A 118,520-nucleotide genomic window follows, 5' to 3' on the forward strand; every position below is an offset into this window, starting at 1 on the left:
GCTTGGTGCTGGAGATACAAATGTGGACCAGAGTTCCTATCTCTGAGAACGAAATCCATTTTGGTTGCATTGGCAGCCTAGACATCTACTTTCATTTCGCTTTTTGGCCTTTTTCTCTTTAATTTTCTAAGCCAAACCTTCCCAGCCAGTTTGTTTAGTGCACAGTGCCATGTACTGGTTTATTTCTCCCCCTAGCCCCTGGGCAGCCTGGCAGAGCTCTGGCTCCATTTACTCCCCTGTAATATACACAAATTATTTTATATGTATGGCATAATTTGGAAATCTAGGAAGCAACAGGCTAAACCAGGCATTGTCAAATGTAGTGCCCAGACCAACAACATTGGCTTTATTGGGAACTTGTAAGAAATACAGATTCCTAGACCCCACCCAAGAGCTACTGAGTTGGAAATTTGGGAGGGGGCCAGCAATCCATGTTTCATCAAGTTCTCTAGAGGATTCTCGTGTTCCTCACAGTTTGAGATCTACTGCTATGCCCCACTTTCTCAGTGGTCACCAATGACTGAAATTCGGTCTGCCGTTCTCCTCTCAGTTCTCACTCACACGGACTTCTCTGAGAGCCCTCAAAAGCTCTCCTTCTCTGCTTTTGGGAAAATGACAATTCATTCCTCTGGTTCTCCCGTCTCTCTCTCTCTCTGGTATTTTTTTCTCAATATCTTTGCTTATATCCTCTTTCTGTACTCTCTCCAATGTAGTTATTTCTCAAGGTTTCACCTGCAGCCTGTCTTGTCCTGCTACTCTTGAGTGGTTTCATCTCCTCTCATCATCTCTTACCCTCAGGTAGAGGGCTCCCAGCTTTCCACCTTTTTGCTAACATCCAATACTGTATGTCCATTTCCTCTTCATCTTCTGGCCTGGGCAATCCAGAAAACTCAACTAATCCCAGACCAAACACATGATAGGTTTTCTTTAGCCAGCCAAAATCTGCTCTTCCTTTTATGTCCCTTAGCCTACAACCCAGTTCTAAATTAGCAGTTTAGAGTCATTCTTTCTCGTGCTCCCCCATTCTGACCTCATCCTACCCCTCATATTGGATCAAGTTCTGCTGAGTAGGCCCAAACCCCTGCACTTTGTTCTTTTCTGTCAAGTCCATTGTTTTATTTTAGCTTTCATCTTCTCTCACATAGGAGTTTGCAACAACCTTCAACTAGCTTCACTTCCACCTATTCCTTTCCATTTAATATCTTCTCAAAACACAGATCTGAGAATAAAAAATGATTCAGTGAGCACCTCTTTATTGAAAGTTTTTGCTCACAATGGGCCCGTTCATCATTAGATGACATCCTCCATTATGGCCTCCTGTCTTCCCCTACTTTCTACTCCTGACTCCTGAGAAGAACGCTCACTGTTACCTGAACACACCAGGGACTGCTAGACTCTGTGCCTTTGCCCAGGCTGTTCTTCTTTTCCAGCCTTGCATACTCTACCCCATCAACTATGCTTGTCCACACATGAACTTCCCAGTTGGACTTAGTCTCTCCTCCTCTGTACTCCCTGGCATCTCCATGGGGGTTTTGAGTATGCTAATGCCCTTCTCCATGCTTTGCAGCCAGCTATTTAAATTCCCCTCTCCTCCTCTGGACCACCTAAGGCACGACAAGGATGTCTTGGTCATCTTGGCAACCTCCACAGCACATAATAGGTTCCCAACATTTGTTTACTCAACCAATCTGATTTTGTGGGATTGGTGCAGGCATGAGGTGGTGATGGGAACGTTCACACAGGCAGCGTCCTGACAGCAGCAGCCATCCTCTGAGGCATCAGCTCCTGGGTCAGTGCTTTTCAGGACCTCTGGCGACAGCCCTGACTGGAAAAAAAAAAGGAAGGAGAAGAAGACAGCTTGTAGTGGGGAAGGAAGAAGGACATTTGCTTAGAAATCAGTATTCGTCTTGTTTTTCACCTCCTGTGCACCCCGTTCCCTCCCTCTGGAGAAGGCCCTACTTGAGATCTCCCTTGCCCTCATTAGCTTGCTTGTGGAGAGTTTCCAGCTGCAGCTTCCTTCGGTCTCTTCTGGCTTCCACTGTTTGTTTATTTATTTTCCTGGCAGCCTCTTTCTGTGGCTGTGGTTGTAAATAGAGCTGGTGACTGTCAGCCCCAGGCCTGTGCTGTGAACCTGCTGCCTGCAGACGGCGGGTCCAGTAGACTCTAGGATCTGTGCGGAGGGTCCCTCACACTCCAGACTGCTCTGGGCGCTGGCCCAAGCTGTCCAGATGGTTTGACTGTCCACATGGAACTTTACAGACAGAACATCACATGACACATTCTCTTCATCACCCAATCGCCCTCCAGCTCCCGTTCTTGCTACCATGACCCCTCAGTGTCAGGCTGGGCAGATGGTAGAGGGGGGTACACAGGCTTGCTTGCAGCATAGAGTGACAAATGACACTGAACACGTCCTGCAGTGTACCCTTTTGTGTCTCATTTTTTTCTCCTTGAGAAAGTTGGGGTTGTGCCCAATATGAATTGCCCAAGCCATTCCCTAAATCCTAAGTCAAGTGGCCTTGTTGGTTATGAGAGGAGAGGGAGACAACCGTGAAGCCAGACCAGTAATGGGGGCCTTCATCTTTCCCCCTTCACTGTCTCACAAATCAAACATTTCCACCTTGATCTGGTTTCTCCCCCGGGGCAGTTACCCTGCCTCCCCTCCCTGCACCCAGGTGATCACCTCCCTTTCTCCCCTCCACCCTCTCCACTCTCTGCCTTCTGCTCTGAGCTCTGTCTTTCCCTGAATTCTGGAGAGCCACGGGCCCCTGGGAGGCAGCCGCCAGCGATCCGAGCTGCTAGCGGGAGTCGCACAGGCAGTGCCATCCTGCTGGAGCCTGCAGTCCTCCCCCGGCTCTGTGTGGCAGTGCGCATCATCTGTCAGAGTGCCCCCTCCCCTCCCTCTGCTTCCCCACCCCCTCCTCCGCTGCTCGGGCTGCTTGCTTGCTCTTCTCCCTTTCATGAGATGCAGAGCCTGGAGAGGAGGAGAGCCAGCGGGAGCAGGGTGCTGCAGACGCTGTGCTAGGGCACCAGGTGAGCTGGGCACCTTCTGCCACCCTCTCCCAGGTACCGGGAGAAGTGGCTGACTTTCATTCAGGGCTTCACCGACCCATGCCCAGCTGGGGCCCGTGCCAGCCACACTTGCCCAGCTGCGCTGCCCACCGCCAGACAGGTAAGAGAGAGCAGCTGCTTCCAGCAGGGCCAGAGTGGGTCCCCAAGCAGACCAACCCCAGCCGTGAGCCTTGCTAGGGGTGCAAGACACTGCAAGGCAGAAGAAAAGGCACTGTCCCCCATCATCATCCCTGTTTATTCCTAGCAGACTCCTCGGAGTGGCTAAGCCTGCTACCCTTGCCCCTAGCAGGGGTGCAGGAATAGCCCGGTTCTTCCTAGTGAGGAGGTGCAAGCCACAGATGTCCTTTGTTATTCTCTAGACTCTTCAATCCCAAGCCCTCAAGTCCCCCCAAACCTGCTTTCTGGTTGAAAGTGACTGTGTTTCTTCCCTCAGATCCTGGCTCTGAAAATACTGTAGGTCAATATCTGGACTATGACACAGTCTCTTTATTTTTAGATCCATTCATGTCTTTTTCTGTTGTTTTAAATGGGTGTCTGCACAGCAGTCTGGCTGCTCACGGCATCTGTTTTGTTTCAGTCCGTGTTTGGGTCTCCAGTGTTGCTGGTGACTAACTCTGGTGACACATTCCAATGCAGAAGGACTCACAATCACAATGGGTTAGAGGAGGATTAAAATACAATGGAGGTCACCAATTTCTAAGCAGGAGTTGAGGGCACAGTTGCTACCAATAGGAGGTGATTTCTCCCTGGCAGGGCTGTCTAGTTAGTGAGTTTTTTTTTGAGCACTGGGGAGGAAGGTGGCTCTTCTCCTTCTGTGTTAGAGCCACCCAATTCCAATCCATTGTTGGAACATGTACTGAAAAGGAAGCTTTCTGGTTCTTGTAAGTCCCAGCCTTGAGTTGCTTACAGCTTAAGGAAATAATGAAGAAAAGCATCCTCCATCCTGCAACTTGGGTTAATTTTATATTATTTGTTCCTACAGATCTGAAAACTTGAGGGTTTTCTTGGAAGATGGAGGAGGTGTTGGAAAGTGGGAGTGAGATAACTGTTTACGTGAGATTATACTAGTGCTTATAAAAAGTTAAAAGCTCTAAACATGCAACATGGTATTATGCCGAGGATAGCTGTCATTATTCTAAGAACGACAGCCTCATGAGCAGTCAACCCAGTAAACTAGCATTTGTCAACTGTTTTCTCTCTGCCCGTCTCAGAGTAAGTTTCCTGAAAGAAGTGTGTGTTAGAGTTGGAGGGTGAGCGGGGGGTAGAGTGGATAGTGTGGCCACATCCTGCTGTGGCCAGGCCCATGTGAGCCACCCCTGCTTTTCAGGTCCTTTTAGCTTGCTATAAATATATATAAATTTCACATACTGCCCAATACACAAAGGTATCTGGAAACTTGCTTCTATCCATATTCTTCGTCCAGTTGAATTAAATGTGTTTTCTCCCATGGATCAGTGAACTCTGACCCAGAGTACACAGTTCCTCAGCTACAGTAGCCATGCCATAAGTGCCAGGAATTCTTAGGGGACCAAGCAAGAGTATGGAGGGATGGCTAAGCAAAGCCCATCATAATTCTGTTAAGAAAACCCTCCAAGTGCGGATCTCAGTGGCTGGTCAGTATGCAAAGATGCTCCAATGGGTAGAAAAAGCACTGTAAGCCCTAGGTTCAAGTCTTCATATGGCCGTGAATTGAATTACCCTGGGCCCTTCACTCAGAGCCTCTGAGCAGCTTTGGCTTGGTAATCTATAAAATGAGTGCAATAACAAATGCCCAACTTACTTTCAAAGGTGTTGTGGGCCAGGAGCAGTGACTCACACCTGTAATCCTACCATTTGGGGAGGCTGAGGCCAGGAGAATTGCTTGAAGCCCTGTCTCTACAAAATTAAATAAGATAAAAAATCAGCCAAGGCAGAAGGATCATGTGAGCCCAGGAGCTGGAGTTTGCAGTGAGCTATGGCTATGCCACTGTACTCCAGCCTGGGTGACAATGTGAGACCCTGCTTCAAAAAAAAAAAAAAAAAAAGAAGAAAAGAAAGGGTCTGTGAGGCTCAGTGTAAGGAAAAATGACAGCTCTCCATGGCTAAGATGTGCTGGAGAACTTTGCTAGGTACAGTTATCTTACATGATAACTATTTAATTCTCCTAACTCCCCCAAATAAACTGAGGCTCACAGAGGTTAACAAACTTGATGGAGTTTAGCAAGAGAAGCAAAAGCACTTTGTAAGTTGTGACCATTATACAAATATAAGTTTTGTTCCGTATAATGACTTTATGACTTCAAACGATTTTTGTGTCAATTCTATTCCAGCCTGTTCGGTGTTTGCTCATTTCCTCTTTTCCCCAAACACCTACATCTCCAGAGATGTTAGAAATGAATGCTTCTTTGCTTCCCCCCTGTGCCGTGGGAATTAAGAGACTTTTCACCATCCAGGAAACATCAGCATTATCATCGGGACCTTTGTCAGTGTTTTCCGTGTGATATTTCCAAAGGTTTTCGAATTCTCAATAAAAGATCCTCGAAGGAAGAGGGTCTCAGCAAAGCTGAGTGGCTCAAGGTAGATTCCTCCCAGGGCCTTGTCTCTCAAGGAAGAGTGTCAGGGAGGATTTGCTAAGCCTCCCTGTGCATCAGCGTGCACCCCACACAGTCCCTCCTCCCGCCCCCAGAGCAGACATCACTGTGCACCCAGTACATGCCCCACAGCGAGGCGTCTCACAGAGGCATCTCATTTCCCAGAGAGCTCTGTGAATTCAGGAGCAGATTCCAGTGGGAGAACTGTCCCCAGAGTCCGCGTTTCTACTCCACTATTTCTTCTGGCTGTGGCTGCAGTTAAAGCTCGTTCTCAACTCTGCTGGCTGTGGATCCTCCTTCCTGTGTGATTCTAGGTGGCTGGCTAGAATGAGCTGGGAGGACATGAAAGACATTGCATGGAGTCATTAAAAATGGAGTATTAGAAAGAACTTATTGTATAGTCAGAGGAAGGGGACAGTGCTGAAGCTGCCCATGGCTGTAGACCCTGATGGCAAATGGTTATTATTGTCTGAGAAGGGGAAGAGATGATAACCAGTGTCCTGGCAGAGGGAGATAGGAGAGAGAGCCATATTTTAATTGTGCCTCAGGCATACATCTCACTCCAAGGCTTTTAAAACAAGGTCCCCCATCTTCTCCACATCTGGCCCTGTCATATCTGTCTCCAAGGCCTCTTCCTCTGTCCCGAATTGAATGGGGTCTCTGCCTTCTTTGACTCTGATGCTGTCACTGTGACTTCATGTTTTTATAAGGTTGAATAATTTACAATCCGTATTTGCTTATCTATCTCGCTGAATTCTTATAATAACACAGAAAATTGGCATGGCCTTAGTAATTCCGACAAGCCTGCCATACTGGGGCTGAGTTGAAGCTTGAACCCCTGTCACTGTCCCTGGAGTTCATGCTGCACCTGTGATTCCACCCTGCCTCCATTGGCCAGTCTCGTGCTCTGGGAGCCACAGGAGTACAGAAGACACTTACTGAACCTGAGTGTTCAGGGGCAGCTTCTTGGAGAAAGTGGTCCTGAAGTGCAGCTTGAAGGACGAGTAGGATTTGGTCAGGTCATGGGCATGCTAAGCAGAGGGAGTGGAATCAAGGAGGACCAGCACTGTGGGGCCTGTAGTATGTGCTCAATATCATGGACGCTGTAGAGTAAATGGAGCCAGAAGCACTAACCCAGGGAATAGTGGGCGATCCTCAGGGTGGCTGGTTCTTGAGGAGTTTGTATATCAGGATATTTATTAAGCTTAAACTTTAGGATTATAGGTTGTGAGGACAAGGAAATCTAGTCATATTTGTGGTCTATACAGGTGGTTATGGCCGTAGTTGTATCTAGACAAGTGATTATGGCTGTAGAATGGAGCTGAATTTAAAAAGATACACTGCAACATGGGAACCAGAGATGGTAAGGACATGAACCAGGGCCATGAGGACGTGTACCGGGGCAGTGGTAGTGAGGATAGATTTTGGTAATTGGTTGATGACAGGAGATGACAGAAAATGAGTTGCCTCTAATTTCTTCCCTATTTCTGGCTTGAGTTACTCAGTGGATGGTGGTGCCAGAGGCTGAGATCAGCAATTCCAGAGGAAGCCAAGGTTTGCGTGTATGGGGAGGGGTGGGAGGTGGGCGAGGTGGGGGTGGCAGATAGAATGGACCAGAAAAAGATAGAAAAGAGGATGAGCTCATTTTAAAGATATATTTGCTTGTTGTGCTTGTGAGATATCTCAAGGTATGTTCAAAAACCCATGGGCTACAGGAGTCTGTAGGATTGGAGAAAGGGCCAGAGTCAGAGAAAAACATTTAGAAATGGTCCATATACTCAACGCAGTTGGGACTGTGGGTCCAGGCAGAGTGCGGGGAGAGAAGAGCGGGAATCCCATGTTAGAGAACAGGGGAAATGCCAGTGTCAATGGGGTGGGCGGAAGAGAAGGGGCCCAGGAAAGAGACCGGGGGGAAGGGCAGACAGGGGACTGCAGTTCCAGGGAGTTAAGGGAGTAGAGGAGGAAATGAGTGGTCACCATGGCAAATGCACCCGGGGATCCAGAAGGATAAGGATGGAAACATACCCACTGGACCTCGCAATACAGAGGTGGTGGTTCAGGGGAGTGGTGAGAATGGAAGCCAAGTGATAAAGGGAGGGGAAAGGGAGTGAGGAAACAGGTGACTCATTCAAGCGGCTCTACTGAAAAGGGAGGAAGACCCAAGGGGATTTTTTTTTTTTTAAATAAAAGAGGCTGGACCATTTTTATTGCTAAGTGTAAAAGAACATGGAAGAAGGAGTGAATAAAGATAAAGGAGAGAGTTGGTAAGGCAGGGTCTGGGGAGGAGAGTGGACTCGAGGCTACAAGAGGAAGGATCGACCTTGAGTACACACGGAAGTGAGGACGTGTGTGGTGGGGACGGATTTGCCAGCTTCCAGAAGGGGAAAAGGTGGGGGTATTTCATACCTGAAGTCTCAATTATCTTTATGACACGAGGGATCAGGTTGTGAGTAAGAGGGATTCGGTGTGTTGATGAGCTTTCTCTTTCTCTATACTCTACCTTCCCGCCCTTCTGGAAAACCTGACTTCAGTATTTAAGGCTGAGATCATAACTAGGAACAGGGAAGGGCTGGGGAGGTAAGCAAACAGGCCATGTTTGTACCCTCATCCAGTGTTGACTTACTGCCTTGGATCTGTGTGTGTAGACGTGTAGACGGGCAGTTCAGCAGAGGGAACAAAGGGTGTAGCTGGATTCCACCCGGGGGCTCTGGGCTGCCTCTAGAAATTGTGGCCTTGGGCAATCTTTAAAGTTTAGTTTCTGTAGGTGATATCTAAAAGTCGACCACCTGCTCTCTAGGCAGCAAATAACAGATTTTTTTTCAGGAAATGGATTTATTCATAGGGAAGAAAACTTACAATGGAAAATGTATAGGGAATCAATTCCTATTCAAATCATTTCTTCCTTCTGTACTTCAGTTTTCTAACACTAACAGTGTACACACTGTAGACTCGTTTTATGGAAGCCATACTTTGTCATTGGTCACCCTATTTTTAAGACTTTTGTTATGCACAGTTTCAAATTGTTTGAGAGAAAAGAGAATAGAACAGTGAGCTCCTATGTTTATACCACCCAGCTTCCTGTCCAAGATGATTTTGAAGCAACTCCCAGATACCATATCCTCTTAACTGTAAATATTTCAGAGTGTATATCTAAAAGACAAAGACTCTTAGGAAAAACACAAACCTCAGTATCACTGTCACTCTAAAAAAATTAACCATAATATCGTAATACCATTAAGTATTAAATTAGGGCTAAGATTTTCCCATTTGTCTCATCAGATTTTTATGGCTTTGAAATAGAATCAGGATCCAAACTGAAGTACAAATATTGCATGTGGTTGATAAATTTCTCAAAATTGATTTTTAACACTGATGATTATTGTCTGAGAGACGGCATTGTGTAATCCTGTAGCTAGACCGTTTAATTTTAGGAGAACAAAAGAAGAATTGCAGGTTCAGATACCAAAGCTTCCCAAGTTTAACTTTAAAATTCCTTTCTAGACACACTGAGAAGGGGGAGTATAAAGATAGTGAATAGAGAAAAGAGGCTAGAAAAAGGAAAAGCCTGCAGTGAGAGGAAAGGAGCCAAATGAAGGCTCAAGAGGAACAAAAGAACACAAGAAAGGTAACAGAGACTTATGTAACCGCCTGTCCATCCGGGAAGCTTGAAAACCCTTTACAGATGTGTTATCTTATATGTTTTTGTATCACCTCGGTGAGCAGGTGGTAAAAAAATGAATCTTTAAATAATGAAATTCTATTTATATATTACCTTTTCACAAACAGCCTATTAAATAATAGAATATGTATCATCTAAATAATCTATTTAAATTAAGGAATTTTAATTCCCATTTTATAGATGATAAAACATAGTTGATAAGGCTACTAATAATAACACCCAGTAGTCATTTGCATTTTCACGCATTGTGGCCAATGCTCTATTATGTTGTCTAATTTAAACTTTATAGCCTATGGCATTGGTACTATTATTATTCATTCTAGCCGTGAAAAGGACACTCAGAGAGGGCAAGTAACTTGCCCACAGTTCAAGATCTGGAAAATTATGGAGCTGAGCTCAGGGCTGTCAAATCCTCTACACTTTCTTTTCCAGGTCAGTCTAGTCTCCACTAAATCAGAAATCTTTTTTTGCATACACTTGCTCACTGGCAAAATGCCATTTAAAGAGAAGCCAAGATCATATCCAAATATCATCATAGGGTGTGGTGTACTGGAATTTACAAAGCATTTCCCTACAGACTTTCTCATTTCTTTGCATTTAATCACCCTGAAAAATAGGGCAGGTGTGTTCATTTGTGTTTCCTGGGTGAGGAAATTGAAAGCCAAAGCTCTTGGCCATGTTTATTAGTGATCACAGAGCTCCAATAGTGAGGGTAGCTAGCATCACAGAGCTAGTTAACGGCAGAGTAAGGACCAGAGGCCCTTTCCTCTTATACCACATCCTGGGCTTCTCTGGTTTTCTTCGCAAATCTCATGAATTCACAGGTTTAGCCGCTGGTTTCTCTCCATGTCCCCCCTTGATGTTCCTTATGCAGTAACAGGCAGGGTTATTACAAATTAAATATCTGGATGCCTGAACTGATGAACAGGAAATGAGGCTGCTAATGCTCAGAGGAATGAAATCGAGATGCTTTTTTTTTATAAAGTAGAATTTTGGGCCAAGTGGCCTCTTTCTGTCCTGCCCTTCCCTGTGTCCTTCCAGTCTCCATGGAAACCCTAAATCAATGTAGCATATGTTGATTCATGTTTTTACTGTTACTAGGAAGCTACGAAGTGGAAATTGCTTTTAAAAGATTTACGGAAGAGCTTTAGCATGCTGACCAGAATTCAAATCTAATATCCAAATGACGATTTTATTAAAAGCTTTTAATGTGATACTGTCCTAGGTGGTATGTTGATCGAATAAACACACAGGAGGCATTTGGCCATAAACCTCCTCCTCCACTATCATGGCTTTTAAAAATATTACGTTGCAGGTTTAAATTCCTTTTATCTCCAATTTAATTACATTTTTGTGGCCAGTGTGCCAATGACCGGTGCTCCTTTTGCTCCTGATTCATTATACCCCACCCTGCCCAGGTTTCTGGGATCATTTGCGAATGCCTTATGTACCTATGCTGTGGTCCCCTAGTGCCATTAGCATTCTGTTGATTTCAGTCTCTACTAGAAGATTATAGAAGTCTAACAGGTTTCTGCTGTAAGAAATTCTCAGCAATTTTTAAAGATTTTTTTCAGGAATTCAAAATCAAACTCAGCTGACATTTACTAAACACCTGCTCCACACGAGGCAAGGAGAATTAATGGCAAGGGGAGTAAGTCATAGAGTCTGCCCTTTTGGCATACACAGCCAGTTGGGAAGATCAGAAAACACAAATCCCAAGGATAAACCAAATAACTGATGTGGGCTGTCAGAGACTCGTACAGCAAGGTGATGGTATTGGGATGGAGGGCTTCCTTCTGATAGAGAAAGCTCTGGAAAAGCTTTGGAAAGAAGAATTTTTAGCTTGGAGGTAATGGGTTTAGAGAAGAAGCTTGGAGTTAACAGGCAGATTGAGGGTGGGGACATTCTGGGCACAGGGAATAGCAGAGGAACCAGGTACACGTGCATGTGTGTGTGTGCACAACGGGATGTAAAAGTGGAGAGGGAAATGGGGCCAACTTATTGTCAGGCAGGATGAGAAGTTGCACCAGAGCCCGTGAAGAATGCTTGTATACACGGTCCCCTTCATGCAGCTATCTGATCAGTGGATAGTTCTGGTGTTCAAGAAAGTTTGTGGGCATGCAGGGGTGAGACAGGGGCAGGGATCCGTTGTTTAAAAGAGAGCAAGAGGACATGCACTGAGCTGTGAGCCAAATAAGCCCTGACACAGCAGCATCAATGGATGGGAGGGAAGGAGGTTGAGAAGGATTTCAGAAATATAATGACAAGAATAAAAAACCAATTCAGCAAGGGGGATGGAGAAAAAGCAGCCAGAAATCTTTGTACTTGCTGCCCTGAGGGACTGGGTCAGAGAGGTGTCACGAACAGACATAAGGAACCCAGCAGGAGTGGAGGATTGGGAGGGGAAAGGTGGTTGTCTCAGATGTGGTCCAGGGTGCAGAGTCTGAGCTGGAGGAGCTGTCCAGCAGACCTCTGGAAAAGCAGGCTGGAGCTCAGGGGAGGCAGGACTGGAGCTCTGATTCTGGAGACAGTGGCCCCTGCCTGGAGAGGCAGGGTTTCCCATGGCATCTGGCGTCGAATGGGAAGGGCAGAGGGGTACCAGACAGCCCGAGAGGCAATAGTGGGGCTTGTAATCACCGTTTTCCTGCGAAAAACCATGAGTCGTAGCCAGTCGAGATGTCCTGTGCCCAGTCTTCAGTCAGCAAATCAGGAGCAGTAGCCAGAAAAGAGTCCAGAGCTTTCTATTCCTGGGCCAGGACTCTAAGCTGGGGAAATGCAGGGCCCAGATAGAGCTCAGCAGTGCTCTCCTAACATTTCCCTTCAGGGAGGAAGACAACGCTGGAATGTTTTACTTTAGTTTAGGTTTAGCTTAATTCTCCTCCTGAAATTCTTTATGCATTTGCCTCTTTGGAAGATTAAGTTCCAGTCGTCCCATGAGAGGGGATCTGTTCTAGATCTGCCCTTTTCAAACCGGGGTACTTTGTAGTGACCCCCTGGCATTTAAGAGTGTTTTGGTAGAAAAAGCTCAGACTAATTTTCTCTTTTTCGTAATGCCAAACATCTCCATACACTCTTTTTTTTTTTTTTTTGAGACAGAATCTCAAGCTATCACCCTGGGTAGAGTGCTGAGACATCACAGCTCACAGCCACCTCAAACTCCCAAGCTCAAGCGATTCTTTTGCCTCAGCCTCCCAAGCAGCTTGGACTACAGGTGCCCACCACAATGCCCGGCCATTTTTTTGCTGCAGTTGTCATCGTTTTTTTAACTGGCCCAGGCCAGGTTTGAACCCCAGCCTTGTTGTATGTGGCCAACGCCCTACCCACTGAGCTCTGGGTGCCGCCCCATCTCCATACACTCTTGAGCCTCTGCTCTTTATCTGTGTATTACTATTCTTTCCTTTAAATCTTTCTTGATTACCATATCTTTGCTTAAACACTTAACTTATTGACTTGCTGTGACTATATCATTTCTCTAAAGGCCAAGTGAAGATTGTGATGCCTGTTAATATTGATCAGCTTCTGTTTAGACTCGACCCATCTGCAGCCCTGCCCTCCATCCTCAGGGCCTTTCCATCCTGTATACCAGCCAGGCAGCATGGGCCTTTGTCCTACATCTTAGCACTGTTAGAAAACTGTTCCATAGGGCGGCACTTGTGGCTCAAGGAGTAGGGTGCCAGCCCCATATACCGAGGGTGGCGGGTTTGAACCCAGGCCTGGCCAAAAACTGCAAAAAAACCCCCAAAACTGTTCCATAATGACACTGCCTTTGTGTTAAAGTAAAGCAGAACCAAGTCTGGGAGCATTGAGTGTATTATCAGACACCAGCTCTGCCGCTTATAAATGACTGGTCTCTATTTTTTCACCTATAAAATGGGGATGATAAAAATGTCAGCCTTGTAATTTTGCTGTGAGAATTAAATAAAATAGCTCAAGTGCAATGTTTCATCTGGTGACTGGCATATACAAGGTGGACATAAATTTCGTGTGCAATTTTAAAATGGTCTAACATAGTAAATTACACACGAACTTTATGTCCAGCCTATATTAAATGCTTGTTGGACATTAGCTACGTGGAATCACTTTATGGTATAAACATATCTGAGACTAGGAAAGTGCTGGTCAGTGGGCTTTTATTTACCTATTTATTGTGTACCTGTTTCTCGTAGTACTAAGAAAATGTCCAGAAGGGAAGGATTTTCTTTCTGCTCAACCTAGTTGAAGACAGGGGTCATAAAGAATGGGGAACTTTTCCTTTGCATCTCATTTTGTAATACGAGTTTCCCTTTCCCTAACAGAGGGGCACAGTGGACATTATCAAAGAGAGGCAATGCGTCACTGTGGAGGCAGCATCAGAATTTGTATTTCATCCTCTCATCAGGCAATGAGTAGTTGCGGCAGAACCACTTCACTGAGAGAATACAGATTATGCACCAATAGATCTGCCCAGAAAGACTGGGTCACAGTATGACGTAGTAGAAAAAGCTCTGCTGTTAGAGTCATAAGACACAGGCTCTGGTCCTTGGGCTGCCTCACGTGTGTTGTGTCACTTTGAAAAAAGTACTTCATCTTTTGTAGCCTCTGTTTGTTCATCTGTAACATGGAAATAATAACACCCTTTCTGTGATGCAAGATTGTTGAGTGACACTACGTGGAAATGCTTTATACGTTAAAAAAATGTTAAATGAATGGAATCTATTAGCATCATTAGAAAGCCATCACTTTCTGTAAAGATTTCTGCTGCCTTCTGGATTTTATAAATGACTTGCAGCAAAGGCTAGGTGTATTTGGAACTAGTTCCTGAGTGGGAGTGTAGACTCAGCCTTAGAGACCTAGGTCATAATAAGAAGGCAAATTTTACCCCAGGGTAATGGTTTGCAAACTGTAACACGCATTACAATCACCTGGAAGGCTGGGCCCGTCCCCAGAGTTTCTGGTTGTGTAGGTCTGGGGTCTGGGGGTGTAATCTGAGAATTTGGATATTTCTAATACTTTTCCAGGTGATGCTGACGCTGCTGGTCTGGGGACCACACTTGGAGAACCACTGTACTAGGGCAAACAGACAGAGAGTCTTCCCTCTGGAACTGAAGCAGGCAGTGTGAAGATCCATGTGGGTAAGGAGGTTTGGAAGAAAAAATGGAAAAGATAGATTGAAAAATAGGGATAATGTGCAGATCAGGCAGAACAAAGGGAAAAGTCTCACTCCCTAACAAATGCAAGTAGGGGGAAGTTGCTAGGTGATGGATGAGGGAGCGAGGTGAGCTTCTACTGTAGGAAAAGCCAGGTGAGAGGCAAGTGCACAGAGTGGGAAATATGCGTGTTTGGGGAGGCAGAGGAGGTGGAAATTTCTCATTAAGAAGTGGGGTGTGGTGTGCTTGGCACTGGTAGGGAGTGGGAGTGGAGATGGGCTGGGGGGATGCCTCTGTGGGGAAGGGGGACAGCTGAGCTGTGGCAGCGAGGGCTGATTTCAGGACCCTGTGGTTTGGCTTGGTAGTGCAGCACAATAGAAATTGGGAGAAAGGGGGTGGAATTTAGATGTGTGACCTGCCCCGTAGCTCTCTTGCTCTCTGCATTTATCACATCACATCGCACCCAGCAAGACAGGCCCCCTCCTCCTGGCTCATTAGGAGATTTGATTCAGTGTGGCTCCTGCTGTCGGCAGCTGTCTGGGGCAGGATCTTTCTGCTCCCTGCCCTTGTGTGGCAGCCAACCTTCAGCCAGCAGTGGGGCTCATTAGAAGAAGGCCCCTGGACACTTGATTTTCAGCTCTCTGGTGGCTGGAAAGAGTTAATACTTATTCTTTGCTGCCCCCTGTACAGCCTCTGGGTGTGGAGGGAGGCAGCTGAGGGCTGTGGGGACTTCTCCCTGAGCTGCAAGCAGAGGAGCTTCAGGTCAGTGAGGCTGAGCTCTGCTCAGGGGCACCTCCTGCATCCTGCCAATGAGGACGGGTGTGCAGACTGTGCCTGGGAGCCGAGCTGCTGCCCGCTGGGTGTAGGCTGCTTCGGTATTTACTGGATGTGACAAGCAGAGAGAAGAGCTTTCAGCAGGGCCTCTCGCTGCCTGGCTCAAGTGGTGGGAGGTATGTTGTGCATGCCTGCATGTGTGTGTGTGCGGGTGCACCTGTGTGTTCGTGCACACATACCCTCCGCCCGCCAAGGATTTGACTACTAAAAGAAAGGTCTACTTTTTCTGCAGAGCTCCATAGCCCGCAGCCTCTCTGATCATCTAGTTGGCAAAGACCCGCAGGCCATGAGGACTGGCCAAAGACAGTGAGTATTGCTTCTGCTTTCCTCTTTCCTCTCCGGAGGTCTGTGTGCACTGACTGCATTATCCATATTTAATTAACCTGCCTCTTCATGCATATTGATTGCTTTCTCCCCGCTGAGGCTCTTAGTTTCTCTCCTCCTTTTTATACATCTTTGCTCTTTGCTTTTAACCTTTGTTTTTTTCCTTGAGTATCCTCTCTTTCCATCATGTCCCAGTCTGCCCCAGAGTCACCTATGACTTGATGCCACCTACGGGGGCACATGCACTGTGGGTACAGCCACATCCTGGAATTTCCTGGGCTCTGGGTAACCCCTAACTCTGCCCCTGCATAAGTCTAAGGCCAAGTGGGGTAAGAGCCCCAAGTTGCTGGCCTGGTTGGGATGGCCCAGGTGGCTGGGGCGGAGTGTCCTGATGAACCTCATTTAGGGGAGTCCAAAGCTAAGCTAATCGAAGGAGTGGTAGAGGGTCTGAGGGTCAATCTGGGCCGTGCTGGATTTGGAAGAGAGAGAGGCAGGCATCTGAACAGCATGGGCCAGCCAGTGTGGGCTGGCAGTGGGATGGGAGGAGGGACAAGGGAGGGACAAAAGGCTGGGTGACCCCTTGCCCCAAATGACCTTGCCTGTGGTCTACATATTTAGCAGTCTCTGTTTTCCCACTTAACTGTGGGAAAATAGAAAGCCCTGGGGCCAGATCCCACAGTGAGAGAAAATAAGGCTTAGGTGGCCCAAACATGATTTATAGCCTTACAGGGGTACTTTCAGGCGCAAAGCATTTAGATTTCCTGACTTCTGGGCATGCAGATGTAAGTCTGGTCAGGACAAATACCAAGGAAATGTCCCTGCTGCCAGGAAATCCATCCATGGGGATGAACCTTTACCCAAAGTCTAACTAATTTTTTTTTTAACAAAGCGATCTTTTTATTTTACTAATTATAGTGTTATTAGAGAAACTATTTAAAGAAGTATTTGTGAAATGTTCAGGGTAATATAAAAATAATTTAAAGGGTGTAGCTCACATAGGAGTCTTATCTATCTAAATTAGGTTTCTTTTCAAATGGATTCTATGTTTGGTGTCAGAGTTCCCTGGGGGAACCCTTTATGGATAGGCTGCTCTGCTCATGTGTCTTTCCGTATCAGAGTTCTTCTGTGGGAACAAAGGGTTTGGAGCACTGAGAATGGGACCCTCAGGAGAAGAAGACTATAAGTCAATCAGCCTCAGCCTCAATGTTGCCTCTCCCTCCACCCTCATGTCCTCCCTGCTTTGGGTCAAAAGTGGGCCAGTTCCCCAGGCTGAGAAAGGCCATGTGGCCTCCATATGGGTGAGACTGGGTGACTTGCATATTCATTTCTCTAGCCTATGCCTGCCATCCCTGCACAGGAGCAAGTGACGGTGCCTGACAATCCTTCTTTGGAGTTACTCCCACCTCCCTCCCACTCCTGCCTTCCTAAGTCTCCACACCCTCCCACCGGGACAGGTGCCTTGGAGGGAGGTGAGACTCAGAGCAGCATCCGAACACATCATTTTGGAGGCAGTGCTGACCCCCCCCCACCTCGGCCCCCCACTGGCTGGTCACTTGGGCCCCACTCTACTAAGAGAAAGAGAGCAGTCATTTTTGGTTTGCTGGGCCCATGCCTCTCCTGAGGCACACGTCCCACTTTGTTGGTGGCCAGTGGTTAGGGAAGTGAACACTCCTGACCACCAGCCAGCAGTGTGAAGCCACCCAATAATTTGCTCTTGTACCTTGTCCATCCTTGCTCCCTGGCCCTTGCTAAAGTCAAGCGGACATTTGTGGGGACTGGGGTGTGTGCGGGGAGGGGTCACACTGGCAGCCAGCCATCTGAGAGGACATGTAATACAGCAAGATGAGAGGGTGGCTCCTCTTACTGCAGATTCTTTGATTTTAGGTGACAGGACGAGGAAGGGTAGATCCCTGAGCCCCGCAGTCTTATTTCCTGCCCTGACGTCCCTGCAAACCAGCCCAAGTGTTAACCATAAGCGGATGCCTGTATGGCTGCCTTACTGATGCCACGCAGGTAACGGATGGATGACCTGTTCTTTGACCCTGGTCCTGTCCCCCTTTCTCCACCTGCCTGCCTCTCCTGCCGTCTGAGCCTGTCCACGCCTTCTCAGCCCATATGCAGTCCACTTGCCTCTGTCCCCAGCCTCCTGCATGGACTGCGCTGTCCTTGCTTGTGTGCTTGCAACGTTGTGGCCTTGCAAGCAGAACCTGCCTTAGCTTGGACCCCTCCCATTGAATGGTGGAACATCTTGGCAGCGACTTATGGGGTAGGATGAGAGACTGTGCCTGAGCCTGTATGGAACCATTTAGGAACCTCTGTGAGTTTACTGGGCTAAGGGTTGTGGAGAGAAGACAGATGAGGAAAAGGCTAGTTTGTTTTGCTGCTGTTGTTGTTTTAAATAATCTCAACCTTTGACTCTTGTTTCTGTTCCCATTATTTCAGACTTAACTAAGAAATTTATGACTCAAGGTCTCAGTTGAGAAATGAATAAGTTAGAAAAATGAATAATAAAACCCATTTGCTCCAAAGAATATTTTGTTGAAGATTTTTGCAAATTAGGAGAATTGCAGTTGTCTGGGTGACAGGTAGCACCCTTTACAATGTCCCCAGCTAAACCTTGTTAAATGGCTTCTGTGGATTTACAGTTTTTGAAAGTCCTCTTAATTGTTCTTTGGGCACAGGACCTGATTGTTTTGACTAATGATACCGAGGCCCCAGGGAATTAACCAACTTCCAAAAGTTGGGTTCTGGCCTGTGGTGTGGCCTGAGCAGGACCCTTACTTGAATTTATAGAATATGATGACTCAAGGGCCCTTAATCAGTTGCTCGCACAGGCTGGGGTCAGGCCCCCTGTGATCTGTGAGAGAGATGGACACATAAGATGCTCACTGTCTTAAGACTGACAATGGCTGTAGCCAGTATTTGGAAGTGCCATGGGATAGATGTTTCACAACTCGGCCTGCCTGAGATTTCAGGTGGGGGTAGGGGATGCACAGGGCCAGTTTTTTGCAGGAGAAGGATATTTCTGGAAACTTGGATGTTCCCGTGCTGACAGGCTCTTCAGAGATGTGCTTTGGAATACAAATGTTGTCCATCCCTGCCAAATATAACACCATCCCAATAGTCATTTGTTGGATAAGATGCCTGTGAACAAAGACAATTACCAGGGATGAAAAGCCATTTGAAGTAAAAGCAAGCGATTGAATGGGATGACCTGTAAAATCTCTGCCCAGCCCTAGGATTTGTGAAAAAGAGGAGAGGAGAGCCAGGCTGGAGAGACTTCCTTTCTATATGGAGAATGCTATCTTCTAGGGCTATTTCTTTGGCAAAATACGCAATTTTTTGTTCTAAATGTGAGGTGCTTCCCTTGTGTAAGTCACTCTTAGCTCCTGATCTGATTATAGTAGAACCTTTTCACGTACCTTTGCCCTCAACATGGAGGAGTTGCCTTGGTTAAAGGTCAGGGGCCAACCAACTTGTTGTATCAAGGGCTAGAGAGTAAATATTTTTAGCTTTATGGGCCATATTGTTTGTATTGCAACTACCCAACTTTGCCCTTGCAGTTGAAAGCAGCTTTGGACAATATGTAAACAAATATTGTTGTATCCCAATAAAACTTTATACAAACAGGCACCCTTGTGGGGCCATAGTTTGTCAATTCCTGGTTAAAGATAAACAGAGGTGAATGTTGGGAGGCAAATTAATGTAAAATTAATGTAATTTTTCATTGGCGCCTCCAAAACAGATGAGTATTTAAAATGCCTAATGTCATTATATGGGTCCTTTGGAAAGTAAGAAAAAGAATGCGAGAAATTTAAATATGCATGTTAAAAATTTATGCTTACTCACATAAGCCATAATATAAATAGGAATACAAGAGCTTCACTAAGCAAGTATACTATGTAAGAAATGACAAAGGGGACATTGGTTGGTAAAGTCACTGAGATTGTACCAGTTGCTATTCTCCTCATCTGCAAGCATCGATTCTTGCAGGTCCATAGTCATTCAGGTATATAACCCGATTTGTGGGAGCAAGGGGAGAGCCTCAGTCAGATGAACCTGCCTTGAGGCCCCATACTTTGTCTGTGCTCTGAGGCTCTCTGATATGCACCCTGCCCTCTGCAAACATCCCTCTGCTCTCCGCGTGGGTACTTCTTCTGTGGTTTTGCAGTCAGGAGCTCCTGCTGCTGCTGTTACCTAGCCCTCCTTGTGGAAAAGCAAAATATAGATTGTTATTTTGTTATCATTGTATTTCCTTTCCCTACAGAGAATCCTAATTTAGAAATTCTTCCAAGCTAACGACCTTCAATGACTTATCACTAACTTGCTGTGTCACCTTTAAAAAGCACTAAGCCTCTAGGGTGGGGTAGGGTGCCTATGACTGTTGCAGTAGCAATCCTGCAGGTGTTTTCTTCTTGTTCACAAAGTCTTCAGGGAGGAGGGGTGGGGGCAGCACTGGCTCTTGCAGCAGCAGCTCCAAGGGGCTCCATATAGAGCTGACAGCTCTGATCATGACAGTTTCTCTGTCTTTCTACCCTGTGCTTGTTGCAGGAACAAAGGGATGAGGACTCGACTGGGATGCCTGTCTCACAAGTCAGACTCGTGTAGTGATTTCACAGCTATTCTTCCCGACAAACCCAACCGTGCTCTCAAGTGAGTAGTTTGGCCACATGGCATTCCCAGGGTGCCCACAGTGGGGTGCCTGCCGAGACTGTGTAACCCTGGCTTCTCTAGTGAGCTGCTGACCAGAGGAGCCACAGACAATAAATCCCTGCCTGCTGGCAATTCCTCTTACTATCCCTGAAACCTGGCAATAGGAATGTTTATTTTCCTTTTCAAAATGTGTGACTTAGTGATCTCTGAATGGGAAGCCTCCTTTTCTTCCTGAGAAAGCCATATCATCCATCATGCATAAAGCCGTGGGCGGTGAAGGATACTTCTTGGTTCTATTTCATTGTCAATCTGAGTTCCCAATTTGGACATAACGTTCAAACTTGACTCTAAAAATATGCTTATGTTCAGATAATCTGGATTCAGCACCTACTCTGTATTAAATGTCCCAGACGTCACCTCATTCAACCCCCACACAGCGCTGTATTGGGCATCACTGTCCCCACTGTGGAGGTGCAGAAATCAAGGTGACAGGAAAGGATGGAGTCAGGGGCTGAGCCTCATTTTCTGACTCCAAGACTAGTCTCTTTCCATTGTTACTTTGACATCATTAAATCATGCACTTAGCTTTTCTTTAGACTGAAAGCTAAAGAAATTAGTCAATTCTCTGAATTTCAGTCCTGCGGTATTCTCATCAGTGACTTAAGAATATAAACATTTACAGCAACAGAATTTCAGGGATCCAGATATGGTCCTCACTCACTCCCAACTGTTCTAATTTGTTCTCCTGAGCAAATCTCAATGATCATTGAGGGTAAGGAGGTCATTTCAGAAATAGTCAAGAGAGATGTTTCTTCTTTTCCAGGAGACTATCCACAGAAGAAGCTACGAGGTGGGCAGACTCCTTTGACGTGCTTCTCTCCCACAAGTGTAAGTAGGATTCAGGTCACATCATGGCATGGGAAATCACCCATTTAGTAAAAGATGTACCCAATGCCTACCATGATCCGGGTACTGTGCTGGATGTCACAGACCTCTGTGGGTCCTGACTTCATAGAGCCTCCTGCTTAGATGAGCGTAGAGATAAGAAAATGGATAATTTAAATGCATTTGGATGAGACCCTTCTTTCTGGGCTCCACACATGCTCCCAAGAAGCCTTCATGTTCTAGGGGTGTGGAATGATGGGCTCAGTTGTGAAGGAAAGCATCTGTGTTCCAGCACAGAGCTTGTTGATGAAATTGAAATTGAACTACCTCATCCCAAAGCTCTGGAGAGTCTTTTGCTTTGTGTCACTCAAATGACTAGTCTGTGCATTTTATTATTCACTTGAGTTGAGAGTTTCAGGTTTTCTTGTTGCTTTTTATTTCGAAGGTTTACTACCCTAGCTGCTTTGCATCCCTAAACTTCTGCCTGGGTATGAATTTATTAGAACACCACTTCTGTTGTTCCTCCTCTTCCCTTCTCCCTGCCTTGTCTGTAATGCCTTTTGCTTCCCATGAAATAGTTGTGTGTGTTGTGGTGTGAAGAAGGCAATGTGATGTCAGCCAAATTTTCAGCTCTTGCTTTTTCCTCCTCATGAACAAGCCAAAATTCTTTGGGCTTTGAAGTCTCAGAGGCATTAAATACATGGGTGGGGTAGAGCAGGGTGAGGGAAAGAGGCATGTTCTAAGGAGACAGGAAGGTTTCAAACAGACATTCGGTGTACCTCTTAAATATATCATGTCAATTTTAGAAGCCCTAATTGATCTGGAGCAGAAGGGCTGATTTTAGTTCAAAGTATTTTTTTTTCTTTTCTTTTTTTGGCCAGGGCTGGGTTTGAACCCACCACCTCCGGTATATGGGGCCGGCGCTCTACTCCATGAGCCACAGGCACCACCCTTTAGTTCAAAGTATTATTCCCACTTAATTGGGGGACATAGTTTGGTCTAATTGGGTTAAAGGCACAGGGTGGGAATCAGACTTGTATTCTCAAATTCCAACTCAACTTCCTTACTTAGGTAGTGGGTGGTCTTGATGGACACTTTTGGTCTTCAAAAGATGTCTTTAGAAGTGATTTTGCTTTCAATTTGATGAGCAGTTCCTTCCAACTATATCCCTAACTCTAATGACAAATGCATTTGAATACATTTTAACATGAAATGCAAAATCTAAGAATAAGCACATATTGTATGTAGCAAGTAATTTCGTGAGACAAATAGTCATTTTAGTATTCTGTGGATTGCACTTAGAAAGGAAAATAAGGCAGCACAGTTACAGCATATGTAACATATGGCCATACCCCAAACAGCAAGCTTATGTGGCCAAGTTGCCAAGGTAATGGCATATGTATGACAATATTTAGGATTTGACAGTAAGGCTTTTATTTTTTTTATTTTTTTATGAGGCTATTCTGACTTACTTTCTGGAGTCATATTAGGCTAAGCAAGTGTCACTGCCAATCGATGCCTTCTTTTCTGGCTGGATTTGATTCAAGGTCATCTTGAAGTTTGGTTTCTATTTCAGCCTCACAATTGACTCAGTTCAAGTCCCTGAGGCTGTTTCCTCCTTCTAAAATCAGGAAGAATATACTGGGTTGCTACCTGTCACCTGCATATGAGCAACTTAATAAGAGGACACCTCTAGAGGATTTGGGGTTTTCTACTTGAAGGTGTTTTGTAAGGATAGGGTTGTTTGTTGTCGTTGTTGTTTTCAAATGATACTTTTATTTATCAAATGCAAAATAAATGTGCCTTGAGAATAAGGTTGCAAAATTTGCTGCTAGTTTTGAAGAGTCAGCCATTATGGACAGAGTTTATGGTGCTGAAATTAGTGGCCGGAAGCTTGAGGTACATTTGGATCTCTGCAGAAGAAGACCTGAGATTTAAGAGGTTTAATTTTATTTATTTGATTTGATAACTTTTAGACGAAGACGCTTGGTTTTGCTTCTGTCAAAGACGCTTTGAGTTTCCAGGAATGCAATGACACTTTCCTGAGATGAGGATTCTGATAAAGGGTTACAAGCTGACACCAGATTGCTTCTTTGTAAAATTACTGCAGAAAGATGCTTTTTGAATGTTGAAGTTTATGATCCTTCTTGGACTTGATGTTCTGTTTTTATTTCTGTTTAGTCTGGAAACAAAAAGCCAGTGGAGTGAATGTCTTTGAGAAGAAAGGGAACTTTATTCAGGGTCACTGGTAGAATTTTAGGCTTTTAGAACTTGAACATTGACTCCCTTGTGACAGTTGCAGAGTAGTCAGAGCCAGGTTACCTTGAATGGTGTTGACAACCTTCTAAAAGTCTAATTAATTTCGGTTGGCATTATGACTCAATTAGGGCTGATTAAGCTTTTCCAAAGGGATTGCCCGTATGCTGGTCCCTTAGGAGGGACAGTGTTTATCAGAGGTGTACAGAGCTTTCAATTAAGACAACAAAATGTCCTAAGAAGTAAAGTGTAGAGAATTCCTGAATAACTGGTCTCCAGAAAAATGTGCATTAGTTTAGAATCCACTCCCTGACCATTCTTCACACCGAGGCATCTGTCTTTCCTAAGTTTTCTATTTTAGAAAATCCAGATAATTATTTCCCCCCCATTCTTAATTGATAGAGTGTCTCTGCTATCTTTGTTCTGTTGGGTGTTTTAGGCACTCGTTTATTTTAAAAAAGATGTACTGAATGTTCATTGTGTACAAAGCCTATGGTAAGCAGCTGCGTATGTGGAGGGTGGTACACAAAGATGAACAAAGTCCAGCCCATCCCTGGAGGAGGATGCAGCCTCCTGAGAAGACAGGCATGAATGCAAACAACACAAGAGGCAATACAGTGTGCTGCCTATGCAGTAGGTAATGCCTCTGGAAAAGCTGACGATTTCAAATAGAATTCTGGCTTTCAGTGCTCTTCTTATATTGCACCTCATCAATATTAGAAGCCTTAAGTGAGCTTGGAGCAGAAGAGCTGCTTTTGCTTTAGAGAGTTTAATCAATTGGCTGGTAGTCAAATCTGTGTTCTCGATTTTGACTCAGCTCTGCTACTGGATAGCTGGGTGATCTGAATGGAATCCCTCAGTCTCTTGGAAAATCTATTTCCTCATCTGTGCAATGAAAGATCTGGAGTAAAATATACTGGAAGCTGGACCCAGTTCCACCCCCTTCTTCTAGGATGCTGTCTGTAGCAAAGACCGTGGCTGGGCAAGAACCAGTCACCTATGGCAGGTGGTTTGACTCAGGGCTGCCTGCAGGGTTATGTAAAACTGCTTCATAGCCCAACCAGCTCCAGCAGCCAGAAGAGGGGCTGAAGTGTCTGTATTGTAAGGCTTTTCTGCTCCTTGGCAGAGTGCCTTCTCAACGGACCATGCATGGGCTCAAGCCTGAGGCAAATAGAAAGCAACTTTGCTATTTTTTAAACCTTAGAATTAAAAAAATCTGGAAGGCAAATATTTGGAGCAGTTTTATTTCCAATCATATTTGGTTACAATCTCAGAACAAAGCGAGAGGATTACCCACAGAGGTATGGGCAGTGACTACTCGCTAAGTTTTTTTTTTTTTTTTAAACAAATGAACGATGGAATTAAAATTACTGATGGCTTCATTAAATAGGGAAGGATTTCTAATGTGTGTTAATTTGGCCACTTTTTCCTTTCTGTTCATCCAGTAACAATTAGACTTGGTGTCTGTAAGTCGGACATGAAATCTGCCCTCGAGGATGTGTGTGCACACACGCTCATACGTGCACATGCAGGAGTCTTTCTGAAAGTGAAAGCTCTTAGTTTGTGGAAGATCTTTTCTGACAGGTAGCTGGAGAGCAGGCACAAAATTGTGTGTCGTTGTCTTTATTCCTCATGGGGTTCAGGCATATACTTGTTATTTGTCCAGGTTATTGTAGAACGCTGAGTCCTGAGTCAATTCTCTCTTCCTCCCTCTCTTTTCCCTTTTCCTCCTTCTTTCCTTCCTTCCTTCCTCTTTTCCTTCCTCTGTCCTTTTTTTTTTTTTAGAACATAAAAGTCCGATTCATTTCCGTGTTAAGGTGAAATGAGACCAAGCACCTCACTTAGCCTTGTTCCGTTGTTTGCACGGAGCATGGAGGGATTGTGCCAACCTGTCCCCGCCAGGCCCAGGGAATGCTAGGTTAGTGGCATGGTACAATTGAGAGCTTTCTGCATTTGCAGAGTTATTATCTATCTCTGAGAAAAGGAGACCAATAAAGAAGCTTTTAGTTTTTAAAAATTAGCCCCTGTGAGTTAATGGTTGAGATATATAAAAATATAATGGGCTGGCCACACGGCATCAGAGCAGGAAGACCGACACACACCCATAAATAAACAAATATTAAAATTATCAGCTCGTGTAATGTTTAGATTGTTCATCTAAATGGCCTGTAGTTCTACAACAGTTTAATAGTCAGACTTCCACTTCCTGCAATAGCCCTCCTCACATGCCTCTCCAAGCCAAAAGGTTCTAGAACAGTGTTACCCAAAGTGTGATTCAAGGAGGGCACTGCCAGCATCTGCTGGGAGCTCATAAGAAATGAAGACTTTGGGGTCTTGTCTCAGACCTAGTGGATCAGAATCTGGGGAGGGGGGTGCACGAGCCCTCTAGGAATGTTTATGCACGTGGAGCTTGAGAAGCACTGTTCTCAAACACAAGTTAGTAAAAGCATGAATCTTGAGCATCTTGATTGGGGCAGGTGGCTGTGCTTTCCAAGAAACCACTGAAGACTATCTCTTGGGGCCAGGTGTGCTGGCTCATGCCTGTAATCCTAGTGCTCTGGGAGGCTGAGGAGGGAAGATCTCTTGAGCTCAGGAGTTTGAGACCAGCCTGAGCAAGAGTGAGACTTCGATTCTACTTAGAAAAATTAGCTGGGGTGTTGTGGCAGGCACCTGTAGCCCCAGGTACTCGGGCGGTTGGGGGGGGGGAGAGGCTGAGGCAGAAAGATCACTTGAACCCAGGAGTGTTAGGGTACTGTGAGCTAGGCTGACATCATGGCACTCTAGCCTAGGAAACAGAGTAAGACTGTCTCAAAAAAAAAAAGACCGTTTCTTGGATTGCACTTTCCAAAATTCTCAGGCAGCACCTCCCTTTAATGGTGCATGGGATATCAATGGTTCCATGTATGGAGGGTGGAGGGCTCCACAGTAAATAAACAAGTATGACAGATGTGCTTTCTGCATGAATTAAGGATAAGAGAAACACATATGTGAGGCAGAGACAGGTGGAAAAGAAGCCTTTGCCTCCTTGCCCTCATTCCCACATGGTTGTAATTGTTATTTAGATCCTGGAATGTAGGTGCATTTGGCTTTTGTAGAAGGAATGCCTTGAAGATATTAGCCAACTGCTAAAAGCTTGTCAAAAATGGTCTAAATGAAAACAACTGGGCAAGCTTCCAGACCATTCTGTCATTTACCAGGTGTGCAACCTTAGGCAGCTTACTTAACCTCTGCAAGCCTCACTTTCCTTATCTGTAAAAGGGGCTGATAAGCCTTACCTTGTATGGTTGTGAGAATTCAACAAGGTTAAGGTTCTGAAATCCTAAACATGATGACTTATATATAAAGGGGCACAGTAAAGGATAGCTGTTTTTAATTATTCTTGCTATAACACAACATTAGATTCAATGGAAAACATGCATTTTGTGCCTTTTATATTTCAGAGATGGTGTCAGTTCCTCAGTCCCACAGACAGCTTGAGTTTGTGGATTGGGGATAGTGTTAGACTCACCAATGGGACTTATTCAAATTCCTTAACACCTCACCCCCTTTGCCTCCTGAGCTTTTGGCATCCTTTCCTCCTGCCTCCTACTTTCCCCTGATGTATGTGAGGGAATCCTGCCGGGGATTTTTTAAAAGCCCAAGAGGTAAATTCATGTTTCCTCTTTGTGATTTCCTGTAATATTTCTGTATCAAACCAGCTAGACTTTTATTCCTAGATATTTCATTTTTGTAATCCTTTAGGCTGGTGTACATGAGGTTTTATAATACTTCTCCTGTACTAAAGGAGTCCTTTACAAATGCTAAACTTTCACCCTGTTAGTGGAACATCTCCTTTGTCTCCCCTTTAACAGAAAGAAAACTCCTTCCCAATTTCTTATAACAGCTGCAGCTACAGGCTCTTCCTTATTTTTTTCTGATTACTTGGCTCAGCTTCTGCTTGATAAAATATGAAGGGACATTGGAATAGGAGTTGTAAGACCCAGGCTGGCATATCCTGGGGGGTGGGGTGTGTGTGAGAATCGTGTCTTTTCTAGCTCAAAGACTTTAAGAACTGTCAAGTCCTACTACAATTATAATTTATTATCTGGCTATGTAAATACTAACAAAGTAGAGATCACTGAAGAAAATTACATTCTTCACCAGACTGAAGTATAATTAGCATACCAGTTGCTTGCCAATAAAATGTCATAACTGTAAATAATTTGTTCTCTAAGTAATCTCCTTACCTAAATTTTATCTGGCCCTGGTTTATTTGTTTAAAAACATTTGTTTTATAGATAACACAAAAGAAAGGCTCTGATGCTGATGCTATTCTTATTACAAATTTCAAAGCAGTGGCTTGGTTCTGAATCAAAGAGATTTTTGACTTCACCATTAATATTGGTATCCTGGATTTTATAAATATATTTTCCTTTTTTATCCTTTCTCTGGCCTTGGGACTCATTCATCACTTTATTTTCTCCAATTGATCAGGGACAAAAGAGGACCCTGGTCTTTGGAACAACACTTTGGTAAACAGAGAGCGTCACATTTTTTTTCTTATTTTTCTGCATGAGAACTGAACTAGGCTCAAGCTCATCCCTGCAGCCAGCTTAATCAAGGCTCCTGGACCCTGAACTGTTACCTAAGCCAGCTGCACTGCTCATTCATAGTGACCCAGTTTCTTTTCTTATGTAATCACCCTGCCTCCAAGAACCAGGGGGAGAAAGCCAGCCACAGGCAGGCAGCTCGAGCAGCCAAGCCACAGTGTGTTCTTGGAGATTCTGCAGATGATCAGGAGGATGCCAATATTTTGCTCACTGTTCCAGGAATTTTGGACACAAGCCTTTTCCTTCCTGCCACTAGATGGGCACCAATCTCAAAACATTTGTGATGGTCTCAGTACCTGGACTCCTTAAAAGTCACACAGAGAAAATCAAAAGGAAATGACAAAGGGCAAATCCTTTTGTTTCCCTCCCATTTTCCTGAACTAGTCCCCATACAACGGCCTTTAAGTCACCAGGATAGTTTTTCGTATTAGGTACATCATATTCTGTGTAATGACTTAAGCCACCAAAGTACAGAAATAATGAATAGTCACAGACATGGTGTGAGCACTCACCGTCCATATGTCAGGTTGTTACCATGTGTGAACCACATCCCCCCACAGCCCTATAGAGCAGGTGTTGTCAGTAACTGCGTTTTACAGATAAGAGAACTGAGGCACAAATTGGTTAAGCCTCTTGTTCAAGGTCACACTTAGCTGGTGTGCATCAAAGCCAGGACACAATCCCACTCAAAATTGCTGTGGGGTCAGAGAGAAGTCACAGTTTCCAGCTGCCTGAAATCTGTGGGGGATTGTCTATGGGGAGCTCTAGCTACTGGGCCGAGGGGAGGGAGCAGAGTGTGGGGTGCCTGGGGTCCTGGCAGAGGAAGCCCAGCTATCTCAAGCATCTCACCCCGAGAGATTCTAGGTAATGCTGGTGAGCCTTTTGGAGATAAACTCGCATTTTGAACCAATTGCTATTTGTTGACAAGCAGGAGGAAAGAAAGGGTCCTGATTTTGGGGGGGATGGAAGGAGGGAGAGAAAAAAGAGAGTAGAAGAAAAAGGAGAGGAGCAGGAAGAGATGCTGAAGGCCCAGGGAGAGGCAGAGGAAAAGCTCACTGGGAGGAGAGGGGAGAAACAGTGTGAAGCTGGCTCTAGTCCCCTGCAGTTTGTTTGCTGGGTCTCATGAAGAGGAAAGGTGGCCCAGGTTGGGAGGGGCCGGTGGTCTGTCCAAGGAAGCCTGTGCTGCTGCCATCTGCTCTGGGCAAGAGGAGGGGCCCCCCCTGCCCCCTTCTCACTTCCATTGTTCAGGGGGCAGTTTCTTTTTGCACAGCGACCCCTCCAGGGCCTCCCTTGCCCGGTGCCAGCCCGGGGAATAAGAACAGGCTTGGGGGAGGCTGGGACAGAGAGCAGTGGGTGTAGAAAGTGGGCGAGCAGGGGAGGAGGGCTGCTGGCAGGTGCAGGCTTTGCCAGCCTTTGTGATCTTTGTCTGTCAGGGCGTTGCTGCAATCTGTTCCCTACTGTGTCTCAGGTCCAGACCCTCCCAGAAAGGGTCCAGGAGAGTAAAGCCATTCTCTCATCCTTCCCCATCTCTCAAGTGCTTCCCCTGAAATCCCTGGCAACTTCCAAGTGCCATGTTTTGTTTTGGTTCCCCTCCCACTGCCTGCTAGACCTCCCTGGAAATGCAGGCTACCATTATTTGGGCTGAGGTGGCCTGAGAGAACCCGTGCTCACTCAGCCATGCTTTGTCACAGTGTCCCTGGGCCACTGGTGAGAAAAGATGCCTTTCTGTTCTGTGAGGCACCACGGCATGTTGCGGGAGAGCATTGCAGCTCTTTCTAAATGAAAGAACAGAGACAGGGCAGGCTGTCAGGGCTGTTTAGGCAATTTCCAGATTACCGGTGACCTCAGTTCTCACCAGAGAGAAGGAGAGAAGCTCTCCTGCTGGAGAATCTCCAGGTCCGTGAGCCAAAGGGTAGCTTATGTGCCATGTGTTTGCCTGATTTGTGGTTATTTTCTATCCCTCCTTTGGAGGAAGGGATAATCTGAGCACAGGCAACACCACCAGAGGAGAGACAGACAGAGTGGGCTCCAGGGTCACGCAGATGTATGTGCAAATCCTCTTCCTACTTTTTTCTGGCCAAGGGACCACAGGCAATTAAACTCCCCACATCTCTCTTCCCCTATTTGTAGAACACCATTTGTCGATTGCTTATTGTGAGCTCTGGGCATGTGTATGTAGCTTGTCTTATTTATTCCTCACAACAGTCCAATGCAGCAAGTCCTGTTGTAATTCATTTATCCCATTTTACAGATGAGAAGACTCAGGCTTGGAGATGTTAAGACATTTTTCTGAGGTCATGCAGGATTCAAACACAGGCTGTCTGAACCTCTACGTTCTTACCAGGTTGATGAAAAGATTAAATGAGTTAGTTAATATGTGAAAACTGGCCAGCACAGAACTTGGCCTGGAGTAGGTCCTCCATGTATGACAGTGATGAGGTTGGTGAAGAGGAGGATGGTCTGCTGAGGGCTGTGTCTCATGCGGGCTGATCTAAATCACCATGGGGCACACAGTAGATCTAATGTAAGTGCATCAGATCCAGTCCCCTCTCCTTACAGAAAAGGAGGCTGGGACCAATGGAGTAAGTGTTTTATCCAAGGTCACACAGTTAATTAAAGGCCTGACTCTGATCAGGATTGATGCTCCCAATCGGGACATATGATGCTTTCTCCCAGTGGCCAGCCATGTGGAGCTGGCTGTGAGTTCAGCACACATCTTAGTCCAAATCCCCATCCCTGCTGAGCCTCAGTTGCATACAATGCAACTCAAACTCTCCTGCCCATGCCTGCTGGCTTCTATATTATTGTTCTATGTTCAGATAGCCCTCCGTCTTCCTTGGTGCTGTTCCCATTTTCTCTCCACTCCACCTGGTGCTGTCATTTATTGAAATATCACCATCCATGGTGTCACTTGTGGCCCCCTTGTTTGTCCTACAATGAGAGTCCTCTCCCTCCACGTCAGTGGTCACTGGCACAGGCCTCCGTGGGTCACATCATGCTAAGCTGGAGACTGGACATGCATGAGCTCACTGGCTGCGTAGTTTGCCATCCTTGCCACTTGCTAACTGTGTGACCCAGGGAGAGTTATTTAACGCCTCTAAGCTTTCTTCTCTTCTACAAAGCATTGACCACATCCAGACCTATGCAACAGATAGCTATGAAGAGAAAGGGCCATAAGGTTTATAAAGCATTTGGCACAGTGCCTGGCCCAAAATAAGTGCTCCCTAAATGCTTGAGTTGGTTATTTTAAAATTTCCTCTCTGTCCCAACTTCTTCTTCTTCTTCTTCTTTTGTTTTTTAAACTCCTGCTTGTCCCTTTCCCCTTCCTCTATGTCTCACCTGCCAGTTCCCAAGCCCTTTCTGTTCTCCAGATTCAAGATTCATTTAGTAGAGATGAGGCCTCACTCTTGCTGGGCTGGTCTCAAACTCCCACTCCTGAGCTCAAGGGATCCTCCCTCCCTGGCCTCCCTGAGTGCTAGGATTATAGGCATGAGCCACCGGGCCTGGCCTCCTTTGCTTCTTCTGTCTCTCTCTTCCCCGGTCCTTTCCCTTCTTCTTCCTGCAAACATATCTGGAAAGATCTCACTTTAGAGTCGTATGGACCTGGTTGGGAATCTTGGCTCTACTCTTGCCAGCTGTGAAATCAGGCAATTTATTCAACTGCTCTAAGCTTTATTTTCTTCTATGGAAAATGGGAGTGATACTGTCTATGGATCAATACGGTTGTGAAAATTAATTGTAAAATCCTGAGCAAAAAGCATGGCATATAGTAAATAAGTAAAATTCCCGGCCACAAGTCCTGAATAGAAGTATAAACAAAACTCGACTTCCCCAGGTCCTACCCACCTTCTTCAGCTAAGACAGACAGGAACTCCTTCTATTTCCTGCCTTAAACTAGAAACTTCTCTGCATTCACACACGGCCTTTCTTCTTGCTCACCATCATCCTTCCATTCTCAGGTCTATTTCTTCTGCCTTCCTGGGGGCAACATTTTGTTAATTAGCTTCTTTCTTTCCTTCACGTTCAACTCCTCCTGCTCAACAACTTTTTTTTTTTTGAGACAGAGTCTCACTTTGTCTCCCTTGGTAGAGTGCCTTGGTGTCATAGCTCACAGCAACCTTAAACTCTTGGTCTCAAGTGATTCTCTTGCCTCAGCCTCCCAAGTAGCTAGGACTACAGGTGCCTGTGACAACACTAGGCTATTTTTTGTAGAGATGAAGTGTCACTCTGGCTCAGGTTGATCTTGAACCTGTGACCTTAGGCAATCCACCCGCCTCAGCCTCCCAAGTACTGGGATTACAGGTGTGAGCCACTGCGCCCAGATTAACAAGACTTTTCTGATCAGATCAACTGTTCAACATACTCCAGGCTGTCTTTAAAAGGTCTCTTTCCTAAAAACAAAAAACAAACAAAAAGTCTCTTTCCTGACCTCATGCTTCCTTCCAGCTTTGCTGTCTGATCTCTCCACTTCCTTCTCTACACATTTCTTGTAAGAGTCATCTGAATGAACTGTTTCTACTTCCTCCCCTTTCATCCCCCACCACCTGGGGCCCCCCTCACATCTCTAGAACCATTCCTGCCCAGGATCACTGAATCTAGTGGCTCTTCTCTGACTGCACCTGGTCACTAGACATAGTGGCCACTTCCTCCTCCTGGAAGTGTCCTCTTTCTAGCCTTCTGTTGTGCTGTGTGATCCTTCTGTCTCTCGGCCTTTTCACAGGCCTCTTAATGTATGCCTGGGCTAGAAGTTGGCCTAAGTGTAATTAGCTGTGTTGTTATTAAACACCAGGCTTCCTAAACTATTTTTGATTACTCAAGTAAAATTCCTCACTTCTAGACATTTATGTGTATGTCTCCCTCTTCCTGAAATTCTCTCCATTCCCCCTTCCTCCTCTTGCTCAGCTTCCTGTGCCTCAACATCCCACTGTAGCTTAGACGCCTCTTCCTCCCACACATCTTGTCTTCCTTCCTCAGGGCTGGCTCGGGTGGCCCTCTGGGTCCTCTTGTAACACCCCATACTCTCCCTAATCTTATCATTTATCACACTACACCATAATTATCATCGTGCTTTCTTGGCTAAACTGCCCTTGGATAGCATGTTCTGTGAGATGACGATTGTGCCTGCTTTTTAGCACCTGGCAAAGCCTGGGTCACATAATGGGCAAAGGAAGGAATGAATGAATGAACAAAGATGGCATTATTACTATGTTGGAGTGGAGTTCGTATAATTATATTATTATTATTTTTTGGGGGGGAGGGTTGCAGTTTTTTTGGCCGGGGCTAGGTTTGAACCTGCCACCTCTTGCATATGGGGCTGGTGCCCTACTCCGTTGAGCCACAGGTGCAGCCCTAATTATAATATTTTTAATGCTACATATGATTAGGTGGGTGAGGTCAGGCGAGTCACTTTTCTTAGCGTCAGTTATCTCATCTATGAAATGGGGAGAAGTAAAGCAAGTCAGACAGCACTCCCGAGAGCATTTTGCAGCTGGGATCTAGACCAAAAGCAAGGTCTGTACCTTGTCCAGCATGGGGTCAGATGCAGAGTTTCCTTAGCAAGGTTAAATTTACCAACACCATCAAGAAAGGAAGAAAGGTAATTTTTTTTTTTTTAGTACCTACAACCACATTGAACTTGTTCATAAGCACCTGTTTTTGCTTAGTAAAAAACTAAATAAAATCCAACGCAAACAACAGACTTAAACTTTCCCATTCAAGTAATTTAGTGTTTTCTGGTTTAAAAACAACAACAGGCTTTTCTGAGTTACTCTTCTAAGTCACTTCCTATTCAGTGATTTTCAACTGGTGTGCTGCGATAGGATCTTAGGCGTGCAGTTACAATTTCTGTAGATCGTTAATTAAATTATTTTCAAAAGAAGTTCAAAGCAGGGCGGCGCCTCTGGCTCAGTGAGTAGGGCGCCGGCCCCATATGCTGAGGGTGGCGGGTTCAAACCCAGCCCCTGCCAAACTGCAAAAAAAAAATAGCTGGGCGTTGTGGTGGGCGCCTGTAGTCCCAGCTGCTCGGGAGGCTGAGGCAAGAGAATCGTGTAAGCCCAAGAGTTAGAGGTTGCTGTGAGCCGTGTGATGCCACGGCACTCTACCCGAGGACGGTACAGTGAGACTCTGTCTCTACAAAAAAAAAAGAAGTTCAAAGCATAGTAAGTATATTCTTTTTTTTTACTCTTCTTTTCTGATCAGAAAAGATCAGCTGATCAGAAACACTTCTTTAAGTGTGCCGCGGAAGTTTAACTATAGGTTCAATTATGCTATGAGAGAAAAAAGGTTGAAAAACACTGTCCTAGTTAATCTTTTAGATAAATGCACAGTTGTTTAGGGTCCCCCTTACTCCTCTTCCCTCTGGTGGAAAGTATGTTAGGATGGAGGCAGGAAGAATGAACCTCTGTCCTGCAGGCCTCAGGTAGTCCCTGTGTCCACTGATAGGGTGACATGTGGGATGGTCATTGCTCAGAGCTACCCCTTGCTGAACCAGCCCCTCCTCAGTTCTCAAGAGCACTGGGTCTCCTACAGGGAGAAAGTTTCCTGCACAAGCACTGAGGCTTCCACAGCTTCAGCTGCTTTTCCATCCAACCCCGGCCCATAGCCTCTGATAGGGGTCCCCCCACCGCCATACTGTGGTACAGATGGTGGGGAATGAGGGGAGGAAGCAGAAACAGTTCATACTCCTGCAAGAAATGTGTAGAGAAGGAAGTAGAGAGATCAGACAGCAAAGCTGGAAGGAAACATGAGGTCAGGAAAGAGACTTTTTTAAGGCAGCCTTGAGGATGTTGAACTGTTGATCTGACCAGGAAAGACTTGTTGAGCAGCAGGAGTTGAACTTAAAGGAAAGAAAGAGGCTAATTAACAAAATGTTGCCCCCAGGAAGGTAGAAGAAATAGGCCTGAGAATGGAAGGATGATGGTGAGCAAGAAGAAAGGCCGTGTGTGAATGCAGAGAAGTTTCTAGTTTAAGGTCGGAAATAGGAGTTCCTGTCTGTCTTAGCTGGAGAAGGTGGTAGGACCTGGGGAAGTTGAGTTTTGTTTATACTTCCATTTAGGACTTGTGGCCGGGAATGATTTACTATATGCCATGCTTTTTGCTCAAGACTTCACAAAATCCTGAGGCTTTGGTCGTCTCCTGGTACACACGCCCCTTTCTAATTCAAGTCCCTATAGAGTCCATCGAGACTTCTGGATTTGGAGAGTACAGGGTGAGCGAAGAGTGGCAAAGAGAATATCCACAGGGGATTTAATGGGCAAGGATTTTATGATTTGCTCTCAGATGTATCCTCAAACCGTGAACAGTACAGGCAGTCCCTGACTTACTACGCTTCGACTTAACTTTTCAACTTTATGGTGATAGGAAAATGATACGCATTCACTAGAAACTGCACTTTGAATTTTGAATTTGGATCTTTTCCCAGGCTAGCAATATGTGGCACGATAGATACTCATGATGGTAGGCCAAATAATCTAACAGAAATCCTGTTTTATAATGAGTGTAGAGTATCTTGTGTAATTTATTGAATTCTGTACCAAAAGTATTCTGGGGACATTTCAGGTAGGCTTGGCTGACCCATGATGTCCAGTAGATTAGGCGTATGAAATGCATTTTTGACTTAACAATATTTTCAACTTAAGATGGGTTCATCAGGATGTAATACCCTTGTAAACTGAGGAGCCCCTGTACTTCTCACATTCATAGTTTCTTTAAGAAACAGCATTGAATTGCATGAATGGTTCTCAGGCTATTTCAGCCTAAACATTGCCATGCCATAGTTTTATACTCATTTGATTCTCAGCGTGTTATCTTGGGCTTCTACTCCCTTCTCCCAGAGTTTTGAATCCCCATGTAGGAACAGGGGTGGGAGGTGCCCTGAGAAGACCTCACAGTTGAGTCTAAACGTTGATACCCCCTTATTCCCCCACGCCTAGCTCAGGAACAATTTTAATTCCATCCTGCCCAATGGGAAGTAACCTCATGTTACATTCTGCTTTCTCCATAGGCCTTGGCTGAGAGTTGAAGTGATCATATGTCCTGAGTTTTGTCCGTGGTGGTCACGGTTTATGCCTATTGTCCTCGTGTAATTGACAGTACTTCCCCCTTCCCTCTCAAAAATGTCCTGTCTTGGATGGTAGATTCCATGGCCATCCTACTTTTAAACACACTTAAGCACAGGCTTCCACACATAGATTTCTTTTTTTTTTAATTTTTATTTATTTATTTATTTTTGCAGTTTTTGGCCGGGGCTAGGTTTGAACCCACCACCTCCAGCATATGGGGCCAGTGTCCTACCCCTTTGAGCCACAGGCGCCTCCCCACACATACATTTCTTTGTAATTTGAAGCTTAGTTTTGGGAGTCCTATGAAAACCTTTCTCTCTCTCAAGTTCCTGGCCCTTGCCATTAAAAAAGTCTGGGCTCATGTACCGAGGGTGGCGGGTTCAAACCCAGCCCCGGCCAAACTGCAACCAAAAAATAGCCGGGCGTTGTGGTGGGCGCCTGTAGTCCCAGCTACTCGGGAGGCTGAGGCAAGAGAATCGCTTAAGCCCAGGAGTTGGAGGTTGCTGTGAGCTGTGTGAGGCCACGGCACTCTACCGAGGGCCATAAAGTGAGACTCTGTCTCTACAAAAAAAAAAAAAAAAAAGTCTGGGCTTTGGGTGGCGCCTGTGACTCAGTGGGTAGGGTGCCGGTCCCATATACTGAGGGTGGCAGGTTCGAACCCGGCCCTGGCCAAACCGCAACAAAAAATAGCTGGGTGTTGTGGCAGGCGCCTATAGTTCCAGCTACTCGGGAGGCTGAGGCAAGAGAATCTCTCAGCCTAAGAGCTGGAGGTTGCTGTAAACTGTGACGCCATGGGACTCTACCGAGGGCAACAAAGTGAGACTCTTGTCTTTAAAAAAAAGTCTGGGCTTTTATGACTATTGTCCCAGACATTAAAATGTCTGTTTTGAAAGACAAAGATTATTAGGAGCAATGAAAACATTTCAGGAAAGTAAAAACAGGCATTTCAGTTCATCAACAGCAGGGAGCAGCCATCCGTGGACGGGTCCCAGGCAGCTGTTCTGCGTTTGATGGATATCACATGCCCAGGTCATCTCCTCATCTGGGATTAAGCATTGTTAAAATTTTGTCTTTCTAGTAAATTTTAGAAAAGAAATAGAACATTATTGCTAGAGTCCTTTCTGACTAGTGGAGTATTCTTGATAGTAGGTGTCCTTCCCCTGAGAACACGTTATAGAGAGATATGCCTGTTATTCAATTAGAGGAGATTATGTTAAATTTAAAATAATTCATAAAAATATTTAAAATAGAAACATTAACTGATGCCTAGGCTGTCAATATACGTGATTTCCCTTCCAGGTTGATGTGGTAACCCAGCTCACTTTGTGCTGACTGGAGGCTCTGCTTGGCAATATATATGATATTAATTGATTTGTTAAATCACTTGGTAGAAAAATTATAGTCAATCTTAAAATGTGTAATTTGCTAGGAAAGGCCTTTTAAAATAAAGAATGCATGGCCTAGAACATCAAAATACAGTACCTTAAAGGTTTTTATTTATTTATTTATTTTTTTAAATCACAGAAACTTTTATTTGGAAACAAATGAGCTGCAGCAAAGTGACACTCAGTGCACGCAGTCAATGGGCAAAGGGGGGGATACAGGTGGGTGCCAGGGGCTGGCCTTAGACCAGAGCCAGTGACCAGAGCCTTAGACCTGAGGCCTGCTTTCCGGGCCTCAGGCAACAGACCCTTTGGGGTGGAGTGTGCAGGCCCAGTACAAAATACAAAAATAAACTCTGTGTCCAGCTGTCCCTGCCTGTGGCAGTTCATTTGGGCAGGCAGTCGCTATTCCCACCAGGCCCCGTGCTGTCCATCTAGTCCAGCCACAGCACAGCAGTGGCAGCCTGTGGGGGTTCCTTAAAGGTTTTTAAAAGAGACTGGGAATATTCCTGTAACAGGATGACAGAACAGCCTGTATTTTGGGAGGGTGTTTGCTTGCAGGTGCTTTTCTGACAGTAGGAAAGGATTTGCCCTGAGACATTCACACCTCTCCCTAGTTCATCTTGTAACAGATTGTGTGTTTTCTCAGGGCATTTAACTTGGATTAGGGCAGGGAATAAATTGCACATGTTATTTTGGCTTAATTAGCAATACAGGCTCACCAGTAGGCCCAGGGGACAGCCAGCTCTGCCCTAAACATTACTACTGTAACTTCTTAAACATCGCTTTCTAATATCACTGTAATCCTTGAACAAGAAACATGGCTTTCCTCTGAGGGTACCTGCGTGTCTAAGAGAATAGAGACTTCACAAGGGTGAGGAGGGGCATGGGCTTGGACAATTAGGGCACCCTCACGTTGTTACGACTTTCCTTTCTTCCTTTTACTGTTCTTGAACTGAAGCTTCTCTCTCCTTTCCTACCTCCTTCCACATCCACAGATGGGGTGGCTGCCTTCCGCGCCTTCCTGAAGACGGAGTTCAGCGAGGAGAACCTGGAGTTCTGGTTGGCCTGTGAGGAGTTTAAGAAAACCAGGTCAACTGCAAAACTGGTCTCCAAGGCCCATAGGATCTTTGAGGAGTTTGTGGATGTGCAGGCCCCGCGGGAGGTGTGTTGGCTGTGGCGACCATCCTGTCAGACTTCTATCCATGGCTCCTGGCTCACACTTCTCTCCTCAGAGGGGGTTTGAGAGGAGCCTTTCTTACACTGAAGCGAGCGTCCCTACTCTGGTGGCTTCTGATGAAAAGGATCATTTTTAAGGAGAAGAAATCCAAAGCTTCTATCACATAAGCTGTTAGCAGTGTTTTAGCTGTCGGTCAGTTGAACATGTGCTAACAGGCACTGTGTTGCTACAGGGATTTTGTAAGAATAAATGCCTCTGAGTCCACATTCATTTTCCTAATAGAAGACAGTTTAGCTTAATAGAATACAGATCTTTTTGGGATCTTGTCTCAATATCAGCTCTACCATTCACTAGCTGTGTGTTCTTGGTCAAGTTACTTAACCTCTCTGAGTCTCATTTTTCCCAAGGTCAAAGAGTATTCTATCACCTTCCTTTCAGGGAACAGGGATTAAAGTACCCATTGAATATTTGCCACTTCTTATTAATGAGTAATTACAGTTATTGGTATTATTTTATTATAATTATTTGTAATAGGATGAATTTGTACTGTATTGCTATTCGAGTTATAATGCAGAATTTCTCTTGGGAGGGTTTGATTGAAGAAAAATATTGGCTGTCTAAAGATTTAGCTGCATTGCATACTTAGAGCTCTTCAATTTTGCTTTGACTTGGGATGCAGAGACTTTATCAGTGGACTAGAATGCAATAGGCCCTATATAATGCTTGTCAGAACAGAGATGTACATTATACTAGGGCATTTATTTCTTAGGTAGTTAAGAAAGAGGGAAAGCTTACTTTAGGAAACCTGCATCAACACTTGGCTTGAGCCTGACCCTTTGCCTGACATTGCAAAGGTCCTGGGATTAGGATTCAAGTAATTTGGAATTTTGCCTTGGCTCTGGTACTAACTTCCCACACTTTAAATAAGCTTCTTAGTCTCTCTCTTTTTTATAGATAAGTGTTCTTATCTATAAATTGAGACTGAGAAACATCTGGTCTTCAGACCCCACAGGATTCTCACTGTGATGAAAAGAGATGACCTCTTTGAAAGCTGTTTAAAAAAGCATAAATCATCTTAAAGATCTAAGATGCTGCCATTACTAATTAGTATATAGCTAGGGCCTGCTGCCAGGTACCTTGGCCCCGCAGGCCTGTGACCTTGACCTCTGTTTTTGTCTCCAGGTGAACATCGACTTTCAGACCCGAGAAGCCACAAGGAAGAACATGCAGGAGCCATCCCTGACTTGCTTTGACCAAGCCCAGGGAAAAGTACATAGCCTCATGGAAAAAGACTCTTACCCCAGGTTCCTGAGGTCCAAAATGTACTTAGATTTGCTGTCCCAAAGCCAGAGGAGGCTCAGTTAGACCTCAGATGAGGACTCTTGGAAATCACTGGCTTTCCCCTCCCCTTGCTGCCAAGACCATACTCTAATGTGAAATGTTGTAGGTGTTCAAAAGTGGTGGTATTCAAGGTGGGAGGCTAGGGGTGAGGAGAGGAGAGAGGGCCACTCCAAAGTATGGCTCAGCTGCCGGAACTCGGACTCTATTTCCTGTACCCACGTCTGTGTTTTGGTTAGTGGTAGCACCTTGCAGCTCTTACCTTTCTCTGGGTCAGCAACTTGCCCTTCATAATGCCTTGGGCCATCTCCGCTGAGAAGGCAGATTCGCTGTGCTAGGCTAATCTGTAAATAATGCAAATGCAATTTGCACACCCACCACACCCTCCTCAGTTAGGATTCCTAACTCTCCCCTTGTCTTATACTCCTTGAAGGAACAGCTGGAAGACAGGCTCACATTTGTGATTTGCTGTCCTAGTGTAATGGCCATTCCCATGTGCTAGGACCTCACAGCTTAGGAGAGAGGCTTCTGTGGAAGGTTTCTAGTGCTGTCACTGACTGGTGGTGTCGGGGAGAGAGGATGGACTCCATGGAGCGGGCTGTTTCTCCCATTCCCGTTGGACCAGTGTGAAAAGCTGTGCCCATCTTAGCCTAGGAAGTTGACAAGATTTCGCTACCCTTACATTTCCAGCAAGGGTCTTAGGAGCTGTCCTTCATGACTTCTGAAGTAGAGCTGCCATTAAGAAAGACACAGCTTTGCAAACCTTCATCAGTTCTACTTTTCCAGAAATCAAATGACCAGGGAATGTAGCACCAGGAGACTTTTGTGCAGTGGGGCCCTGTATAACCTATCTGTTGCTCAACGTCTTCTCCACCCTCGCCTCGCTGTGGCATCACACGCCATTGCTCTATGATAGACAGCTCGGCACAAGGAGGTGAAATCCCCATAGCATGGACAGCTCTCACGGTGCCTAACACTTTCCCTGCCCCTCCACCTCCCCCCTTCCATGCAGGTCATGTAATTATAATCGGAGGGGGGATGGGAATTTGGGCTGAAACTCTCGTTCCAGCTGGCTTCCTGGGAACGTGCTTTCTTAGAAAGGTCCCTCTCTTGGCTCTCACAAAGCAGCTTCCTTCTCCATCATTGACCTTTTGGGATTGAGCATGAAATAGGAAGCATGGCTAAGAAGATCACTGTGAACATTTGGCTGTGGAGAACATTCCTAAAATACTTTCATGGTACTCTGGGGCTGCTCTTGGAAATGTGTTAGACAACTTTTCCTTGGAGGATAAGTGAGCTTCCTGGAACCTACTCTTGCTACCCAGGAAGAAGCTGAATTTTGCACAGGAGCAATGCCAAGGTGATGAATCCCCAGAATAGAGACCAGAAAGTGGAAGAAAGGCCTAGAAGAGGCCAGTGTCCAGGTGGACTGAATCACAGAGAAAGTGGTGGGGGTATTATTGGGATGATTCATGGCCAATGGATCTGGATTCGTTGCAGATCTACAAAAACTTCCACTTGATTCTTTGAAACAGCACATGAGCTCTGAAGTGCAGGTGATTGGAAACTGGGTTGAAGCACTCTCCTATGTGCGGTGATGGACCTTTAAGATTACACTGGTGTTCCAGTGCTTGCATTCCTTTCCAGTAACTTTAGAATCTCTTCCTTCCTTGGCTACAGCTAGAAAAGGCCAAGAAGGCCCTTGATACCTCCTCTTAGTGTCAGGGGTCGCTGTCCTGCCACGGCCCATTGATCCCCGTGAGTGAGGCTTGGCATGACCGTGTGAACGTCAAGGCGGGGGAGGAACACCTGCCCCCCTGCCCTCACACGGAGGACACCTGTGGTTTTTCACCCTAAAACTCCCAAGCCTCAAATGGTGTTCCTAGTTAGATCAGGTAGTATCCCCCCACCCTGGTTAAAAAACAAAACAAAACGAAAAACCATTTTTAGCTAAGGCTGCCAGAATTAATTTAATGATTAAATTCTCTAACAGGGTATTTTAAACATTGTTTACATACAAAATGTGCATCTGCTGCCAACTCTACTGTGGCTGTGAGGTGTGTATAAGGTGGAAGCGCACAAAGCCGTGGAGCTGTGCGACCTTCTGAGAGGGGCCTTTTCACCACTTCCACTCTCCCAAGGAGAAGCGTCTGAACAAGAGTGTTGTGTGGTGGACTCCTTCGGGGCCTGGAGTTCTGGCCAACTACTGGCAAAACAAAGGCTGCAGATGGTGGTGTCATGGCGCCCTGGCGACTTCTTCCCCCGACGGGGAGGTGTGAAGGACCAAGCTTGGGTATCCTGAGTTCTGCAGCTAAGCGAGGGTGTGTGGGCGCGTGTCCGTGTGTAGATGAACGTGATGGCTAAATTTATGGTACTCTTGTGGAGCGGCTCTCTGTGTCTGTGCGTGTGTGACAGCTGTGAGCGTTAGACTAGAACTCCGCAGACACCATCTTCCCCTGGGGTGGAGCTTTCCTCACCCCCTTTATGCCCTGCTTCCCACAAGAGGCACAGAGCTCTCTGCTCTGATGCCTACTTTTAGGCACTTTGGTCACGCCAGCCCAGATTTTGGTCTGTGATAAAACAAAGAGAAATGTTTACAACATCTAGAGCAATATCAAAGTATACCTCATCCCGACCTTCCATGTCTCCTGGTCCTGCCCTCACTCCCATCTCCTCTTCCACAAGCCCGCACCCACCTCACTAGGTCAGCATCCACACGTGCCACTTCCATCCGCTGTCTTCCTCTGCTGCCTGTGCAGGGCTTGTGCTGTGGACTGCCTTGTGGACATGAGATTGCTGTGGTCCTGGGGCCTGTGCAGGCTCATGGCAAGCCAGGGCAGTAGTTTGGGAAGAGCTATGTCTTTCAGAACTGCTCTTCATCCCCGAGCAGCCTTTGGAGTGCTAACCTGTTTGGGCTGGTGTGAGATTCACTGTTCCTCTTGGCTTGGCAAACAAAATAGAACAAAGTCAGCATGAACCATTTGCAGCCTTGGGCACCTCTGGGGTGAGAAAGAATCCTCTGAGCCGGGAGCCTGTTGTAAGTGTGAATTTCCAGGTTCCACACCCAGAGATGCTCATCTGATAGGCCTGGGAAGGGGACCAGAAATCTGTATTTTGAATAAACTCCTAGATGGGTAGTGAGTAGTGTGTGGACTTTGATAAAAGTTGGTTTAAGACAGTGACTCTCAACCCTGACTTCTCATTAGCACCATCAGGGGAATTTAAAAAACCCAAATGTCCAGGTCTTACCCTAAAACGGCTACATCAGAAGCTCTTTGTTAGGGACCTGGTATCTGTAGTTTTTAAAGCTCTGCAGGCGATTCCATCATGCAGATGGGCTTAGGAAACACAGGGTGAGACGGGAGGATCACAGCTGTGAGGGCCAAGCAGGCTAGAGCACATCCAGCTGCAAACAAGCACAGTAACTAGGAGCCCACTAGCCCTGGAGTGGGACTCTCAGGATGCTGCCTCTCTCTTCTCAGTCTGACTAGCTCCTCTGAGATAAAAGCCTCTGGGCCAGAGCTATGTGTGTTGTTTGACAGCAGGTATGCTGAGGGGTCCTTGATCACGAGATGCTCTGCTATGCTTTCTGAGTCTTGTTGCTCTAAGCCTGCCTCCCTGTCAGTTTTCATGTGTTCTTGTGTTTGGCCATTTGTCGTTAGGCTGTGTTGTGGATGCCTCTGTACCCAAGGCCATGCAACAAGGTAGTTGGAACTCAGGTGGTGAGTGAAGAGTGTTAAGAGTAGTAACATAACAATTTCCAAATTTCACAGTGGAGGGCGTCACATCCTGGGGATATCAAGAGTTCTGTGGTCTTTCTCAGGCCACAGTGTGGTTTTGGCCTCTGCTTCAAGCCCTGACCATTCCCTCTCTGGTCCCAGGCTGGGTGGGCTGCTGGGAAGTTCCTAGTTGATTTTACTCTCCGGTGCTCTCCCCAGAACTCGCTGCTCTGAATAAACCAAAGCTGTGAAAGGGCCTTCTGTGCTGGCTGCTGGCCCAGCGCAGGGTATAGGCCCTGGGCTCTTCTCCTGGCAGGGCCGACTGTCTGCCTGTGTGGGTGGAGAAGCTGGCTCTGGTGTAAGGGAAGGTGCGAACCTGCTATGCTGAGAGCTGGGGGAGGGTGGGCACAGGGAAAGCTGGAGAGGACAGAGTGGGCATGAGATACCAGCCACTAAGGTGGTATCTGGTTCTCTAAGGCCCAGAGGGGAAGGGGGAAAGTGGCCCATGCAGAGGCCGGAGGTCTCCCCTAGGCAAGAGTGCCCGGAGCTCTCCTGACCCTCTCTGTGCCCATTTTCAAGCGAGTCTGAGGAATTAGTTTTCCACCCCCAGCTGTCCTTCAATCTGCATTCCTCTGGGTTGGAATCACCCCAGAGGTGGCAAGGATGCTCCTGGCACTAAGAGCCTGTGCCTCTGTGTCACTTGGCATGAGATTGTGGAGGAAGAAGCCAAGAGCAGAGATGTCTTCCTGTCCCAGTGGCCTCTTAGGACTCCCCAAGATGCTGCGGACTGAGATGGGAGACTTTAGGATGGGCCATGGGCCTTCTAGGTTGGGGTCCGGTCCTCTCAATAAACTGGTCCTTTTTTGATTCTTATTCCCTTTTGCTCCTCCGGCTCCCTTCCCTCTGCCAGGTGTGGAAAAGGTGGCTGGGCTCGGCACACGCTCCAATCCTGGTAGCATTAGCTGAGTCACGCGGTGAGCACAACAGATCTGTAGCAGATCATCTGCCGTATAAACCACTTGGCTGATGGGAGTCCTCATTGAGTTGTTTCATTACCGTGCAAAGTGGAATAATGTCATTCACCTTTACTCTAAACAAGGCTGTGAGAACATAATAAACAGAACCTGAACAAGCTGCCCTTTGCTCTCTGCCCACATTTCTGGCCAGCTGACTCTTTATGAGAAAATGCTCCATGTAGCACGTGGACTCCCTGGGGGAAGCACGCAGCCTTGCCCTGGCAGTGGCTGGCACGGGGCTGGCCATCAGGAATGACAGAGGTGTGGGTGGAAATGGGATGAGTGTGGGGGTGGAGAGCGACTTTGGGTTATGAGAGTGTCTGTGAAACTGTAAAGTGCTATACAAATGCGAGGTGGTGTTTTTATTAGTGCCACCTACTGCTTGAAACCGCAGGGAGAAAGAGTCTGAGGATGGTTTGTCTGTTTGTTCAGCTGAAGCAATCTGAAAACACAGTGGGTTGATCTTGCTTATGCTGTACCTCACTTTGTACAATCGGTGTGTCCCCGAAATGCCCGTATTCGTCATCAAATCTTTAAGCATCTGTGGTGATCAGGACCCATGGAGGGGACTGAAGGAGAATAAGGCCCAGTGTCTGCTCACAAAAGCTCCTTCCTCATGTAGGGTGATGGGGTGGAGCTGCGTAAACCTTAGTAATCCAAGTGAAAATGCTCCAGAGAAGGTCTGTCTTTAAAAGAAACCTGCAGTTTCTTCAAGGGTGAATCATTTGGGTTACATAAAAAAGCCATTGTAATGTAGGTGATCCCTACTGGTTCCAGCTTTGTAGATTGGGTAAGGAATCGTGGCAGGCTGCAGTGCTGTGGACAGGGGGCCTGCCGCTGGTGTGTGTGGGGTCTCTCCTCCTAATTCTTCTAGTCTTTCTACCCCTCTTGCCACCTGGGGCTTCTAACCCCTCCAGGAGAGAGTATGGGCTGAGGAGGAGAGATAAGGGAGCTGGGGTGAGGCCCACCCCTGGCGTAGATGTCCTGGGACAGACCATGGGCTTTCTAGCTGAGCAGGACTGAGTGTGGGGGTGTGATCCTTCCTGGTCCATTGGAGACTTGGGACTCCTCCCTGCAGCTCTGCCAAGGAGGCTGAATGATTCTCTCTGGCTAGTGGCCTGGTCCTTCCTAATAGTGCCCCACCTTCCCTCTGTAGCAGCATTTGCCCCACTGCCCTGCCCACTTTGACAGGTCCTGGGATGAACTCATGCAGGCCTTTTTCCTCAAGAGGGCCCACTGGGCTGTTGGAAGCATTCAGACTTATTTCCCCTAGAACTGTAAGGCAGCAGCTGCTCTCCTTGCTCTGCAGCCAGAGCCCCCTGCCAGCCTGCTGCTCATGTTTTGATTGTGCAGGCTGGAATAGACATGAGTCTGGGTCCTCAAGGATCAGGGGCACATGCCAGGCTCTCCAAGGCACCCACAGAACCTGCTGTTCCTTGGAGTGAGTTGAGAGGGGGTGGGGGGTCACGACACATGCACAGCTCTTCCCACAACCCTTCACAAACTCTCTACAAACCCTGATCTTTTTCTTGGTGGGATAAGCTTTCAGTGTTTGCTTGGTCTGGAATCTGCTTGGGTATCTGAGATCTCTCTCCTAGTCCTTGACAGAAGGGCCTTACCTGTGAGACACTCAGCACCACGCTTGGCATCTCACTAACATGCAGTACACATGGAAAACACAGGCAGAGGCCCCGCTGGTCCTAGGATCTACACCTAGAAAGTGAGAGCCCTGTGAGCGAAAGCTAGCTCCCTCCCGTGGATGCACTTCTCAGCTGGGCTCTGTCAGCCTGTTCAGGCTGCTATAAAACAAAACCATAGCCTGGTGGTTTATAAACAACAGAGATTTATTTCTTGCCATTCTGGTGGCTGGAAGCCCAAGATCAGAGAGCCAGCAGGGTCAGGTTCTGGTGAGGACTCGCCTCTGCCTTCTTATAGAATCCTCACTGGCAGGAGGACAGCAGAACAAGTCTCTGACCTCATTTATAAAAAACACTAATCCCACTGGCCGGTTCAAAGCCAACTCAGGCCTGCCAAACAACAATGACAAATGCAACCAAAAAACAGCCAGGCGTGGCGAGTGCCTGTAATCCCAACTACTTGGGAGGCTGAGGCAAGAGAATCGTTTAAGCCCAAGAGTTTGAGGTTGCTGTGAGCTGTGATGCCATGGCACTCCACTGAGGGAGACATAGTGAGACTCTGTCTCAAAAAACAACAACAACAAAAAAACCCCACTAATCCCCATCACGGGAGCTCCACCCTCATGACCTAATGACCTCTCACAAGCCCCACTTTCAAACACCATTACACTGGGATTAAGGTTTCAACATATACAATTTGGGGAGTCACAAATATTCAGTCCACTTTAGGGTCTGTCCTGGTTCTCTATCCCAGAAGTTTGAAGGGAAAGTGTAGGACACACTATGGGTGCTAGGGATAAGACTAGGCAATTACCTGCTGAGCAGTTCCCCAGAAGCCAGTGCAGGTGCAGTGATGCCTGTTGGTTTTGTTTCTGCCCCGCCCCTTGTACTCTGTCTCTGTTAGAGTGGTCTGTCCACCACGTCTGCCAGGGCACCGTGCAGCCCACACCCTCGGAGCAGACTATTCTTCCTGGGGACACAGAGTCACATTGACAAATGTTGGCTCCATCTCCTGTATCTGCCATCGGAAGAGCCCATCTCTGGGTGCAGGTTCCAGACATGCCCTTCTTCAGGAGAGAGAAGCAGCCCTCACCTCCTCACACACTAATACCAGATTGCAGGCACCAAGAGGGTCAGGGCTCTCCCTAGAGCCATATATGCGGGGAAAACACAGGATTTGGATGAAGTCAGGCCTGAGATGGAATCCTGACACTGTTGCTTATTGTATATGTGACCCCAACGAAGGGACTTAGCTGCTCATATCCTCAGTTTTCTTATTAGCACAAGGGGGATTTATAACACGCACCTTTCCAGGGAGGGTGGCTGCAAGGATTATAGATGAATGTGCAAAGTACCTAGAGAAGGACCTACTATCACTTTTGTGCAGGGGCTTAAAAAATAGTAGCTGTGAGCATTGAAGATCGAGACCTGACTTTGTAGATGTCTCAGCTCTACACGTCTACAGCTTGTCTGGGGGTCAGAGCCTGTCATGGCACAGCCAGCAGCAGAAAGCCTGCAGAGCTGGGTTGAATGGAAGCTGTCCTTGCAGAGAAGTAGGACCCTCGTAGCGGGAAACAAAACAAGGTGCCTTTCATCCAGAAGGGTGCTCGCCCTGGCCAGGGTGTTAGTGCCCCTCCTTAGGGGCCCTGTGAGCTAAATATGAGTGGGAACCATGCTCTGGTCACACAGGCTTTTCACTGTGGCACCCAGAATGCAAGCAGATTAACTGGACATTTGAGTTGGAGGAGTAAAACAAAAAAAATTCTGTGAGCCAAAACTTTGGCTGATCAGGTACTTTGGGCATGCTCCTATCTAATTTATCCCAGGATGACCAGAATTGTACTTTTGACCTATAGACTTCGGAGAAACATAACTGGTGTGGATGTTCTCCAGTTCGAGGGGTGGAGTTCATGAGTGGCTCTGTAAGATTCAAATGGAGCTCGCTTTGACAACTGAATAGCTGTGTGCGGGTTTGCTGGGATATTAAGGGAAATGATTTTAGCCATAAATTCTAAAAACAAAATCGTCAGGGTTTTCTGGTAAGTGCTTTATCAGGTCGGTTTTATCCGATCAGCAGGGATGATTTAAAGCTGCCACCCCTCAGGGTCTACAGTGGGAGCATCTCCCTGGAAACGGCAAGGAAGGGCTGAAGTGTGGCTTCTGGGACATGGTGTATCATAATCACATTCAAATCATAGCCACCCTGGAGACAATGGCATGCTGGGTCAGGGCACACTTCTGCTCGAGTCTCCCTGCAACACAGCGGTCAGGAGAGTTGGCTCCTAGGGGATGACATGGGGCAGTTACTCATAAGTAATCTTAGCCCTCGCTTTTTGGGCATAGCCTGGGTGAAGTGAGAGGCCTGGGGAGGGCTGACCAGGGCACACAGGCTTGCATCCTTGACTCAGGGAGGGCAGTTACTGTGATACAGCAACCTGCAAAAGAAGAGGAGAGAGTGTGCCTGTGGGTAATCATGGGAGCCATGGGACCCTTGCCTTTCCCACTAGCAAATGGCCCTTTGCAGGCGACTCTGCAGAGGGACTTGTCTCCACCAGGAGGAAACATTCTCATGCAGAGGGCAGCATCTGGGCCTTCTCTGCAGCCACAGAGACAAGCTTGCTCTGTGGAGGGAGCAGCTGCTAGCCACCTGCTCGGCAGTCTAGGCTGAACCATTTTTGGAGCAGGGGTGCAGGAACCTAGCCCCTTGAATAAAAGGCAGGAGGGACAGCAGAAGGCAGGGTGTGTTCAGAGCCTCTTACCTGGGCCACTGGCTTCTCAAAATGGCCCAGGTGCCCATCCCATGACCTACCTTGCCCCACGTGAGGTCCCACGCACAGGGCCCCCTAGCAGCTGTCCTGCCTGCTAACCTTTCTTGTCTCCCATTTCCCTACACCTGTCCCAGAGTAGCCAGGCCAGCTAGCAGCAGGCCGAGCAGAGGTCGGTGAGTCCAGGCCACTTTGGAGGGATTCAGGGCTTCAGCCTTCTGCCCTCCTTGCCCCTCCACGTGCAGCTTGCCCCACAGGCCCTGAGCAGATGCAGCGGCCTCTGGGACATCTGCGCTTGTGTGGCAGGGAGAGATAGAAGAGCAGGGAGATGTTCCCTGAGGCTGTGGATTAAAGTGCTGCTGTGGACACATTCACCACTAATGAAGAAAGGGAGGAAAGAAATAGAACAGGGGGCCTGGAAGTAATCCACCCTCTAATGATCAAGGGTGAGCAGAGAACTCAGTGGGGAGGAGTCAGTTCTTGATGTAGGGTCACTGCTATTTACAAAGCACTTACTATGCCCTGTTTTATAAGCAATGTAATCTTTAAGCTTCACTGAAGCCCCTGAAGCAGTTATTGTCACTACCATGTTACAGAAAACATATATGGGGTTCGGAGGGTTACTTACCCCATTTTCTAGGTGAGTGGTGGAATGGGCTTGCAGAGTGCAGGTGGGGGCCCTGGCAGGGAGCTATCATCCAAGCCTCCCTCTACCTCCTTAGCCTACACTTTACCTTCCTGAAAAGAAGACTCAGGGGCCTGTCTAGACCACTCCTGTTGTAAGATAGCTAAGCCAACTTTTCATCTGTTATTTCTCTCTCTCCCTTTTTACCCCAGTTATAAGCTCTCAGAGCAAGAGTCAAGTCTGTTACTTTCTGGCTGGTAGCCCCTCCTGCCCAGGGCACTTACAGGATACACAGCACCTGAATGATCCAGGGCAGGGCAGGATTGTACTTCTGTGCCGCAGGTGATATTCTGACCCTTTCTGTAGGGCTTTGATGTTAGGACCCATACTCTTCTCTAATCTCCCTTAACACTGTCAGCAAATTCCACTGGAAGATGAAGGTCTGGCTGAGGCAAGGTCTGTAGCCTTGGGAAAGAGTGAAGCTTCCATCCTCGAGCCTGAGGGGCCTCCAAGAAGAGGTTTTATAGGCCCTGCCATGACTTAAATTACACACAGATCTGTGGCTCCTGTAAGCCTGAGGGCAGTGAACAGCTGGTCTGCCAAGGGCATGTTTGCCTGGTGATTCTAATTTTTATTTGAAGGCCCATCTGCCCGTCCCTGACATCACGGTGCAGCTGCGAGTCTTATTTTTGCTTCCTGTTGCATATGCTTGCAGCATGGCCTCGCATTCAGGGATGATTAAATGGCTCTGTGGGTGGCCTCACCCTGGTTAGTGTATGCCTGGGAGGAGCGAGGGCAGCCCAGGCCAGAGAGGGTAGGGGTCAACTGAACAGCTCTGCTCCATAGGGAAGGCTCTGCTTCTGTACCATGGGCAAGGTGGGGCCCCGCAGGGGCAGAGACCGGGAGCTCCTCAGTTCATGGGAGGGAGGAGGTGCCCTGGGAACAGGCTGTTTCTTGTTTTGTTTTGTTTTTTTGCAGTTCCGGCCGGGGCCAGGCTTGAACCAGCCACTCCCGGTATATGGGCTGGCGCCCTACTCCTTGAGCCACAGGTGCCACCTGGAACAGGCTGTTTCTGAAGTCCAGAAAGATTTGCCCCTTCTCTAACAATGTGGTCAGCCCTGGGGATTAAAGGGCCATGTGACTCTTCCTCCAGAACCAGGCCTAGAGGTTTCCCCAAACTGTACAACTTCCTAGGCCCAGCATAGGCCGAGGCACATGAAATCAGGTACATAAAGTGCCCAGCACCTTCAGCAAATAGAAGTTCTCATCTCAAGGTAAGATTATAAAGAGTTTCCCATTACTTAGATTGCCTAACACCTTCCCTGTTCTGCACTTTTTCCTTACCTTCTGCTCTTCATAGCAGTCTTGGATTCAAATCCTGATTCCGATTATTGACTAGCTATGTGATCTTGAACAGTTTCATTAACCTCTCTGAGCCTGTTTCCTCATCTGTAAAACCCAACAATTCCACTCCTAGATGTATAAGAAACATTCTTATACATGAACAACAGAAAACATATACAAGAGTATTCTTAGCAGCACTTTTAGCAATAGGAAAAGACTAGACACTCCCCAAAGTAAGAATGGATATATATTCATAAGGAAAATAGATAAACTGTGGTACATTTGCACAATGGAATATTATATAGCTGTGAAAATAAATGAACACAGACACTGGAGTAACCATATGGATGAATCTTAATAAAAATAAAGTGTGGAAAAACAAATTCTTTTATTAAAATTTATAAACTAAACAATATATTTAAAATTTTCCATATTGTGATCTGAGACCCCAAAATAGATGCCCTTTTATCAACTAAGAGGGCCCTAAGGTTAAGAAAACAAAAGTTATTTATGTGTGGAGGGTTTAGGGCTCAGCTGGCATGGTAACTTCCTAAATTCTTAGGAAAAACTACACTCTTGCTAACCCCCCCAACAGTAGGAGATATCAGGCAAAGTATCAGACCCCTCCTAACTCTGATTTATAACCCAGACCACTGCAATGCAGAGTGGACAGAGGACCAGGCCTTACAAACATTCTCTTCTGATAAGCAACCACAGACCTAACGCCAGTTTCAACAAACTTAAAGAGAGTGTGTACAAACTGTCTTTGTGTCTTATGGTTCACCTTTTGACACAGAACCAAATTCTGCTTAATTTAATGCTAAAATCTCTCCCCAAAGTGAACATGGCACGTATGTTACACATATATTTAGCCATTGTGTGTGCGCTTGGCTTCCCTTATTAACATATGCATATAGCTTTCCTGCCAAAGGTGCTGACTATACATCGTATATGACTCTATTGTATAAAACAGACCTGTGAGGCATAAAATCCACCTGCCCTTTCCCTCTGTGAAGAGAGAGCACATTTGGTCCACACTGGAGGTTATCTCTGCCTGGTCTGTGAACTGATATTGCCAGTAAAGTTCTTCTTTCTACTATTTAGCTATCCTGGTGGTCTTCTGGACAACAATATATGTGCAATAAAACCAAAAGAGAGCAAGAAAGTGATAGACAACGTGGCTTGGGGACGGGAGGGTAAGGACAGGGACAGAGCGTATGAGCACATATAGGCTACCAGCAGTGTTCCCAATCTTGAGTGTAGGTTCAAGGCTATTCATCATGCCACTAAAATATGTGATTAAAAGGAAGAACAAATAAATATTTAAGACCAAGCATGGACCAATAAGGATAGTATGAAAGGAACCAGGATTATAAAGATTAATTCAGTTTTGTGTGCTGAGGTCTATTGTGATAGCAGGGCTCGCATTTAATGAAGAAACGTACATAACAACTTACTAATGTACTACCTGTCATCCAGTAGGTGTTTAAGAAATCAAGTCATTGATTTCTCCCAGCTGAGCAGGGACCTTATCTTGGTCCCCATAACTCAAGATTCTTAGTGCTTTGATTATTCAGGGCTCACTCCTAAGTCACCCGCCAACTTCCTCCCATTTCTTCTCTCCTTTCCCTCCCCTCCCTCCATGCTCCAGGGTAATTAAAGTTTATCCACAGAGTTTCGGGGAAAGTATACATGAGAAGGCTTTGAGAAGCTTTCAAGGGCCCCTAGTAAACTGCTGTTTTCCTGTGCACCCTGCATCCATAAAGGGATGAAAAGAACAAGATACATCTCTCAGCCTGGGGAGCTTCCAGTCCTTTGTGAGTCCTCCCGCCCAAAGGCGGAATGGACACGGCTGTCTGTTATTCAGAAGGAGAGAGACTGATGTGATATGCAATATTTTGGGGAATATTCTAGGATACTAGAGGAAGTGGCCTGAGATGCCACCTTGAAATGGCATCTGTGGCGTAATAGAAAGACCTTGGGACTTGGACCTGGATCTGTAAAACCTAGGTTAGAACCCTGACCTTCCCACTTACGGCTACAGGTGGACAATTTACTTAGCCTCATTAAGCCCTGCTTTTCTCATCTGTGTAATGCAACTTGGGATGCATACACACACACATACACACACACACGCACAATCAATATAGTGCTTGGCAAGGAAAAGACATTCCTAAAATGTTTTCTGAATATGGGCCCCATATTCAGAGCCCTAGTTTCCCTCTAGGACATTGGTTCACTCACTCTAGCTGGAGTAAAAATGGCTCCATCCAGATTTGGCAGGAAAGCAAACTGCTGGGACAGGAAGGCGACATTTGTCACAGCTTGGAAGCAGCTCCCTGATTCCCATCCATGCTTCCTGAGCCCCATATCCTTTAGGGCAGGGTGCCTGGAAAAGGTAATGACAAAACACATGCACTGGTGCCTCTTTTCTAACCATTGTGTCTGGTGGGCCCAGGGGAAGGAGGCAAACAGAACAGGCCTGGAAGGGAAAAGAAACCACTGCAAAGTGATTCCGGAGATGCCTAACGGGGATGGAAGTTGGGGGAAAGGGCTGGGGGTGCTGGTGATTTTCCAACCTATATGCCTTTTAAAAATTCTCACGCTGAGAGTTACCACTTTTTTTCCTTGAGAAGTGACTTAGCCCAGCTCAGCAGTATGATTCAGTCTAGGTCTGTGAGACAGACAGGAAGCCCGGGGTGAACTCTGACACTTACAGGGCCCTTTCAGAACAGAGATACACAGAGCATCCATTATGTGCTACGTGTGGTGCTAAGCTTTAGATGGTACACTTAAAGAAACATCTTTGTGGTATCTAACCATTGACTGTCTCCAAATATTCACTTTCTAGGTAAGAAACAGAATTTCCACAGTTTCTTAGGTGATATGGGGTTACCCAGAAAGAATTAGTGGAAATGTGGGTGCAGAAGCCAGGAGTGGGGGTGGAGGTGACTGACACAGGTGGGTGTTGCCCGCTGTCACAGACAGGAAGTGTGGGCATCCTGGATCTTAGATCACCCCCACTGTCTAACTCAGAGGCAGGGGTGGTGTCTGGGTATTTTGACCAAAGTGCAGTTATGAGACTTGAGAGGGTGGCCCTGGGGTTCTCAGCTTCCTGGTTAGAAACATTCTTGCCCTTACTGACCTTGCCACACAGCCAGTCCCACCACACCATGTGGTAGACGGAGGGTGACTAATGTATGCCCATCTCTCCAGCCCCACCTGCATTTAACTGAAATTAAAGCCTTAAGCTGAAGGGATAAAGCTTGGAGAGATTCCTGAGCACCAGTTGTAGTTGGGTAGGGGGAGGAAGGGCTTATAAAGGACCCTTTGGATACCCTTGTCACTGCTCCAGATCGGCAGGATTCTGTCCTCATTCGAACTGTGGCCTGTCATGTAGAACTCTGGGGTATTTGTTTGTCTTTGTGAATAGGGAAGACATTTTAGAGCTTTTTGGGTTCTGGTGTTTTTTTGAGATAAGGTATATGAAAGTGTTTTATAAATAGTAAAAGGTTACATAAGTGGAAAGTGATGCTTTTATTATCGCTTCCTATGGCTCCTGCTGTCAGAGAAGGCCTCTGATCTCACTCCCAGCAGGAACCTCTCTCCACTCACTAGGGCCTGACCCAGGTTGGATGCTGGGAACACATCTTATGTAAGATGAAGCTAAATTGAATAGAGCCCCTCTTTTTGGTTCAAATTTAGTGTGAGATATTTCAATTAAAAATTATTAAATGCTTGCTATGGGCCCAAGCACTGAGCATAGCTGAAGATATAAAAGAGACTATAGATGGCTCCTCCTCTCTTCAAAGATCTTACAGTTCAGTGGAGTGGCAAAAAAATAAATAAATAAATAAAAGAAAAAAAGAAAAGAAAGATGGGAATCTTTTTGTTAAATAAAATTTTAGATTTTAATTAAAACATCAGTACATAAAGTGAAAAGCGTCTGCTTTGATTGAGATGAAGGTCGAGGAAGAGAGAGGCAGGGAGGTGGGGAAGTAGGGGAAAGTGAGGGTGCCGTAGGCTGACTTCATCAGTTCCCCTCAAGGCCCTTCTAGGGTGTCTCAGGGGCCAGTTCAAAAAGCAATCATTTCCATAAGACTTCTAGAAGAAAACAGAAGAATACTCTCATGACTTGGGGATAGGAAAATATTTCCTAGATAGAACACATATTACTAAGCATAAAAGAAAAAACTTGATAAATTAGACTTATATCAAAATTTAAAACTTTTGTTCATCAGATGACACTGTTAAAACAAATAGGGAAGGCAGACTGGGAGAGGATATTTGCAATACATATATCTGACAATAGACTTGTATCAAGAAGTGCCTGTGGCTCAGTTGGTAAGGCGCCGGCCCCATATGCTGAGGGTAGTGGGTTCAAACCCGGCCCCGGCCAAACTGCAACCAAAAAATAGCCGGGCGTTGTGGCGGGCGCCTGTAGTCCCAGCTACTCGGGAGGCTGAGGCAAGAGAATCGCTTAAGCCCAGGAGTTGGAGGTTGCTGTGAGCTGTGTGAGGCCATGGCACTCTACCGGGGGCCATAAAGTGAGACTCTGTCTCTACAAAAAAAAAAAAAGAATATGTAATGACTCCCTTAAGTCAATAGAAAACAAACAAAATGCAGTTTTAAAAATTGATCAAAGGACTTCACAAAATAATGTGCATACCTGGCCAACAAACCAAATACAAAACTGGTGAACACCATCAATCATTGGAGAAATGCAAATCAAATAGCTTGCCAACGGCTCGCTTCAGAAATAGTGGTGCCAGCATCTGAAATAGCCGTGTGCCCTTATAGGTTCCATGGATCCCCAAGTGCATTTCCCTATTTTAGTTATAAAATGTTTTCTCATATCCCTTCTCTGCTTCCAGATTATTTTTATCTACAGCACTAAGGCATAAGGATACAGTTAGATTTCCATAGATGTCAATGGTTATGTAATTCCTCACTTATGGGCCTAGAGGCTTATTTTCTAAGTTCACAAATGACATATTCACATTTCTCTCCACCAGGGATCAGTCTCCCACTGGGCTGCAGCTCCTACTTTTGTGAACATGCAAACCCACTTTACTCTTAGTACAGTTCTCTCCTGCCCATAAACAGCTGCACTTGTGAACCATAAACGATAACCAAAAGGAATGCTAAGAAACCTCTGTTCGGAGCTCTGAGAGTTCTTCCAGCCTCTTAGGGAACATTTGGAAAAATAATGCTAAAACCCACAGCGAAGTTCCACTATAAACCCACTAGAATGTGAAAAGTGAAAACCCAGATTACACAAAGGGCTGGCAAGGATGTGGCGTGACTGACATTCACAGTGCTGGTGTGAAATGTAAAATGGTACAAAGCACTTTAGAAAGCAACTTGACAGTTTCTTACAGGGCTAAATATATACCTACCCCAGGGACCAGCTATTCCACCCACAGGTCTGACAACATATGTCCACAAAAAGACATGTGTGCAAATGTTCATAGCAGCTTTATTCACAATAGGCAAAAACTTGAAACAATCCAAGTAAGCAGAGAAATGGATAAGCAAATTGTGGTATATTCCAACCAGGGAATATGACTTAGTAATTAAAAGAGATGTACTTTTAATATATATACCAACACAGCTAAATCTCAAAAACATGCTGAGTGAAAGAAGCCAGGCATAGAAGAATGTTCTGTATAAATGATCTTATTTATGGAAAATTCTAGAACTGGCAAGCTAATCTATGGTTTAAAAAACTCCGAAAAGTAGATGCCTGGTTGAGGGTGGGGTGGGGTAAGACGACTATGGGAAATTGGGAAAGGGTACAAGGCAATTAATTGTCTGGGGTAACGGGAATGTTCCATACACCAATGATGATGCGTGTTCCACAGACGAATGTGTTTGTCAGAACTCCTTGAACTAAGAACTGTTAAGATCTGAGCTTTTTGCTATGTGTAAATTATATACCAATATAAACTGTTAGTCAGTGACATTCTGGAAAGGTAAAACTGTGCACACAATAAAAAGATCAGTGGTTGTGAGGACTCAGAAGGGGTGGGAGGTGAAGCCGTAGAGCACAGGGGATGCTCAGGGCAGTGAAACGCTACATACCACTGTAATGGTGGAGACATTGTCCAAACCCATAGAACGCACAAGACCAAGAGTGAACCCTGATGTAAACTGTGGCCTCTGGATGAGAATGATGTGTCAATGTAGATTCATCAACATGAAACAATGTACATTGTTGAAACAAATGTACCACTTTGGTGGGGGATGTTGATGAGGAGGGGCATTATGTATGTGTGGGGGTGGGGGTGATATGGCAGTCTCTGAGTCTTTGTACCTTTCTTTCAATTGCTATGAACCTAAAAAGTCTAATACAAAATGTTAGTCAAAGAAATCACTAGTTTCAATCTCAAGAAGGCAGAGTCAAGACCTTTCTGTACCCTTCTTTCTTAAAAACAACCCACAGAAAACAAGTAGAACAAGAAACAGCAGAATAAACTTTAGCTCAATGGAACTAGATAGTATCTGTAACCCACAACATTACACGGAGACAGAAAGCAGGTGGAGAAATGACGAATGACTTACCAGAGAGGATGGAAGGCAAATCTGAGCCCAGAGGGTGAGGGAGGAAGAGAGGAGGAATGATGGATTGACAAGAGGCAAGTTCTTTGCAGAAAGAGTCCAAGAAAGGCTCAAGTATTAGCAGCAGCAGCAGCAGGAAGATAAGCAAGAGGGGTGGGGACTCAGGATTGTTCCTGCCAAAGCCTGCTCAGAAGTGTTCATTTCACCCGCCCCTCCTCTTCCCTAAGACACCGTCTATATGAACCCACAAATTCCTTCTCCTTTTACTTTTCTGCAAACCTGAACCCTTCTAAAGGCTTAAGGTCTGGGAAGCCCAAATGCTAGGAAGATCTGTGGGCTACTTTTGTTTTTCTGCCATGTGCAATACTTGCCTGAGAAAATAAAATATGGAGTCAGCTATTTACTTGAATGAAGGAAGAGAAAGAATCTTTTATGCAGGAAAAAAAAACCAAACAGATTAATGTTGCCAGACATCATCAAACTACTTATACACGTGCCCACTTTCTAGGATTATACCTGATGCAGTATTTTGAGCATAAATAAATCCATTGAGGTAATGCAGACATTATTATTCCCTACCTTGGTGCAGATAAGAGAAATGGAGGCACAGAAAGGTTATGTGGCCTGTCCAAGGTCATAAAACATGTTACCATCTAACCAGAACAACAGCCCTGGTCAGTGGGGTCCAAGGTCAGTATTCTTCCACGGTTCAGTGATGATTGCTATTGGTCTTCAAAAATATGGGCAGACAGAAAAAGGGAATATACTATATGATTTATATATAACTCTAAAAAACGTAAATGAATCCACACTGTGACAGAACAGAGCAGATGGGGGGATGGGAGAATGGAGGAGGGAAGCAGTGATTATAAAGAGGCATAAGAGACTTTCAGGGTAACGGGGTTTCACTGGTGTTTACCTATGTCAAAACGTGTCCAATTTAACCATATTTGTTGTAACTTGATTATTCCTTAATAAAACAAGTTTTGAAAATAGGGGCAGAAATGACTAACTTGCTGGGAGTTCTTACAATAATCATTTCTACCTTTTAACCTATTTGGAACATCCAAACATATGCAAGGCATACAGAATAATATAGACACCGCCTTCATGGGGATTTGCTTAAAGAGGGCTTCAAAAATGGAAATAAAAAGAGCAAGCACTTACTGAGCATCTAACATATTATCTTTTTTGATCTTCACTAAACCCTATATGATAGATAATTTCATTATATCCGTTTTACTGGTAAGGAAATTCTCAAGCTGGAGTTTGAGGGAGCCAGTAACTAACACCACTTTTTCCATCCACTTCCTGAGTTCAGAAGCCTTTAACATAGGACTCAGACAGCCGATGATGAAAACGTCAGCTTTATTACAGATAAAGGCTGGCTTGGAGGGTTTGGCTGAGAGCCAAATGGGTCTGCTAATAGATTCTCCTGAATTGAGCATCACTCTCAAGTTGCTCCTTTCCCTTCTGCCTTCACTGAATTTACCATAGAATAGGGATTTGGGCTTCCAGGGGACAGGTCACTCCTGAAGTCCAGTTCCTTTTTTCTAAATTTACCAATCAGTGAGTTGCTACTTCCATGGGTAGTGCTGACTAAATTTGAGGAGAAAAGCAAGGAGAGAAGGGCACAAGCACAACTTTAGGACAACGCCTTTTCATGAAGACATAGAAATCAGAAAGAAGGGTTTCTCAAATATTGAGTGGGATTCAGACCCAGGTTCATGTGCCATAGCTTTTTCTATATATAATTGGGCTTCATTCTAACAGTTGTGCGCAAACTAATTTCTGTGTGGAGTCCTAAATCAAATGGACCAAGGAACATTTGCTTTAAGGGAACCCAGTGGTGAACTTTTTGTTATGGGATAACTTTCTATATTCTTTCATTCATTTAAATACTTTCTATGCACCGATCTGCAATAGGCTCTGAGACCACCACTAAGTAGGCAGTCTGGGGTAAATGTCAAGACCCCTGGCCTCAGGGAACTCAAAGACTCATCAGCTACCTCTAAGTTTCAGCTCTATCCTCAATTTTCCTTTTCAGCTTATCTTTTACAGATTAATTCCTTTAGTGATTCCTATTACTGCAAAATAAAATAGGGTTTCTACTACACACACACACCCTTTCTCACCTCTTGCCTTTACTTTTGCCATTTCCAATATGTGGTATTCGATGCAATTAACAAAAATTTTTGAGCATCAGAAAAGGGAAAACTCAATACACTGTTGGTGCGATTGCAAACTAATATAACCCTTCTAGAAAGAAGTACAGAGAATCCTCAAAGAGCTAAAATTAGACCTTCCATTTGATCCTGCAATCCCTTTACTAGGTACCTATCCAAAATAAGTCAGTCATTTGACCATGAGGAAATGTGCACTTGAATGTTTATCACATTCACCAAGATGTGGAAATATGCCAAGTGCCCATCAACCCACAAATGGATGAAAAAACTATAGTATGTTTATACCATGGAACACTATTTAGCCAGAAAGAAAGATAAGAGACTTTACATCTTTTATATTTCTCTGGATGGATTTGGAGAACATCTTCCTAAGTATCGTAATAATGGAAAAGCAAGCATCCGATGTACTCAATACTAATATGAATATTGATGAGATGAACAACTACATGCCCACACAAGAAAAAACGCAATTAATTCAAATAGGGGGAGCAGGGGAGGAGGGAGAGGGGTAAAGGGAGAAAGAAGGAGGTTTGGTAAGCTCTCACCTAATAATGGGTACAATGCAGGGGTATATGGCACATCTCCTTGGTGAAGGGCTCAACTAACAACTTGGACTTTATTTAACAAATGCAAACCATGTAACCTAATCATTTGTGCCCATATATTAATCTAAAAAAAGTTTTTTTTTAATTATTAAATCATAGCTGTGTACATTAATGCAGTCATGGGGTACAATGTGCTGGTTTTATGTACAATTTGAAAATTTTTATCACACTGGTTAACATAGCCTTCATGGCATTTTCTTAGTTTTTGTGTTAAGACATTTACATTCTACATTTAGTAAGTTTCACATGTACCCTTGTAAGATGCACCCTAGGTGTGGTCCTACCAATTACTCTCCCTCCACCCGTCCTCCCCCACTCCCCTTCCCTCCCTTTCCGGTTTCCCCATATCTTCAAAAAAGGTTTATTGAGCATCTGCTGTGTTAGAATTGTGAGAGGTAGAGGTACAAAGAGAAGTAACGTCTAGCTACTGGAATTGCAAAGATTGGCCTTTAAATGACTTACTCCTATCCATCCTTCAAGGTCCACTTCCTAACCAGCCATGACCTCTTGGATTTGCCTCTTTAGAGTATTTGCATTATGTTTTCAAATGACGCTTTAACCTGCTGTTCCACAGCCATATCTACCTAAGGGAGCACAATAGCAATGCTCCATAATTGCATGACTCACCTCCATAACTGGGTCCCTGAAAAAATCAGTCTTTCATTGCTTCATCTAAAATTTTGCTGCCTAGCATACAGTGGGCAGGAAAGAACACAATCAGTGAATGGCAAAGGCCACCATGTGCTTGGTTTGTCCCCGTGCCTGGCTTGGCTACCTCTCCCCTAGTTCACCCTTGCCTCAGTGGTGAAGTTGCCATGGCTATTGGTCTTCTTCACCTTCCCCTCATCTGCTCTCCCACTATACCCTCTGTGCTTCAAGCTTGAATGAGCCTCAGCCTCTGATACCCTCACCTTCCCCCTCCAGCCCAGGACCTCCGCCTTTGAGGGCCATCCTTCACCTCATCCTTGAGTCCTAACCCTGCCCTGGGAAGCCAGAAGTGCTCTGTCCTGGGCCCAGAGCCAGATTACATTTTGATGCAACCCTAGGGATTCCTTTGGGTTTTTCCAGTCCTGGATTCATTGAGTGTCTCACCAGACCCGGGAATACAGTCAGATGTTTTCTTCCGTGGCCTCTACAGGACTGAGAAGTGGGGGAGGCCTCCTCTATTATTAGAAAAATTTTGGTTTGCAACAGAAAGTCAACTCAAACAAACATAAATAAAAGGGAGTTTTGGCTAGTATACTGGAACATCCCATGGAATCTGTGAGCAGCAGCAGAGAGCACAGCCATGGCCCAAAGCCCTGTCCTGCCTCCCCTCTCAGTTTCTCCCCGTGTGCCTGCTCTTTTTCTCATCTTGCAAACTATTTTACTCTGTTTCCCACTTCACAAGGCAAAAAAATGGTCATTTGCCTATCAGTCCTAACGCAAAGATATCAAGAAGAGACAATTCTCTCTCTCAGACTTGGTCCAAAATTCCCAGGTAAGAGACTGGGACAGCTTGGTTTGGATGCTCACTCTGGTCAAAGAGGCAATGTTGCATTAACACAACACAGCAGCATCTGCTGCAACCATATGGATGCAGGGGGTGTGGGAAGGGAAATTTCTAACAAGAGGGGTACTGAGGCCAACATCCAAAAGGTGTCTCCAGACAGAGAGGCCTGAGAATGAAGCCCAGCTCTGCCTTTACCAGAGGCTTCCATCCAGAAGGAGAGTTAAAGGACAGAAATTTAGCAAGTAACCTGGTGGATTAGAGCTGCACCAAGAGAGAAGGTTGAAGAATTCCCATCAACCCTGCTGAGGCGAGCTGCGACCCCAAGGATACAAACAAAAGGTACAAAATCCATCACCAAGCGGATGGGAGTCCCCTCCCCCATGAGAACGGCTCGGAGTGCCTCACAAACAAATGAGCAGAGTTCAAAGGTCCTCCCACTGCCCTCCACTACACTCCTTTAAAAACTGGACCTACCTCCCCTACTAGGGTGCCACAGCATTCTCCTGCCAGGCATAAAACTGTATATATTCTCTACCTGAAACTCTGAGCTCCCAGTACTCCCCTCCACTCTCACTCTGAGGTCTGGAGGCCTGTCCCTCAGGAGTTCAGATTCTTGGGTGATTTCTCGAGGGGTGTGGACAGGGCCTAAACTGCAGCTGGTCAGTGCTGATTCTGTGGCATGGGAGTGAGGACAGGACTGTTGGCTGAGAGGGAACCACACTAGAGTGGCAGTGCCCCAAGGCACAGAGCAGCAGCCGTCTTTTGGCAATAATAGGGCTCACTCCCGGATATTCCAAAGCCACACCCCGTGTCTCCCTGGGCAACCAGAGGAGTCCAGGCATCAACTCAGGAGGCAACCACTGCAGAACAAATCTGGGATGGAAACACAGACCCTGTGAGTAAAGGGTTTGCCTGAGGCAGTACTGGCCTGGGTGGAGCACAGGGACTAGAAACACACATGCAGAGCTAGGAAGTTCCCAGGGCAGGGCTGATCCAAAGGACGGCTTTACTGAGCCTAAGATGCACCCAGCCCTCAGGGAATCATCAGCCTAAAGACAAAGGAAGACAGGGGGCTAGAACTGACAGGTAACTGAACACAAACCTGCAGGAGCAAATACAAACCTGAGGCTCTGGGAACTCAAAACAGCTTCTCTTCTGCAGGGAAATTTAGCAGGGACAGAAACAAATTCCCGCAAAGTTGTTCTGTTCTGTTCTGTCAGTAACATCAAACAGGGGCGGGGCTGGAACTGAGTGAACACCCCTCAGCCTCCATCAAGCGCCCGAGGTTGTCAGGCCTCACCTACCCCTCCTAGATAGAGGCAGAACGCAGTGGCCAGGCTGAGCAGAAATAGATTTCCTTGTGATTCAGGCAGGTGCAAACCCCTGGAGTATCTATTCACTACAGGCAACTGGGTCACAGCCCTGCAGGGCTATCAGTGACTGGGTGTAACAGAGGTGCAAGTGGGGAATGAGGCATCAACCTTCCCAGACTGATCTATTTGCTGGGTGGGTCCTCCTGACTCCACGGAGCACCAGAGCAAGCATATCTAAGTAGTCGCCAGACCCCTGAGATCCAGTTGCCAGAGACCTTTCAAACTCTCCCACCTGAGACAGGTGCTAACTGAGAAAATTGATTTGGACTTTTTGAACTGAGCCAATCACCTGAGGACTATTCTGGTAGTGCTCTCGGTGTGTGGTTATAAGAAGGTTTGATTTTCCTTTTCTAATTGTTGCCTGTGGGGGGGTAGGGTGACTTAATTGCTGGTATTTCTCCACAGCTGAGACTTCAACCCAGAGTTACTCTTTCACTAGGGTCGAACAGAGACCAGCTGAAAACAAGACAGAACCACTTAGCCCCACCACACCAAACAGGTCCCCAGGTTCTCAGGCCGTAGCACTGTACAGGTCCTCAACAAAGCTCCAGGGGAAAAATCAAATGGTGTAAAACAATCATGGGGTGGAATCAGTGGAAAAACTCTGGTAACATGAATAACTAGAATAGATCAAACACCCAAGGAAAGATATGGCAGCTGTAACTGAAGATCCAATTCATAACAGCTGGCTGAGATGTCAGAAATTGAATTTAGAATTTGGACTGCAAACAAGATTAATAGAATGGAGGAAAATTTAGAATTAGAAATTCAAGGAGCAATTCAAAAGTCAGAATTAGAAATTCGAGGAGAAATTCAAAAGTTGTCTCAAGAATTTAACGAATTTAAAGACAAAATCACCAAAGATTTTGACGCACTAAAGCAAGAACTTGCAGCCCTCAAAGATCTGAAAAATACAGTAAGAAGCCCTCAGTAACAGAATGGAGCTAGCAGAAGAAAGGATTTCTGACATTGAAAACAAAGCCTTTGAACGCTCCCAAACTCTCAAAGAGGAAGAGAAATGGAGAGCAAAAATGGATCATTCTCTCAGAGAGCTCTGGGATAATTTGAAGAAGGTCAATATCCCCCTCATTAGAATCCCTGAAAGTGATGAAGTGGCCTCACAAGGCACAGAGGCCCTTCTCCATGAAATTATGAAAGAGAATTTTCCAGATATGCCAAGAGATTCTGAAATTCAGATAGCAGACAATTCAGAACCCTAGCACGACTCAATCCGAATAAGACATCCTCCAGGCATATCATAATTAACTTCACTAAAGTTAATATGAAGGAGAAAATTCTGAAAGCAGCCAAATGTAAGAAATTCATTACCTACAAAGGGAAGAATATTAGAATGACTGCAGATCTCTCTGCTGAAACTTTCCAAGCCAGAAGAGGGTAGTCATCGACTTTTAATCTCCTAAAGCAAAATAACTTTCAACCCTGGATCCTGTATCCAGCTAAACTGAGTTTCATTTATGATGGAGAAATTAAATACTTTAATGACATTCATATGTTGAAGAAATTTGCCATAACCAAACCAGCTCTTCAGGATATTCTCAGAGCTATCCTCCATAATGACCAGCCCAATCCTCTACCACAAAAGTAAACTCACTCAGAAACTTTTGATCAAACTCCAACTTTCACAGTGGTGAAAGGATTAAAAATGTTCACTGGACTTTCGAAAAACTCGATACCCCAAATTTTACCAGACTTATCAATATTCTCCATTAATGTGAATGACTTAAACTGTCCTCTAAAGAGGCACAGGTTAGCTGACTGGATACAAAAACTCAGGCCAGATATTTGCTGCATACAATAGTCACATCTTACCTTAAAAGACAAATATAGACTCAGGTTGAAAGGATGGTCATCCATATTTCAGGCAAATGGTAATCAGAAAAAAGCAGGTGTTGCAATTCTATTTACAGATACAATAGGCTTTAAACCAACAAAAGTAAGGAAGGATAAGAACGGTCACTTCATATTTGTTAAGGGTAATACTCAATATGATGAGATTTCAATTATTAATATCTATGCACCCAACCAGAATGCGCCTCAATTTATAAGAGAAACTCTAACAAACATGCACAACTTGATTTCCTCCAGCTCCATAATAGTTGGAGATTTCAATACTCCTTTGGCAGTGTTGGATCAATCCTCCAAGAAGAAGCTGAGCAAAGAAATTTTAGATTTAAACCTAACCATCCAACATTTGGATTTAGCAGACATCTACAGAACATTTCATCCCAACAAAACTGAATACACATACTTCGTATCAGCCCATGGAACTTACTCCAAAATCAATCACATCTTAGGTCACAAGTCTAACCTCAGTAAATTTAAAGGAATAGAAATTATTCCTTGCATCTTCTAGGACCACCATGGAATAAAAGTTGAACTCAGTAACAACAGGAATCTGAATATGCATACAAAAACATGGAAGTTAAATAACCTTATGCTGAATGATAGCTGGGTCAGAGATGAGATTAAGAAGGAAATTGCCAAATTTTTGGAACAAAACGACAATGAAGACATGAAGTATCAGAACCTCTGGGATACTATAAAGGCAGTTCTAAGAGGGAAATTTATAGCACTGCAAGTCTTCCTCAAGAGAACTGAAAGAGAGGAAGTTAACAACTTAATGGGACATCTCAAGCAACTGGAAAAGGAAGAACATTCCAACCCCAAACCCAATAGAAGAAAGGAAATAACCAAAATTAGAGCAGAATTAAATGAAATTGAAAACAAAAGAATTATACAACAGATCAATAAATCAAAAAGTTGGTTTTTTTAAAAGGTCAATAAAATAGATAAACCTTTGGCTAATCTAACAAGGAAAAAAAGAGTAAAATCTCTAAACTCATCAATCAGAAACAACAAAAATGAAATAACAACAGACTCCTCAGAAATTCAAAAAATGCTTAATGAATATTACAAGAAATTTTATTCTCAGAAATGTGAAAATCCGAAGGAAATTGACCAATATTTGGAAGCACATCACCTTCCAATACTTAGCCTGAATCAAGTGGAAATATTGAACAGGCCCATATCAACTTCTGAAATAGCATCAACCATACAAAACCTCACTAAAAAGAAAAGCCCAGGACCAGATGGCTTCATGTCAGAATTCTTTAAAGAGGAACTAGTACCTATATTACTCAACCTGTTCCAAAATGTAGAAAAAGAAGGAAGACTACCCAACACATTCTATGAAGCAAACATCACCCTGATCCGCAAACCAGGAAAAGATCCAACAAGAAAAGAAAATTATAGACCAATATCACTAATGAATATAGATGCAAAAATATTCAACAAGATCCTAACAAACAGAATCCAGCAACACATCAAACAAATTATACATCATGACCAAGTCGGTTTTATCCCAGGGTCTGAAGGCTGGTTCAATATACATAAATCCATAAGTATAATTCAGCACATAAGCAAATTAAAAACCAAAGACCATATGATTATCTCAATTGATGCAGAAAAAGCTTTTGATAATATCCAGCATCCCTTCATGATCAGAACACTTAAGAAAATTGGTTTAGGAGGGACATTTCTTAAACTGATAGAGTCGATCTATAGCAAACCCACAGCCAATATCATATAGAATGGAGTTAAATTGAAATCATTTCCACTCAGATCAGGAACCAGACAATGCTGCCCCTTGTCTCCACTGTTCTTTAACATTGTAATGGAAGTTTTAGCAACCACAATTAGGGAAGAAAAGGCAATCATGGGTATCCATATAGGGTCAGAAGAGATCAAACTTTCACTCTTTGCAGATGATATGATCGTATATCTGGAAAACACCAGGGATTCTACTAAAAACTCTTAGAAGTGATCAAGGAATACAGCAGTGTCTCAGGTTACAAAATCAACACTCATAAATCAGTAGCCTTTATATATACCAACAATAGTCAAGCTGAAAAAACAGTTAAGGACTCTATTCCATTCACGGTAGTGCCAAAGAAGATGAAATATTTGGGAGTTTATCTAACAAAGGACGTGAAAGATCTCTATAAAGAGAACTATGAAACTCTAAGAAGGGCAGCACCTGTGGCTCAGCGAGTAGGGCACTGGCCCCATATGCTGAGGGTGGCGGGTTCAAACCCAGCCCCAGCCAAACTGCAACAAAAAATAGCCAGGCGTTGTGGCGGGCGCCTGTAGTTCCAGCTGCTTGGGAGGCTGAGTTAAGAGAATCGCGTAAGCCCAAGAGTTAGAGGTTGCTGTGAGCCGTGTGATGCCACGGCACTCTACCCGAGGGCAGTATAGTGAGACTCTGTCTCTACAAAAAAAAAAAAAAAAAAGAAAGAAACTCTAAGAAAAGAAATAGCTGAAAATGTTAACAAATGGAAAAACATACCATGCTCATGGCTGGGAAAAATCAACATTGTTAAAATGTCTATACTACCCAAAGCAATATACAATTTTAATGCAATCCCTTTTAAAGCTCCACTGTGATACTTTAAAGATCTTGAAAAAATAATACTTTGTTTTATATGGAATCAGAAAAAAACTTGAATAGCCAAGACATTACTCAGAAATAAAAACAAAGCAGGAAGAATCATGCTACCAGACCTCAGACTATACTACAAATTGATAGTGATCAAAACAGCATGGTACTGGCACAAAAACAGAGGAGTAGATGTCTGGAACAGAATAGAGAACCAAGAGATGAATCCAGCTACTTACCATTATTTGATCTTTGACAAGCCAATTAAAAACATTCAGTGGGGAAAAGATTCCCTATTTAACAAATGGTGCTGGGTGAACTGGCTGGCAACCTGTAGAAGACTGAAACTGGACCCACACCTTTCACCATTAACTAAGATAGACTCTCATTGGATTAAAGATTTAAACTTAAGACATGAAACTATAAAAATACTAGAAGAGAGTGCAGGGAAAACCCTTGAAGAAATCGGTCTGGGTGAGTATTTTATGAGGAGGACCCTCCCGCCCCGGGCAATTGAAGCAGCTTCAAAAATACACTACCGGGACATGATCAAACTAAAAAGCTTCTGCACAGCCAAGAACACAGTAAGTAAAGCAAGCAGACAGCCCTCAGAATGGGAGAAGATATTTGCAGGTTATGGCTCCGACAAAGGTTTAATAACCAGAAATGACAGAGAACTCAAACATATAAGCAAGAAAAGAACAAGTGATCCCATCGCAGGCTGGGCAAGGGACTTGAAGAGAAACTTCTCTGAAGAAGACAGGCGCATGGCCTACAGACATGAAAAAAATGCTCATCATCTTTAATCATCAGAGAAATGCAAATCAAAACTACTTTGAGATATCATCTAACTCCAGTAAGATTAGCCCATATCACAAAATCCCAAGATCAGAGATGTTGGTGTGAATGTGGAGAAAAGGGAACACTTCTACACTGCTAGTGGGAATGCAAATTAACACATTCCTTTTGGAGAGATGTTTGGAGAACACTTAGAGATCTAAAAATAGATCTGCCATTCAATCCTATAATTCCTCTACTAGGTATATACCCAGAAGACCAAAAATCACATTATAACAAAGATATCTGTACCAGAATGTTTATTGCAGCCCAATTCATAATTGCTAAGTCATGGAAAAAGCCCAAGTGCCCATCGATCCACGAATGGATTAATAAACTGTGGTACATGTACACCATGGAATATTATGCAGCCTTAAAGAAAGATGGAGACTTGACCTCTTTCATGTTTACACGGATGGAGCTGGAACATACTCTTCTTAGTAAAGTATCTCAAGAATGGAAGAAAAAGTATCCAATGTACTCAGCCCTACTATGAAACTAATTTATGGCTTTCACATGAAAGCTATAACCCCATTATAACCTAAGAATAGGGGGAAGGGGGAAAGGGAGGGGAGGGAGGAGGGAGGTGGGCGGAGGGAGGGTGATTGGTGGGATTACACCTGCGGTGCATCTTACAAAGGTATATGTAAAACTTAGTAAATTTAGAATGTAAATGTGTTAACACAATAACTAAGAAAATGCCAGGAAGGCATTTAACCGGTGTGATGAAAATGTGTCAAACGGTCTATAAAACCAGTGTATAGTGCCCCACGATTGCATTAATGTACACCGCTATGATTTAATAATAAAAAAATAATAATAATAATAGGAGGATGCTAAAAACAAACAAACAAACAAACAAAAAAGGTGTCTCCAGACTCTCTCATGGAGGGTATATTAATAGCCACTATATCTAGGAACCAGTCTCCACCTTATTCCTCTCTGCACCCCACCACTTGGGCACTATTGCTAGTGATATGCTTATTGACAGGTGAATTTTCTTCTTTTTTCCACATTTATTTTTCATTTGTATCTATTCAGGCAGTACAGGTACAATTCTGCTACATTGATGTATGACATTGTGGTGGAGTCAGGGCCTTTGGTGTATCTATCACTGAAGCACCAAGTAACCTCCCATCATCCACCTGGTCTACTCTCCACCTGTCAGTGTCTCCATTGTCCATCATCCCACATTTTTAGTGGACTCATTCTTAGTTCCCACTTGTAAGTGAGAATGTGCAGTATTTCTCTTTCTGTGTTTGAGTTGTTACCACTTAAGATAGCAGCCTCCTGCGGCGCCTGTGGCTCAGTGAGCAGGGCGCCAGCCCCATATACCGAGGTTGGTGAGTTCAAACCTGGCCCCGGCCAAACTGCAACAAAAAAAAATAGCCGGGCATTGTGGTGGGCGCCTGTAGTCCCAGCTACTCGGGAGGCTGAGGCAGGAGAATCGCCTAAGCCCAGGAGTTGGAGGTTGCTGTGAGCTGTGTGACGCCACGGCACTCTACCGAGGGCAATAAAGTGAAACTCTGTCTCTACAAAAAAAAAAAAAAAAAAAAAAAGATAGTAGCCTCCACATGAAAGACCTCTATAAGGAGAACTATGAAACTCTAAGAAAAGAAATAGCTAAAGATGTTAACATTAACAAATGGAAAAACCTACCATGCTCATGGCTGGGAAGAATCAACATTGTTAAAATGTTCACACTACCCAAAGCAATTTACAGATGTAATGCAATCCCTATTAAAGCACCATTGTCATACTTTAAAGAACTTGAAAAAATGTCTTCGTTTTATATGGAATCAGAAAAAAACCTTGAATAGCAAATGCATTACTCAGAAATAAGAACAAACCAGGAGGTATCACATTAACAGACTTCAGGCTATACTATAAATCTATACTGATCAAAACAGCAGGGTACTGGCAGAAAAACAGAGCATAGATTTATGGAACAGAATAGAGAACCAAGAGATGAATCCTGCTACTTATTGCCATTTGATCTTTGACAAGCCTATCAAAAATATTCAGGGGGGAAAGATTCCCTATTTAACAAATGGTGCTGGGTGAACTGGATGGCAACCTGTACAAGACTGAAACTGGACCCCCACCTTTCACCATTAACAAAAATTGATTCTCATTGGATAAAAGATTTAAACTTAAGACATGAAACTATAAAAATACTAGAAGAGAGTGCAGGGAAAACACTTGAAGAAATCGGTCTGGGAGAATATTTTATGAGGAGTTCCCCCCAGGCAATTGAAGCAACACTAAAAATACATTACTGGGATCTGATCAAACTAAAAAGCTTTTGCACAGCCAAGAGCACAGTGAGTAAAGCAAACAGACAACCTTCAGAATGGGAGAAGATTTTTGCAGGTTATGCTTCTGACAAAGGTCTGATAACTTGAATCTACAGAGAACTCAAACTAATCAACAAGAAAAGAATAAATAACCCTATTTCTATATGAGCAAGAGACTTGAACAGAAACTTCTCTAATGAAGACAGGCGCATGGCCTACAAACACATGAAAAAATGCTCATCATCCTTAATCATCAGAGAAATGCAAATCAAAGCTACTTTGAGATATCATCTAACTCCAATAAGATTAGCCCACATCATAAAATCCCCAAATTACAGATGTTGGCGAGGATGCGAAGGGAAGGGAACGCTTCTACACTGCTGATGGGAATGCAAGCTAATATGACCTTTTTGGAAAGAAGTTTGGAGAACAGTCAAGGAACTAAAAGTAGACCTACTGTTCAATCCTGCAATTCTTCTACTAGGTATATACCCAGATGACCAAAAATTATTTTACAACAAAGACATTTGCACCAGAATGTTTATTGCAGCCCAATTCACAATAGCCAAGACATGGAAACAGCCCAAGTGCCCATCGACCCACGAATGGATTAACAAATTGTGGTATATGTACACCATGGAATACTATGCAGCCATAAAAAGAAGGAGACTTCACGTCTTTTATGTTTACCTGGATGGAGCTGGAACATATTTTTCTTAGTAAAGTATCTCAAGAATGGAAAAAAAGTATCCAACGTACTCAATACTACTATGAAATCAATATATAACCACCTACACACTCATACAAATGGCAAAACATAACTATAGTCCAGAAAGTAGAAGGGAAGAGGAGAGAAAGGGGAGGTGAGAGGGGAGATAGGAGGAGGGAGGGTATTCGGGGGGACCTCACCTAATGTGCATGATGCAATGGTACATTTCAAAACCATTAAGAAATGAGTATAATTGTGATGGATGTGTTACTTAGTTCAATGTAAGCATTTCACATTGTATATTGAAGCAGTACCCTGAACCCCATAAATGCATCAATCTACAAAGTTACAATTTAATAAAAAACAATTTAAAAAAAAGATAGTAGCCTCCAATTCCATGCTTGTTGCTGCAAAAGACATGATTCCATTTTTTTTTTTTTTTTTTGGTGTGGCTTAATAGTATTCCTTTGTATATATATATATCACAATTTCTTTATCCAATCCTCCGTTGATGGACACATAGGTTGAATCCATATCTTTGCTATTGTAAATATTGCTGTGTTAAGCTTACAAGTGCAGATGCCTTTTTAATATATTAATTTCTTTTCCTTTGAGTAGATTCCCAATAGAGGGATTGTAATATTATATGGTAGTTCTATTTTTAGTTCTTTGAGAAATCAACATACTGTTTCCCATAGAGTTTGCACTAATTTATACTTCTACCAACCATGTGTGAGTTCCCTTTTCTATGCATAGTCTCCAAAAACTTTATTTTTTGTCTTTTTTTTTTTTTTTTGTAGAGACAGAGTCTCACTTTACCGCTCTCGGTAGAGTGCCATGACGTCACAGGACTCACAGCAACCTCCAGCTCTTGGGCTTATGCGATTCTCCTGCCTCAGCCTCCCAAGCAGCTGGGACTACAGGCTCCCACCACAACGCCGGGCTATTTTTTTGTTGCAGTTTGAACGGGGCTGGGTTTGAACCCACCACCCTCGGTATATGGGGCCGGCGCCCTACTTGCTGAGCCACAGGCGCTTAATAATGACCATTCTGATTGGTATAAGATGATATCTCATTGTGGTTTTAATGTGCATTTCTCTGATGATTAATGATGGTGAACTTTTAAAAATACGTTTGTTGGTAATTTGTTTTTCTTTTTTTGAAAAATGTCTGTTGTCCTCAGCCCGCTTTTTAATGGGGTTATTTGATTCATTGTTGAGTTAAGTTCTGTAAAAATTCTGAATACTAGTCTCTTGTTGAATGTTTGCAAAAGTCTTCTCCTATTTCATAGGTTGTCTCTATTGATTATTTATTTTATTGTGAAGAATAATTTTTGTTTCTGTTACTTGTACTTTTGAGGTCCTAATCATAAATTCTTTGACTAGCCCAATGTCCAAAAGAGTTTTCCCTAGGTTTCCTCCTACCAATTTTACAGCTTTGAGTCTTACATTTATGTTTTTAACTCATGTTGAGTTGATTTTTGTGGGAGATAAGGGTTATTCTTCTGCATATGGCAATCCAATTTCCCCCAGCACCATTTATCAAAAAGGATATCCTCCTTCTGTTGATACCCAAGAACTTGATGTAAGAGTCACTTCCTCCAGGTTTTGAAATTGCATTAGTAGGGAAGAATGTTTTCCTGAAGATGTATATATGTTGAACAGGACACTGGGGCTTTCATTCTTGGTGCCTGTGGTAGCTTTATTTTTATATGATTTCTTTGGCAGTATGCAGAGTCAGTGGGATCTGTGATTTCCTCTGTGGCTTAGTGTATGATTATTAGTTGAGTCTGTAGTGGAGTTTTGCTGGGTACTTGACACTGACCGAGCCAGACAGCAGGTCCCAGTGGTGGCAGCAATGGGATGAGTATTCTTGGTTTTAGGCCTCAGAGCAGCTTAGCCTGGCTCTGGTGTTAGGCCAATTCTTGGGCCTCCAGATAGCTTGCTTAGTAGGAGCAGTGGGCTAGGATTGTGGGTATGTTCTAAGGCCCCCTGGGCAGCTGATGTGATGTGAGTGGATGGCAGTGGTGGTGATGATGCAACGAGTGATCCAAGTGGTCCACGTTTGTGTTACGGGTAGCTGTGATGGGTTAGGCAAACTCCAGTCCCATAGGCACCCATAGTAAGGTAAGGGACATTGTGCTAAGTGTGCCTAGAGTTCTTATCCTCCCCTGCTACTCCCTGGCCAAGTGGTAGCTACGGCCAGCTCACCTCAAATTTGGCCCAGCATTAAACTCTCAAAATGGGGGAGGGAGGGGTCAAGGCAGTAGATTGGAAGCAGCCTACACATGCCCCTCTCTAGGAGTGGATCAAAAACTGCAAGTAGATGCCCACATGGGTGAGTCTTCTTGGCGAGAGCATTGTAAGTCATCAGAGAACTGACAGGGGGCAAAGCAAACATGGGGACAGGGAAGTCCAGCAGCTAAGATCGGAAGGTATGTGGGGGAGACCCCTACATGTAGAGAATGATAAAAGAGAGAGACCAAGGACAGCATACTCCCTAGGCAGAAACTGAGACTTGTGCTGTGAGTCCCCCCATCACCACCATGGACCTCAGTACCGGTCAGGGAACTACCTGGAGACTGTATAGTAAAGTTGCATCAGAGAGCAGGCTCAGCAGGGACATGCTGGTGTGTTGGTTCCCGAGTTGCTGCAGCTGACACCACTCTGAGCTGTCATGTCTAGAGCACCCGGTCTACACAAGGATCATATTCACTGCAGCTGTTCAACACTGTCCCTTGCCAGGCCAGGGAGGGAGCAGGGAGAGCAGATGTTATCACATGCCCATGACTGGGAGCCAAGCACACGCTGCCCTCCAGACCAGGGAACTTGAGTGGAGCTTGAGAGGTCCCATGGTAGCAGCCTCCGTGGGATCTGTGGGATCTTTCTACATAAAAGTTCAAAGCAAAAAGCATGTTAGCCCTTATCTTAAACAACAATAATCAACCCTTATCTTAAACAGCAATAATCAACCCTTATCTTAAAAATAATCAACCCTTATCTTTTTTTTTTTTTTTTTTTTTAATCAACCCTTATCTTAAACAATAATCAACCTTTATCTTAAACAGCAATAATAGGCATAACCCAGGACCCAAAACATTTCTAATTCAAAAGTAGCCCTAAACTACTCAAGATATGCACTTTTAGATTGAGGCTGAATTTACAAAACAAGAATGGGAGACATGAAGTGAAGGTTACATAGGACCTCAACTGGCCTAGACCAGCTGTGTCATGGAAGCCTGAGCCCGGCTGACTTCATCAGATTCTCACTATATGTGCTCTTATAACTCACATCTCTGACTCTATAGCAGCCCACAACAGGGTGGTGGGAACCTCCCAGGTGGTTCCCTTCTCCCTCTTCAAAGAAGCACAGGAGAAACAGCTGAGTCTGTAGATTCCAGGTATCTAGGCTCCTAGAAAGGTGGCTGCCTAGACATGCTCTAGACTTAGATGCCAGTGGGAGTCCATATAGATTCCCTCACTAAAGCAATGTCTCTATACAATCTCTGGGCAGCTCCCTATGCTAAGTTCATGGCCCATGTGAATCACAGGGTTCTCTAGGAGCCAAGATTGTAAAAGCCCATTTCTGAGTGTGGAGCTCTGGGAACTTCTGTCCTACCATTTCTCCGTGTCCTCACTGGGCTCTCAGCCAGACTCTGGCCAGGCAAGATCCCTTGAACCCCCTCCTTACTCTTGGTGTTCCCTGTCACTCTTCTGGTGAATCCTAACAGTCACCTCATAGACTGTTTGAAATGTGTGCATCTATTTACTATGCTGGTTCCTCCTTGTGGGGGAGCACACACTAACACACTACTTGTGTCTAGGTGGCCACATTGATCTTATCTCCTACAGGTGTGTCTTCTACCCCAGCCCCTACCCCTCCTTAAGGTCCCGGAGGGCAGGGGGAGGCTTAGAGTGGTTTCTAGCCCCCAGAGCGTCTCCAGTGTCTACACTCAGCACAGTCACCTTGTGTCTCCTGAGAGAATATAATGTTTACATATACCAGGAACTGTTCTGGGCCCCATGCACATTAATTCATTTAATACTTGCAATTCATTTCAACCTGTGAGGTAGGAACATGTGAGGAGGCAGAGAAAGGGTACAAGCCTGTCCAGAATCACACAGAGAGCAGGTGGCCCAGCCAGAATTCAAACCCCTGGGTTCCTGGCCAGGAGGCTCTACCGCCTCTCCACCAGTGTTTGGTGAGGTTCTACCTTGTATCTTGGGTTTTCTCAAAGGAATTGAATCTGTATGTGCACAAGGGGAGCACTGTCCCTGGATAAAAAAGAGAAGTCGGAATCAGGAAGTACATGGCTCTTCCAGTGTGGGACCAGCTACTCTCTTTTACGCCCCTTCCTTGCACAGATGACACCTGAAACGCCTTCCTTCACTGATCTGTTTATGTGTCTGTTTCACAGACACAGCCAGCAGGCTTTGTTTTTCATATTTACTTAATGTATTTTTATCTTAAATGAAAGTATTGCTTGGCAATCAGTTTTAAGTTATACCGAGAGAAAAAACATAATAAAAATTAGCTATCTCTTGTCCCCCTCCCCTTTGTCCTCCTTCCCTTTCCCCAGAGTAAACCACTTTCTACTCTAAGTTAGTCTTTCGGTACTTCCCCTGAATTTCTAACTCACAGAGGAAGCGGCTCTGGCGATTCATCAACTGCAGGCATTAGCTATGGATTTCCTATTATGAAATGAGGTTTTTAAGTTCATGTACATTTTCCTCTTTTCTTCTTCTAGCACCCCTACTTCCCCAATTTTTGGTTAACAAAGCTTTTGTTATCAAAGATCGATAAATATTGTTTACTGTTAAGCCAACTAACATACTTTAATGACATTATCCCTTCTTGCATCATTTTTTCCCTGGAGTTAATAATTGCCTCTAATTTTCATCTGTTTCATGTCGTATCAGCACCTAATTCCTCCCACATGTTCCCACAGCTCTGGGAAACACGGTTCCGTAACATTTCCACATGGTCGAGCCTGTGGGATCACTTTTTCTCTGAGACGTGTCTCCTGGAGCTCTCTGATGACTGCTCTCTAGGTCAGCGGGTGTCCTGCTCTTTCCTTTACCAACTCCCTGAGGATTCCTTTCCCCTCCCTCTTGTCTCCTGATTTCTTACTTCCACCCCCATCCTCTTTCTTGTGTAGAGAATGTGTTCTCCTTTCTTAGCTTTCTATGAACGGGAGATAACTTTCTGAGATTTATCTGACTAAACATCTTCATTCTCTGCTCATAGGTTGAAAATCTTTTTTGTTTTTTTTTGGCAGTTTTTGGCCGAGGCTGGGTTTGAACCCGCCACCTCTGCCATATGGGGCCAGCGCCCTACTCCTTTGAGCCATAGGCACCGCCCTGAAAATTATTTTCATTTAAGACTTTTGAGGTGTTACTAGGTGTTGTCTTCTGTTTTCAGTGTTGTTGTTGAGAAGAATGATGTCATTCTGATCCCTGTCCATTGTTTGTAAACTGTTTCGCATTTTCCTATCCATTGGTCTCTAAAGTTTTAGGATCTCCTTTGTATCCCAGGGTTTTAGATTTATAGTGATTTAGGGCTTTTTACATTCATTATGAATACTTGTGAGTTTGGAGACTGACCCTTTAGGGACATGTTTGCTTATGGTATTTCTTAGATCATTTCCTCCCCAGTGTTTTCATTCAGATATTTCTACTAGTTAGAAACCAAACTTTTTGGTTTTATCGTCTTCTTTTCTTTTTCTTTTGCAGGTGCTGCCCCTCGTCTTATTTTCTTATTTGGTCTTTCCTTCTGTCCTTTTCTTTCTTTCTTTTTTTTTTTTTCTCTAACTTTATGGCAGATTTCCTCAAAATTGTCTTTTTATATTTTTTGTTGGTTTTTTTTAATCATAGTTTTAATTTCCAAGAAGTTCTAATTTTTCTTTGTTCTCTAGAAAACAAAATTTCGTTCTCATTTTATGGATCCAATATTTTTCCTATTTCCCTAAGAATATATTACTGTTTTGTTTTGTTGTTTTGATTTGTTTACCTTGTGTTCTGTTCCCCGCACGGTTTCTGTTTCTCTTAGGCTCTATTTTATTATTTATTGTAATCTCTTTTTTCAAGTTTGAGGCTGCACTCAAAGGTCTGGTGATCCTTGGTTGTTTACTCACATTTAAAAGCAAGGAAGGCACTTAGAATGTGCCTGGGAGGTCTGTGTTTATGAGCAAGACTTTTAGAGCAACTGTTTTTCTCCATGGGGAACTCCAATGTCAACACCTGTAAGTCTTCTCTTAGGAGTGGCTTGGTCTCTCCATTGGAAGGGGATTCCATTTGGGTTGGGACCGGAAGGAATAAATAGCTTCTGAATTATCAAAACCAAAGGGGCCTTGCCCTATTTTGGAGGGGTGTCAGTAGGATACTAGAGAGGAGTGGTTGGTGGAGGCCAGAAGTTTATAAACAATACTGCAAAAGGTTCCTTTTGACCAAGAGAAGTAACAATGTAGCAGAGATCTCCTGGACCCATGAGACAAGTAGAAAGGGACTGGCTGTCTCTGCAGAAACCTGAGCAGACAGAAGACCAAAGATTAGAGAGCTACTCACATCCACTACTTGGTGCCTCAGTATTTTATAAAGCCTCATAACCCTGCTACACCCATGGAGAGGTACCTTGGGAAGGTCTGAGTTCTTGTTTTGTTTTTTGCCTCTTTTCCAGTCTGTAGAATGAGTGCTCTGATTAAGAAATCAGGTTAAGGTATAGGAAATAAAGAAAATAGTAGTTTGTGGACTGAGGTTTCATAACTGGAATGTGCACATTTGCATATAAACTAATGCCAAGTGTTACATATCACAGTGACATAAAACCTGCTTAGGTTCCAAATGCGGCAGTTCTGAATGAGCATTTCAGGCTCCCTGTCTGCTCTCAGCCTCTATATTCTGGTCTAGCCTGTATCCAACATCGGAGAAGACTGAATAACATTTGTACCCTGCATCATAACAGTCACATCATCAGGGAATCAGCCACCCTCCAACAGGAAAGTGAAATGAATGCAGCTGAAATTGTTGGCATTTCTAGGGAGAATTTAGTTTAAGAATCACATATGAGTGTATACATGGATACACACGTGGACTGTGTTCTTAACTCAAGTAATCATGGAAGAGATGGGAAGAGATGGGAGAATGGAGCTCACTTCCCACCCAATCCCTACCCAGGGGTCTCTATGCAAGGCCCCAGTATCTCTGAAGATGTAATCCCAATTCCAAACAGGTGTCTAGGACAAGGTGTCTGACGGTATTAGAAAGGCAGGTTATGAAAGAGGCACTCAGAGGACACTGAAAAGGATTGGACTCTCTCCGGAGCAGTGGTGAGAAGCAGCCCTCCCTTCCCTCCTCCATCTCCCTGTGAGCCCCAGTGCTGAGGCAATGTGTCACCATATTTTCAGCAATTCTGCTAAGTTGTGTCTCAGAGAAGCAAAAGACAAATCTCCAGAGGTTTGCATGTTTGATTCACACCTCACACAGCGGCTGTCTGCTGCCAGGGGAAACACTTCTCTGTAGATTTCCAGCAGCAGCCGAAGACAGAGTCTTCGACCTTAATGCCATTTTGCTTGTCCTGTTGATTGGGGGAAACTGTGAATGATGCAATACCGATCCTCCTTGATAGGAAGGACTCAGGCACTGGCACTTTGGGGAAAAATAGAAACCTGGCCCAGGGGAAGGCACTTAGCAAGTGGGAGCAGCAACCTCTCCATCATACCCAGAGGTGAGATGCTTCTCTCTTCATAGACGCATGCAGACTGCAGTGCAATAATACTTAGTGCTTATCTCAAAGGGCCTTAAATAGAAAGCCTCATTAAAATCTCATAACAGCTTTATGAAATACACAAAAGAATCTCTGCTCCATATTCCAAAGAGAAAAAGTGAGTCCTGAAAGGCTGGCTGAGTAGCCCAGAGTTAACCAGTAACTGGAAGGTCCAGAAATCCATATTTATCCTCACTATCTCTGTATTTCTTATCCTTTCTTTATTCTCTGACAAAATTGCCCATTTTAGGGGACACAGAAAGCCTTTCCTCTAATATCTGAAACAAGACAAGGATGTCCACGTTCACCACTGTTATTCAACATTGTACTGGAAGTTCTAGTTTGGAGCAATCAAACAAGAGAAAGAAATAAAGGACGACCTAATTGGAAAGGAAGATGTTATATTATCCTGTTTACAGATGATATGATCTCATATCTAGAGAAGCCTAAAGACTCCACAAAAGAACTATTAGGACTGATAAACAAATTCAGAGAAGTTGCAGGATTATAAAAATCAACACACAAAGATCACTGGCATTTCTATATAACAACAACAAATGACCTGAAAAAAGATACTAAGAAAGTAATCTCATTTGTAATAGCTACAAACAAGACAAAATACCTGGGAATAAACTTAACCAAAGAAGTGAAAGATCCCTGTAATGAAAACTACAAAACCCTAATGAAAGAAATTCAAGAGGACACAAAAAAATGAAAAGAGATTTCATGCTCATGAATCGGAAGAATTAGTATTGTTAAAATGTCCATACTACCCAAAGTAATCATACAGATTCAATGCAATCCTCGTCAAAATACCAATGACATTCTTCACAGAAATACAAAAAAGAATCCTAAAGTTAATATGGAACCACAAAAGGCCTAGAATAGCCAGAACCATCCCGACCAAAAAAAAGGAATGACATTCTCTGACTTCAAATTATCCTACGGAGCTGTAGTAACCAAAAGTGAGCCCTGCCCCACAGTGGTGTAGAACCCTGGGGGCCTTTACGGAGGCCTCCTGGGCTAACAGCCAGAGGGGTGGGGGGTTCTGCCTTGACACAGAAGGAGTCAAATGGCTTCCTAAAGCTCATCTTCCCTAGGGGTGGGCAGCTGCAGTGGTCGGGGTGTTGTGGGGGAGTCGGTGGCCAGTAGGGTGAGGGGCTGTGAAGCCTCTGGTTGTAAATCCTGATGGAGTGCACTGTGTACTCCCCCAACATGTCCTGGCTGGGATTCAGGAGCAGGAGTCACTTCTTTGCCAATCATTTGCCTGGCTTTCCTGACACTCCCCCAGCCCCTTGAGAAGGAGGTGTGTGCTCTTGAGAGCATAACAAAACTGAGTTCAAATTTGGGCTCTCCTATTTTTTTTTTGTGTGTGTGTGTGATTTTTGGCCAGGGCTGGGTTTGAACCCACCACCTCCAGCATATGGGACTGGCGCCCTACTCCTTGAACCACAGGCGCCACCCTCTCCTATTTCTTAATTCAGAGAGCCTGGACAAGATTCCTAACCTCTCTAAGCCTGAGATTCTGCATATGAAAATGGAGAGAGTAATTACCTTGTGAGGGGGTAGTCAGGCTTACTTCTGTGACTGATTTGCATATAATAGGCACTCACAATTAGTAGCTATTATTTTTATTGGAAGAGAGGCTGAAATCCTGTCGGAGAAAGAGAAAAGACTGCACCAGCCAAAGTGTGTTGTGTGTATTTGGGGGGGCTTCAGTAAAGAACAGATGGATCGTCAGGCCCCAGTCTTTCTCCCCTTGCCATGTGATGGGGCGGGGACAGTTCCAGCCTCTGTGCATATACTCAAGCGTAAGTTGGAACTTTGCATCACAAGCAGTGGGGCATCAATTGTGCGCATCCAGGAGGTGATGATGCAAAGAAAAAGGGTGGAGAATCCACTCTGGGGGCAGCTGTGGCTGCCTTGCATCCGGTTCCCTGTTCAGCAGAGCCTGCCACTGTCTGGGGAGTCCCCTCACTGGCTGTGGAGCAGCCGGCTCCAGACCTCAAACCTCAGCCATAGCACCTGTTGGGTCCTCATTGGAGTGGTTTTGCGCAGGGGTTTTTAGTTGCCAAGCCTCCCTTTGTCCTAGTCTGTGTTCTGAGACTCCCTGAAAATTCTGTGGGCTACCCCAGACTCCTTACATAATTCCCCCCCCTCTTTAAGCAGGAGAAAGTCCATTTCTGTTCTTTTCTACAGAAACTTGATCAGTCCCCTTTCTTATCCAAAGTAATTCTCTCTTTCACTCTCTTCCATTATGGTGTTAATTACCACTGATAATTATTTTGCCAATTTGAAGCTTGTTCATTATGTCTTCCCTTACAGAAAGTGACCTGAATGGGGTGGGGGTGGGGGGCTCTCTGCTGTCCTCACCTGCCAGACTCACCTGCCAGGATCCTAGGAGCTGCTTGGCAGAGTGCAGGGTTAAGGTGCCAGATGCTGAGGCCTCGCCACCTGGCTTTGAACCTTCTCTCTGCCATTGTGAATGTAACAGCTCTTATGTGCGGTTGTCAGAATTAAAAGAGTTATATATGTGAAGAGCTCCTGGCCCATCATGTTCACAGGTAAGAATAACAGTTGTTTTTCAGAAGATCTTAAAATCTTCGTCCCATCACCTGAGTGGGATAAGGAGTGACCTTATCCCCAGGGTCAGGCTGAAAGTTCCCCACATTGTAAGTTTGTGTCTGCTGGGTCACAGAACTAAGGGTCCAATCTTCAAGGTGATGCTCTACTTCCGAGCATTTTATGCTGTATATTTTGTAACATAAACATCCCAAACCTGGCGCTCAGAGCCTAGGAAATTGAGCTTCTCTAAAACCACTGAGTCATGGAGAACCCCCCAGTGGCGTCTCCCCATCTTCCCCCAGCCTTCTGGGGCCAGGGGGGCTGCCGGTGTTTCCAGGAAGAGCTGCTCCTGGGAGCCCCAAGCTGGGGAGCGCAAAGGAACATCAGAGCAGAGCATCTCACCCGGGTGGGCAGCCAACCAAAACACGGCATTCCTGGATGACTGCTTTTCTCTGGAAGCCGTGTGTTTCTTTTTCCACAGCCTTGGCTCTTCCGGAGCAGGGGGCTGCGGGCCGTGTGTGTGTGTGTGTGTGTGTGTGTGTGTGTGTGTGTGTGTGTGTGTGTGTGTACTGCGCAAGCTAACTGATGGTGCAACCCACCCCACGGCTGTGAGCCAGCCGCAGATATTTGCCGCTCTATTTTAAGACTCCCAGTGCTGTCTGTTTCCCAGCAGTTGTCACTTGGTCAGAGGAAAGGGAAAGCGGGGGAGGGAGAGAATCAGACTCCAGCCACAGGCTGGGTGGAAATTCCATCCTTTAAGGCAGCATTGCCCCTCCCCCTCAACACTAAGTGACTCAGAATTCTTCACAGTCAGGGCAAAGTCTTGTTTATTTTAATAACTAAAATAAAGATTCTGCCACACTGTTTGCATAACATCTTAGAATTCTCAGGGCACTTTCAAACCTTTTCCTCCTTTGGTTGGTTACATTATTAGTCCCTGTTCACAAGTGAGAAAACTGAGGCACAGTGAGTTCAGTGATTGCACATGGTCACACAACTAATTAATCACAGAATCAGTCACAGAGGCTCGATAGCCAGAGTTTTAAACCACACTGTCCTTCTGTACATAACTGTTTATTGTAGTGGTTTCCTGCGCTCATGAGCAGCCATGTTGCTGAGGATGGAGCACATAGGGGCAGTGTGTGGTAACCCAGTGACTTCCTATTCCTGTGGCGATTGCTCCCCAAGTCCAGCCTCTTGGGAGAGGGCGTTCATTCATTCATGCAGTTATTGAGTGTCTGCTACATGTGACTACTGTGCTTTAGCACAGTGCATAGGAGAAAGTTTCTAAGCACATGATTACTAATTATAATAAAATGTCATAAGTTTGTTGACAAATACACAGTATTAGCGAAACAGAGAAAGGTAATTCACATTGTCAGCAAGCAAGGAGGATGCCCTTTATAGCTCCCCACCCCTGGGCGGCGCCTGTGCCTCAGTGAGTAGGGTGCTGGCCCCATACACCGAGGGTGGTGGTTTCAAAAACCCTGCTCCAGCCAAACTGCAACAACAACAACAAAAAAACAGCCTGCCGTTGTGGCAGGCACCTGTTGTCCCAGCTACTCAGGAGGCTGAGGCAAGAGAATCACCTAACCCACGAGTTGGAGGCTGCTGTGAGCTGTGATGTCACAGCACTCTACCACGGTTGACAAAGTGAGACTGTCTCAAAAAAAAAAAAACCCTCCCAGCCCCTTTTTTATTTTTATTTTTTAAATTTCCAGGCATGCAGAATAGTGGGAAAATGCTTACAATAACTATTACCTAGATGCAACTATTGTTAGTATTTGCCATATTAACTTGATCTCTCTTGATAGATAAATAAAGAGACAGAGACAAATATGAAGGATTTGAAAGAAGGTGAGGTGTGTTCACTGCTAAACATTTCAGTATGCATTTCCTAAAAATGAGGACATTCAAAGAGGTGAATTTTGAGTTGGTTTTTGTCTGGTAAATAGTTGATTGGACCATTTAGTGACCCTTGGGGAGGTGGGAGATGCTGGAGTCTTTGAAAGAGGGGTGGCATGCTCTGATTTACCTTTATCTGACATCAGAGTAGGTAGGATGAGTAAGATGCAGAAGGGGCGTTAGGATGTGAAAAGGTGATAACAGGGGTTATGTAGATGAGGGAGAACATTCTAGAAGTCATACTAGAGTAGATAGGACTTGAAAACTGATTGGAAATAGGAGGGAATGAAGGGAGGGATCATTGATGATGATTTAGATTTCCTTCAATAGCAACTAAATAGATGTATTAATGCCGTTAGTTAATGCCGCTGATCTAGTCGAATGTGGTGATCTGTACAAGACATTGAACTAATTTTGGACAAATTAAGTATGAGGACGTCAAATACACAGGCAGAAATATGGGTCTGGAATTTTAGTAGGGACCAGAGAGATAGGCTTGGGGACCATCTACATAGTGGACCAGTGGTTCTCAACCTTCCTAATGCCATGACCCTTTAATACAATTCCTCATGTTGTGGTGACCCCCAACCATGGAATTATTTTTGTTGCTACTTCATAACTATAATTTTGCTGCTGTTATGAATCATAATGTAAATATCTGATATGCAGGATTATTTTCATTGTTACAAAGGGGTCGCGACCACAGGTTGAGAGCCACTGACATAGACAGTAGTCGACTGACTCTGGTACAGGCAGCAGCATGGGAAGAGAAAAGAGTCCAGGCACAATTCTGGGCAGTATTTACACTGCCCTGACAGACAGGAGACAAAAGGAGTAGCCATGTCTACCAGGCAGGGGCCACTGAGACTTAAATGAACTCACGTGTGTAAAATTCCAAACTTTAGGTGAGGTCTTGGTAGTTGCAGGATAAGTGAAGTACCATTATTCCAGAGGGAGATGTTTTAGGTTAAGAGAGTGTTCCAGAGTCAAAAACTGCCGAGAGTGACAGCACTGCCACCCTCTTTAAACTGTAGCTCGGAAGCTGAAAGTCCTTTCCCTCTGTACACTGATTCCTTTCAGGAAGTGAAGACTAGATTGCGCTGTAAGAGAAGGCACACATTCCCTTCACGAATCCTCTTGGAGTTGGGGATGTGAGCATTTCAGAACTCATGGCAGAAAGCACTTTCTGGGAATCTGGGAGCTGAGGCTGGGGTCCACCTGCAGAACAAATAATTAAAGACAGATGCTGAGGTCAGATGACCCATTATCAAACCATAGCACCGCCCTTCTGAAATTTCTCTCTCCGTGCCTCAGTTTCCCTATCTGTAAAACAACAGTCACAGCACCTTCCTCAGAGGTTAGTGTGGGGATTAAATGAGATGAGGACTTTACTAACCACCAATGTAGAGCGCAGAGGAGGTGCTCCCTAATAGCTAGTGACTATTGCTGCTCTTATGGTAGCCTTGGGCCTTGGGAAGCCTAAGGATTTTCATCCAGAAGGCTCCTCTGTGGCCAGACTTAGAAAAGCACAGCCAGACGGCTGGTGGAGGAGGAGTGGCTCACCCAGCTCAGTCACACAGCTCACCGCGTGTCCCCCCCTGCTCAGATGTGGGGCCCATTAGAGAGAGCTCATTTCTTTCTCTACAAAACACTAAGCACCCCCTGCTGTGCTCTTCCCCCTGTCCACCTGGGCCTGTTTCTAGGACAGCTGCTGTGTCAGGGGCTGAAGGCTTGGGAGCTGGTGAAAGGACCACCTGTTCCTGTTGCTTTCTTTTGCCCTCCTCCCCTCCCCCCAACTCTGCCAGCCCAGCTTCCCAGCTGCTCACACAGCTAACCACGTTTCTCCCTCTGCTCAGGTGTTGTGGGCGCACTGTGAGAGGCACGTTCCCTTACAACTTGTCAACCTCATCACAGCTAGTGCTGGTGCCTTGTTGAGCCTCTCGTTTCCTATAAACTGCTTTTCTTCTGTGGCCCTGGAGTAGAAGCCTCTCCACCCCCATGGCCCACTCCATCTAATGACCTGGGCACTTGTGGAAGGTGATTCAAAGGAGGGGGAGGGGTGCATAGAGGACAGGGCCCTAAGTCCCCAGAGATGGCAAAGCACCTTTTGTGCCTCTAACATCTCTGCACATGTATGCACATGTGTGTGTATCATGCTGGCGTGTCGGGGCTTGCTTTCCTGGGGTCTTTATGTCTCACATGTGGATTACATAAGCCCCTAAAAATCTCTGACTAGGACAGTATGGAGAAGTGGTCTGATGTGGTAGCCAGGGTCCAGTCGGAGAGCTGCTCAGAGGCAGGGAACATGGCCTTGAGCAGCCCTGGGTTTGAACCTTCTTGGCAGAACTGGGTTTCAATCCTGGCGCCCCCGTTTCCTAGGCGTGCCGCTGTGGGCAGACTACTTACCAACCGACTGACTGACGTCTGTTTCCCCATCCATGGAGGTAATGCCTGTAGGGCACTCAGACCTAAAAATGGTAGTTCTTCTTTTTCTAAGACAGGGCCTGGAGCAGGGCCAGACATTAGTGGCCAGTCAGCTGAAACCTTATTGCCAAACACAGAATGGGGTTGGCCTTAGCATCTCCCTGGCACATGCCTCTGAAATACCCAGGAGAGGGGAGGACGCTGGTGAGATATGCTGCGGGCTTTTTGCAGTAAAGGCCTTTGGTAGGGGGAGGGCAGGACAGTTGGCACAAGGGCTGTGTGTGTTTTGTGCCTCGTTTCCATATGTACCTGGGCTCTGGAGCTGCTGATGTCTGCTCCGCCCTTCCCTGACTTTGCTCTAGTTTGCTCTGTGTTGAAGACTCTGCAAGCCATGGGAGAAGGGCCATGTTGGGGGTGAGGGGTGCATAGTAATCAGTTTCACTGCCTAACCCAGCCTGTCTGGGACCCACTTCCAGGATGTTATCTGGTTGAAGTGTGACTGAGAATACCTAGAATCTAAGGATTCTGGGGAGGTGGGGTTGACAGTGAAACTCCAAGGGTACTGAGCATGTATGGAGTAGGATTCATTCATTCCTATGCCTTATTTCATGAGTACTCATACTGTGCCAGACAGTGTGTTAGGCACCATGATTTAGTGACTGGAAGCTATTTTGGGGCCAAAGAAGTACCCACATCTTAAAGGCAGCTTTCTAGCTGGGAGAGCATGCTGAGTGTCTTTGGAACCACAGATAGTCCAATTTGCTCTTTCCCCAGAAATGAGAGTGGGTGGGCTGGGACTTAAAACAGCTACTTATAGAAGTTTTCCTCTTGAGGGTCTTTCAGTTCCCTGCCCCTACACACTCGTATGCACAATTCTAGGGCAAAACAATGCTTCCTCCCTGTTCTAAATCCCTATTCTCCCCTTGGCTCAATAGACTATTTGCAGTCTTCCCAAAGAGTTTGGGAAGGCAGGCAAACAAATCCACATATGTCTGGCCACAAAATATCAAACTCCGGGCCTTTGAAAGGGTCAGCCAGCATGCAAGGACCAAGAAAGCAGAAACACCAGGCGCCATCCACCAGCAGTCAGGTCCCAGGAGGATGGGGAGAGACAAGGGTCCTTAAGGCCCAACACATACCAAAGACTTTGGGAACTGCAGAGCTGACTCCCTTAGCTGCACCTTGGCTCTCTTCCAGGTGGGGGCCTGGATCTTCCCCGAGCAAAGAGGGATGGAAAAGCACGGGATAGCAGGGAAAACAGCTGAGCTCTGAATTTTCCTCCAAAGACAAATAAAAGCTCACATGTCAACCGAGGGACTTTAGCAGAGAAAGGGGCTCTCCACAGCCACCCTGGGGAACTGAATACATACAGGACTGGGAAGTGAAGAAGCAGAAAAATCCAGAGCCAGTGACGTAATCACGGCTAAGAGCAAAGACCCAAGTGGAAAATGTGAATGGAGAGAGAGGAATGAAGTGAGTAAAGAAGAGGGGTAGGGAGAGGATACAAGAAAACAGAATTACAGGACACGGAAGGGTGAGTTGTCATCACCTGCTGTTTTTCCCCAAAGATGTGGTTTATTTTTCTCACAGTGAGCCTGTTCTGAGTTCTAGAAAATACAGCACAGCAAGCTGACATGGTGTCTGCTCTGGAACATAGGCTTTGGAGTTAGACTATCTGAGATCAAAACCCAGCTCGACCACTCATCAGCTTTGTGGCCACGGGCAAGCTCCTCAACCCATCTCTGCTGCAGTTCACTAACGTGTAAAATGAGAACAATATATTACCCATCGTATTAGTGTAATGGTGAGAACTGAAAGAGATACTTCAGGTCAAATCACACGGAACAGAGTCTGGCACATATTAAGTGCTCAATATATACTAGCTTTTATTATTTGTGTTGAAATATGCGCCATAGATTCAGTCAACATTTATCACATGTTGACTAAGACAATGGTCCTCACCCTCCAGGAGCTCACATAGGAAACAGATTGCAAATTAATTCTAAGAGTGAGTTCAGGACAATAGAGGAATGAACAAGGTACAAGGGATGGCTCAAAGAAGGGACTGGTCAGCTCTGCGGGGAGGTGGGGTCAGGTGGGTGGAGTGTTTTAGGGGAGGTATAAGGGAAGAAAAGGTAGTCGAGCCAGATTTCAAAGACAGAGATTAAAGTCAAGAAGAGTTAACACCAGTCTGTGGGTCTGAGACTCAGACTATTGGTTGTCTCTGTTTTGGGGAGTTATTGGCAGGAAGGGGCATAAGGGTGTGATGTATTCTGTGCTGTGGTTTGGTATTGATTACATGGGTGTATATATTTGTCAAAACTCATCGAACTATACATTTAAGATCTGTGCGTTTTATTATTTGTAAATTATATCTCAATGCATATAAATAAAATTATTTTACTGAAAAATATTTAAAAATTCATAGTGCAGGGAGGGAAGGGACCCTGACTCGTGCTTGGGGTTTGTAGGTTAAGGCCGAATGGTGCCCATGCACCTGCCAATTGCTGATTTGGCTGGAATTTAGGGTGCATGGTGAAGAATGTGAGACCTGATGGTTAGAGTTTTGGATGCCACACAGAAGGGTCCAGGCATTATCTTCCCAGCCTGACAGGGAGGGAGAGAAGAAGAGAAGAAACCAGAAAAGACTAATAAAGCAGCAAAGTGAGCTGCCCGCAGAGCCCTAAAGAATAATCAGGGAAAAGCAGTCATTTCCTACACGTAGGCTGGATTTGTGTCAACTTCTCCTGCCCAGGAAGAGAGGGTGCCCAGAGATCTCTACATGACCTGGCAGGGAAATGTCCCCAGACCACCTATTTTACTTCTGCTAGAGGTGACTGCTGCATTCTCACTCACCCAGCTACATCCAGGTACATGTTGCCCTTGCTAACTTCATGCTCCTAAATCTAAAAGTGGCCTCTAATTATGCCCCATAAGCCCAACTGCCTCTGCCAGTATTTAAGGACTTCCAACGTTTTTCTGCACCTCTGCCGTTCCCCCAGACTACAGCTTCTCTTAGCTGTTTCTCTGTCTCTCTTGAAGCCGGCTTCTTCCTCCAGTCCTGCATCTAGCCTTTGCCAGCTTCTATGGCTGCTAAAACCTTCTCACTGCTTCTTTTTCCATCCTGCCAACCCTCTCTGATCAGCCTCTTCCCTTGCCATCGATCCAGCCACAAACAGCAGTTTCTTTTCCCTTTCCCCACCTTGTACATTGCTCTCTTCCCACAGCTAGATTATAAGGTCCTTGAAGCCAGGGAAGAGATTTAAAAGCTGTTGCTTCTCCACCTGTTTGGGAATATACTAAATTCTTATAAAATATTTACAGGTAGATTGATGTTTGAATTTGGAGGCTCCAGAATACTCTGGGGATCATCTGAGTTGAATGAGCCATCAAGGCAGTGTTTTTCTTTTCCCCTAACCATTTGCAGTAGACAAAGCTCCTGTCTGGACTTTCGCCTCCATGGAAAGGGTGGTGCTGGGGGTCAATGGGCTGAGGGAGATGAAAGGCATTGTGGCTGGAACATGTGTGACATTTAATTCTGACTGCAGCTTTGCCCTGATTGCTGATTCCAGATGACCCGGGACGCAGAGCTGTGTCCCCACCCACCCATCCATTAAAGAGATCACAGCTGCAGTGGGAGTGCTGGACAAAAATGAGGTCAGGTTTATCAAGTGCAATTCACAAGTGAGCTCAACCTGCTGGATTTACAGTAACTGTCACGTCATCCAGCATTACTGAAATGAGAGATATGAACCAACCTGCTGGGAAGAGAATTTGGGATAAATCGTGAACTTCAAAAAGTTTCTGCCTGGAAACCTGAAGAGGTAACCATGGCAACTGAGAGGCGGGTTGAACTAGGAGAGGGTTCTTCATCTTGAGCAGGGAGCTCTGTGCTCTCAGATTTGCCCTTCTGTGTGCACCGCACCGGCTCATCAACCCCTTTGTTTCTTTTGCTTCCTTTGTGGAACAGGAGAAAGTACTAGCTCAGGAATCAGGAGAGAGGGCTCAGTTTCCAGCTGTTTTCAATTCCAGTGCACTTCACTAAGGCCACCTCAGGCATGGATGTTCCGTAGCATGTATGCAAAATGGAAATTTAAAATCTCCTCTGGCCTATTCACAGAGATGCAGAAAGGATGGGAAGGTTTGAGGAGATTTTCTGAGTAATGACTGTTATTGTTGTCATATGACCATCTCCAGACAGACTCCAGCACACAGTGTTACTGAGGGTGAGACTGCCCAACGGAGAAAAACTGTCACAGACAACACCCCCACCCGCACCTGGCAGCTGCCAGTGAAAGTGTGCCTTGAGGCAGGAGGACCGCCAGCTGACTGTCACCTGGTCTGACGAAGGCCTCCAGCAGAATGTCCTACTGATGGTATTGAGGCAGGCCACTTTGTCATGTGGATAAGGGCCTGTGCTGAGAAACACAGATGTCTAAAAAGGCATCCTTCCATTTCCAGTAAACCTCCTGCATACCAGTCTCTGCCTCAGAGTCTGTTTCCTGGGGAACTCAAACTAAGAATTGACTTCCTTAGTCCTTGCAACAACCTTATGAAAAAAGTGGATCAGTGTTCTCTTCTTAGAGTCGAGGATAGCAAGGCATTGGGGGAGGCGGTATCCCCTTCATGGGAAGGCCAGGAGAGAGGCAGGGTACCTTTATCTCAGAGATGGATACACTGAGCTAGCAACTGCTTAAACCCAGGATCATTAACCAGCCACAGAGGCGGTGGGATTCTAACTTTTGCTTTGGGCAGTGGAAAAAAGGCAAGGTATGTTGCTACTGGAATCCTGGCACCGATATTTACTAAGTGAATATATTTGAGTAAGTTATTTACCTGAGGTTTAGGTTATGCACCTGGCACACAGTAGGTGTACAATAAAATCATCACCCCTCACCCCCAAATGTCTACTATTTCCAACTCAGATCTCTTTAGCTTTCTTATTTTTTAAATCATTTATTTATTTATTTGTTTGTTTTTGAGACCGAGTTTTACTCTGTTGCTTTGGGTAGAGTGCCATTTCGTTATAGCCCACAGCAACCTCAAAATCTTGGGCTCAAGAGATCCTGTTGCCTCAGGCTCCGAGTAGCTGGGACTACAGGTGTTGGCCACCACGCTCAGCTGGTTTTTCTATTTTTAGTAGAGATGGAGTCTCTTGCTCAGGCTGGTCTCCGACTCCTGAGTCCTGCCTTGGCCTCCCAGAGCGTTAGGATCACAGGCGTGAGCCATGGCCCCTGACTTTAGCTTTGTGACTGTTTTCCCCACTCTAACATAATGTTGACGAGGACCTTACTCAGCTCTACGTACCCCCGGGTAGGAGCACAGTCAACGGCAGCTGTCAGTGTAATCATGATGCGGTTTTGCCCCGGTTGTACTCTGTGCTCCTTGTCCTTTAGAACCCAACAGGCTCAGATTTTTCCGTGATCCACGCCCTGTGCGCCTCCCAGACCCATCGCCCCCACGCAAACCCTCCTGACACCGTTGCTTTGGTTTTCTGCTTTTACTCGAGCTCGGCGGGGTTTTTTTCCTGCTAAACTGTGTGCACGTCCGGTCTCCGCGCCACTTCTCTGCCACTTCTCTCTGCCCTCGCTGGCTGCAGCCTGGAGGAGCCGGCAGCGTGCTCAGGACCCCTGCTGGGACGGTTGGGGGTGGGGGGCGGCCCCGCGCCGCGTGCGGCTCCGGGCCCCGCCTCCGCCCTTGAGGCGCCCAGCCCCGTCCTCCGATTGGTCAGTAGCGCCCAGCCCGCCCGCCCCTCCGAGAGAATAAAAGCCGCGGCAGCACCGGCTGCAATCTTGCAGGCTGACAAACCGTAACACGGTTCTCGAGAGCCTGCGGCTGCCGTCCCTTGCCTCCTCCTCGAGCTCGCGGAGCCCACCAGCCCGCCACCATCCTCCCCACCACGTGCTGCCCTGTGCCCGCAGCCATGTGCCGCACCCTTGCCGCCTTCCCCGCTACCTGTCTGGAGAGGTAAGAGGAGCTTGTCCAGCTGCCCGGAAGAAGAGTCCAAGTCCCACCAAAAATTAGGCAGCAGAGCTGCCCTTTTGGGGACCGGGGTGGGCAGGGGGATGGGCGCTAGAGACTTGAGAGGTAGAGGCCAACTGGATGGCACGTGTTCAGATGCCAGGAGCAAGGAGAAGGGAAGCAGAGGGCCAAGGTTGCCGCTGTCCCCATCCTCTGACAAACTGCCGTCTTTCCCAGGGACCTGCTGGAGACCCGGGGGCGGGAAGACCATGTAGGCATCGCCGGGCAGAACTGAGTGTGCCCCGTGCTCAGGCACTTGGTTTTCATTACATGGCCTCCTCTGCCCCTAGAAAGGCAGGGAGATGTTTTTTGGGTCCCACCAGTGAGGGCATCCCTACTTTCCAGGGTGCTACCCAACAACTTCCCGTCCCTACTGGAACTGGTGGCTGGGAAGGAGAAGGTAAAGAAGCCGGCAGGAGTCAGTTTCCATACAGTTCCAGAAATATTCCTGACAAACCTAGAGAATGCTGGTTTGTCTTCTGCTAATCAACAAGCGCAAAGACAGATCAGTGTGATTTTAGTAGGAAAAAGCCTATCTATGTGGTATTGAAAACACACAAAGTGTAGGACCTACCAGGGCATAGCTCAATGTCAACTTACGTTGCTTTGAGGTTCATGCTACTAATGAGAGAAACAGGGATTGGGCCCTAGGAAGTCTGGGTGGTACCAGGCAGAGTAGTTCTTCTGGGACCTCATAAACTTCTCCACACTGGCACTGACCAAGTAAACAGAGACTATGTTCATGCTCATGATTTGTCTTTCAGAGCCAAAGAGTTCAAGACACGTCTGGGGATCTTTCTTCACAAATCAGAGCTGGGCTCTGATACTGGAAGTGTTGGCAAGTTTGAGTGGGGCACCAAACACAGCAAAGAGAGGTAAGTTGTGCTGACCAGCCCAGAGCTTCTGGAGGGGAGTGAGCCAGATTTAGGAAAGGAGCCATGAGAAAGAAAATAAAGGAGAAACTAAAACATGTTACGTGACCCTGGCCACCCCTTCTGGAGATTTTAGGGGACTTGTTGCTGGTCTGCTGTGGCTGGCTGGTGCATGAGTGAGTGGGTAGGTGACTCCAGGGTTCTAAGTCCAGATGATGGCACCCAGAGCATGAATGTCATTATCTGGAATTGTCATTGCACATGCATCCAGGGCTAGGACAGGGTCCAAGACCTGAAGTTTTTATTAGTGACAACTTCCATTAGCATGCACCTTGTCTAGAAGCCCTTTCATATTGAACATCAGGTTTGCCAGATCCTGGGGGTATGGGTAGGTGAAATCTGTATTTCTGAGGCTCTTGGGTCCCTGGAAATGTGTAAAAAACAAAGCTGTGAGAGACAAGGGAATAGAAGCAGTTTTTGGACAGAGAAAGGACAGCTTTAGAGATACTGACTGAGGACGAGGGTCCTAGGCTTCAGTTCCTGGGACTGAATTGTCCACTAGAAAATGCCACTGCTGATTATAAGTCTAAGGAAGAGTTTGAGTAGTGAGCTTCAACGATCCCCAAGCAAGCCTGTGTGAATTATGCAACTTATCAGAGTTCTGGCTAGGATTTGTGCTATGCTTAGGTTTGTTGATTTTTTTTTTTTTAATTTTAAAATCTTGGCTTACTTTTTTTTTTTTTTTAAGAAATTTCTCAGAAGATGTGCTGGGGTGGAAAGAGTCGTTTGACCTGCTGCTGAACAGTAAAAGTGAGTAGGATCCTGTTGTGTCTGTCTGTGGGTTGCACGAGTATACTCATGTGCTTCAGAGACAGCCCAGGGATGCTTGAAAGCGTGAGCAAAATAATAGTAGTAGTAATAATGATAATAATGATCTCCTACCATGCCAGCCTCTATTCAGAATACAAAGGCAGGTCCTTGTTCAAGAAAATTATGTTCTAAAAATAGAGCCATTAACTGCAATCGCTGTCCCCTAGTCTGACCTGTTTTCTCTTCTCCCCCCACAACCCCAGATGGAGTGGCTACCTTTCATGCTTTCCTGAAGACGGAGTTCAGCGAGGAGAACCTGGAGTTCTGGCTGGCCTGTGAGGAGTTCAAGAAGATCCGATCAGCTACCAAGCTGGCCTCCAGGGCTCAACAGATCTTTGAGGAGTTCATTTGCAGCGAAGCTCCCAAGGAGGTCAGAGTCCAGCATGTTCCACGAGTCCTTCACACCCTGCCTGCTCCTTCTCCACTGAGAATCAGGGATAGTGGGAAGTCAGCAGCGGAAGGACAGGGTTGAGAAGTAGAATGGCCTTATTTGGTACAAGGGCTAGCGAGCTTCTGTGGCCAGAGACTAGGAAAGCCAGACTCTGTGCTGCTCCTGGGACTGTTATCTTCAAATTCACAATGGGGCAGGATGTGTTGGTAGATTTTAGGGCTTCTGAAAACCACCTTTGTAAATTAATTCCCTTTTAGAAGCTCAACCCATTTGCCAGCTGGGGAGGCAAGGTCATCATAGGGACCTTATGTAACCTGGCTCAGTCCCCTGGCTGACCTGCCGCAGGATTGGTCTGTAAACACTTTTGCCAGTCAGCTTTCCTTCTGGCTGGCTCTTCAGGGCAGCTGCATTTGATAAAAAATAAGGCCACCTGGTGGAGAGATGAAAGTAATGCCTTTGCTTTTGCTTTGTATTTCATTTTCTGACCACTGTTACTTATTCCACCTTATTCCATAAAGATACATTGAGCACCAGTTACATTCAAGGCACAGATACAGCAGTAAACAAAACAAATTCCCTACGGGACTTATATTCTAATGGAAGAAGGTGCCAATGCCAATTAAACAAATATATGCCAGGTGAAGCTCTGATAAAACTAAAGTAGGAAAAGAAAGATCCGGAGTACCAGAGGTATGGCCTGGGAGGAGGTGAGATCTTTAGTTTTTAGAAAAGGAAAGGAGTGGGCTGCTTGATATGGTGACATTGAGCAGAGAGAGATAGAAAAGAATTGACAGAAGGAAGCACATTCCAACGTATGAAATAGAAAGTGCAAAGGCCAGAGCATGGCTGTTGTAGTCATAGGACAACAAGTGGGGCTGTAGGGAACAGAGAGAGAGTAGGAGGTGAGGTCAGCTGTGGGCCCAGCATGCACTTTGGCTTTTCCTCTGGGAAGACAATGGAGGTCTTCTGTTTGTTTCTTTTTTTTTTTTTTGAGAAAGAGTCTCATTTGTTCTGTCATTCCTGCTAAAGTGCAGCACTGTGGCATCATCACAGCTCACTGCAACCTAAAATTCCAAGGCTGAAGTGATCCTCCTGCCTTAGCCTTCCAAGTAACTGGGACTAAGGCACGTACTGCTACATCTGGCTTATTTATTCTTTTGGTAGACACAGAGTCTTGCAATTGTTCAAGGTGGTTTCCAATTCCTGATCTCAAGCAATCCTCTGGACTTGGCCTCCCAGAGTGCTAGCATTGTATATAGGTGTGAGCCACTGTGCTTTGCTTTTAGAAGGCTTTAGCAGAGAGACCAATTAGGAAGCTCTGGGGCAAATTCAGAAGAGGGATGATGGTGCCTTCAACCAGGGTTGCTCCAAAAGAAGGGGTAAAAAGTCAGATTTGAATACATTCTTAGTATATCCTCATGATAATTCTGAGAGATTAGAAGACAGACAATGGATCAGATTGGGGACAGGCCCAGAGCTGAAAAGTGAATTACCGGTCTCAGAATGCCCCAGGTTCTTCTGAGCTCTGTGCTGCCCTTGAAGGTGGGGACAGCCTGCCGGCCAACCTTCCTTTGTCCGCTGGGCCCCTGACTTGCCCAGCCTCCTCCTCCTCACCCTGTGCTCACCCTCCATCCCACAGGTGAACATAGACCATGAGACGCGGGAGCTGACAAGGACCAACCTACAGGCTGCCACAGCCACGTGCTTTGATGTGGCTCAGGGGAAGACGCGCACTCTGATGGAGAAGGACTCCTATCCACGCTTCCTGAAGTCATCTGCTTACCGGGACCTGGCTGCCCAAGCCTCAGCTGCCTCTGTGTCTCTGTCTGGCAGCAGCCCAGCTGAGCCCTCACACACCTGAGCCTCTGTGGCAGTGAGGAAGCCAGCGGGAGGAGAGGTTGAGTCACCCGTCCCTATGGCGGCTACCCCCATGTTGGAGGCAGGTCTTGCAAATCAAGTGCAAGAGGACAGTGAAGGAAAATGGTATCCTGGGAACCTATGTGGAAAGCACTGAGCTCTCCTTCAGATACTGTGGCACTCAATTCCATGCGCCTAAAAAGGTTCCTCACTCTCAGGAGCTGTGGATAAGGGCTGATGACAGGGTGTGTGGGGCTCTCCAGGGAAAAGAATAGGGTTTAGGAATTAGCTTGTGTCCTCACTGGGGAAGGAAATATTCTAAGTTGTCATAGGAAATGTGGATAAAGGGGAACTTGAATAGAGAGGGGGAAAGACACCCAGATTAGCTGTTTTGCCTGTTGATCACTTGTCACATCCTGTTTTCCTGATTCCCAGATGGGGCACAGAAGGGGATGAGGGTGTGGAACCTTCCCCGTGTGTCCCCTCCCCTTCCTCTGGGCTGCCCAGGATCCCTTATTCTGTACTTTACACCCCTGGGTCTAGCCTTGCAATCTTGTCAAGGCTAGCAAGATGATGGGACTCTTGCCCCAGTGAGATTTTTTTTGTAGCTCAAACACTGGCCTATAAGTGGAGAGTCTTAAGAGAGGGCATCTTGTTCATGGGCGATCATTGCTCCTGGTGGTCTCCTGCAGGTGGCCCCAATCCTGTGTTTGTAGCAGGGTCCACCTGTGAGCCGGATTCCTAAGGGGTCTCTTGCTGGGATGTGCCCTCTCTGAGCTCTGTGCTGCCCTTGAAGGTGGGGACAGCAGAGACACCTCCTTGGGGGCGGCTGGTCCAGCTCTCATGCCTGACAGTGTGGAGTGAAGGAGAAAAAGATGATAGGAAATGCGTCTCTCGGCAGCTCCTGCAAGTCCTATTGAAATCAAGCCATCATTTTTCGTGGGTAAAAGAGATGCCCTAGGATGGAAGGGGAGCCTCGTGGACATGAGGTGCGCCCCTGGGATGTTGGCAGAGATGGGACAGGGACCCCAGTGGCCCTTGCCCAGATACAGAACCTGGGAGTGATGCTGGGGAGAGAAGCTGCTTGAAAGAGTGGAACTGGGGAGGGATCAGGACTTGCCTGTCACCTCCAGGCATCACCAAACAGATCCCATGCTGGGACCTCCTGTGGAAGAGCCTGGGTTGGGGAGTGAACTCTCCAGGGCAACCCCTTATGGCCCATGGTAATCAACACTTTTCTCTGCACTATGTGCCCCTCCAGGAGAAGATTATTTAAGTATATTGTATTGTTTTGTGCTAATTGTCACAACATACTATTTTTGTTATTGTTGTTGGTGCTGTTGCTGTTATTTATTATTGTAATTTCAACTTGCCTCTACTGGAGAATCTCAGCAGGAGTTGCAGCCTGGCTGTCTCCCTCTCTCCACCAGACTCTACCTCTGAGCGTGCTGGGACCCTCTTGGAGCCTGTCAGGAACTCCTACTGTTTAAATATTTATTTATTGTTGACACATGGAGCTGGTTTCCTAGATATAAAGGATGTATGCATTCACCCTTTTCCTGTTTCAGCATGTTATATTCTTGTAAAATAAAAAAAAATTTCAGGGCGGCGCCTGTGGCTCAGTCAGTAAGGCGCCGGCCCCATATACCAAGCGTGGTGGGTTCAAACCCGGCCCCGGCCAAACTGCAACCAAAAAATAGCCGGGCGTTGTGGCGGGTGCCTGTAGTCCCAGCTACTCGGGAGGCTGAGGCAAGAGAATCGCTTGAGCCCAGGAGTTGGAGGTTGCTGTGAGCTGTGTGAGGCCACAGCACTCTGCCGAGGGCCATAAAGTGAGACTCTGTCTCTACAAAAAAAAAAAAAAAAAATTTCAACTATGACATCCTGTTTCTGAGGGTTCTGTGGTCAGGGGAACAAGGGAAAGGGAAGTGTGGGGAGAGCCCTGGGGAGGAGCTGTGCTCTGGGAATTCCACAGGACATGGGACAAGCTTCCAAGGGAAAGCTGGTGTTCACCTGGTAACTGGCAAGATGGAGTTATGGGGACAGGATCTAACCGTGGAACTGCAATGGTGACTTCCTTCCTGATGACAGCCCCACTGTGGAGTGGCCTGGGGGATTGCTTAGTCTGCCTGGTGGTGACTCAGCAGGAGCCATTCCCAGTTCCACCAGTAACAGGGCACAGCTTAGGGCCTCTGGGTCTAGTGGCCAGACATTGTCGGTTAGGAGGGCACTTTTATAGCATTTTCCCTTTTGTCTGTTTTCAGTTTGCATTAGTATTCTTTTATAATTTCATTTAAATTCAAGACATTATTCTTTTATAATTTCATAGAAGCGTCTGAGACAGGTGCACGAAGCCGCTCTGCACACGGGGCTGCTCCATTCCATGGGCTGAGAGAATGAGAGAGCAGAGCTGTGCTTGAAAGAATAGGGGACAGGTTCGCAAGGATCAAACTCTGTCCTTCCTCTGCCAGTTGCCTGCTTGTTCTCCTTTCTCATCCTACCAATCCTTCTCCTATTTCTCCTTGCTTACTACTACTTAAAACAATTCTCTCTTCTCTGTTGCATTACCTGTTTATATGCAGATCAGGAGCCTGTCAGAGACTCTACATATTGGTTTTTATTTCTCCTCTATTAGTTTGACTAACACATGAACAGACTTGAGAAACACTGGGTAGAAAACCCCATAGACTCCCACCCTAAGCCCAGACCTAAAGGGTGACTGTGGGTTATGCCAGGAGGGATCCTGAGGTGAACTAAGGGCCTGGGAAGGAAGATGGGGGAAAGCGCTTTGTCAGGCCCTGACCTCATTTTATCCTTAAAACAGGTAGGTGAGACCATCTAATAATAGATGACAGGGAAGGACATGCCTAGGGCAGCTGTTTTGAGAGTGAACGGCACAGAGAAGATCTCAGCTCGGTTTTACCGGGGGGTGTGTGTGTGTGTGTGTGTGTCCAGTCTGCGAGAGATGGCTGGAGGAATGTGACTGATGTGGGAAGGAAGGAGAATAGAGGGACACCGGGAGGTATCAACACTCTCCCTTTCTACTTTTCTTCCATTATTATGCTCTTTAAGATGGATATATTGAGCACATCTAATCCAAATCAAATCCAAATGGATTGTGTCCAGTTTCCCTGAGGCTTCTAATGTGGGATACCGTAACTAGCTTCTGCCTGGCCTTCCTACCTTGGCCCCTCCCCGTTCATTTCTCACACCGCACAGTCTTCCTCCATAAAGCACCAGACCTGAGAACTTCACGGCCAGATGAAAACCCTCTCACAGTGCGCTTTTGATGGTAAGATAGCATCCAGCTATTACCATGACATGCAAGGCTCTCTCTGACCTGCCCCAGACTTACCTCCCGCCCAGACTCCTTCGCCCATAGGCTTGTTTCTTGATGTCAGTTGTGTGGCTGCACATACTGTCCTCTCTGCTTAGAATGCCCTTTTACTCCTCTTTATTATTATTATTGTTTTTATTATTTTTTTTTGTGGTTTTTGGCCAGGGCTGGGTTTGAACCCGCCACCTCCGGCATATGGGACCGGTGCCCTGCTCCTTGAGCCACAGGTGCCACCTTATTATTATTTTTTTTTAAATTGGGGTTATAGGGTAAGGAGAACTTCAACTTTCAAAATCCTTCAAAAATATTATCTCAGTGAAGCCTTCCCAGACGTCCCTGTCCAGAGTTAATTGCTTTCAACTTGTGTGATTCTAAGACACACCACTGTTCTTACCTTAGTTATAGCATGTGTGGCATGGCACCATAACTTATTTCTTCGTAGCTCTTCCTTTCCCAGTTAACTGAACTCTTCAAGGTCAGGGGCCATATTATGTTGGTAAGATGGAACAGAACGCAGCACAGCGAAGAGGTTCCCCAGCCTTGGCCGTGGAGTTGGAATCTGGTTCACTTGCCTTGGGAAGTTTTTGAAGCTAAGGTTCAGTCTTCTCATAAGAAGAGTGCACCCCTCACAGGGAACACTAAACAAAATGAAAGTGTTTGGCATGATGTTGATGTCCCATGAATATTAGCTATTATTATTACCCGAGTCCCAGTACTTCGCACAGTGCCTTGTACATGGTAGTAGTCAAGAACTATTCAGACTTTTAAAATAAAATGGCAGAAGCAAACTAACTCAAGATTCCAAATCTATTTTTCTCTTAAGTATGGTACACCTGTTTTAATACCATATTTTGTCTGATGCCAAGAACATTCTAGAATTTCAAATAAAGAAATGGAAGTTTGGGGGCATTGAGCAAGCCAGTGTAGGACAGGGACAGCGAGAATCACACAAACCCAAATCAACCAGCACTGTTTTCTAACAGGGGCCATTGCCGCCACGACTGCAGAAGGCTGTTCATCTCTCACCCTCTACTGCCTCCCTGTGGGCATTCCAGGCAATGCAAGCTTTTTCATTGGCATTGGTGGATTTCCATCAAATTTGAAGTTTGGCTTCTTCCTTTGGAATTATATCCAATGGCTATAATTTGTTTCACTGTAGCTTTTTTTTTTACTAATGCATTTCAATAAAAATTAAACTTTAATAGAGATTTAATTTAAATTATTTTAAATTTAATTGAAATGAGAATTATTAATGTATATGGTAAAACAGCCCAGTGGGCATAGGAGTTAAACCACAATCTCTTCAGCTTACAAGAATGAATTACTTTTAAAAGCTGAAACTCTTAGGTAAAGAGAAAAAGGCATCAGGGCCTATTACTCTGCTGAACTCAAGGCAGTTTTCTGTCATCAAATTCTTTAAATTGGTTTGGTTATTCAGATTGCTTTAAGGAAGAAAAGAAAAATTTTAAATTTAAATAACTGAAGTATGATCCTGAGGGTAAGAGATGTAAGGCAGTTAGATACTGGATGAGGGAGGGAGTCTGAGTCCTCATCCTTTAGGAAAAATAACTCTTGACTTACAATGTTAGGGGTTTTCAAGCTTCGATCACTACTCTGGGAAAGGATTTAATTTAAAATTTGAGAAAAGCAATGAAGTGTGGATTAATTTTGCATTTGTAACAGGTTCCCACTTAAGGGGCAGTTCTGTGCTAGAGAGTAAAATTATGTAAGCTCATTCCATCTTGCAGTTCCAAAGGGCATCTTCACAGACAGCATGGTTTACTGATGTAGTCAGCAGGCCTGAAGTTCGGGAACTGAATGTGGTCTCACCTCTGTTGGTTGTGAGCTGAATAATCTTCAGCACACTAGTTTCTCACAGCCTCACTTTTTTCCTGCAAAATATGAATAACAATAGCGTTGGCTTCATAGGACTTTTGTGAGAACATTTATGAAAAATGTCCTTCATAGGACAATGAGAACATTTATGAAAAATATTTATCATAGTGCTTGACAGTAAGTGTTCAAAAAATGGTAGCTCCTTATATGCAACAGGCACTGTTCTAAGTACTTCACAAAGATTAATTTCTATAATCCTTATAACATTCCTAGGAGGTAGCTACTATTATTATCCTTCCCTTTTTACAGATATAGAAACCAAGGACCAGAAAGTTTAAGTAAATCGACCTAATTCAAAAAAGTAGCAAACTACTATTATCAGTTAGCTATTGTTGCATAGCAAAACATTCCAAGTCACTCTCACATTATAGGCAGTCCCTGGGTTACAAACAAGGTCGGTCCTGTAGATTTGTTCTTAACTTGAATTTGTATGTAAATTGGAATGGGTATATTTACCTATTACCTGTAATAGCCTCTGTTTGTAACTGTGAGTCATACATCAGTTGGATGTTTGTAACTCAGGGACTGCCCGTATTGATGTGAGAACATTGGCATTATATTTGATTCAGTTTGACCCCTTTGACTTCTCACTAAGATCCAAGAAGTGCTTTTGGAAAGTAAATTGCAATTTATTTCTAAGCTTAGAGTAAATCTCTGCAGTCTTAGGGGTCTCTCTGGTCAAAGAAAAAAGGTTGAGGACATTGCTCAATTCTAACATCTTGACGTGGGTAGGAGGAAGCCAGAGAGAAGAAGGGAGATGTCTTTAGGGTTTTTTTTTTTTTTAATTTATTGTTGGGGATTCATTGAGGATACAAGAAACCAGGTTACACTGATTGCATTTGTTAGGATGTCTTTACCTTTTACCTTGGCCTTAGTTTCTCTTTCCATGTCCCAGCCTAGGATTTCCACCTACTCCTGGGCCACTCCTGTCATTTGATCTTGGTGATTCCTTCTTCAGAGTGAAGACTGCTGAGCCCCACTGGTGACTGGGGTCTGTTTGTGGACAGACTGATCTCTCCTTCTGCCAGGACAATAGTCAAACTCTACCTATGTCTGGGGCCAACCTGTCCTTGATTCTCCTGGTTCAAGATGGTTCGGGAGTAATTATGGTTCCAGCCTCATGCTTGCTCAACAAATTGACCCCCCCTCCAATGTAAACATGTCCCCAGGAGTGGTAGCTGGTGCTAGGCGTCAGCTTGTTTGTGTGATATAATAACTGTGACTGGCCACCATAAACCACGTTTTGCACTAATAAATTGCTGCGCTTGTTTTGTGGGGGGTTAGTTTTTATGCTCTTTATCTTGGCCTTGACCCAGAGTTAAATCTCCTATTTAAACATGATAGTCATCCTCCTCCATTATTAATAAATTGCTGTGCTTGTTTTTTGTGTTTTTTTGTTCTCTTTTTTTGTTGTTGTTGTTGCAGTTTGGCCAGGGGTGGGTTCGATCCTGCCACCCTTGGTGTATGGGGCCAGCATCCTACTCACTGAGTCACAGGCACTGCCCATTGCTGTGCTCGTTTTGTGGAGGGTTAGTTTTTATGCTCTTTACCTTGGCCTTGACCCAGGGTTAAATCTCCTATTTAAACGTGATAGTCATCCTTCTCCTTTATTTGTTGCATCTCTGATTTTTGCATTGCTTGTTCAGGGTTTTTTTTTGCAGTTTTTGGCCAGGGCTGGGCTTGAACCTGCCACCTCCAGCATATGGGGCTGGTGCCCTACCCCTTTGAGCCACAGGGGCCACCCTCAGGGTTTTATTATATCTGTGATTTTTATTATAAATATCCTCAAGTCCTTTTTGAAGTGGGCATTGAGAGTCATAAAAATGTAATGGAGCATGGTGCCAGCCTACCTCTGAAGAATCAGTCAGAAATATCCACCATGGAAAGCTCACCTGAGGTCATTTAAAACTCTCCTCTAGGAAGGGGTCATCAGGGTAAAGGAAGTGATATTTAATTTTCTAAAATGATTCATTTACATCACCGTTTAAATGGTCCATTTTTTCAAATGGCACTTGCTCTCATGTATAAAACCAATATGTGCTTTGGAACCATGTCTTAACTCTAAATATGAGAGAGAAAGAAAACAAACAAATAAAAATTAGAAAAATGGCTAGCAAGCTAGTCTTCATGTTCCCACTGAGGAGAAACAACTCCACAGAATGTCAGCAATAATTAGACAAGGCCATCTGTGACCACAGAAGAACAAGACAAAAATAAGGTCATTTCTTAATGAGGACTGAACATGAGGCAAAGACAAAAATCATGTGTCACCACGAAAGTAACCCAACCCCCTCCACCCCCCCTCAACTGACAGGAGGGACTGCCCTTGGCTTACTAGCTCTACTTCCTTCTTCCTGGTAATAATTAAGGCAACAATCATCATATTGCTCTATTTCCCAACAGCACCCAGTTGGGAGCAAACTTCTATTCCTTGGCACCCTTCCCCAATCACCTGACATGACCCAAACTCTGTCTATAAGAAGCTCTCCAATTTCCTCTTATAAGATAGTGTACAATAGTGACAAGAGCTGAGAGTGCTCATTCCTGTGCAGAGGAAAGCTGGGACTTGGTGCAGGCTTGAGCGTGAGTGGCCTCTGCATTTCTCCCTGACTGCATTTAGGGTTACTACTCCTAACTTTATTTCAGTACAGGGGTGTTCCTACTCAGAAGTCTTTATCAAATCATGTTCAGCACAAACTAACATCCACCACTACCTCTAGGCTACCTCCCTGCTCTGAGCTACCAGTGGCTCTCAACTGGACTATCCAATAACCTCCTAACTGCTTTTCCAACTTCTGTCTCTGCTTCCAGCCCCCAAGTTCTTCTCAAGACAGCACTGATAATGATATTCCAAAAGAAAAGAAAATAATAATTCAGATCATGTTATTCCTTTGCTCCTGCTCTCCGATGGCTACCATCACATTTAGTGTAGAAGACAAAGTCCTTATAATAGGCCCTAAGACCCTATGGGACCCAAAACTCCTCTTACTATCTCCCCTCACTCCCTCTGCTCTAGCCCCCTGGACTCCTTGATCACATTAGGCATACGGCTGCCTCAGGGCCTTTGCACTTCTATTCCCTCTGATTACTCTGTTTTGATGAAGACATTTGCATAGCTTGCTTTGACATCCTCAATAGTTGCTCAAATGTCACTTTCTGAATGAAGCCCTCCCTGTCTACTCTGACACCACAATCCTCATCCTAATACTGTCAACTCTCCTTGTTCTACTTTATGTACTTTATCTACTTTCTGTAGATTTTTCACCATAAAACATACTATATAATTTATTAACTTTGTTCATTGTCTACCTTCCATGAGAATAAAGGCAGGCATCTTTCTCTGTGTTGTTCAAGGATGTAGCCCAAATCCTGTTCATAGAACAAGTTGTTAAACCACTTTATGCCTCAGCTTCCTCATCTATAAAATGGGGGGAAATTTTACCTACCTTATGAGAATGAGATTGTATGATTTAATGTATCTAAAGTGGTCAGAATAGCTCCTGGAGCATAGTAAAGAGCCATATAAATGTCTGCTATTAACAGCATCACCATTTAATTGCTGTTATTATTAGCAGCAGGAGAAGACACAGAGGTGGGAAGCAGTGGGACGTGAAGCAGTAGCAGTGACGATGTCCATGCAGGAGAGGGGCACTTGGGGACTGTACCATAACCTGAAGTCGTATGTTGGGTTTTCAACTGTTTATTATCTATTTCTACCTACTAAGACACAAGGTCCATGAACTCCAAGAAGAACTTGAGTGGTAAATCCCTGTTTCCCAAGCCTTTAGAATAGTTACTGGCAATATAGTGGGTGCTCAATAAGTATTAATTGAATAAATAATGGGTTAAGGGTTTTGAACTTTGTCCGGAAAACTATAGTGAGTTGGTGATGCAGGGTGGGACCATAGATGAGAGCCAGGAGGCAAGTCCCCAATTTCTCCAAATCAATAGTGACAAGAGCTGAGAGTGGTCATTCCTGTGCAGAGGAAAGCGGGGGACTTGGTGCAGGGGTGAGTATGAGTGGCTTTCACATAGCGGCCGTGCCTTTCATGGAGAGGGAGAAAATGGGAGGAGGGGCAGAGTTAGTGAGAGATGACCACTTCTTTTTGGGACCTGTGCTAGATGTGTGGGTGTGAAGCTCAGCAGAGAGGCTGGGGTGGGAGGGAGAGGCGTAGGGGTCAGTGGAGGGTAAGTAGTGACAGAGACCCAGGTTGGATGATGTAGCACAGGTGACCATCGTGTGTCCATGCACTGCCTGCTGTTCACAACTCTCTCTAGACTGTGTCTCCCCGCAGACGGGATTTGCTGGAGATGGGAATACTTCCCACTGCAGCATTCTCTACGGTACACAGTTCATTGTGAGGAAAATGCTCTAAAACAGATCTTCCAGAGCAGACAAGAATCTTCAAAACCAAGTTATGGGAGACAATGGAGCCCAACATCGTTAAACCACCTGCCTGAGGTCAGTCGGCTAGACAGCCACAGCACCGGCTGTAGGACCAGGCCTCCAGACTGCGCCTCCAGCAGGCTGCTTTGCTTTGCCTGAGGGCAGTGAGTTAAGCAAGCTCAGATGTTTGACAGGCCTTTTGGGGCGCATTCAGCTTCTGTGAGCCTGCGTCTCATATTTGTTAACTGGGACCATGCCACATGCAACGCATAGTTTGTGGCACACAGAAGGTGCTCCGTTTTTCTTTCCATTCTTTTCTCCCAAGAAGACAGGGGACTTGGGATGACACGGGAAGGATGCAAGTGTGATGGATGCAGCGAGGCACTGAGACCTAAATCGAGGCTGAAAGGCCGAGAGGTGATCCAGTCTGGTCTCCGCAGTCAAAGCCCAGCCTCATTTAGCCAAGAGCCATTCACTCCCCGCCCCTCGCTGCCGGCGTGTGCGAGCTTCCGCCGGAGCTGGGCCGGGGACGCCGGGGTGAGGGCGCGCGGTTCTCACTGGCCTGTTCCCTGCTCGGCCCCGCCCTGCTGATGCCGGAGGCTGGGAGAGAAGACGGCTTCCTGCTGTGAACAGTCTTGCAGGCTCCGCCGCAGACAAAGGAATAACGCAGACGGAGGAGGTTATGAGTTGAGAAGGTAAGATGGGCGGAAGGAAAAGAGCTGACAAAACTGGGGAAGAATTGCGGGGCTTTGGTGTCCGGAGTCGCTGGGGCCTAGAGGCCTTGCGGGTGGAAGGAGAGGCAGGAGACTCTGCTGCTCCACGAGCCTCCCGCCAGAGCGCTTAGCTCCCGGGATCCGCCACAGTCCAGCTTTATTTAGTCAGGCTTCTTGTTTCCATGGCAACTCTGGGGCGAAAAACGATATCGAAAGCGGGTCTTGTTTGTTGCCGTGCTTCGCCCAGACTTCTTGATTCCCTAACTCTGATGTGTTGCTTACTTCCCTTGACTTTCTTTCCTGCCCTGCTCGTTCATACCAGCCCGCCTCACACCGGTTGTAAGTGGGCTGGAATGGTTGGTTCTACAGGGGTTTGGTTCTAAGATTTCAATGCCTGGTGACCATGTTTGTGTTCCACACTGGATTAGACCTATGAAGGTGCAATGAATTCTAATCAGTGAGTTATGGAAACGTCAGAGTGGTGAGATGGCCGAAAAAGGGTGGCTTTGTGAACTGTTTAGCAGAAGCAGTTACCTACTCAGTAACAGTTTGGGGCTGTCTGATGATCGGCTTGAATCTGTAATTCTCTGATCCCACTGAGGACAGTTGGAGTACATTGATTCCTCCCGGTTCCCTATTTGTGTAGTAACTATAGGAACAACGGTGGGCAGAATAGGATTTGTTAAAAAAAATGTTTTCCTCGTGAAGCCGTAAGATCTAATACATACCCTCATAAGAGAAAAATTCAAATCAGTTCAAGGTGGGGCAATTGGGAAAAAGGGGAGGAGAGAGGGGCCTGGGGGTCACAGGGTATGGTACACTTCTTGAGGGTAGGACAATTATAAGAGGTACTTTACCTAACAAATGCAATCAGTGTAACCTAATTCTTTGTACCCTCAATGAACCGCAAACAATAAAAAAATCATATTTCATTAAAAAAAGTTTTCCTAATGGGACATAATTAGCTCTACTATTTATTGAGTGCCAGATAGTCACAACACATCATACTCTAAGGCACTTTACACACATACAGTATTTATTGTTGTCCACATTTGAGCAAACAGAAAATTGAAACAGCAATCTAAAAGTACACATCAGGAAGTAATAACTATTTGAAGTTACACAACCAGGGGCTCAGACTTAGATCTTGCTGAGGTCAGAGTCCAAGTTCTTTCCACTACTGCAGATACTCCTTATGATGGGGTTACACCTTGATATACTTGTGCAAAAATATAGTAAGTTGAAAATGCACTTAATATACCTAGCCTACCAGACTGCATAGCTTAGCCTAACCTATTACATTAGTCTACCCTAGGGCAACTTCATCTAGCACAAAGCTTGTTTTATAATAAAGTGTTTAATATCCCATGTAATTTACCGAATACTGTACTGAAAGTGAAAACCAGAATGCTTGTGTAGTTACTCAAAATGTGGTTTCTACTGAATGTGTATTGCTTTTGTACAATCATAAAGTCAAGAAAATGTAAGTCAAACCGTGGTAAGTTTGGGATCATCTGTATTTGAATAGGGATATACAGTTGTACAAAGAATGTGCCGAGTCAATGAACACAGTGATCAGCCTTCCTGGTAATATAAGACATGCAGATGTACAAAATCCATAAAATACATTTTTCCTATTAAATGAGGGTCTCCCGTTTCCCCAAAGGCTACCTATTTCTGGTAAGAGTACGTTTCTATGATATTGAAAAAATTTTGTTAATATAGGTTGAAAATTCTATATATAATCATATTCTTGACCAGTCTTTCAATTCTTTGAAGTCTATCATAAGATCAATCATAGAGAAACAAGCTAATGTAAGTTGCAACATCATGTACAATTGTTTAAAAATTTTTAACTGAAAAATCTTGTTTAAAACATATTTTTGAAAATAATAGTAATAGGGAAATGAAACAACTGTATCACAGCATATTACACTAAAATGTTTAATGTAATGGATTTAATATCCATTAAAATGTTTAAAAAATATTCCTAATAACATAGGAAATTATTTATAGTATGAAATTAAATGAAAGAAAGCAGGATATAAAGCCCTACAGTATAAACCCAACTATTTTTAAAAGACTATAGAAATATGCTAACGTGTTAAGAGTGGTCATCTCTGGGTAGTGGGACTAGAGAGTAATAATTTTCTTTTGCATTTATATGTATTCATATATTCTATAATAATTTAAAGTTTTATGACAAATAAGTAGATGAACTTAGAAAAAGTTGCCAGTTAAAATTAATTTCTCTGATTCCAATGTTTTTATCCCTGGTAATTCTTTCTGACTCCAGGTGGAATGTCAGAAGACAGAACCTGGTTCCTCCTCGTACCACTGATCCATAGCCAGATAATTCCAATTTATGCTCCAAGCCTCTTTGATTAGGTTCCAAGGAGATAGTGTTTATTTTCTTAAGGAAAAGGCAAACCATCATGGAGACCAAGAGTCATAATAATGCCCAGGAGAGACCCATGTCCTCCAACAGTAGGCCAACTACTGTGGAAGACAATCATTTGTTGATCAAAGCTGTTAGAAAAGGAGATGTCAAACTGGTCCAGCAGTTGCTGGAAAGAGGAGCTGATGTCAATTTCCAGGAAGAGGAAGGGGGCTGGACACCTCTGCATAACGCAGTACAAATTAACAGGGAAGACATCGTGGACCTGCTGCTGGGTCATGGTGCTGACCCTTGCCTGAGGAAGAACAATGGGGCCACTCCCTTCATCATCGCAGCGATCGTGGGAAATGTGAAGCTGCTTGAACTTTTCCTTTCTAAAGGAGCAGACGTCGATGAGTGTGATTTTCATGGCTTCACGGCTTTCATGGAAGCCGCTGAGTACGGTATGGTTGAAGCCTTGAGATTCCTTCACGGGAGTGGTGCAGAGGTAAATCTGCGTAGAAAGACAAAGAAGGATCAAGAGCGGCTTGGGAAAGGAGGGGCCACGGCGCTCATGGACGCTGCTGAACAAGGCCACGTAGATATTGTGAGGATTCTTTTGGATGAGATGGGGGCAGATGTCAACGCCCGAGACAATATGGGCAGAAATGCCTTGATCCGAGCGCTTATGAACCCTCGGGATAGGAACGTGGAGGCTATTACCCGCCTGCTGCTGGACCATGGTGTTGATGTTAATGTGAGGGGAGACAAAGGGAAGACACCCCTGATCCTGGCAGTGGAAAAGAGTAACTTGGGTGTGGTAAAGATGCTTCTGCAGCAAGAGCACATAGAGATTGATGACACAGACAGCGAAGGCAAAACCGCGCTGCTGGTGGCTGTTGAACTCAAACTGAGTGAAATCGCCCAGTTGCTGTGTAACAAAGGAGCCAGCACAGATTGCGGGGATCTTGTCATGATGGCCAGGAGGAATTATGACGTTTCCCTCGTAGAGTTTCTTCTCGCTCACGGAGCTAGCGAACATTTTCACCCTCCCGCTGAAGACTGGAAGCCTCAGAGTTCACGCTGGAGCACAGCTCTGAAAAATCTCCACAGAATATACCGCCCTAAGATTGGCAAACTCAAGATCTTTATATTTGATGAAAAATATAAAATCGCAGACACTTCTGAAGGGGGCATCTACCTGGGGATTTACGAGGAGCAAGAGGTGGCTGTGAAGACATTCTGTGAGGGCAGCACGCGTGCACAAAAGGAAGTCTCCTGTCTGCAGAGCAGCCGAGAGAACAGTCACTTGGTGTCATTCTACGGGAGTGAAAGCCACAGGGGCTGCTTGTACGTGTGTGTCACCCTCTGTGAACAGACTCTGGAAGCGTGCTTGGATGTGCACAGAAAGGAAGCTGTGGAAGTTAAGGAAGATGAGTTTGCCCGAAATGTCCTCCTGTCTATATTTAAGGCTGTTCGAGAACTACACTCATCATGTGGGTACACTCACCAGGATCTGCAGCCACAAAACATCTTACTAGGTGAGTTCCAGATCCCCAGTTCTCCCTTAGAAATGGTAGGGTCTTGGTTTGCAAAAGGAAAACTTCTCATTTGCAAAAGGAAAAGCCTAAAGTAAACGTGGATTATTCAATTTTAGGATTATTACACCAAATTCGTAAGTACAGTGTGGTCTCTCCTGCTACCCCTTATAACTGGGTTCCCTTAGTCCTCATGAAGGTGGGTGCACATGGACTAACCAGGCTAGCCTTTTATGCCCCTTAGCAAAGTAACAATATGCAGGTATGTCTTAGATGAATCCAGCTCCAGAAGTTGGAATTCCTAAAGTAATCAGCAAAGCAGAGAATCTTCCAAGTGAGTTCCTTCAGACAAGGTGGCAGTAACTATGAAACTTAATGGTAAGACTGAGGTTAAAATTAAAGATGTCAGAATAGCCGGGCATTGTGGCGGGCGCCTGTAGTCCCAGCTACTCGGGAGGCTGAGGCAGGAGAATCGCTTAGGCCCAGGAGTTGGAGGTTGCTGTGAGCTGTGTGAGGCCACGGCACTCTACCGAGGGCCATAAAGTGAGACTCTGTCTCTACAAAAAAAATAAAATAAAAAAAATATAAAGATGTCAGGATGAGCTAGGACCCAGTGAAGTTGCAGACTCCATGGCAGAACAAGTCAGAATCCACTGGTCCAAGCCAGAAACAAAGTAAATGAAAACGACATTAAAGGGAATAAGCAGAGCTGAGTGTAAAGCCCCCAGGAGGCAGTATGGTGGAGTAGAACGAGGCAGGACTTCAGCCTTGACTAGGGTGGCTTAAAGCCTAGTCTCACCACTTTGTAACCCCAAACAAACCACTCCATTCTGTGAGCCTCAGTTTCCTCATTTGAGACTGATAATACTGCCTTCATAAAGTTTTTATGAGGTCTAAATGCAATGTATCAAGTAGAGATGTCACCTGGTATATCATAGGTGCTCAAGAAAGGCCAAGTGTTTGTTTAAAGATCTAAGCAGAGTAGATACCTGATCCATAGACATGCAGTGAAAATTTAAGTTTGGTGCAAGTATTGAGAGATAGAGAATAGTATTCACGGTCTTGGAAGAGAGAAGCAGATATATGTAAGAACTGGGCCTTTAGTTTGAGGACAGGCACTGATGACATTCCTTCCTGGTTTTTAGCAGCTTTACTAGGGAGATTGGCCAAGGCCAGAAGGTATGTGTAGTTCCATAAGGTAAAGCAGAATATTTAAGATTCAGCCAAGGGCGAAGTCCCTCCCCAGTTCTATCGATCTTGATCCCAGTGTCCATCAGATTGGAATTCTCCAGGCTTCTTTCTGCCTCAGGAATTCCTATCTGAATGAAATGCTTTCTCCCCTCCCCTCTCTTTTCTACCCCAATTCTACTCATGTTCTCAGTCTGTGTCTCTTCCTTAGGGAATGCCCTTCACCCTCACCACTAGCTATGTTGTTCCTATAACACACTTTCAGAACATCCTGGGCTTTTTGTCAGCATTTATAAAATTGTGATGAATTTTACATTTATCCGTGTGATTACTAATTACTTGTTTAATATCTATCTCCTTGCCCAGAATCTCCTGGACTGTGTTCTCCCTTCTTCACCTGTCATTTTATCACTCAGTAAAAGCTTATTGAAAAACCTAATGGGTTCATTTTTATCAGACTCTGGTTTCCCACACAACTTTGATGTCTAAGTTGAGAATCAAAGAGGTTCTAGAAGCACAGAATTGGTCACTGCCCTATTTGGTGTTACCCAGCCTTCCTTCTCAGACTCCTTTAAGCCAGAAGCCGGGGACCGCCTCTCAGAAGACAATTGCTGACCTTTCTCCCTGTCCCTGAACCCTCTCATCCATTCATCCCTTTTCTGAGGACTCAGTGACTTCATTCAAGGGGAAAAGATTCTGGAGTGGACAGGGAAGCAGTGACTCATTTACAAGTATTTCATTGATCCATGATCACTGTTTCAAGTGTCATAGTGGGCTGTGACTGGTTCTCTTGATGTAGTGGACAGCCTTGGATTTTGAACCTTGTTGGTTAGTTGTTCTTTAGCCATAGGGTGTAACCTGAACTCCCACCAGCAGCTCTGTTACCCATCTGTGCTGTTTTCCCTAGGAACTACATGAATGAGGTGCTAGTTAAATTAAGCCTCCTTTCTTCCTCCCCCTGGCCTGGAAAACATAAAATAAAAAGTGCTGCTTTTGGCAGATACTTGATAGATCAAATAAAACAGTGCACGTGATAGTGTTTTGAGGAATAAATAGCAATACAGATATAAGATTTTTTATTACCTTCCTCAGAGGTAATGGATTGCTACATGTTTATTTAAATCAACCGACTCTCACATCATGGAGAATGATATTTTCAATGGACTTCTACAAACTATCCCTTAGATTCTAAGAATGCTGTTCGGCTGGCAGACTTTGATAAGAGCATCAAATGGGTTGGAGATCCACAGGAAATCAGGAGAGATCTAGAGGTAATTTCTACAATCCAGCTTACCTTTTCTTTGTTCTGCTGCTTTACTTGCTCATTGCCTTCTTTCCTATGGCCAATGAGAGGATGTCCCTATGTTTTTGTTTCGTTTTGTTTTTTGAGACAAAGTCTCACTATGTCACCCTCAGTAGAGTGCTGTGGCATCACAGCTCACAGCAACCTCCAACTTTTGGGCTCAAGCAGTTCTCTTGCCTCAGCCTCCCTGGCAGCTGGGACCACAGGTGCCCACTACAATGCCTGGCTATGTTCGTTGTTGTTTTTTGTTTGTTTAGCAAGACCAGGCCATGTTCAAACCCACCAGCTCAGGTGCATGCTGGCACCCTCACCACTTTGCTGTGGGTGCTGAGCAAGATGTCCCTATGTTAACCAGGAAGAAAAGAACTTTCAAGGCTTTGCCCTGTCTTGCTCACTGTCTTTACTTCCCTGCAGACCGTGCATTTCCTTGGGCTTCTCCCTCAGCAGAGGTTTGAAGATGACGGCCTGCGTCAGTGTGGAGGCAGTGGTCGTTGTGGCGTCTTTCTGTTTCTTTGGATCTCTGTCTTCCTCTGCTAGCTAAATAAGTAAATAAATTGAGCATGCCACATCACTTCTGCAAATAACTTCCAGAATATACTTTGAAGTATCTCCAGAATACAACCAGGAGTTATTTTTCTGCCTCAGAACACAGTAAATGAGATTTCTTTTCCACTCCTTTCAAACTTGAGAGCTAAGCTCTGAAGAAGGCCAGATACTGAGGGCCTCTGAGAACACTTGGGAGGGATGGGGTCAATCCCGTCTTGAAAGAGCCTATGCTTGGCCCAAACCATTGAGACCCTGAAATAGCTGTTGCTCCTGAGAAAACATGGAGACTGGCCTCTGCAGAGCAGAACTCCCAGGCTGACCACGACTGTCCTGGAGAGGTCCACAGTGTGCTGAACTTTAAACCTAATGGGCAAGGATTCTCCATCCATGGTGGCCAGCCTCTTGGTATGGTGGCTCCAGATTTTGCTTTTCCTCTTTTTCTGCCTTTCCTTCCTGCCATGGCCCAGCTCCTATGGCCCAAACTGTTGAGACCCTGAAACTGTGCCCCCCACCTGGCTTGGCCTGGTTGCTTTATCTGCTGCCTGACATAGCCCCAGACCCAAAGCCCCAGTTCCCAGACAAGCTGGGTACTCTCCTTGTTTAAGCCATTCTCCTTTTCCTCAATTTATCTATATGCTACCCATACATTTTAGGCTCTTTTCCTTTCTGGCCCAGAATTATCTTTTTCTCTTTGTAAATCTAAATCGCATGGACCGTACACTGCCTCCAAGAGTTATCCATGCACAAATTTGAGTCTTCTCTTTCTAACAAGCCTGCAGACTCCCTGAAATCCCTCTTGTCTTCCGTTTGCTTCTATTCTGCACCACACCTTCCAAGAGTATCCAAATAAACAAATAATTCATAAGAATCTCTGGCTTCATTTGTGGGTTTTGTGCAGGTCCTTGGACGGCTGGTCCTGTATGTGGTCAAGAAGGAAGACATCTCGTTTGAGAAGCTAAAGGCTCAAAGTAATGAAGAAGTGGTTTTACTTTCTCCAGATGAGGAAACAAAAGACCTCATTCACCATCTGTTCCACCCTGGGGAAAATGTGAGGGACTGTCTCAGTGACTTGCTGGGTCATCCTTTCTTTTGGTCTTGGGAGAGGTAAGTAAAACTTGATTAAATATCACAGGGGATGGAGAGGGTAAGCTAACACAAGCTAGAGTTGGGGGTGGGAATCATCAGACCCAGCTTGCCTCTCGGCTGGACATTCACTGGCTGTGTATCCTTGGAGAGGTGACTTAACCTCTTTGGATTCTGGTTTCCTCTTCCAAAGAATGTGAAAAGGGGAGAAAAGATGCTTACTTCTCCCATCATGCAGAATTTGTGAAGACATCGTTGACGACTTTCATTAAAAATCAAAATCTAGGTTCGGCGCCTGTGGCTTAAGCGGCTAAGGAGCCAGCCACATACACCTGAGCTGGCGGGTTTGAATCCAGCCCAGGCCTGCCAAACAACAATGACAACTGCAACCAAAAAATAGCCGGGCGTTGTGGCGGGCGCCTATAGTCCCAGCTACTTGGGAAGTGGAGGCAGGAGACTCACTTGAGCCCAGGAGTTGGAGGTTGCTGTGAGCTGTGATGCCATAGCACTCTACCCAGGGTGACAGCTTGAGGCTCTGTCTCAAAAATAAATAAATAAATAAATAAAATAAAAATCTAATAGTTTTCCATTTCAGGAAAGAGTGGGAAGGATGAAATGATCACGATAATTCTGTCATCCTCAGCCGCTATAGGACACTTAGGAATGTGGGAAATGAATCGGACATCAAAATGCGAAAGTCTGAAAGTGAGATCCTCAAATTACTGGAACCTGGAGCATCTGAACATCCCCATAGTTTTGCCAAGTGGACTAAAAAGGTATGAACAGTTCCTGTGGTCTAGGAGTTATTTCAGGAATAAGAATCTGTGCAATGTTTTATGTGAGCTTTTCTAACTTATTTTATATTGTTGCCCATGCAAGGACTGAAAAAGTGATTTCCTTTCCCTCCCTCCCTCCCTGGCCCGGGCCCTCTTGCCTCTTGACAGGTCTCTGTGGCCTCTTTCTGGGGCTGGATCCTCCCTCTCTCCCTGAGACCCACAGTAAACTCTTATTTGCTTTGTCCTTAGGCAGAATAGACCCTGATAGATTGTTATTCGGACTCTCCCTTAGGATGACCTTGTCCCAGCCCATGAGCCTTTCCCACAAACCTGGCTGATCATTCTGTTACCATTATGACAAGAGCTCAATGGAGCTTCACCTCTGGGAGGTGCTCCACCATGAGGCGTTTCGGTCCACTGCCCATAAATGACCCAACTCTGAGGATCCACGTACAAATCTTCAGAAAACAGACTACAAGAAAAGGTGTTCTTTCAAATTCCCCCTCTTCTAACTTGAACTAAATACAGCATAGTGAGATGCTACACAATCACCATTTCAATCTGGTCACCATTATCAGAACTTTCATTATTGTTAATTAACCAATATCTATCAAATACCAGGCCCTGAACATACAAAGCAGAATGTAGCCTAGTCCCTGTGGGGCAGGGAACCCCACAGAAATGATGCTATGTGATGCTTGCTGGGCCCCCCCAGGGACACATGCAAAGTACTGTGGGAGAATCCAAAATCTTCAGTGTCTTTGACTGAAACCAACAGCTCCTCTATGCTAGGCCTGACCTGGGACTCTGCTTCTCTCATACCTCTTTGTTCCCAGTTTTTGTTTTGCTTTCCGCCCTTCATTTGCCTCTAGACCATACATCATACTTGTAACTGCTGACTTAAGGTCCATTTTCCTCGCTAGCTTTTAAGTTCCATGAGAACAGAGACAGCCCGTCACCCTGCCTGTTACTGCATCCCTCACATAGAGCGGGCAGCCGCTTTTCTAGATAAATGTCTATAAAATCTCAGCTAAAACTTAAATTTGTAGAAATAGAGAAATTTGAAATCATAGCAGATGACAGTGGTAGCTAACTGTTATGTAGTGCTTGACTACATGGCAGTCACAGTTCTTAGGACTTTATGTGAGTTACCACATTTAATCCTTATAACAGCCTTCTAGACAATAATCTAATTTCACAGATAGGCAAACTGAAGCACAAATAATTTTTCCAATTGCACAGAGCCGGTAAGGGGTGCAACAGGTTTGAACCTGGGAAGAATGGCTGCAGATGCTATGTGCTTAAGCCACTCCACTGCACAAAGCTACGATGGCATCCAGTCCACCAGCTTATTCAATTGTTGAGGCGACTGAGGCTCAGAGATGGTACCCAGATTACCCATCGCTGGACAACCAGAGATTGACAGAGCTGGGAGGAAAAAAAACCTTCTGTTTTCCAATTCATTGGTTCTTTCCCCTAAATATTGACTTACATTGAATTTTGGTTGACATCAAGTTTTACCATTTATTTGCCATTTTAGGTTTTTCCTGTTGATTTCAGTGACTTGCTCATTTTCACAGTCACACAATTAGTTTTGTCAACCCAGGTCTAGAGTTCACGCTTTCCTTGTCTATGACCACATTTGTTCTCAGCTTGTGCCACACTGAGCACAGACCCGCCCGGCAGTTCTCACGTGTGCTCTGCACACAGTGCACCAGGAAAGTGGCAGCAGTGTCATCACAAGTGTTGGTCTAGTCACCAGCTATGCTTCCTAAGTGAGCCCTGGCTTCATGGTTGTTGCATCCTGGTGTCTTAGCCCAAACTCTTTCTAAACATGAGAGCTATCTACAGGAGTGACCAGCATAGGGAAAGAGGAAGGCCTTAATATGAAAGAAGTTACCCTGGGACACCCAGAGGCAAGGAGAAACAAGTAACCTCTTGGAAATATACTTTAAAAAAACAAAACAAACAAACAAAAGCAACCACACTCATTTTGGCAGTGGCTGGTAGACCTGGTTTTAATCTGAACAACCATCTCTAAGGAAGACATGTGATCAAGCATGAACTTGGAAGGGTGGCCACAGGATAAAAATACAACGAGCACATTTTCTAGTAGTCCAAAGACTTTTTTAAAACCATATTTTAATATCTTTAATTTTTCATGAAAACCATTTACTTGGGAAATAGACACATACATTTACAGTTACTTGCGCTTCCACATCCAGACACAATTATAATTAGCATTTTGGTATATGTTTAATTCTATTCTTTCTCTCTATGAATTTGCTTTATTAATTAGTAGTAATTGTACATGTAGCATATATTCAAATTTATGTTTCTGCCTTTTGGAATTTACATTCCATCAGGGCTTATTTTGTGTTGCTACCGTATTTTTGTGTTATGCTTTGTTTTTCAGATTGAGAAATGTGTTATGAAAAAAATGAATGAGTTCTATGCGGAGACTGGAAATTTCTACCGTAATACTGTGGGTGATCTGCTAAAGTTCATTAGGAATATAGGAGAACACATTGATGAAAAAAGGAACAAAAAGTAAGTATTGTTTCATTTCTATATATCAGATGTGAAATGAGAATGATTAGAAATTCCAATTCTAAAATTATGTCTGCTATGGAAAGAAGAAAATTTATGTATGTATTTATTTATTTATTTTGGACTGAGAATGAGTGTCATCTTTTGGATCCAGTAATTATTTGAACAAAATCTCTCCGATTTATAGGTCCAAATCAAAGTATGGAAAAAATTAAGATATGACAGCTGAGCTTACATTCACTTTACAGCTCTCACTTTACAAATAAGGAAATGGGCTCAAAATAGGTTAGCAGACAAGGATGAGGGCAAGAACCTAAGGTTCCTGACTCCCCAGTTAATTCCACAAGTTAATACAGCAGAATACAACTATCTTTCCTGATAACCTCTATGATCCACCCATGAATTTAATTAACATCTGATTTGGCTAACAAAGTTTATGAAACTGGCCTGAATCTTTTCTTCTAAGAAAGTTTATTTTGATGAAAGAAAAGTAATTCCTCTCCTCTATTTAGAAAAGGGGCCTTGAATGATGCCCCATGATCATATCAATGTACACAGCTATGATTTAATAAAAAAAAAAAAAAAAAAAAAGG

At 45.1% G+C, this 118,520-nt stretch overlaps 3 protein-coding genes across 10 annotated transcripts in view; all 3 read left to right on the top strand.

Annotated features, from left to right (window-relative positions):
• The first annotated feature begins 2,743 nt into the window (after positions 1 to 2,743).
• Positions 2,744 to 44,801, top strand: RGS8 (regulator of G protein signaling 8). 6 transcript variants are annotated; one of them, XM_053605748.1, is made up of 8 exons: positions 2,744 to 3,172; positions 14,319 to 14,432; positions 15,514 to 15,587; positions 17,490 to 17,618; positions 20,157 to 20,258; positions 21,082 to 21,146; positions 38,429 to 38,595; positions 39,793 to 44,801. In XM_053605748.1, exons 4-8 carry the CDS (start codon positions 17,593 to 17,595, stop codon positions 39,973 to 39,975), a joined length of 543 nt encoding a protein of 180 aa, XP_053461723.1. In that variant the 5' UTR covers positions 2,744 to 3,172; positions 14,319 to 14,432; positions 15,514 to 15,587; positions 17,490 to 17,592; the 3' UTR covers positions 39,976 to 44,801. The 6 variants fall into 6 exon arrangements, with proteins under 6 accessions (XP_053461723.1, XP_053461720.1, XP_053461721.1 ...); XM_053605745.1 differs by lacking the exon at positions 17,490 to 17,618; XM_053605746.1 differs by lacking the exon at positions 17,490 to 17,618 and having other exon boundaries at positions 2,744 to 3,033.
• A 47,195-nt stretch (positions 44,802 to 91,996) lies between these two features.
• RGS16 (regulator of G protein signaling 16) lies at positions 91,997 to 97,839 on the top strand. The gene is made up of 5 exons (XM_053605744.1): positions 91,997 to 92,192; positions 93,011 to 93,121; positions 93,867 to 93,928; positions 94,192 to 94,358; positions 96,019 to 97,839. Exons 1-5 carry the CDS (start codon positions 92,149 to 92,151, stop codon positions 96,238 to 96,240), a joined length of 606 nt encoding a protein of 201 aa, XP_053461719.1. The 5' UTR covers positions 91,997 to 92,148; the 3' UTR covers positions 96,241 to 97,839.
• Positions 97,840 to 106,387: 8,548 nt separating this feature from the next.
• RNASEL (ribonuclease L) overlaps positions 106,388 to 118,520 on the top strand; it is an 18,470-nt gene continuing 6,337 nt past the window's right edge. For 2 of the 3 annotated variants that reach the window (XM_053605731.1, XM_053605732.1), the window contains exons 1-6: positions 106,388 to 106,548; positions 108,863 to 110,484; positions 112,855 to 112,940; positions 114,417 to 114,622; positions 115,245 to 115,377; positions 117,794 to 117,927. In XM_053605731.1, coding sequence (XP_053461706.1) covers positions 109,002 to 110,484; positions 112,855 to 112,940; positions 114,417 to 114,622; positions 115,245 to 115,377; positions 117,794 to 117,927 — 2,042 coding nt within the window. In that variant the 5' untranslated portion in view covers positions 106,388 to 106,548; positions 108,863 to 109,001. Of the gene's footprint in view, positions 106,549 to 108,862; positions 110,485 to 112,854; positions 112,941 to 114,416; positions 114,623 to 115,244; positions 115,378 to 115,669; positions 115,862 to 117,793; positions 117,928 to 118,520 lie in introns of those variants that run through there. The other variant, XR_008383088.1, reaches the window with a different exon arrangement.

Source organism: Nycticebus coucang, chromosome 10, assembly GCF_027406575.1.
Source record: "Nycticebus coucang isolate mNycCou1 chromosome 10, mNycCou1.pri, whole genome shotgun sequence".
NCBI lineage: Eukaryota > Metazoa > Chordata > Mammalia > Primates > Lorisidae > Nycticebus > Nycticebus coucang.

What these genes read in the sequence shown, in the direction of transcription:
- RGS8 (XM_053605745.1), top strand. An exon ending in AAACCCAACCGTGCTCTCAA is followed by an intron (nt 20,259 to 21,081) that starts GTGAGTAGTTTG and finishes CTTCTTTTCCAG; the next exon opens with GAGACTATCCACAGAAGAAG. An exon ending in CGTGCTTCTCTCCCACAAGT is followed by an intron (nt 21,147 to 38,428) that starts GTAAGTAGGATT and finishes CCACATCCACAG; the next exon opens with ATGGGGTGGCTGCCTTCCGC.
- RGS16 (XM_053605744.1), top strand. Translation starts at nt 92,149, where the DNA reads ATGTGCCGCACCCTTGCCGCCTTCCCCGCTACCTGTCTGGAGAG. An exon ending in ACCAAACACAGCAAAGAGAG is followed by an intron (nt 93,122 to 93,866) that starts GTAAGTTGTGCT and finishes TTTTTTTTTAAG; the next exon opens with AAATTTCTCAGAAGATGTGC. An exon ending in GCAGCGAAGCTCCCAAGGAG is followed by an intron (nt 94,359 to 96,018) that starts GTCAGAGTCCAG and finishes TCCATCCCACAG; the next exon opens with GTGAACATAGACCATGAGAC.